Below are 144,179 nucleotides of genomic sequence, written 5' to 3' on the forward strand. Positions count from 1 at the left end.
TTTAGGGGGTGAAGTCATTAATTAATTCAACAAATATTATGTGCCAAAGAGTTATTCATGGAGTTATTAATTACAGTTCACAAAGTAAATCATGTATAAAGCAAAAGTGAAAAATAACCCAAGGTATTAAATTATTTCATCTTTAACAATTATAACAATACTAAGTATAAAATAGTATTTTATATATGTATCCAAGAACTATTACAGACAGAATTGTGCCCCTCCCAAATTTGTATGTTGAAGTCTTAACCTCCATTGTAAAATGTGACTATCTGAAGACACAGTTTTTTTGGGGGGGGCAATTAAAGCTAATGAGGTCATAAAAATGGGGTTCCAGTCTGACAGGGATGTGGCCTGGTAAGAAGAGGAAGATGCTTCTCTTTCTCCCCAGCTTTTTTTCAACCAGCTGAAAGGCCAAGAAGAAAACTCCTAAAACAATTGAAGTGGTCAGCACTTTTATCTTAGACTTCCCAGTCATCAGAACTGTGAGAATAGAAATTTGCATTCTTTAAGCTACCAGTCTATGGTATTTTATTATGGCAGTCCAAGCTGACTAAAACAAGAACATACATTTCATTAAATAAGAAGATGTACTCTTAAATTCTACCTTTAGTTTCCCGTTCGTAAAAAAGGTATTAATTCACCCCTAAAATCCATTTTTAGGGGAAAAATTTATAATATATACAAATCAGCTGTTAAGAAATCAAACAAATGGTAACTTATTACTTTATTCTTTACTCATCATTTAGACTAGTTAGCAAATCACACACTTTTCACAACTTAAGAGGAACTTAATACATATTTAAGTGCTAAGTCATTATTAATAACAGGCAGTCCAAAATGAAGTGATTTTTCTCTTATGAGACCTTTCTCTTAATTTTTAACATCATAGTAATGTGACTTTTAATGACTAGTTGCATGACACAAAACACAAATGACCATTAAACAAGATAAAAGATTATACAATTATTTCACAAAGTTCATGTAGTATTTGATGAAATTTTTAAAATACATGATTTGTTTGTAAAAATTTACATAATAAAGTAAAAATTAACCTTAGAATGATATTTGACATCATAAAGTCAAAGCCTATATAATGGATAGATAAGCCCAATTACCTTAGAAAAATGGAAATATTTATGATGATCTGCCCAAAATACATTCATTAAATCACTATTCAAAAACAACTGATCTCCATGTATGGAATGCTGTGAAAATGCTAAAATAAGTCTTAATTTTATTCTTTAAGCAGTTGGCTCCTCAAGACTTAATGAAAAGTCCAAAATATGTTTTATTTTCATATATGCTTTGTATTTATTCTATTTTATTTTTATTAACTATATTTAAGCATCCATAATGTATTTACCAATGTACTAAGATGTGAACATGCAGCAGAGACCAAGACAATAGCTGGTATTGTTATTGTGTGTTTACATCTTTATATTCCTTATGACTTAGGCACACTCACTAGTGAAACTTAGGGCACACTGTAATAAATAAGGTATTTAGACATAAGAATAGCATATGTGCCACACTCCAATCTAAACCCATGGCAGACACTGCTAATTAATTATGGCTGTCATTCTTAAAGAGTCTGAATATGATGTGAAAATTCTTTTCATTACAGTATTCACATCAGCCATTATCAACCAATTACAGTTTAACAAATAAGTTAAAATATCTATTTCAACCTGAGTAGAATGCAAAATGGAGGGGACAACATACTATTACTTCTACTTTAACAAATAGAGGCAAAATGCACACACCCAAAAGTCAAGTTTGTAAAGACATCAACAGTCAGGAAGCAAACTGGACTACATGAACTATTTCCAGAGATGAAATATGCCCTCTTAGGAAAGATGAAACTAATAGTTTTATTTATTGGGAACACAGGAAAATCTGTGCACGCACTAAAAATCAAGCTGACTTAAGCAAAAATTCACAATGAGAAAGAAAAATCAGCACAGCTTTGGGTGGTCACTGAATATAGAATCTCAAGGAGCCCCAAATATGAATGCTGGTTTGCTACAAAGGAAAACAGAAACTCCTGCTTTCTTGTAATACTTAGGTGACAAAGCTCCTAAAAAGAGATGGATCTGCAATAAATACAGGATATGTCTCTACCGGTCTCTACTTTAGGGAAAGACTAAATTTAATGAGATAGACTACAATAGTACTAATTTTTAGATGTGGGGTTTTAACATATTTTATGTACAAAAGACCCCAATAGTTCAATGACAGCAGTGCTAAATGGAGCAAAAAGTGCTATAAGATTCTTGTATTCTTCAAAACATGATAAAAAGACCATTTGTGATAACTCAAAGGTATGTGCTAAAATCACTGATAGCCACTAAAGAATAAAAGAGAAAATAAAATTTTTTAAAAAATTTTAAATGATCTTAAGAAAAGTACAAAAGAAGTAAAAGAAAAAAAATGAATTAGGAGATTTTGTTGTTAAAAGCAACCTTGGTAGAATAAATCTATTTATTAAGCAATATCCATAGCTATATTTAAAGTAAATAAAGATTTCAAGTAAAAGTCTAATTGTCCCAACTTGCATTGAAACTAAAGCCTAACTGTATACTATTTACATGAGAACATTTAAAGACATATTGGATAAAGAGATACAGAATTGGAAAAAATGTACTAAGCACAGACTATCAAAAGAAAGCTACAGTTACTATACTAATATGATAAGGCAGGGCTGGGAAGAGGGTACAGCAAGCAAGTGCAAGTGCTTAACACACTGACAGTAGAAAGCGAGTAGCTCCTAAAGAGTGAGGCATCTATCACACAATTTAAGGAGATTCTTCCTATTATAATTTGGATCTGGAATGCCCGCCCCCCCAAAAAGCTCAGGTGTTAAAAGCATAGTCTCCATTGCAGCAAGGTTCAGAGATGGCACAGATTCCCTGAGCTCTGATATCACTTCTCAACTCAACAAAGACATTGTGCTCTACATGGGATTTCCTTCTCTATACTGTGGCCTTGGCAGTTCTATCATCAGTTGCTAAATAAATATTGTCAAAAATAGGGCAGGCCATCTAATTGGTTAGTTCTGTGAGAGTGTTCCTGAAGCAGGTGTCCGTGACGTGAGTGTTTTCCCCTTTTCCCTTGATGACAGTCTCTAGTTTCATGGGGTGTGACAGCAAAGACTCCGTTCTTTAGAATAAATTTTCAAATTATACAATGAATCAGCAAATCTAGACTGTGAAAAACTTTGTAGGACAAATTTCTTCAAAACTACAAATTGAAGAATTTATTTGGATTGGAATTCAAAGAGTCACCTGGAAGGCAATAATATATTTATGAAGCGTTTGGAAACTAGAGCACTGACAATTACTAATAACAAAATATAACTATGGATATTTAGGCTTAATAATATTATTGTGTGTGTTTTTGAAAACACTGTTAGATAAATCTATTAAAATATTTAAGGCTAAAATAATATATCTCACATTTGATTTAATGCAATATAAAATGAGAACTGGGTAGAGATAGACATAAAATTGAATCTAGATGAGGTACATAAAAATTAGTTCCCTCTACTCTAATATATATTTAAAATTTTATATAATAAATGTATTGTTTTTTGACCCAAAAATGTGTTCTATTTTCATTTACTAAAAGGTATTGTTTCAGTGTTACGATAGTTTAACAGCTTTTTTCTTTTATTCTTAAATTTACTTCTGTGGATTTTATCTTCTTGTTTGCTACCACAAATGTGATATTTCCTGCCATATTGTTTTATAACTGGTTCTTATTTGCAACAGGAAAGTTATCTTTGCATAATATTATTGAACAAGTTCCCACTTAATTCTTATTGCTTCTCAAATATTCTTAGCTTATTATCTTTGTAAATAATCATGTTTATAAAATGAAAAATCTGCCCCTTTATTCTTTTCCCAAATTTGTAACTTCCATTTTATTTCTTTGCACTAGATATTCCAGAGAAATATTATATAATAGTTGTAAATAGGCATTTTTATCTCATTTCCAATTTTACTAGTTGTAATTTGAAGTTTGATGATGGTTTATTGTTTGAGTTTTTTTTTTACATGTAAGGAAATATCCTTTTAATTTTTGTGTTTTGTTGTTTTCAGATATGGATTTTAAAGGAACAATCTGGTAGTTTTTGGTCTACCCCATTTGTATTTGTTAGTATTGATCCTAAATCTGTCATCTATTTTTTGTTCCTACTGCTTTATTGATATGCTTGCCCTATGAATTTTTACAATTAAATTGACTCTCTTCTATAGAAAACACAAAAAATTTACATATTTTTATTTTGTTCCACTTATTTTTCTTTATAACCTATTCTTTTTTCTACGTTTCCTTTTTTTTAGTCCTTCTAATAGTTGCATTTTTTACTTTGAATTATATCTTAAGTTCTCCATTCTACATAACATCTATTAGCTCCTTGCCATGAAAACAGGAATAAATAAGTACATCTGCTTTTATTTTTCTGTTCTTGCTCTTCTCATTTCCCAACACCACTGTAGAGGTTCTTGGTCCTCGGGGATATAATAATATTAAAAAGAACTTTTTATATAATATAAAAAGATTTGTTTATTTATATAATATATATTTATATAATATATTTACATAATATAAAAAGATTTTTATATAATATAAAAATATTTATATAATATTAAAAAGATTTGGGCTTTTGAGCTGATGAAGTTTGGAATAGCTCTTCAGACTTTAAGTTAATGTTGTTAACAGGATGAGATTTGGAAGGGATGCTGCGTTTTGTATATGTACAGTTATGAATCTTTGAGAACAAGAGGACAAATCATGATATAGGAAGAATAACTGCCTCCCAAAGAAGTTCACACTCTTATTCATGGAACTTATGACTATGTTTCCTTACATGCCAAATAGGATCTCTGAAGATATGATAAGGTAAAGAGCTTGAGATGGAAATTATCCTAGGTTTTCTGAATGGATCCAACTTAATCACATGACCTTTTTTTAAAATATATTTTTTCTAATTTTATTTATTTATTTATTTTTTATGTGGTGCTTAGGATTGAACCCAGTGCCTCACCAGGGCTAAGCAAACAGCTCTACCACTAAGCTACAGCACCAACCCCAATCACATGACCTTTAAAGGATACAAAACAATGTCCTCTAAGAGGGACCTGACCCACTGTTATTGGCTTTAAAGATGCAGTAAGAAATTTCTGAGCTAAGGAATGTGGGTGGCCTCTACAAGTTGGGAACAGCCTTTAGTTTACAAACAGAAAGAAAATGGGACCTTGATCCTATAATCACAAGGAAATAAATTCTGCCAATTTGAATGTACAGGAAATAGATTCAAACCTAGAATCTCCAGAAAGGAACACACCCTGATGACTACTTGATTTTCACTTGTTCTTTTTAGTTGCACAGGGCAGTAGAATATATTTTGATATATTTACACAAGCCTGGAATATATCTTTAGGATCCCAGGCTTTTGGATGTACACAATGTTTAAATTCATTGAAGTGTATTCCCATATGTGCATAGTAAAAGTATGTCTGATTCAGTCCACTGTCATTCCTAATCTAGCCCCGCTCTTTCCCATCATTTCCCTTTGTCTAATCACTGAAGTTCTATTCTCCACTCCCCTTGTTGTGGTTAGCATTCACATATCAGAGTGGACATTCAACCTCTGGTTTTTTGAGATTGGCTTATTTCATTCAGCATGACAGTATCCAGATTTTAATCCTATGAATTCCAAATCAAATTTCTGACCTACTGAATTGTAAAATAATAAGATCTGTATTAGTTCAAGACATCAAATTTGTGGTAAATTTAAGACAGCATAAAAAATTAATGTTCAATTTAAATTCCTCCCCTTAGATAAAGGCCTGCCACTCTAAAAGCATATAAACTCTAGCTACTCCTTGAACACGTGAGAATACTTTTACCAAGGAGAAAGGAATGGGTGGCAGGAAGCATGACAATGAGCAGTGACTGACACAATCTTCCTGATCTGCTTTGACTTCTCTAGTCCTATATCTCATACTTCCACCCATACTTCATGTCCCTAGAGTTTCTAACCTAGGGGATGTTTTTCTGCTCCTATGCTCTTAGTAATACAGTTCCTTCTACCTAGAATCCCCAGCCTACTATTCATACTACTCCTCCATTAATCTATGTTTTAGTTCCCTTTACCCTCCAAAATACTGCTCATATTCTCTTCCACAAACCGCTTTAAGTTAAGAGTATAGTATTTCTTCAATTCTGTTTCTGCTAGCTGTCCAGGCTGGTATTATAGTATATGCTATATACTACAGTATATAGCAACTCCCCAGCAATATTTGCTAGTATCATTATTTCCCATAACAGTATTCAAAAATTGAATATAAATTCTTCACAAAAATTTTACTGAATAGTACTTGTTATATACATGTATACATAAGTTTCACATTTCACATGCTTAAAAAACACAAATAGCATATTAGAATGAATCCTCAATAGTCTTAATTCAGATTCAATATCCATTTATATATACAATTGAATCAGCTAGAAAGCTAATAGAGGTTTATTCCCATAGAAAACAGATTCAAGTCTCCAGGATCTTCAGTCTCAAGAACTTTAGCAGTTAAAATGTTAGGGAACAGACATATATGAATGGTGGGAACATGAAGTTAAGAGAATAATTCTATAAAATTGGCACCTTGGTGGCTGACCCCCACATGCTTTCTTTTCCAAGAAGCAATTTGGAAAATTGCGGGCCTATCTGACCAAAGTGAACAATATAAGTTAAATTCCTGAGCAGACTACCTGTTAACTGCAAGAGAAATGCAGGCCCAAGATAATGTCAAGGGAGAAATCCAGGAGACTTTTGTGACTAGATCCTAAAACTCTGGGAGATAAGAAGAGTTCGTCCCAAATGTAAAATCTGTAAAAATGGATGCTTAAGAATCCAATGAGTTCCAGTCAGCATGGGCCAAGGTAACCTAGAGTTACCATGACAGTGGGGACTTGGAAGTCTGATGTCATCCTTCTGCCAGACAAGTCATGAGGTGCAGGACTCTGGAAGCTTCTCTAGGATCCCCAATAAAACTGGAGTGCATGAGAGGCATATTGTTTCTCTCCTGAGAGAACCCACTCCTTCCCTTGAAAGTGTCCCTTTCCCTTCCCTAGCTCTTAATAAATTCATGCCTATTACTTGGAACGACATGTCTGAAATCCTTCTGACTTAGTCTCAAGGATCAGGGTTTGAAGAGGGTGGTCCTCCCTTTGCCTCAGTTTCTCACAGGCCCCAGCTCCGTCACAAAAACAACAAAAGTAGTGTCAAAAGGAGCCCACGACTAAGAAATGAGAATCAAAAATCATCAACTAAAAACTTAAAAAACATTTCGTAAGTATTCTAACTAGCCAATATATGTTATAGGACCTGTCCATAAAGGACATTCTGGCTACTTATGATTTAAGATAAAGCTAGGTTTATTGTTTTGTCAAGGGCCCACTTTGGTGCTTAGCAATAGAAAAATTCGCTCTTAGATAAATCGCATTCACTGAAGATTACTTGAATTCGTTTGTCCCAAACCAAAAGTAGAAGCCTGAAGAGCCTACTAGAGTTCCAGGACTGTGCCCAGGGTAATGAGTAGGGACATTAGGCCTCCTCTGGGCTTGCACTGAGGCAAGGGGAAGCTGGAGGGGCTTGCGGGTTTAGAAGAACTCCATCTAAAATCTAGATCACAGGCAAAGAAACACGCTTTACACGCAAGTCGAAGGAAAAAACAAAGGCCAGCGCCCTAGGCCAGAGACCAAAGAAAACATCACCCTAAGGGTTTCCATCCTCCTTCTCACGCTTTCCGCCAGATAGGGCACAGGACTACACTTCCCAGAATGCAAAGCGGAAGGGCGGAGCTAAAGAGACTGTGTTTACCTCAAGTTGGCCCCAGGCGTTTGAGGTTTGGTAATAACTCTAGTCCATCCCCGTGCCGGCCCTCCATCTCAGCCTCACTGTTTCCGCAATCCGCGCGTGGGAGGGCGCCTGGATCGTCACTGGCAGCGGTTGAATGGAGGCTCTCCGCCCCGCGGCCTTACGGTACTTGATGTCCTCGCTGTGGACGGAGCAATAGCTTCTTCCACTGCGTCAGAACAGAACGACTACATTTCCCAGGGGGCGGCGGGCTGGCGGGGCGGTGTGGGGGCGGTGCCTCACGTCTGGTACAGTCATCCCAAGCCTCTTCGGCGGGACTGTAATGGCCGGAGAGATGACGATCTTAGGTCAGTGTCTAAGGGGTCTCTTTTGCCTGGGCGGACGTCAAGGCGGTCCGCGGAGGCCAGGATGGGCGGAATGATTGTCTCAGCTCTTGGTTCCAGCTGGCATAGAAGGGGACTTGGAAAAGCTGACTTAGAGGCGATTTGGGGCTTTTCGGACCTGGTGGGGGTGGAGGCGCCTCCAAGAGAAGTCTGGCCCTGGCAAGCTACGTACAAATCGTACCTCTCAGGGATTTGCGGCTTGGCGATGGGTTTCTTACAACAGAACCTCGGTTTTGAATTGCTGACCGAAATGGGGAGAGGCCGCGGGAACCTACACCTCCGGGACCCTTTGTGGAGGAAGGGGGAGGAGCCGCAGCAGGAGCATCCTGAGCTGTAGATGCCTGGGATGCTGAGCTTGAAGGGATGTAGGGCCTTTTGATGCTCTTTCCACCATATCGGATGGGATTTACCTTCCCCTGCTTGGAAGGTGATAAACTCTTTATGCAATTTGCCTGTAGGTGGAAGGAAATTGACACTTGATTTCATTTCTTTGAGTTAGTGTTGAAGAGGATGAGCTAACAATTAGTAACACAGGCCTACTAACTGACGTTTTTGGTTGTAATGTAACATAAGTGTACACAGGTATTTAACACAGCCTCCTGAAATCAAGTAAGAGCATAATTCCAAATTTAGAGTAGTTTTTTTTTTTTTTTTTTTGCTTATGTTTACAATTATTTATGGCATTTGTTCAGATCTATTTTTTCATGAATTTGTATTTGCTGAGCGTATGTTATTCCTTGGCATGAGAGCTACAACAGTGAACAAAACTTGCCTTCAAGGAGCTTGCATATATATTGCCATCAGTGTTACTCACTTTTATACTTCTCACCTAAATATTATCGCTACAAGATCTGTCTTTAATTCATATATATATATATATATATATATATATATATATATATATATAAACTATGTTCTGTTATGAAGTGATGGTTTAATACCTGAGCAACTTTCAAAGTCATTGTATCTGATGTATCCATTTTATCCTTTTGAAAAGGAAAAGGAGATACAAAAACAAAGAGTTTTAACTTTACATTATTGGTAAAGGTTTTGGTGTGAGAATTTCAATAATGGAGCTTCTTTTCAAAAATGATAACATAAGCTTTATAAAATTTAAATAGCAATTGTTCAAGAAAATTGGATAAAATTTAACTTTTACTTAAGATGAAGGGTGTTTCCTGACATCATGAGCAGAATTATTCTACAAATATTATTAAATATTTTTACATTTTATTCCTGTGTTCTACTAGTGAACTACAGATACAATTACAGGATTTTTTTGTTTTGGTTTTGTCATTACTTTATTTTTAATTATAACTAATTTACATTATAAAAAACCTAGATGTCTAAGAGAAGTATTAACAGTTCTATAAAATTAAATGAGATATATTTTTAGTCTTGTTTCAAAGATTGGTATTAAAGGGACTGCTTTAGTAATTGAGCATATTAGACTTTGCTATAGTAATTTAGTATATTATCATAATCTGATAAGATGTATCTTTTAATTTGCCTGTTTTCAGGATCAGCTGTTTTGACTCTCCTATTGGCTGGCTATTTGGCACAACAGTATTTACCATTGCCTACTCCAAAAGTGATTGGCATTGACCTGGGCACCACCTATTGTTCTGTTGGGGTGTTTTTTCCTGGCACAGGAAAAGTAAAGGTGATTCCAGATGAAAATGGGCATATCAGCATACCTAGCATGGTGTCTTTTACTGACAGTGATGTATATGTGGGATATGAAAGCTTAGAGTTGGCAGATTCAAATCCTCAAAACACAATCTATGATGCCAAAAGATTCATAGGCAAGATTTTCACTCCAGAAGAGCTTGAAGCTGAAATTGGCAGATACCCATTTAAGGTAAGGGATTAATCCAAAATATGTTTTGTTTATTTTACTGTTTTTAACTTATTTATTGTATTGTTTCAATTAATACTTTACTTTCACATTATAAAACATTCTGTTTTAATTTACTTAATCTATATGGATGTTATGCTATCTTATTTAACAGGAAATTCCACAGCAGCTCCAGGGTGAGTTATTACTAAGACTCTCCAATGTTATCAAGAACTTAGGACCTTACTATATACTTGCTCTGCCATTTTGAGAATGTGTCCTTACCTTATTCAAGGTAGCAGGAAGGTTGATGAAGCCCCATATACTGTAGATAGATATTATCTATGTATGTACATATTTGTTTATGTCTGAATAGATCATACAAGGCATGGTGTTTTCTGACTTACTTGAAACTCAGCAATATGTCATAGATGTTATCTTAATGGTTGTGTAAAATGACTAAATTGATCAGTCTCTTTTCACTGTATATTTTCTTATTTTTTCTCGTATTCCACTAATGGTGGAGGTTCAGTGAATGTTCTTGTATATACATCTGTTTTTACTTATCTGAAAATTTCCTGACTTGAATTCTAGAAGTGGAATTGATAAGTCAAAGGTACACATGTTTTTAAGGCTTTGATATTTATTAACAGATTGTGCACCAGAAAGGTTATATGTTCTTAACTGTTATTTTTTAGAGCACCTCTATCTTCCCTGGTTATTATTGTTTTACAATATTTCCCAATCAGATGAAAGAAAAATGAAATCTTCTGTTAAATTTCATTTCTTTGCTTTCTAGTGAGATTTTTTTAGAAATTTTTTTATTCATATTTTTATTTTCCTTGGTGAACTATTTAAGTGATGATTTGTTTTTGAGTTGTCAAAATTTTAAGTTTGTATGCAGCAAAATTCCCTCTTAATTTTATAAAAATGGCATTGACTCTTACTGTGCTTAATATGGTTTTCTTATCCACTTGTTTTGGTGTTTTTGTTTTGTTTTTCATCCTGATGCTTTTATATAGGTGTTGGTTTGTGTTTTGTTGCTGAGTGTTTTTTTGTTTTTGTTTTAAACATTTAAATCTTTTTTTTTAATGTACAGTTTTTCTTCTAAGTTATGAACTAGGATTCTAAATTAGTTTTAAAATCATTAGGTAGTTCAGTCACTGCTGCTTGTTGAATAACCCTATCCATAAAAATTTTTAAACTTTTAATCTATTTTCAGAGAGAAAAAAAATTGCTGTACTTCTAACTTTATTACTTTGTTTTTAGTTTCTTTCTTTGGGATTCTTTTATTAATTTATAATCTTTAGTGATAAAATACTAAAGCTATACATTTTCTCTAAGTTACAGCTTTGGGTGCATTACTTACTGGTTGAAGAGTTATTTTAAGTTACTAAATTTCAAATGATTCTAAACAATTTGTTTTGGTTTGGGGTGGGCCTTATGGTACTGGTATCTTTGTATCTTATATTCATAGTAGATCTATAGCTTGCTTTTATTTACAAGGTCAGATTTCTTGATTGTAACTTAATTATGAGGTCTAGAATGGTTGGGGAAAGAGTCTTATAATTTCTGGATGAGATTAATTTTCTTTGCTATTGCTGTTAAAACAATCTGTTCATAGTTTATACTAGGGTGTGTACAAGTGTACTAGGTAAAATGTACTAATGTAGGACATTTTAGAGATAATCTAGTTTTTTAAATGTATGCCCACATTAGAGAAAATGAGCTAATACATAGTAAATATTTTCATGGAAATAAGAAGGTAAATGATGTTTGATTCTTGGATAAGGACATAATAAAATACTAAAATTATTATTTTTAATATGTATTAGAAATTTCTTTAATTTTATTTTTTACTCTAGAAAACAAGCTAACTTGGAACAAAAGAGAAAGGGAAGATCCTGAGTTATATACATGATTGAGCAACTGTTATTCCTTATATATTAGTCCCCCCCTTTATTTGTGATTTTGCTTTCTGTGGTTATTTTCCATGATTTTAGTTACCTGTGATCAACCACTATCTGAAAATATTAAAGGAAAAATTTTAGAAATAATTCACAGATTTTAAATTGTACAACATTCTGAGTAGCAAAACAAAGTCTTCGGAACTGTTCAATCCCACCCAGAACTGGTATCACCCCGTATCTATTTTGTATGCTACCAAGTCCCTTGGTACTTATACTGATTATCAACTTGACTCTTGAAGTATAGTGTTTGTGTTCAGGTAACTTTATTTTACTGATTAGTGGAACCAAGATGCAGGAGTAGTGATGCAGACAATTTGAATATGCCAAAGAGAAGCCAAAGCAAATGCTTTTCTTTTAAGCTGAAGGATCATCCACTGGGGAACTTGGAACACATCCCTGTGTTGATAAAGGGAAATTCCTGTCTTTCATCAGGAATTCATTGAACAAATAAATATGCTTGGTTATGAATTTTATTCTGCTCTTATTAAAAACTGTAGCATATATTTTATTTACTTTATAGTTCTTAAAGTATAACATTTAATAAGCTCTAATCTTGGCAGATGGATACAAATATGGAATTTATCACTTTGTAAAGGTAAGTTTTTATTGAAAAAAATCTAGTATGTATGTGTGTAAGTACATACATATGTTTATATTTAACAGACTTTTATTCATATTCCTTTTTTTTAATCCTATTTATAGGTTTTAAACAAAAATGGATTGGTTGAGTTTTCTGTGACAAGTAATGAGACCATCACAGTTTCCCCAGAATATGTTGGCTCTCGACTATTGTTAAAATTAAAAGAAATGGCAGAAGAATATCTTGGAATGCCAGTTGCTAATGCTGTCATTTCTGTACCAGCAGAATTTGACCTAAAACAAAGAAATTCAACAATTGAAGCAGCCAACCTTGCAGGTAATAGCACTCTTGCCTGTGTTGGATTTTTCTCAAGATTTTGTTTGGTATTTGTCACTTTGTAAATCACTTAACTATAGGCACAAAAACAATCTATATGGTGGGTAAATTAGTGTATTTTTATATAGGTTGATAAGTGATAATTACAAGAGCTCTGTAGCATGATGTAGAATGTGTATATTAAAATAAGAACCAGTCATAGGCACATGACAAAGGTAGAAAACATGGACACATTAGCAGGGAGGATTTTTTTTCCCCTAAAATTTCTTTAATCAAAGTTAAGGTAAACATAATGTTGTCAAAAATCTGATGTGAAAATATTTTAAAACTTTTCAAAAAATATTGGGGCTGGGGCAGGGGCTCAGTGGTAGAGCACTCACCTAGCATGTGTGAAGCACTGGGTTCAATCCTCAGGACCACATCAGAACAAAAATAAAAGCAGATGGAATTTAAAAAAATAAAACAAATATTGAGTGTCTCACAAAATAAACAGGTACATCCTTGTTTTTGTGCAGCTTATGTTTGACAGAAAGGAACACAGAATAAACATATCTCTAAGTTTAACATATGCATTATTGACATTTTGGGCTCAATAATTCTTGGGTGTGGTGGTGGCAGTCCTGTGCATTTAAGAATATTTTGCAGCATGTTATGACAATCATGCTTTCATTCATTTCCATAGATCTCTTGGAGATAAAATCACCTCTGATTGAAAATCATTGATACAGTGTGTATCAGAAAGTAACATGCTATGAAAAATAAAAGCAGGATAAAGGGACAGAATTGTTTGTGGTGGTCAAGTGATTAGAGGCAGCGTGTTAGCTTTGAGTCATGGTGATCAAAGTACCTGATGAGAACAACTTAAGAAGAAGAAAGATTTATTTTGGCTTATGTTTTCAGGGCAATCAGTTTATGGTCAGCTGGCTTCTAGGCAGAAACCTCTTGGCAGAAAGGTATGCAGAAGAAAGCTTTCAGATCATGGTAGCCAGGGAGGAGAGAAAGATAAGCCAGAGAAGAAAAACTTCTAGGGCATGCTTCCCATGACCTACTTCCTCCAACTAGGTCCCACCTTCCAGTAGTCCCTCCAAGCCATCAGTGGATTAATGTACTGATGAAGTGAGAGCCCTCATTATCTAATTAATTCCCAAAATCTTTACCTTTGAGCACATGAGACTTGGGGAGACATTTCAGACCCAAACCATAAATAACAGGGGACTTACACATTTAAGTAGGATGATCAGTTGGCCTCATGGAGATATTTAAGCAGATTTGAAGGAAGTGAGGTAGTTAGCTATGCAGACACATGCAGGAAGTTCATTATAGGGGGAGGAAACAGTACAACCATAAAATAGAATTTTGGTGATATATAAGGATAGGAAGACAAGAGTGGTGGCGCTCGCCTGTAATCCCAGTGGCTCGGGAGGCTGACACAGGAGGATTGCAAGTTCAAAGCCAGCAAAATCGAGGTGCTAAAGCAACTCAGTGAGACCCTGTCTCTAAATAAAATGCAAAATGGGGTGGGGGGGTGTGGCTCAGTGATTGAGTGTCCCTGAGTTCTAACTTGGGTACCCCGCACCACCACAAAAAAAGGAATAGGAAGTTGTCTAGTGTGACCAGAGCAGAGTGATAGAGAACCAAAGGAATAAAGGAATAGGTATTAGGATATTTAAAAGAATTCTTCATTTTGAATGTTGTTATAGCTCCTGAAACATATATTAGTTTTCAGTCTACTCTTGAAAGTTAGTTTGCTGAGTGACAAGAAATTTCTTAATAACTTCCTCTTATCAGTTGTCCTTTTCTCCAATCAATCTTTACAGGACTGAAGATCCTGCGAGTAATAAATGAACCTACAGCAGCAGCAATGGCCTATGGTCTCCACAAGGCTGATGTCTTCCATGTCTTGGTTATCGACTTGGGCGGAGGAACTCTAGATGTGTCATTACTGAATAAACAAGGAGGGATGTTTCTAACTCTAGCAATGTCTGGTGAGAAAAAATAGAAAATTGAAGAGATTTAAGCAACACTTAACTTACCTAATATGTAGTTTGTGGGGTTTTTTTTTGTTGTTGTTGTTGTTTTGTACTGGGGATTGAACCAAAGAGCATTCTCCCTCTGAGCTACATCCGCAACCTGTTTTTAAATTTTTATTATCAGACAGGCTCTGGCTAAGATGTTTACACAGCCTTGAACTTGTGATCCTCTTCTTTTAGCCTGTTGAGTAGTTAGGATTATAGGCGATATACCACCCCAGCTTATAATTTTCTGTGTTATTTATGCCACTATTTGCATATAAAAAAAGTTATGTTTAAGTGATAGGAAACCCTATAAATCAAATTAACTTCCAATTTTTCATATTGCGCTAATAAGGCATTCATGGTGATGGTGAAGGAAACAGTGGGAAAAAAAAAATTCCTGAAAAATAAAAAGGGATAATTTCATTATATTTGTTAACATATGTTATTATAGCAAGCCAATCTGTTTTTTTATCTCTAGTTTTGAAAAATTATCTGATTATTAAGATACTTCTTTCACATCATTTAGATATTTTAACTTTAATGTGCACAGTTTTTTAATAGTATGGGTCAGGGTTCAAATAATTTTAACACAGTATTTAATAATGATCTTTGAATAAAATTTTAATGCATTTTAAAAGAAATTTATTATATTAGAATATAATATATATATGAATATAATACAAACTTTTTTGATTTTTTACTTAGGAAACAATAAACTTGGAGGACAGGACTTCAATCAGCGGTTGCTTCAGTACTTGTATAAACTGGTGTACCAAACATATGGCTTCCTCCCATCTAGGAAAGAGGAAATCCACAGATTAAGGCAAGCTGTGGAAATGGTCAAATTAAATCTGACTCTGCATCAGTCTGCCCAGATATCTGTATTGCTAACAGTGGAGGAAAAGGATGGAAAGGAAGCTCAGAGTAATGACACTGAACTGCCAAAAGACAAACTTAACCCAGTAGATGGTCATGCAAACAGAGAGTTTGGACCCGGCCTTTTGGAAAAGAAAAGTGGAAAAAGTCAGGTTTTATTTGAAACAGAAATATCTCGGAAGCTCTTTGATAGCCTTAACGAAGATCTCTTCCAGAAAATACTTGTGCCCATTCAGCAAGTATTAAAAGAAGGCCACCTGGACAAGACTGAGATTGATGAGGTCGTTTTAGTTGGGGGCTCTACTCGTATTCCTCGAATTCGCCAAGTCATTCAAGAGTTCTTTGGAAAGGATCCCAACACATCTGTAGACCCTGACCTGGCAGTGGTGACAGGCGTGGCCATCCAAGCAGGGATTGATGGAGGCTCATGGCCTCTCCAAGTCAGTGCTTTAGAAATTCCCAATAAGCATTTACAAAAAACCAACTTCAATTGAATTCTGGAGTAATGATGTGTGATCAAATACAAATACATGATCTTATCTGGTGAGCTCTTCCCCTTTATCAGAGCACCTCCTCCAAAAAAGAAAATTACTATCTAAAATATGTCACAGATTTACCTAGAAGGCAATATTTAGATAAAATAAAATTTTACATAGCATATATATATATATTTTTTTTTTTTTGGAGAGGTCTCATTCCAGTGCATACTCTTATTAGAGGAGCATAGGTGGCTATATTTTCTGAATTCTGGAAATAGATAACCATATGCACTTAACATTGTATTCTGTAAACATTAAATAGTGCCAATTATAAGATTTCCCAGTTCTTACTAAATTGTGTTAATAGGAGCTGGTAATTTCTTTACTTGGTCATCACATCTAACTATAAATTTGAACTATACTTGAATGACAGTGTTGATGTCAGGTATTTTCATTGGAAGGTACCAGTATTATTAAGCTGCATATATATTCAATAGCGGCCATATACAAATTTACTTTTACAAATTCAATGTCCAGTTGTGTGTCATTTGCACATATTCTGCATTTTCCAGATTATCTTAATGTATTTCATGAATCAGTTTTGCTTTCTAAAATAAGTACAGATTTATTCAAATTTTTCTGTATCAGCTAGTGGAAATACCCAATTTTTATTGTAGGTCCTTCATCTACTGTGCATCATTCTCTGCTTGGATTTCCATGATTCTGCTTGGCTAGAATATAGTAGGGAATTATTAGTTGCATTCTTAAAATGTGTTATTGTCACAATAAAGTCATTGCTATTTCATTTTTGTAAACCAGGACGTGCAGATATTAGTAAATAGCATTAATTACCTATTGTGCTTCTGTTTATTTCTTAATTTACATTTTCAGTGAGCTCTGGAAAATATAGCATGGATTTGAACTATAAAAGTTAGTCTGATTGAGTTTCATTGAGATTTTTTTTCCCCATATTTTGTTTCAAATGAGGAAAATGTATCAAACTGTAAAAACCCTGTTATTTAGTCTGTATTATTTTTAAATAGTTACACTTGGATTATTTTAGCCATAAATTGGGGTATGATGAGATCATAAAATTTGTGAATACTGGAAATAAATCTAACATAGAAGGCAATATGGGAAAAATTTTCCACAAATCAGCATTTGTAGAACTTAGGTATTTTGTTGTATTTTATTTGTTTTCTTTAAGAAAACCCAGAGACCAAGTAAGAAAATAATAGCAGTTTGATTTCTATGATTTCCATGTTATGTGAAGATACATGTATGTCTTTAGTGGAGACCTACTTCATTTTAATATTCAAAAATTTTATATCCTAGTCACCATTTTTTTTAAGGTAAAGTGTATCTTCTTTATCCGAACTTGAAAGATGTTGTTTCCAATCGCTAAAGATGAGAACCAAGCAAATACATTTCAACAATATCAAGGCATTGAACAGTGTTAATATTTTTTCAGATATAAAAAGAAAACGTTTCTTAGCAGTGAAATTGATTTTGAAACAAATTTCAAATACGTTTGTATATAGAAAATACCTGTAGTAGGTAAAGAAAATACAAAATTCTTATTTTAGAACTAATTGAGAAATGCCAAAGATGAATCCACCACTGCATTATGAAAATATTTAAGTGTTCTCTTGGACTTTATATAAATTTTAATAGATTAGAATTGAAAAATATCTTTGGAAGGTCTTTGGGAAAAGTGTTCAATCTCTACAGAGTATCAATTTTAACCTAAAATATTTTAAGATTAAAAAACTTGAATTTCTCAGATACTTGATGTGGTTCATGACAATCTGTTAACCTGTTAACTTTTTTTTTTTTTTTTTAAGGAAGCAGTGTGCAAAACAGGGCAGCTAATCACACAATAAAATTGGAATTAAAATAATTTGACTCTTTGAAAAATAGAATAGCAGTGTTGGAATTTGGGGGCAGTAGTTTAGCATATTCTCTAGTATAATTATACCTTTAAAAAATGAAGGAATTTCTGTCTTCAATCATATTTTAGGGCTCTATCTATACATAGTCTTGACATCAGTGTAGTTTATTTAAAAGATAAGAATGCATCCTGAAAGGGGTCATTTATTAATAACAATCTGAAGTTGTTTTTCGTAAAACAAACTTCTTAGTTGTACATGTGACTAGTTTTTTTTTTTTTTTTTTGAGTACATAACAAAATTCTAAATGTCTTGTATAAATAGAGTATGTGAGTAATTTATTTTGTATCAGGAATGTTTTGGTACTGTGTTGTCACTCAAACCACTAACTTATCAACAGATAACTGTGTAATGTGTGCTGAATATTACAATATTGTGCAAAACAGATTGTGCCTCTTAAATGTGTGTGTACAGGTAATTCATGTTTTAATGTAAATAAATACCATTTTGCAGTTTGTTTTTTAAACTGTGTACTTTATTTTCTATTAAGAACTACTAAAACACAGTTTTGATGTGTGTAAATTCAAAAGTTGGATAGAGGTGGTCTGATGCTAATGGTGTCCCTCAACCTCAGTCTCAATGTCTCATTCCAGAAATGTACATTTTCCTGCTTCTGTCTCTGGGATTTCTAATAGACTTTTTGCTTATTTCCCTAATTTAGGAAAGAGAGTTCCTGCATCATATGAACAGTGTCTTTTGAATTCTGAATATGAGTTCATTGCTTAAGAATGTAATGAAGCCACAAACTGAGCTAATTAGATAGGTAATAATTTTGCAAAAATAGGATGTTGTAATTATAAAAAGTAATTTTCTAACAGAGTTTGTGTTATTCTTTGGATAACTGATGCTTTTTAAATTATCCTTATAAGATGATAGTCCCAGTCCCTTCTGGGACTAGTTCCTGTGATTTCTTCATACTTATTTAAATTACCTTACTGAGGAACTCAAACAAACAAGGAAATATAATGATACTTACATATTTATTTTACTTAACAAACAAAAATACAGTGCCTTTTTTAGGTAGGCAGCCTCTAATTTGGATGGCTCCCAGTAACACCCCACCTTCTGGTATCCATCCCCACAAGATACCAAAAAAATCCATCTTCCCTTGAGTTTGAGTGAGATTTAATAACTCTGCTAATGAATGACATGGCAGAAGTGTGGGGATATCTTTTCCAAAACTGGATTTTTAAAAAAAGACTCTTCTGTCTTAGGTGTTTCCTCTTGCTGCTGGCTACCTCTCTCTTGGAATTCCAACTGTCATGTAAAGTTCAGCCTGTTCTGTTGGTAAATACTGGTAAAGAAAAGGCCCTAGGAAGAGGCATTCCCACTGACAGCCAGCACCAATTCACAGCTCCTTAAAAGATTTCAATACTAGTCAAGGCTTAGGTGTTGCAGCCATAATTGAAAATGTGAATGTAACTTCATCAGAGACCTTAAGCCAGAAACATCCATTAGTTAAGTGACTTCCTGATTCTTTACCCACAAAAACACTCATTTTTGTTTTAAAGTACTAAATTTTGAATAATTTTACCCAGCAATAGAGAATAGAACTCTTAATAGGAACCAGGACATTGCTCCAAATGTTTTACTAGTATTAACCAATTTAGTTTCGTCCTCCAAGCAAACATGAGTAGGTGTTGTATCCCCAATTTCAAATGGGGCGATTAAGGCACAAATGTATCAGGTAAACTTTCCAGGTTTATGCAGCTAATAAATTGGCAGTATCAGTATCCCAAACCAGTCCATGCTCAGCCCCAATGTTGTGCTGCCTTATGTGATGACAGAAACCTCTGAAAAATAAAATCTAGAAAAGTGGGACTAGAGGGAAAGCTGGAAGGAGCTAGGAGATCTGCCCTCACCCCTTCTTCTTGATCTAACTGGAAACATGCATCATTGAGAATCATGCCTCACTGTAATCTCCAGTTATCCCAATGTTGTTGTCCATTGAACAAACCTTCATAAACATTGGCTTAGTTTTATTTTTATTTACATAATAGTGTATCTTATGATGTGATTTTGTAAACATGAGATGTTACTCAATGTTTTCTATATGGCAGACACTGTTCTAATGATTATGTATTATATATACTATATTATATAATATTTAGTTTTCCAAACAACTTCAGAAGTAAATAAAATTATTACTCCCAAATAAGCACAGAGAAGTTAACTTGCCCAAGTTTGTACAAGTCTAAAGTGTTTGAGTAGACGTTTAATAAAGGCACCCCCATCTCAAGACCCTGAACCCTTAACCACTGTAATATTTTCATATTTTAACTGTTTTTATTCCTTTTTCCTGAAAGAAGACCCTCTGGATCAAGTAGAACTATTTATAATTTGTATGCATATTTTAAAACAACATTAAATCTTCTTAACCATTAAGTTTGATATCAAACTGTGTTTAAAAATAGATGTAATTGCCACTACTCCATCGACCTATGAAAATGATTATTGTATAAGGTTCAAGCTAATACTATATATAAAGAAGCATAGCAGCCCCATCCCAATATTTAATTTAATTTACTATACCTACAATATTATTGTTTCAATTTCCTCCCCCATTCTTGAATTACAGACTCTTAAGTGTTTCTTGCAGGAATGAGACATTGGTGGAAAAATGGAGTCACGTGGACTGGATTTTGAATCTTATTGCCTAAGATTCTCTTGGAAACTTAGCGTCATTTTTGGTGAAATTGGTAGATAATATGCTGTTCAGTAAGGACTGAAAGTAGCAAATACTTCAAATATCTTCAAATGTCTGGCATTGAGGACTATCAGTAATAAATATTCCTCTTCAAAGTAGTTCATGCTGTTTAGGATTTTCTTTCTATCTGATAAGGTAGATATTTTACATATTGAGATTATATTCTTAATCTATTTTGAAGTTACAATCCTTGAACAAATTAGATAATCATGGAGTAAACTTTTTTCTTAAATACAAATGTATGACTTCTTTGTAATCTAATCATTTTGAGTACCCTGTACTTTGTTTCAGGTATACTTCATTGATTAGCAAGCTTAATGTGGACAATTGGATTATAATGTGGAAATGAGAATAAAATAATAATTTCTCAAAACACAATGAACTCATCTTTGAATAATTTTGACTATTAGTCATTTTTAATAATTTTAGTTTTGTTTAACTCTTAAATATCATATGTAACAATATATAATAATACTGAACCAATACTCAGATTAAAAAACAGAATAGAGCTATTATCCCAGGAGCTTACTTTACAGACTCCATCACTACCCCCTCACACAAACACACACCAAGGATAACCAATATCCCAAATTTCAATACTATAGATTAATTTTTTTGGTTTTGATTTTAACTTTAACATAAATAGAATCATAGAACCATACAATGGTATTGCTTTGTACCTAGCCTCATTGATTCAGCATTATGTTTGTGAGATCCATCGTATCTGCGGCTGTCATACATTCATCCCATGACTACACAAAGTTCCGCCATTTATGCAGGCTACTATTGATGTCACCTTAGATTTTTAAATTGTGCAGCTTCTCTGATTTATTAAAACTATAGGAAAAGAGAGGCACTATGGGGCTAGGGTTGTGGCTCAGTGGTAGAGCGTCTGCCTGGCATGTGTGAGGTACTGTGTTTGATCCTCAGCACCTAATAAAAAAAATAGATAAAGGTTGTCCATCTACAATAAAATATATTAAAAAAAAGAGAGGCACTATGGTATGAATTTGTCCCCCAAAGTTCATAGGATGGAAAAAATCCCAATCAACAGTGTTGAGAGGTTGAGACTTTTAAGGGTGATTCACTCATGAGGGTTCTACCCTCATGAATGGATCAGTACCATTATCACAGGAGTGAGTCCTAATAAAAAGATGATTTCAGCCTACTTCCATTTTCTGTCTCTATCTCTTCTCTTTTAAAGTCTTCCACAATGAAATGGCAGAGCAAGAGGGCCCTTGCCAGAAATGAACCCTCAATATTGGAGTTTCCAAACTCCAGAACTATAACCTAAATAAATTTCTGTTCTTTGCAATTTACCCAGTGTGTGATATTCTGTTAAAGCAATACATAATGAACTAAGACAAAAGCTAAAACAAGTTTTAATGGTATTTCTGAAATGCCTATATCCCTTAATGGATTCTAAATAAATATTTATTCAGCGTTTATAAATTACATCAAGGATTGTAAAGCCAGGACAATATTTCAAATATCTTACATTCTATTAGAAGGAGATTTAGTTAATATTTATTTTTATAGATTAAGGCAATTTTTTTCATAAATACCCTTAGGAAATGAAGCAAATATATACACACACACACACACACACACACACACACACATACATACACATATGGGGTTGCATAGAAAGGAAAAAGGGGAAGATAAAGAAATGGTTGATGGCCTTAGCAAACATGTTAAATAATTGTTTAAAATCATGTTGAAAATGCCACTGAAGTTTGATCACTTCAAATCTGAAGGGCAATTCAGACACAATGTTGATTTTATTCCAAAAATCTGAATTAAAAATTCCTTCAAAATATGATTTGTACTATAAGTCAGCAATATTACCACAAATGTATACCAGCTGATAAATATCTTTCTGAGGTTGATCCAGATATTCCATAGAAAATAGATATTTTTTAGGCAAATAGTAAAAATTCTACAAACGTTTTCAAATAAATCAGACCATAAAATTCAGTTAAGATATAATTATCAAAAATATTGCCCTTTCTTTAAACCTAAAAGCAGCTCAACTTTTCTTTGATTCCTCCATCATTTCATAAACTATGCAATAATTCAACACACACATATACATACTCTAACACCAAGTTCATTATTCTATAAAAACATTTGCTGGGCTTGAGTAATATGAAAGGGTCTATGCTAGGACCTATCATATAAAGAAGACTAAAACTGAGCACCTGCCTCAAGTAGCTTTTTTTAAAAGGGGACAGACAAGAAGTAGAGTAGAGCCCATCACTACCATGATAAAGATATGCACAAGAGGTAAGTAAGGGCACAGATGAGGGGCCCTCAGATCAGAGTGGAAGGCAAATGAAGATGAGTGGTCCTGCACTAAGGAAGTTACTCCTGAGATACTTAGCTCATGGGGGAATGCAGAGAAAGCAGGCATGAACAAAGTGAGAAGCCTGAATGCAGTGCCTGATGGTGAGAAATTGGGGTATCTGTTAGTGTATGTGCCAACTCACAGTCAGGATCTTGCCTTTGAGCATTCCTCCCCATCCTTATTTTTTCAATACTAATGCTGAACAATTGTTCTATTCAGTATCATCAGTACGCAGCTAAAGTAATTGATCTTTTGTCCCCAAGTCCTGTGTCATTCCAGCTTCTGTTGTCATTCGAAAGAAGAGTCCTTTCTGGTGTATCAGATTCTGTGGTGCCCCAAATTCTATAATCCTTCCAGAGTCTAGAACAAGCACTCTGAAATAAGAAGAAAACCAGTTAAATAACCTGCAATCAGGTTTTCTGATCTTAGAAAGGTAAGATTTTTAAATTATCTTATGAATTAGAATAAATACAATAAAAAAATTTTAAAAAACAAATTACCATATGAGCTATTTCATTCCAAAAAATATAGATACTAATTAACTCGGGAAATAAATCAAGTTTTCTAATATTCTTCTAGCACTAGAGTTTTCCTCTAATTTGGAAAAGATCTTCTATATCATACGGGGAAATATAGTATTTCTAACACAGGTAAACTTTCTTATTAGAGGCAAACAATTAACGTGTTTCCTATAGATATTGTTTATTTTTTTTAAAACAAAGCATACCTGTCTGAATCAAAGATAGAATGTAGTCTATGAGCAATGGTCAGGATGGTGCAATCAGAAAACTCCTTCCTGATTGTGTTCTGCACCAAGTTATCAGTCTCAAAATCAATAGAGGCTGTTGCCTCATCCAAGATGAGAATTTTTGTTTTCCGAAGCAAAGCACGAGCAAGACAGACGAGCTGCCGCTGTCCAACACTGTAAATGTAAACACAAAAAATGTAAAATAATTTCAGCACTGGACTTTATGGTAATGACTCCTGTTCCCAAACCCTGATATTGTTATTCTTTTTTTTCTCATTCATTATTCATTCAAAAAATATTGTCTTCCATAAACCAAACACTTGTCTAGTTTCTAGAAGTGGAGCAATGAAGGACAGACAAAAATCTGTGTAGAGTTTGGATTCTCCTGGAGGACACAGAAAATAATAACAAAAGAGATAATTGAGTAAGTGCATAATAATAGTAAGGGTACCAGTATAGCAGAAGTGTATTATAGAATTTTCATAAAAATATGTATATAAAAAGTGCTAAGAAGAATTCAAACATGCATGAAGAGGGGTTATAAAATGTTGGCGTGGAGTGGACATGGAAGGCTAAGAAAACCCTCACCAAAGGAGTTACCTTTCAAGTCAAGGCCAAAAGTTAACCCCCAGATTTCTGATGCAAACTTATTCCAGGCAAAGGGAATAGCATATGCAAAACCCTTGAGGCAAGCAGGTCTGGCCTGGCAAACTCAGGAAACAGCAAGAGGTCATTGTGCAGAAACAGGATCAGCAGGGAGATTAATCAAAGAAGTGGAAGTCCTGCTGTGCAACCCTGAAAGGAGGTAGCTCATTTTCCCTGGGTCTCTGATCACCTGAGAGGGGCTGTCTTAAGACAACACACAGAGATGAAAATAATACCAACATTTACTGACGCTGCCCCTTTATTACCTGTCCCTCTTCCCCGAAGGGAACCAGCAAGGGTATACTTTAAACAATGCCAGTTCTAAAACCCTTGGAAAGCTCTGTTCTTGCAACTTACCTGAGGTTTTCACCACCTTCTGAGATCTCATGCAGCAGCTTCTTGGGAAGGGACTGCACAAATTCTTTTAAGTGACACAATTCCAGCACCTCCCACAGCTCACTATCAGAATAATTGTCTAAGGGGTCCAGGTTCATTTGAAGAGTTCCAGAAAATAAAACAGGATCCTAAAAAATAAAGTAGCCTTCTGTGATCTTATGGTCATATGAGTCAACACATTTTTTAAAAAACATATCAGAAAAATAACAGGGAAAAAGCAAAATGATCAAACCTATTACATTTATAAAATCCATTTTACATAAATAAATAAACTACACAGTATCCCCTCCCGCCCAAATCTGCTGTTCTATTCCCCATGGTTTTAGTTACCCATGGCCAATCATGATTAAAAAAATATTAAATAGAAAAGTCCAGAAATATACAATTCAAAAGTTTTAAATTGCATGCCATTCTGAATAGTGAGATCATATCTCCCACCATCCCACTTTGTCCTATACAGAATGTGAATCATCTCTTTGGTCAGTGTATCCACACTGTATAACCTACATACCAGTTAGTCCCTCAGAAGTCATCCTGGTTATCATATCAGCTGTCTCAGTATTGCAGTGCTTGTGTTCAAAAAATATTTATTTTACTTATTAATAGTTTCAAAGTGCCAAGTAATGCTGGCAACTTGATATGCCAAAGAGAAACACTCAAATGTTTCCTTAAAGCAAAAATGTAAAAGGGCACAGGGGTACATGCCTGTAATCTCAGCTACTTGAGAGATCAACTGGGGCAACTTATTAAGACCTTCTTTCAAAAGAAAACAAAAAGAGGGCTGGGCATATATCTCAGTGGTATAGTGCTTGTCTAGCTCATGAGAGGCCCTGGTTCAACCTCCAGGACCAAAATAAAATGAGAAGAAAAAAAATTTAAAAATTTATGGTGCTCAATAAGGAAAAAATAATTGTTTGCTGAGGTTCCTAAGACCAACAGTAAGAATGAATCTTGTGTGAAACTCTCACAAAAGAAAAAGAAATTTGTATTAGTTTTCCTGTTGTACCTTATACTGAAAAAAGGAAAAAAAGTCATAAAAAACTCATAAAGTTTATAAAGAAAAATTTAACCAAATTTAAAGAGAGAGAGAGTGTGGGGTGCATTCTCAAAACTTACTATTTTTTTAAGAGAATATGGCTATAACTGTTTGGTCGATAGTTATTATTATTAATCCCTCATAGTACCTAATTTATAAGCTAAGCCTTATCGTATGTATAGGAAGGAACATGAGCAAAATGGTTGGAAGTAAGGAGAGAAAGAGAGAGAGGAAAAAGAATAAGAAGAAGAAAGAGGAGGAGGAGGAAGCAAGAGAGGGAGGGAGGGAAGGAGGGAGAGAGGGAGGAGAGAATGAGGGAGGGAGTGAAGCAAGATAGCTCACCTGAAATGAGATAAGAGATACTGCTTTCAAAACAGGTCTTACCTGTGGAATTATATTGAGTCTACCACGAAGGTCATGAAGCCCAATTGTTGATATGTCTATTCCATCAATAATAATTTTGCCTCCTGATCTCTCCACAATTCTAAATAAGCTATTTGATAGTGTTGATTTACCTGCCCCAGTCCTTCCCACAATTCCGATCTGTAATGAAATGATCATAAACAGTTCACATGGTACATTTTGTAAAGGAACAGAGCCTTTGCTATACCCAAATGTGTTATTTGTCACAATTAGATCCCACTGACCCAAATGTGTTATTTGTCACATTTGGGTCAGTGGGATCTAATTCTGCCAACTAGACTAACTTTGACTGGTGTGGAAGATAATAATGTGTCTTCCCAAGATCCGTTGTGTGCAGACCCTCTTTACCCACTGAAAACACTCTGGATACTAAGTTTTCCCTCTAGCTTTGAGTGAACTAGTTGCCACTTAACTAGAGAATCCCAGTCACCCCAGTGACAGTAGGTCATCCCCGAATCATTCTTGAATATCCAGTATATGGGCATCACTGAGGACGAGGTAGTTTAACTGGAACTTTCAGAATGAGAATTTTCTCTACCCTTCCTCCCCACAACAAACAAAAAACTAATTAACAAAAGGGACTGGAAACTGGTTGGAAAATCCGAAGGGATATCTGTAATTATCCCAGGTGTATTAAAACAACATCACATTAAATTATCAAGGGAACCACAGGTAATGTTAAGGGTCTTGGACTTCTGACCAAAATAATAAGCACCCCAGTGACTGAACATATTCCAATAGTCATAAAAATTAGTACAATATTTTCTGGTTGCTGATTTGTATATTGGTGTTAATAGAAGAACATTAGGAAAAGAATTGTTTTGCCCTAATGAGAGATCTTAAATCTGACAAAATGCATCAGAAAACAAAACCAAACCAGAATCTCTTGCATTAACTGGGGTAACCCAAATGCTAGAATGATTTTACTTGTTTCAATAATATTTTAGTCTTTAACTACCATGGCGGCAGACCTGGTTCAGAGTGTTGGAACAAGATGTTTAAGGTTACAAAAGATGAATCTCTGATAAAGCCCAAGTAGGACATTATTGTTATTTTTTATGTCACTTCCATTTGTGTAACGCATCTTTTTTTTAATGAAAATAATGTTTCATATATAATTGTAAAAAAATGAAGGAAAAATACAGAAGAAAGTATAAGATCATCAGAAATTATATCACCCAGAAGTAACAGCTATGTTTGATGACTATTCTTATATTTTTGCTAATGTGTCTCTTTACTTTTTAAAAGAAAAAACTGACATTACACTACCAAATGTTTTTCAAACCATTTTTAAACCAAATTTCATCTCAATCATAAGAAAACATCATATCATGAACCAATTATCCCATTATAAGGATTTACCATATTTTAGGTGAATATTTACTTATTTTTGACATTTGCTTTATAGAGGAAGTAAAATAAAATGTACTAAAATTGTGTTTCATAATAGTGTACAATTTTAAAATATATTTTTTCTTAAAAGAGGGAAAACTTGTTTTCTACTATCAACCACATGTCTTTATTCCTCTTATATTTATGAAATATCTTTAAAAGACCATCTTATAATAAATATTATATTATACTTAACAAAGTGCATTAGATATGATACCTTCTCTTCCCCATTAGTCTGGAAAGTGATGTCTTGTAATGCCAAACCAAGATCATCTCGATATCGAGCTTGATAATTAATAAACTCCACTACCCCTTTATTGGGCCATTGTACTGGAGGCCTTCTAGACATAATCCAAGGTGCCTTAAAACAAAGAAATATTCTTTAAGTTATACTTACAATAAAATAATACCTTCTCTTCCCCCAAAATAATTCTTCTGCATGCAACCAAAAGTGAGGAAAAATGATAAAAGACATTTATATATACGATTTTCTGAAAATAGTTTTCAATACTTAAGAATATAAAACTTCTCATCAGGTTATAAGAAAATTTTAGAAATAAATTTTTAGAGAGAGCAAAGCTTCCCATCACCTATCAAGTTATCAAGACAAACTTCCTAAAATCCTATCAAGAGGTTTAGGGTAACTTGAAATTTTAGGTGAGAGGAGGACAATTTGTCTTTCATTCATTCCCTAAATACTAAGTGTTTATAATGCCAATTGTACTTACTGGAGATTCAGCAAAGAGGAAAACAGATAAAGTGATCTTCCACTTTTGAAAGATATGTGCTAACAGGGAGGGAGACAGAACTACATAACACAGGAGGAGCATTGGATGAACAAAGTTTTGGAGGATAAGCACTTGGTAGAAGTGGTAGGAAGAGGGCATGATTGTGAGCAGGGTCATTAGCAAAGGCTACACTCACACAGAGAGGGAACAAGTCACAGGAAAGTCAGCAGAAGAGGATTCAGGGCAAAGAAAACTGTGTGTGCCAAGGACCTGAGATGGAAGCCTGCCTGGAATACTGGAGAGACTTCAGGAGGTAGAACACACAGGACTGCGTGTACCTGGGTGGCTGGATGAAGTATTTCATGGGAGGATGTAAGGATGGCCTTAGACCTTAGTCTAAGCAACTCCATTTTAAAACTCCAGTTTGAAACCTGCAGTCTCACCAGGCACATCTATGGAGCCCTTCAGTATGGCCCTCAGGCACAAACAAGTCACTTCTCCCCACCTGACAAACTCAGAGTGAAGACTCTGGCATGTTGTCCTTGCCCTGATAAAAGTGAGAAGCAAGAAAATCAGGGAGGAGACCACCAGACCAGATGCTTTAACCTCAGGACGAATGATGTCACTGAGAAATCCAGTAGCAGCTGATAGGGATTGAAAAGACAATCAGAAGCTCCAAAATTTAGTATAAATGATGGAGCAAATGAACAGACTATTCAGCCAGCAGACAAGGATGCACACAATCCTGGGAGCCTGATGAGGAACTGGACTGACAGCCCAATTCTTCTCATCTGCTTGATCCTCTGTGTCATTCTCACCGCTCTCAAACTCTACAGCAGCCTCCTGATTTTGGTGAGAAAAGGATTTCTCCCTGATCACCTCCTCAGCCAGCCATCAGCTCCACCCCAGAAGCCTGCCTTGGTTCCTGACCTGATCGCCATGGTCTGAGTGAGTGTGCATCTGCTGGACTCAGAACCTAAGGCTTGAGACTTTTGATCTGACAATTGAGCTTAGCATGCTCTGTCATGAGCCTGTCATGATTAAGTGTGTTTGCAGTGCTTAGAATTAATCTAGAATTGTTTGCTGTGAATTGATTATGTCTATTGTAGTGCCTAGCATTAAGGATTGTCATTTTCTTGATTAAGAACCTATAGAGTGAAATGTATTGACTGATTTGAAAAAATCATTGAAAAGGGCAGAAGCGCATGGACATTTTTTATTTCTCCTCCTCAACTGCATAAGTCACACCTTTTGCCCATCGCGGCAGAGAGACAGATGGCCAATGTCAAGTTATACCTCAGGTAACATGAGAACTGAATATGGAACATTTGTGATCTAGGTAAGACAGGTTCCATGAAGTGGTGGAATCAGAGGCCTGTTTAAAGAAGAAAAGAACTAGAGACAGCAAGTACCGGAAAATGTTCCAGAGAATTCTTCTACAAAGGGAGCAGAGAAAGGGGGCTCTGGAGGGGGTGAACAAGGTTATCTAAACAGATATACTTCTTCTTCATCAAGAGTTTTTGCAGGGGTATTTGTCACAATTTGCATCAAATTACATGAAAATGTTTTTGTTTTTAAAATATGTGTATACCTACACATGCATTATATTGTATTTTTCCAATATGAAAGAAATATATATTTATTGAAAATTTTCATAAAATAAAGAAAATGATATTTTTTATGTAAGTCATCAGATGGTAAATGGACTAAGCAAACTGAAATTTAGTTCCTAAAGATTATGAATATAGAATAATTGTCCATGAGAAGGAAAGGCAAGAGCTAGGAGAGAATGCAGAGGACAATTCAAAGTTTAGGAAGGAGCTGGAGGATGTGGAGAATACTTTAGCTTATTTATAGGTTGTGTAAAGTAAGGGAGTAGGAAATTAGAAAGGTAGGAAAAAAAGGTAGAGAGGTGGTTAATGGAGAAAGGTTTGAGAAGACAGGAAGAAATAAAACAAAAAATATAATTGGAAATGTTAGATTGTTATGTGGAGAAGATGTATTTCTTCCTTAGGGTCCAAGCAAATGAGAGTTATATGCAAAAAAGGAAAAAGAAACTCAAATCACCTTCACTATCTGCCCTATTAATTTATGGAACTTGGAGAGGGAGGTCACTTGATGAGCAAAATACAAGGATAACTTAAATTTTATTCTCTATCAATAGTTAAATTTTTTGCCTTCCCAAATTATAGTTGATTAAAAGGAAGATTTATTTTCCTTCTCCTTCCCATTCACTGAGGTGTTAATGATGAGTTAATGAAACAGAAGGTATAATCACTACAAACAAAATTAATCTAAAAACTGTGAGGACTCTAAATAATTATAAGATGACTATATAAAGACTTTTTTTCACAATGTTAAATATCCCACAAAGTTATAATTGTAAATTGTGTATTTTACCCTATATCAGTAGAGGACAAACCATCATGTCTTTTGAAAACAGGTTATCCTATTTCATTCTCATAACTTGTTGAAACACCTTACAATTTGTGGAGAGTCTATTTAATCAGCAAGGTTTCTATTTATATTTTAGTGATATATACAATAATGGTGCATTTTACAGTATTTTTTTGTTTCAATGTCATTGAAATGCTGAATATTAGAATGTGAACTTAGAAATTGAAGGCTTTGTTTAAAATTTAGTTTTCAAGATGTCAACTGAAGGTGCATCACGCTGTCTTAATCCTACAACATTTATGGGTTATTGATAAGTACCTACCTCTTTATCAATATCTTCATATTCACACACTCTTTCAATGGACACTGCATTGGTTTCAATTTCACATGCCTTCCTTACCCAAAAATTCAGAGATTGAGTAATCTTGGGGATGAGGATAAGAGAGGAAGTAAGAGATTAATTCATATTCTTTCATCTTATATGTAAAAAGTAATACTATATTTTATAAGGTTTCATTTTCTGAGTTTTCAAATGCCTCCTATCTTTTGTTACTTAACAACTCTAGAAGAACATATTTATACATATATACACATCTGTGTTCCTTCAAATATGTTAGACCTACAATATAATAAATAATGGAATGATTTGGAAGATGATAAAATGACCAGAATTCAATACATAGTAAAGAAATCCATACTTGGTGTAAGGAATAATGAATAGCAAGATGGATAGGATATGCCTCATAAAATCTACATCATAAATGCAAATAAAAGATAATTAATGACACTGGGGCATTCTTCTCTACCTTCCACCAGAAGGAAGACTCTCCTAACTATTTTATTTCCTCATTTGAAAAAAAATTTATAGTCCTCACTATGGCAGTGTATATACTAAAATTGGAACAATACAAAGAAAATTAGGATGGTCCCTGCACAAGGATGACACACATATTCGTGAAGTGTCTGATATTTTTCAATAGAATATTACGTAGCATTAATAGAGAATAAAATTATTGTATTTGCGGGTAAATGAATGGAGTTGGAGAATATCCCCAAAACCAAAGGCCGAATGTTCTCTCTGGTAAGTGGATGCTGATCCATAACGGGGAGCGGGGAGACATGGGAAAAATGGAGGAACTTTGATGAGGCAAAGGGGAGAGAGAAGTGGGGCGGGGTCATGGGGGCAGGAAAGATGGTGGAATGAGATGGACATTATTACCCTAAGTACATGTATGACTGACTGCACATATGGTGTGACGCTACATCATGTACAACCAGAGAAATGAAAAGTTGTGCTGCAATTGTGTACAATAAATCAGAATGCATTCTGCTGTCATATATACCTAATTAAAATAAATAAATTAATAAAAGTTTGTAAACACTAGTTTGTTTTGTTTTGTTTTGTTTTTTACCGTGCCCTCAAATGTAGGTTCTCCAGCTTGTAACTTCAAGTTTACTTCTGAAAGTCAAAAGCTTTGGCTTTTGTTTTATCTTCAGTTTGGTGCCAACTTATATGATGGCCTATTTGTCTTGAACAGATGTGGAGCTCCTTAAAATGTTTCTTGAACCCACTTGAGATATATATCCACACATTTCACTGAAGAAATAGTAACATTTCATTATGGGATTTTGCCCCAACCCCTGAATATGTATTTTATATTCTCTTTCTAGAAGTCTAAGTCCAGAATACTGAAATGCCCCAAGGGTTTTGAATATAAGACTAAGGTACATATCCAAATCATCTAGACTTACCTGTGTAATTAATGTGTAATTCGTTAACCAGTTTAAGGCATTTACTCTTTCACAAAGGAGATATGGACACACTCTTACCAGTGCTTTGAAGTATAATATAAAATAGGGCTTAGGGGAAAATTCATAAGCAGAAGAGAAGTGGAGTGTATACTGCCCCCAGAGCTTGCACGTATCTGCTTGCTTCAGCAGGGCAAAGTGAACACACCAGCTATGGTGGGGAGAGACCATACCCCATAACCCTCTGTAATTATAAGGATGGGGAGCAAGAGACTTGTGGGTCATTATGGAAGGTTCCTGTTCCTCCAGGGCTCAGCCCATTCTTTCTGGGAGCTAACTGAAAATTGCTGAGCCAGCTCCTGGCTACTACCAAAAGAGAGGAAGAAATGAGCCTCCAGGGTAATCCAGATTTGCCTCTCATTACTTAGTTAATACAATCTATAATTCAGACAGGCAAAGGAGAAGAGTGTTTAATCAATTGCATTATAAACATGTCATGTACCACAAAATCATTATTACTTACATTTAGGGCATAGGATATAGACAAACCAACTATTGCTGAATCTATGGAATTGCCAGCCAGCACAGCAAGCAGAGCAGTAAAGAACAGCATTAAGTTGCCAAGAAATTCAAGCCTAATGGACAGCCACCTGTAATAAATGGAATGTTCCTGAGAACTGAGATGAAAAAGTTTTGGTGCAGTTAATACTCACTCTACTCTGGGAAATTGGGAAGAAAACATCAATGACTACTTTCTTTGCCTGCCCCCTACCCCCGTCCTTACTTGGAACTCAGTTAGGAACTCAATTAAACCCAGGATCATGACAATGATGCTAGCTTAAATAAAGGATTCATTCCTCTGCATAAAAGTTCACATTACTTTTGCAGAAGTTTGCTTTAAAACTTAATCAGAATTAAAAAGCAAAAGACAAGAACTTTAGCTAAGATGAGTTACTGGCAAATAAGTTACTTCTCCAATTACATACACTGTAAAATCAGATGCATTTCATACTGATTAAATTATTCTCTAAAAATTAAAATATGCCCAACTACTATTTATTATTTTATTATTACCTCCTTATAAGATTATAACTTGAAATTAAAACTACCATAGAAAAGTATACACAAACAAAATATATTCTACAAACACTGAGTACAACAGAAAGAATCATATTACTCATTCTAATAGCATCCTATAATCTCTTCAAAAAACAGAACTTTGTTTTCATATAAAGTAGTAAGTATGTGTCTTTTATATGGTATATATGTAGATATGATTTAACTTAAATGCATATTAAACACTAGAAAATATTCAGGATTTACATATTTATATGTGTGTGTATATAAATACATATGTAACTAATTAATGTATACTAATTTGATGAAATGGCATTAGAAAACACTTTTTTTTTTTTTTTTTTTTTTTTTTTTTTGGTATTCTGGATTGAACTCAGGGGCACTCCACTGAGACACATCCCTAGCCCTATTTTGTATTTTTTCTCTTTAGATACAGGGTCTCAGTGAGTTGCTTAGTGCCTTGATTTTGCTGAGGCTGGCTTTGAACTCTCGATCCTCCGGCTTCAGCCTCCCAAGCCACTGGGATTATAGGAGTGCGCCACTGCACCTGGCTAGAAAACATTCTTTCATTTAAAAGTCAGTGAACAAAGTATCTAAGAATAGACAAATTCTATGCTAGATTTATTGATGAAACGTACCTGTTTGAAATTACATTATTGTAGAAACAGACCAAGTTCTCATTCACTACCTCTCTGTTTTGCTGGATAAACCTCTGTTCATGTCCGAATGCTCTAATAGTGGACACTCCCAATAAAGTCTCACTGAAGTGAGAAATGACAGGGGAACGGGACGCTCCTGACAACCGTCGAATCTGTCGAGAGCTGGCTATGTAGTATCTCTAATCAGAAGACAGAAAGAAGTAGTTGGAAAGATGTAGCAGAAGTTGCTTCAGTGACTTAAAAACTACAAGAACCTTATGTTGTGACTTAAAGTGACCACCCCCCCCCCCCGAAAAAAAAAAAAAGCTTGCATCCAAATTCTAACACCTCTGTCTGTATCTGTAAGCATCTTCTTATTTGGAATTAGAACCTTTGCAGATGTACATAATTTAAGGATCTCAAGATAAAATCATTCTGGATTTGTGGTAGGCCCTTAATCCAATGCTGAGTGTCTCTACAAGTCTTGATAAAGGACTCAAAACAGAGAGAGAATGCCATTGTGGTGAATGGCAGAACTTAGAGGGGTATGTCTACAAGATAAGAAAAATGCCAGGATTGCCAACAGCCCAGAAAAGTAAGCATAAAGCATGAAACAACTTATCCTTGGAGTCCCCAGGAGGAACAACCCTGCCTGCATTTTGATCTTGGACTTCTGGCTTCCAGAATTAACAGAGGATAAATTTCTCTCATTTTTAAGCCATCCAGCTTTTTTTTTGTTACAGGAGTCTTAGAAAACTAATACCCCTTTATAACAGTGAAAACCCCAAATTATGGACAGTAGAACTAGGACATAATTAGAAAAAAATTTCACTTGCTTGGTGCTCTTAAGTGACCATTATTGAGTACCTACAATAGGAAAAGCTCTGTGTCACATGCTGAAAACATGACCAGGCAGTTAACCCATTAAGTGAGGGAAGCTGACCAAGGGTACCTATGATATTTTTTTACCTGAACAAAATTGCAAAACAAAAAGCAAATCAATTTATTTTTTCCTCCATGAAAAAGATATAGTATAACCAGAATTATGATTGAGTTACTCCCCCTTAGCCTTAGGGATTATGAAGAGTTTGGAAGGACTATGTCCTAAATTAACTGAAATATCATTAACCATCTACAGAAAATTGCTACCAATTGCAAATGAAAATCAGGGATTACAGATCTTTTACTTTTTTTTTTTCAGAAAAATCTCCATATCTGGAATTTCATGTAAAATCCCTGATTTTAATGTCTTTATTTTGGTAAAAACGCTGATCAAGCAAAACAAACATGTATCTCAAGCCATTTATAAAACTATCAGTTCATAGTTCATAAACTCTGCTCTGTACTAAATGCTCTGGAAAATACAAAGGATTATCACATTCTAGAGACTGCAAAGGGACTTACCAGACTGTCTAGTTCATGGATGCTGTTTTTGGAGACATAGACCCTGAGAGTAGCTGATTAAGGGTGAGACACTTATCCCTAGGTATATGTATATATGAATACTATATATCCTTAGAGTTTTTTTTTTTTTTAATTCATTGATCTATAGAAGCCATGCAGTTCTTCCATGGAACTCTCCAGGGAATCTAGTTTAAGAACCAATAATCTAGATCAGTTTCTCATACTCTAGTAGAAATCACCTGGGAGGTTTTTTTTTTTTTTTTTTTTTTTGTTCTGTTTGTGGTTTTTATTTTTGTATTGGCCGATTTTCCACAATGAACAAGTATAATTCAAGAAAACAATGGAGGAAAATATAATTACTCAGAAAAATGAAACCTAACTTTTTATTCAGGTGCAGTTTCTCATATCTAGAGGTAACAATACTAATAACAATGAAAATTACATTTCTGCAAGAAGCCAAAATTGACCCAATGGCTGTTAAAAATACAGCTTCCTTATCTTGTATATGAACTGGAGGTTTGTTAAAATGCAGACCTCTGGGTCCCATACTGAGATATTCTAATTCAGTAGGCCTGGGATACTTTGAATAGCACATGTCAAGTGAAACTGATGATTGCACAGGGAAGAGAAGTAGAGCCCAGAAAGGGAAGTTATATTCTTGGTACAGAAAACAAGAAGGTGACAAGAACACAAGGCTCCTGAATCCAAATTCAAGTATCACCTTATTCAACTTCCTAGGGGGTTCTAGATTCTTTCAATCCTGGTCACCCTAGTAGAGTTTACCAACCATGAGATCATCACATAAAACTTCATTCATGACGTGTGTGCGTGTGTGTGTGTGTATTTTTTTTAAGTGGATAAAATTGACCCTCAGTAGCATTCTTCTGTTTCCAGATTGATTTTTTTTAAAAAAATAAGACATAATAGTCTCTGGCCTTTGGAAACATGATCAAAAAGACAACATGTGGTCTCCTAAAAAGTAACTTATAATACTAGTAATATAATACATCCATAGTACATAGGTGATTTTGCACTATTTTCTACCAAAATAGTGCAAATGATCCACACAGAAAGTGGAATATAACATAGGCCATGCAGAGAGTAAGATCTACATAGAGAGAATAGAGAAAACATGTGAAGTAGGTGGAATAATAATAGCACATGTTCAGAAATAAGAAAATGATTAACATTCTTTCTTGAGCAGACTAAATTCTAATATGAATTTAAAAAGTTGAGTTTTTGGAAAGGATTTGAACTACAAAGATGGTATCCTTTTGTGAGAAAAGCTTTAGAATATTTTGATATTCAATTTAAAAAATATATTAGTAAATTGTGTTTACTTACTGTAGCCTCACAGTGACATAATTTTGGAGTTCAAATTGGTTCATTGTATTTTAACATATGAATAACATGAGAGACATATTTAGTTCTTCCAGCAAAAATTTGCTGATATCTAGGATAATAGGACAAAAGGTACTATCTGTTTCTGTCTTGATTATGCAGGCAAATTAGCATAGCTTAGAGACAGCATGGACTGCTGCTCTTCTAGATTTACTGCACTATGACTATTGAGACTACTTTTTCATGGATGGCTCCCAGCCAATGACTGGATATGAGAGAGAGTGTGAAAGCAGACTCATTCAGAAGTCACATGGGACCCACCAGTGGTGACCTTGGTTGAGATCTTCCCTTTGAATTGAATGCACCTTTAATAAAAATGCTCTGCAATGACAGACTTTTCCTCCCCAATTCTTCTAGCTCTTTTTCCCTCACAGGTATCACACATACATTGCAGTCCAAGAGTTCTCCCAGCTAAGCCTTTTCCTGTTTCCTCTTCTTTATTTTGACATGCATTTCCCAAAGTATATCTATAGTATAATTCACTTCTAGGACCCTGCTTTTTGGAGAATCTGAACTAATAGTAAGTTTAAGTGGGTGTAAAACTATATTGGACTATAGATGCATGCTATTAATATAAATAAAAACCCAAATACTTACTTGTATCGTGAAATATAAGAAAACCAAGGGAATAATCCCAAGAATGAAGAGTGGGAAAGCTCCCAGGATGACCAAAATTGTTCCGATAACATCTAGTGTATAATTCAACCAGGTCCGTAAATAGTAATGGAAACGTATATCAATTATAAACATATCCTGAAATAAAAATTGATACCAGATCACTTTATTTTGAACTATGACATGGCTTAGAATAGAGAAAGAAGAAATATATCCTTTAATGGAAAATGAAAAAGAATTTACCAAAATGTTACAATTAGATGACTAAGCAAGTCTAACTACACTCTTTTCCCACCACTATACATTTTTCTTACAGTCCATAGGCTATGCCACAAAGCAAGTCTTCACAAATACAAAAAAATAGAGATATTACACAGCATTCTATCTGACCATAATGGAATGAAATTTGAAATTGATGACAAAAAAAAGACAAGCTACTCCAACACTTGGAGACTAAACAATATGTTATTGAATGATGCATGGATAACAGAAGATATCAAATTTGGAGCCCGACCCCAGAAGATGGAGATTAGAGCCAACTTTTTCTTCTATCAGACGCAGAGTTTCTGGTTTGATCCCTAGCTCCTTGATCCATTTTGCATTAACTTTTGTGCATGGTGAGAGAAAGGGATTCAGTTTCATTTTGTTGCATATGGATTTCCAGTTCTCCCAGCACCATTTATTGAAGATGTTATCCTTTCTCTATTGCATGCTTTTAGCACCTTTGTCTAATATAAGGTAGTTGTAATTTTGTGGATTTGTCTCTGTGTCTTCTATTCTGTACCATTGGTCTACCCACCTGTTTTGTTACCAGTACCATGCTGTTTTTGTTACTATTGTTCTGTAGTATAGTTTAAAGTCTGGTATTGCTTAGAATTGCTTTTGCTATTCTGGGTCTTTTATCTTTCCAGATGAATTTCATGATTGCTTTTTCTATTACTGCGAGAAATGCTGTGGGGATTTTGATTGGGATTGCATTAAACCTATAGAGTACTTTTGGTAATATTGTCATTTTAATGATGTTAGTTCTGCCTATCCATGAACAGGGTATATCTTTCCATCTTCTAAGGTCTTCTTCTATTTCTCTCTTTAGGATTCTGTAGTTATCATTGTATAGGTCTTTCACCTCTTTTGTTAGGTTGGTTCCCAAGTATTTTTTTTTTTTTTTTTGAGGATATTGTGAATGGGGTGGTTGTCCTCATTTCCATTTTAGAGGATTTGTCACTGATATACAGGAATGCCTTTGATTTATAACTTTGATTCAATGTATCAAAATCTCTGGGACACTATGAAGGCAGTGCTAAAAGGAAAGTTCATTGCATGGAGTTCATTCATTTAAAGAAGAAAAAGTCAACAAATAAACAACTTGACATTACATTTCAAAGCCCTAGAAAAAGAAGAACAAACCAACACCAAAAGTAGCAGAAGACAGGAAATAATTAAAATCAGGGTGGAAATCAATGACATTGAAACTGAAGAAACAATTTAAAAAATTGACAACATCAAAAATCTAGTTCTTTGAAAAAAAGTAATAAAACCGAAAAACCTTTAAGAAGGAGGTTGAGAAAACTCTAATTACTAAAATTTGTGTGATGAAAAAGGAAATATCATGACAGACACTATTGAAATTTCTAGAGGCATGTGATCAATCCAAACTGAGTCAAGAGGACATACACAATTTAAACAGATGAATTTCAAGCAAGGAAATAGAAGATGCCATCAAAACCCTATCAACCAAGAAAAGCTCAGGAGCAGATGAATTCACAGTTGAGTTCTACAAGACCCACAAAGAAGAACTAATACCAATATTCTCCAAATTATTTCATGAAATAGAAAAGGAAGGAACTCTTCCAAACTCATTCTATGAAGCTAGTATCCTGTTACCAAAACCAGGCAGACACACATTAAGGAAAGAAAATTTCAGATTTCCAATTTTCCTAAGGAACACTGATGCAAAAATTCTCAGAAAAATTCTGGCAAACCACATACAAAAACATTTAAAAAACAGTGCACCATGATCAAGTGGGGTTCATTCCAGGGATGGAAGTGTGGTTCAACATGTGGAAATCAATAAATATAATTCATCACATCAATAAAATTAAGATAAGAATCATGATTATATCAATTGATGCAGAAAAAGCATTTGACAAAATATAGCACCCTTTCATGTTCAAAACTCTAGAAAAACTAAGGATAGTAGGAAAATACCTCAACATTGTAAAAGCTATCTATGCTTAACCCAAGGCCAACATCTTTCTAAATGGGGAAACATTGGAAGCATTCCTTATATAAACTGGAACAAGACAGAGATAAAGGACCTAGGAATTACACCAGGGACCCTGCATCTAATAGAGGAAAAAGTAGGCCAAATCTTTATCACATCAGATTAGGCCCCAACTTCCGTAACAAGACTGCTAAAGCACAAGAAATAAAATCAAGAATTAATAAATGGGATGGACTGAAACTGAAGAGCTTCTTCTCAGCAAAAGAAACATCAATGAAGTGAACAGAAAGCCTACATTTTGGGAGCAGATTATTGCTACCCTCACATCAGAAAGAGGAGTCATCTCCAGAATACATAAAAACCTAAAAAAATTCAACACACACACAAAAAAACTCAATCAATAAATAGACTAAGTAGATGAACAGACACTTCTCATAAGAAGATATACATTTGATCAACAAATATTCAACATCTCTAGTAATTAGAGAAATACAAAACAAAACTACTCTAAGATTTCATCTCACACCAGTCAGAATGGCAGTTATCAAGAATACAGACAATAATAAGTGTTGGCAAGGATGTGAGGGGAAAGGAACACTCATACATTGCTGGTGGGACTGATGCAACCAATATGGAAGTAGTATGGAGATCCTTAGAAAACTTGGAATGGAACCACCATTTGACCCAGCTATCCCACTTCCCCACCTATACCCAAGGACTTAAAGTCAGCATACTGTAGCAACGTTGCCACATCAATAATTATAGCAGCTCAATTCACAATAGCTAAACTGTGGAAGCAACCTAGATGCCCTTCAATAGACAAATGGAGAAAGAAAATGTGGTGTATATACACTATGGAATATTACTCAGCATTAAAAGGGAATGAATTTATGGCATTTGCAGGTAAATGGATGGAGTTTGGGAATATCATGCTATGCAAAGTAAGCCAATCCCAAAAAACTAAAGGCTGAATGTTTTCTCAGAAAAATGGATGCTGATCTATAAGTGGTGGGGGAATGGGAAAAATGGAGGAACTTTGGGCAAAGGAGAGGGAGAGGCGAGGAGGGGAAATGGGGGCAGGAAAGATGGTGGAATGAGATAGTCATCATTACCCCAGGTATATTATATGTATGATTGCACTTATGGTGCCATAGTGCATCATGTACAAAAATGAAAAGTTGGGCTGCAATTGTGTGCAATGAATCAAAATGCCTTCTGCTGTCATATATACCTAATTAAAATAAATACATTTTTAAAAAGAATATAATATAGACCAGATCTTAAGATTTTTAATTTATTTTTTAATCATTAGTTATATATTGATTATTGTTTGGAATAATGTTTTGAATATACTGTGTTGATTAAAATATATTATTATAATTAATTATGTTGATTGCTTTTCACTTTTTTATTGTGTCTATGTGGAAGCTTAAAAATACATGTGATTTGCATTCTAGCTATTAAACATGCAATTTTAAGTGCTTAATAGTATGTAACACATCGAGAAACCCTCCAGGGAAGCAGGGACATGGATCATCTCTGTCCATCCCCCACTCACCATAGGAATTCCCAGATATCTCCACATGTACTTACATTTTCTTTCCCATCTTAGCCTTAAACCAGTGACTGTCAACTTTATGTATGTGAGAAAAAAGAGTTGTAGATACCAAAGTATATGTTGTTCTTTAATTATTTAAGCAATCTTCAAGGTAATTTTAATTAAATGCTTAAAGTATGACACTCTTACACATCAATTACAAATTTCTTAATAAATTTGACAATAAAATCTACACTAAACACATTCCCAGAATTTTATAATAACATTTTTACAAATGATATTACTGCAAAGAACTACACATAGGTTATCACTTTAAGTATGATACTTGACAAGGAAAGTCTTTCCTTACCTTGGTGAACCGATTGATGATTTGACCAATGGGATTGGTTTCAAAATACTGGAGTGGGAGGTGTAACACATTACTCAAGAGCTGAGCATATAAGGTTCTAGAAGCAGTCAAGGATCCTCTGGTGAGTACACAGGCTCCAAAGCAGACAAAGAGACCTAATCACAAACGTTGTTAGGATCAGGTTCACATCTTAAAGGAATTTTGTGTTTTAATTCTCAAAAGTCTGCTTATAATGACATTTTTAAAAATAGAAAATCTAAGTGTCATACTTAAAAAATGTACAATTGTGGACCAAAGCAAATGTAAATGTAAATGCACTTGGTGCATTAGAAGCAGACAGTCTGATGGTTTGCATGCTACCATAGGTTTGTGGTTAAAGATTCCATACAAAATGCACGAAAGTTAATAAGAGATCAATCTGGTTCACAGAATGTTAGCATCCTATTAAGTTTATAATGTCCTGTGGGAAAATGTGGTTGTCACTAGTGTTGTCAGCCAAACCGTTCCAAGTTCTCTCAGCTTCTAGGTACATGGTGCATTTGTACCCACTGGCCCCTTTGTGATTGATAATACTAAGCACATAGTTCTGAACAATGAATTGTGACATTACCACATGACACTTCCAGGTTAGAGTATTTAATTGCAGATGCCATCCCTGTTACAGTTCTAATTTCCTTTATTCAGTGCCTTCTAACATTGAAATGGTGACTGAATTGCTCCTTCAGTTTGAGTCCCTTGGACAAGAAAGTCCCTTTCTCAACTCAGTGGACACAGGGTATGAGAGAGGAATAAACATTTTTTTGATGTCATAAGGTACTTAGATTTAGTTGGTGGGAGGGTTATTTTTATAATAACTAAAAAGTTCATTTATATGAAATAAATGGGAAACTTTAGTGAAAGAGGTTAGAAAACAGTTATTAGTACCAATACAATGTTGATTTTGACAACGTATAACAAAAGACAAGCTCAGAAAAGAGCTAACCAATATATGAGAAGAAATGAGAGTCCTCAGCTTGAAGAACTAGTAGGGCTTGAACGGAAATGTTGGGTTACAATGTTCAGGAATTACTTTGTGACCCAAATTGTTTCATGCAGAGTAATTCAAGTACATCTATAGGAGGAAGTTCTTTGAAAACACATTTCCATTACCATGTGAAAACTGAGAGGGAAAACAATGAGGAAAATAATAGAGATAATAAGTTAAAAGGGTTGTGGACACTTCCTTTGATCCTTTGGTTAAAGTGTGTTTAAAGATCGAGGCTTTTCAGTTGGTTGTATATTTGGGATAATTTCTTATAATTTATCTTCTCACACCTGTACAATCTTTTAAAATTCTTTAAATTGTTTAAGAGCTATCTTGTTCTCAGATTGTGTTTAGTTCAACACATTCTGCATTTACTTTATGAATGCAATATTTGAATCTCTGAAGATACTAATTAGACATTTGAAGGTTCTCTTCTAATTTAAATATGATTGTTTTCTGGATTTAGCTGCTCTAATTTGCTGACTGTTTTTTTATACCATTGGTATGACTGAAATACAGGATCATTTTAAACAACTAAAGGAAAAACATATTTGATGGGGCTTTCTTTTGCCATTGCTCACATTTATTTCCCCAAACATTTCTCTCCCTTGAATGTGAGGGCTTACTTCGAGGTTCACTTAAGTCGGAGTATATGACACCAGAAGTCTTCAATTTGGAATATGACCCAGCAGGCTGAGGCTTCAAAAGCCACAATAAGAAAGCTTTCCTCTATATTTGCCACACACTCTACTATTCCTACTTTCCTCTATAAACATCATCTTTCTGGTTTCATTGCACTGTTCCTGTGTTAGTGCTTACTTTGGTTGTGATGGCAGTGGTGGTGGGTGTTGCAGGAGATGCTGATGGGCTAGTGGAATAATGCCTTAGTGAGTTATTTTTAATGACTTCCATATAATTTGATTTTATTCTTTGCAACCATAAAAACTAGTGTTTTTCCACGGCTCTACCAAGCATCTCCCTCTTCTTTAGAGTTTCTCCAGTATTTACTCCTGGCTACAGGTTCTACCCTTGATTTTCTACAGGTATAATGGTTTATGTAGAAATTTGTCACTTTGAAATTCCCTGAAGCCTTTCCTTTTATATTTATTCACTATCATTTCAGTGAAGTTTTGTGTGGTAAGTAAATGGTCCATTCAGTGATTTTAAAGTGGAAGTAACAGTATACTCTTTAAACATTACATTTTGGGAAATAAGATATCTATGTTTTATACCTTAGATCAGGAAATAAAGTCCCTAATAGTGAGACATAAAACACAATAGATTAGGGATGTGCAGAGTATCCTACAGATTTTAAAGCAAATAGCTGAGACCCAAGGAAAAATGCTCAGAGCGATTTATATTTTTAGAAAATGAAGGAAGATCTTTAATATTGTTACAAAATATAAAGTTTTCTGCCTCAGTACTCAGGTTCTGTTCAAATATTAGCCTTCTATATTATTTATAACAGATCTAGAATTAACATGTAAAAGTACTGTTTTTGCCTTTAAGTTAAAAAAATTGTTTTGAGCTAAGATAATTTAAATGAAGATAATGTGAGTATAGCCTGCACAAGGCCCTGCATTCAAACCCTAGCACAGGAAAAAAAAAAAAAGAATGTGATTCAGGACCCAGAGAATTCTTTATGTAAGCCATTCAAATAGCTCTGATCTACTAAGCTTTCGCAAGTTATTTGGTTGCTACTAAGCCTTTCCAAGTTATTTAGTTCACAACTTACTGATTCTTCATACAATTGAGTATATAAGTGATTCATTCTGTTTCTCTGGGTTTTTATTTCTTTATGAAGGTTTCCAAACTTCGATTAAATAAATTAATATGCTTTTTTTCTTGTTGATCTATCTTATATCAATTTAACTCTCAGCACTCGCTGAAAAGAAATACTAAAAAGGAAGAAGAAAAATCCTGCCCCTCTCTCTTACGCATGTCTATTTTCCCTTCATATTCTTAAAGACTACAATGTCCATGTAGAAGGCTCTGTTATTTTTTTTCTGATTTGATATTACTGTCTCTCAAGTTGGCTTCCTTTCTTATAAATGAAACTAGTTGCATTTATTTTTTAAATTTCCTTATATTTATACTATGCTTTTAAGTATCCTTGTTCTTTCAAATTGCCTAAAATCTTTGAAGGATTATATAGTACATGTACATGTAATATAATTATACTATATATATAACATGTATGTGTGTAGGTGTGTATATATGTATATATGTTGTATATACATGTGTGTGTATATATATATGTGTGTATATATATATATATATGATATACATATATATATATATATATATATATATATATGATATACTCCTTCATTCTCTAACAATTGCATAATTTCCTACAATGTGTTCTTTCCCCATCTTTCTCTCCAAGATGTATCTTGGCTATAATCAGGATTCTTTTCTTAGTTTTCTTTCTCCTTCACATTTCACAATCATTGAGAACTTTGAAACACTAACTTTTTATTTCTAAGTTTGGTTTTGCTATATCATGATTTTATGTCCCACTTTGAAAGCAGTGTATCACAGCCTGAAGTTTTCCAAAGTATATTCTATAAAAGGAATGTTTTTCAAGATGTTAATGGGAAAGAACATTTTTTAAATATCCATAGTCAATAGATTTGAGAAATATCAAGTCAAACAATTAAACAGGTCAGTTTATCATTTAATAACCTAAAACCTTTAATGAAATCCAGAAAGAAAATTTCAGACTCAGAAGAATACAGTTTCCACTTTTCCTAACCTGTTGAAATATAGAACTCAGTTTGTGAAGCATACTGAAAGTTTCATGTAAAATCCTTTTGGAATGTCTAATTTAATGTTTAAGAACAAGCACTTGGGAGTCAGGCAAACATGGATTCAAAAGTTAGCTCCAAAATATGCTATCACAGAATGTTGATCATATGATTTAGTTTCTCCATTGCTAATAATACCCAACATTTATTGCACTACTGCTGTATGCTCAGTATTTTTCTACCTACTCTACCCATATTGTCTAATTTAATCATGAGGAAAAATGTCTGTGTGAGAATATCTACATTGTATGAGCATTAAAAGTGAAAGGTTAAGTAACATCCCCAAGTTTAATGAGTTTCTCTTTAGGATATATATGCTAAGTTAACTAATCTAGTAGTTTAAATAGAATGAAATGGCCATTTTTGTGAGTTAGAGAGAGCCAAATCTCACTTGGCTAAATCTCTATAGCTAAAATACTTTGTTCTTCCCAAAACAGACCAAACATTCACATTATTGTATTTGTTTTATCCCTATTTCACTGACTGTGGAATAATCTCAGCTCAGCTTCTATGAAGCTGGTCCACCAGGTAACTCTATAGACAAAGTCCTCATTCACCCTTATGGCCCTTAATTTTCATTTATAATGGTCACATATGCTTGCGTGGCTTCATTTATTCTCTGTGTAGAACGATTCCAAGTCTAAGTAGAACCACAGAAGTATAGAATATTAGAATTCGGAGGAAATACAGAAATCATCTAGTCTAAGTCTCTCATTTTACAAAGAAAACTGTTTGTTTAAACTTTCAGATATGCATTTTAATCGGTCTAATGGAATAAAAATGGTGGAAATAGTTATCAACACTTTCCATTAAATGTGTCCGAAACTGAATTTACCATTTGTCTGCCCCACCAATTAAGGATCCCGCCCTCTTTCTTTATTTTTGCCATCATTGCTTTTCTAGTTACCTAATCTAAACCTTAAAATCATGATGAATGGATGTCTTTTCCTCACGCACCCTCAATTCTTATGTACATTTTCACTGCAATATCTTTCCCATCCATCCTGTTTAAACAATCCAGTGGCAGCTCTCTATCCATTCTTTCTTTGGTCATTCATTCATTCATTCATTCTGTATTTTTTCAATACTCTTCTGCCCTGTACTCATGAGTCAGCACTGGACTAGAGGCTCTGGGTGATACACAGATGTATCAGACAAGAAAACTTTCCACATTAGATTACCATCCCCTTATACTCTTAAATACCCTTGCGTATTTATTTTCTATCAACTTCAAGTTCTCCCTGGTCCATCCGACTCTTATCCTCACAATAAGAAAAATGTATATTTTTAATCATTGCTGCTGATTTTTTCTTTTTTTTTTGAAATGTAACTTCAAATATGTAACTATTTCTCTCCAATTCCCAAAGTTTTCCACTTGCTTTTTCAAATATGGTCTCCAACATGTCTCCAAACTACCTTACCATCTTTGCTTCCCTTCTGCCTTTATAGCAGCCTGAGGATCACTCAAACTGACACCCTCATTCTTGCCAAAATACCTTTCTGCCTCTTACGTACTCTGTTCTGTCACCTCAATGTAAAAAAATTCCATATATCCTCTTAGTATCATCTCAAACTCCAGGTATTCTTTAGAAGTCACATTAATACCTCAACCAAATATGACCTTCCTGCCCTGAATCCTCATAGAGCTTTCTTTTATACCTGTATAGCACTGATTGCTTACCATGCAGTTTGATTGTGAACCTGACCTATATTCATTAGGCTTTAATTCCTTAACAGACTTTCCTATTGATTTTCACATCACTCCCAACACTCACACATATAGAGTGATACCTAATCAGAACTTTTGAATGCTGCATGGCTTAATATATAAGTCTCAGTGTTCAGCTGTACAATGGTGACAATGGCATCTTTCTAGATAACTACTGCCAAGACTAAATGAGATAAATATGCAAGTTATTGTTGTGAGCCATGTAGCTGACACTGACAAGCTTTGGTATACTCTCTCAAATGTGGTAAATTGGCAATATATGCATTTGGTTATCTCCATATATTTGAAAATTATGGCTTTATTTTGAGATATCATGATGCCATATGCTTATGCTTGAATTAACTTTGAGTCAGTATAAAAAGAGAAAAGCAAATAGACATTTCTTTTTTACCTTGAATTAATCCCAATAATCCATAGATATTAAGTTTATTGCTTCTTATTTGCTTCCATTCTGTGAAATCATTCAAGTGTTTTGCTTCTTTTGCCCAGAAACTAAGCCATAGATTCTGTCCAATGCTCACCAAATTCTGTCCTAGGCAACTGGCTAATATCAGCCACACCCAGGGCCAGCCAAAGGCTTGGAGATACTTCAGAATGATTGAGAACTTCACCTAAGGTAAAATTGGTCTAAAATTAGATTGCTGAGAACACTAAAATGTGACATGCTAGCTTTGAATGTTTCATTACTGATCATTTATGATTAGTATCAATTACATAAATACCATGATAAAAAGCCTCAAAGTTGTAATTTAGAGTCAGTCAAGACAGATGTAAATCCTATTCTGGTGTTTCCTAAACTTTGGAATGGTGATCAAATTACTACCTTGTCTAACTCCAATATTACTCATTTGCAAATTAGAATAAGAACAAGTAGCCATCTTAAAGAACACCCTAAGCAAAAATAACAGTCCTGAATACTTAAAAGTGGTAAATTAATCTTAGTTACTATCATTAGTAAAAGACTATACATAACTAAATACAGGTAATCATTACTAAACACAAGTAACATATCCAACAATTCCATTTAATTTAATTTTTACAAACTATTACATATAAATTAAACGGTAAATGTAGCATTTATTAATAATGAAATATAACATTTTATATTTGGATGATTAATAACATATGTTCTGATTCTTACCCCACCAACAGGGATCTTTTCTTTTTTCATTGAGAACTGTTTTCCATGGTCCATTGAAGGCCTGATAAACCAAGACAATGTTTAGTTTTTAGGTTTTAGATAACTTAACATTTTTTTAAAATATGTACTCTGAACCATTTTTTACATTTTTTTCTTCTACTTCCTTATCTTGATAGCAATCTGAATTGCCTTGATGATGACATTGTTCCTTCAGTTTTATCCAAAGGAAAGTTTTTCTCTCTCATTCTTCATATAGTTCAGGGTCAGGGCATGTTGTCTGCTTCTTTATTTCTTCTAAATAATTATTTTTCAAAACTGAATCAAGTCACTGGGTGCATTGTACCCTACCACTCCTTCTTGACTCACTTCCTGGTATCAGAAGGCTCCCCAAATCCATATTCTTTCCACCTTGTTGTTCCACCATCCTGGTAAAATCATAGTGTCCATGAACAACTATGTCAAACTCAGCCCTTTCCCAACCTCATGACCTCCATAGTTTCAGGTCCTTCATCTTTATTTTACTTTGATCATTACATTTCATGACTTTAAACCATAAATTGTATAATATAGAATCAACTCACCTCTAAAAACCCAAGTCTAAATATTTCAATCTCTGGTCATAACCTTTTCTATTTCAGTTGTAAATTTAGTTACTTCCATCACACCTAGATTTCCAATTCCCAAATCCACTTTTCTATAATGTTTTCCCTCTTCAATGATCAATGATCCTACATTACCTGGGATTTCCCTGGTTTTTAGCATTGATTATTTCACATTCTAAAAAAAACATTTTAGTCAAAAGAAAAACTATGCCCTCTCTCTAGTTGCTTCATTACCCTGCATATCCTCCATGATTTAATTTTATCCAAACTGTGGTAATATGTTAAACTCCCAGACCTGCTTTCTTTCCCTTAAACCTCATCAGAACTCACTTATCAGTTCTCCCCACACCTACCCTGCAGAATGCTGCTCCAAAACATCATGTAACCCTGTAAATTGGTTCCACCATAAATGATGCCTTTCTTGCACTTGGGCTCCTAATATGACCAAAGAGTTTGCATCACTCTCAGAAGGAGGCCTTTTATCCTGCTTTATGAAAAAAATGGAAGCAGACAGGAGAACAACCACCAAATCTTTATAGGTATCTGCATTTCCACCCAGTCTTTTTTCATTTTCTCTTTTAACAATCACAGAGATTTCGCTCCTTAGATCCAAGGATAACTCATGGCCGGAGTTCTACTCTGTCCCACTTTCTCAAAATACATTTATTAATTATAGTGTTTCTATACTTTCCTGCTAATGAGTCTCCTGATAGTATTTGTTAAAAACACAGATTGTGAAATTTCTCCTCCAGAAATCTGTCATTTAAACAAATGATTCAAGAGATTCTCATCTTAAGACAAGTTGGAAAAACAACTCTACTCCCTTTTCTAATCATCACCTTCTCCCTTTCTACTGATGCCTTCCCATCAGCCTACAGAGAACATGTGCTTCTCATTTTGAAACCAGTAACATCACCACCAAAAAAAAAAAAAAAAATACACTCCAAACTACGTGTTCCCTCCTTACCATCGCACATCCCACTTCTTGCATTCCTTTTGTTGTCAAATATTTTCCTGCCTAACCACCTTTTCCTTCTCAAACTTTCTGGAATCTTCCTTAAACAGTTTTCATCATGGGCGCTAGCCAACTACTTATGACTTTATCTACTCCACACTTTTGAAAATTTCTATGAGAATTTCATTGGGTACTTTGACCACTTTGTTTGAGGGACTCTTTCTGCTGTATGTGCTTCGTACCTCTCTGGAGTACTATTAGTTTCTCTTCAAGCTCCTTTCTCTTTAATGTTTATATTCCTGGGGCTCAGTTCTAGCCATTATTTTCTTTGGATAATCCACACCTCCTAAATAATCTCATCCACTCTCATAATTTTAATGACCCTCTTTCTCGTGGATAACTCTCATATTGGTATATTAAGTCCACATCACTTTTCTGAGCTCCAGTTTCATATGTCAAACTCCTACTTGCCATATAATTTATTTCTTTGCATTTCTCATACACACCCTAAAATGAACTAGTTATTTTTCTGCCTTCTCCAAAATTTTTTAACTTTGCAAAGAGTTGCAGTACAACTTCTGTCTCAATCATGGGACATTTCCAACCATTCCCAAGTACTTGTCAATTGCATCTTCAAATGATCTCTGAACTTATATTATTAGGGAAGTATTTGGTAAATGTCAAAAAACATAAAGAAGATTAAGGAGAAGGGAGGCAGAGAAAAGAGAAGGAAGAGAAACAGGAAGATAAGAGGAAGAGAAGGAAGAAGAAGTGGAAGTAGAGGAGGAGAAAGGGAAGAGGAAAGAAAAGGAGGAGGAAGAAGGGAGATAGAGAAGAAAAAAGATTCATAATCCTATATTTCAGATAATCTGTGCTAAGATGTTTGTTAATATTGTAGTTTCTATATGTGTGGTATGATAACACACATGTTCTAAAACTGGTCTTTATTTTTTTTTGAATTTGTATATGGTCTTTGTAACTCAATATATGATGAATATTCAATAGTCTTCTATAACAGAATTGTGTCTTATAACAGCATCATATTTTATAATATAATATTATTTTATAATTCTACCATAATGTGGTATAACAGGCAATACTTATTCTGGTTGTTATTTTCTCCTGATGTAATTATTGCTAAAATGAGCTTTTTTTAAAAAAACATAGATTGTCCCTTGTAATAAGTTCTATATGTAGAAGCATAGGTATGCTAAGTTCTAAGTCCTTTGATATATTTGACATTAATATGACCTCTAGAAATAATGGATCTGATGTACACACCCATAAGCAGATCATGAGAAGCTTCAGTTTCTCCTTATTTTTTGTTTTATTGATCAGAATAAGAAATGCCTTATTTGATCAGTCTGTTAGTTCTTCCTTTCCTGCCTTTGGCAATAACATCAAGAAGCATTTTGTGGGAGGCTGCTGTACATGTCCTCTGTAGATCAGCTTCACCATCAGAGAAAGACACACTCTTTTAGAGACACTTGCTTTGGAATAGCTCCTGGTATATGATTTGGGTTAATTACTGTCATCATCCTTCAAACCCTTGGCATGGCTTCTGTTTGAATAAGCAAATTTAGCATTGGTGCCAGGCCAAAAAATTAATTCTTAATGTAGCTGGACATAAAATGCCATGAAATCCAACTGTTAAAAGGGAATTAAAGCTTTCTAATTAGACATAACTAACAAAGACCAATAATTTATTGGACACTATACAGAAGGGCATTGCTTATCTAAACTGAAATGTTTTTCATTATTTTTCCACAAAAAAATACTGTATTTGGTTCTGGCCACTTTGTTGTCAATAACCGCTTTTGTTTGAGTCTTTTACAAGAACAAATTACTTAATGTTGGTATAGAAGTTTTTAAAATGTGTCTTTTTCTGTCCTTCAGAAAAACCTCTGAAAATTTGGCACAATACTCATCTATGTATTTTTGTATAAAAGATATAAAATTCACACATTGAAACCATTATCCCTGATTAGAGCACACAATTTCAAAGGATAGAGTAAGTATTAGAAGACTGGTGATTAAGAAAGAGCGGCTGGAAAGCCAGGAGGGGGCAGTCTAGATACTAAGATTATATTCAGTTTTATTTTATTCAGAGTAGGTAGTACCAGAGAGTTAAGGAAGTAATTAAAATATACTATACAAATCTAGATAGAAAAAGAAAAAAATATGGACATAGTTAAAGATACTTTAGCCCTGATTAGAAAATGGGACCAAAATTATTAACTAACTCATTCCTAAATTTTGAAGGGGGAAATTTTCAGACATTATTCCCTTTAACCCTCTTTCTTTTCCTTATTCCTAAAAGACAGTTAACCACATTTACCATGAACCTTTCCTTGAGGAAAACTCTTTGTATTTTATATCAATACATCCCATTGGGGAGATGCTAGAACTGTTGACAAGTTTCTCCTGCTGTATCTTCCAATCCTGGTCCATGTTAGTTGTCCCTGTTCCATATTGGGAATAATCCAGTAATTCTGGACAGCAAAAAAACTAGGCTAAAAAGTCAAGAAAGTTCTCTTCATGTAATTTTATTTATCAAAGATTAAAAATAAAGGGAGAATAGAAAACAAATGGAAAAAAAAATAAACCATGGAGCCAAATACTTAAATTAAAACTGATGTCTTGAATAAAGTTAAAAATATATTAAATAAAAGATAATCAATTTATTTTTTGTTTGAAATTTCTTGCTTGAAAAAATAAGAAAAATCAGCACTGGGTGGGGGGGGGCGGAATTCAAGAACTTGTTTTTTTTAATATTTATTTATTTTTAAGGTGGACACAATATTTTACTTTCCGTGTGGTGTTGAGGATCGAACCCAGCGCCCTGCGCATGCCAGGGGAGCACGCTACCGCTTGAACCACATCCCCAGCCCAGGAATGGACTCAAGAGCTTGTAGTAGAGTTCGGAACCAATTACTTTTTATCATAGTCCTTAAAAGTTAAGCTTGACTCTGGGTAATGTTAAGAATATGATGCACTGAAACTAATGTGATCTTCCCAATATAGTTTTCACTGAAAAGAAATTAGAAGTCAGTTTCAGAAGTCTGACTCCAGTTTGAGCCTCTGTAACTTAGAAATACATAGAAACCAATTTGTAAACAAATCTTTATTGGGATTTGTGTTCTTTGTTCAATGAAGAAAAGGGTAAATAGTTCCAAGAGTGGTTGACAGAACTTCAAGGGGTTCCATTTTTATATAATGATCAACAATGAGTTTTGTACATAAGAAAATTGATTTTAGAGGGAAGGTTCTGACTAAAAGTGCAAAAATATTTATTGGTTTTTAAGTTTCAAGCTTTGTCAAGCTACTTACCGAGTGCATGATGAGCCTATACCTAGATGGAAACTTTATAATTTAGAGAATATATGAGCCCTAGCACACAACTTTCAGAGTCTCTTTCAACACTTCTACATTATTTTTTTCTAGGACTTCCTTTAAAAAATGATCCTTGGGGCTAGGGTTGTGGCTCAGTGGTAGAGCGCTTGCCTAGCACATGTTAGGCACTGGGTTCCATCCTCAACATCACATAAAAATAAATAAATAAAGGTACTGTGTCCATCTACAACTAAAAAAAGTTATTTTAAAAAAAATGATACTTAAATGAAAGATACTAAGTTATGATGTCCAATAATATGAAATAAATGATGGATTAGAAGATCTTGTGGTATTCTTTCAATTTATAGCAATTTATTCATTCATTTGACATATATTTATTAAGCACTTATTTATATGCTATTCAGTGTTCTAGTTGATGACAATACAATAATGAGCACACACAAAAAACTTCCTGCCCTGATAAGACTTACAACCTATAGATAGAAGCAAGAAAAAATAAATAAAAGTAAATCAGGACATTTTCCAGTGTGTTGGAGGTTAATAAGACTTATGAAAAAACTTAAAGTGGGAAGGAAGTGGGAAGTATTGTTATATGAAATAGGGTATCTAAGCAAGTTTTCATCGATGTTGAGCAAAGACTAAAAGAACGTGGGCGAGGAAGCCATATGGTTATATGGGAAACTATGCTTTAAGCAATGGAGCAGGAAGTGCAAGGGTATGAAGGTAGGGGCATGCGTGACTGTTTCAGGAACAGAGGTTCTGTATTTCTGGAACAAAACAGTGAGAGGTAAGCTCCAGAAGGTTCTGAGATCAGAAAGGCAGACAAGTCCAGGTCTCTGTACAGCTGTACAGTTTATTATAAAAGATCTGGCATTTTCAGAAATGGTAATCCTCTGTAAATTTAAAGCAGAAGATTGATATGATCTGACTTATACTGGCAGAGGAAACAATCTGGATGGTACATTGCTAACAGCCTGTATGTTGGGGCAGGGATGGCAGCAGAAAATCGTGAAAGATGGCAATTATAATAATCCAGGTGAGAAATGATAGTGATTAGATAAAGGTGGCAGCTGTAAAATGAGGAATAGTGGCTGAATTCTGGATTACTGGGTATATATTTAAGGTAGGGCTGCTGAGATTTGATGATGATTGGGTATCACATAATAGAGGTCAAGGATAACTATCCTATATATATTATTTTTCCTAAGCAACTGTAAGAAAGGCATTGTCATTAGCTGAGATCAAGAAAGTTGCATATGGGGCAAATTGTGTATGGTATGGGAAAATCAGAAATTCTTATTTGGATTTATAAGTTGGAGGTGTTATTTAGACATTAAAGGCAGGCTGAGAGCATCACCTAGTCATCCAACTCTAAAGTTCAGAGAAGAGAACCAGACTAGAGATTTTTTTTAAAATTGGAGGTGCTAGTGTATCAAAGGTATTTAAAGTCATGGGACTAGATGACAACCCCATAGATTGACAACACTAAGAGAGCCCATAAAGAGAATGATTCCATTGACCTATGCAGTCAGCTAAATCTGGGACATATGCAAAGCTCCAACCTGCCACATCTGCATTATACACACATCCTTCGGCATATCCAATCCTTCTAAAAAACAATGTCATTTATCTGGCTCAAATTCTAGAAAATTCTGAACTACTGGATACTGCAATGTTGCTTCCTGGAATCTATTTCAATGCTCCCTATAACTCTAGTCACTTATTTTTTTAATCTCCTTATTCCTATTATTTCATTTTTATCATTCAGCTTCCAGTTTGGGCAACTTCTGATGGAAATTTTAAGGGACAGAATTTATTAGGTTAATTTGCTTCAGTCATTGATCATTTTAGTTATGTACAAAAAGCAAAAACAAAAACAAAGACAAATAAACCCACCTAAAATATAATAAAATCTAATCGTTGACAAAGTTATTTTATCCCTCCCGTCTCTTCCCTCTCTTCTTTCATGTTTTCTTCCCTTCTTTGCTTTATTCTTTGCTTTTGTTTTTAAAACAGGTTATTTGGATCCTACACTTAGTCACTATTTATATGTCACATACTCTGGACCAATAATCATCCCAGACCACTGTGGAATTTTCATGTCCAAAGATTATCTTCACATTCGCATCATTATAGTGTATAAATGCTATGAAATGGGGATGGTTTTGACATCAGTCTAATTAAATTAGCTTTCTACTACCGGACTTTGGCTAGAAATAGCTGCAAGTCTAATGAGCATATGTTTCCCAAATGAAGTCACATCCATCTCACTTAAAAAATTAAACACATTCATCTAACTTAGAGCTTCAAGTTGGAAACAACAAAGTACATTTTATATTTATTTTAATGTGAGGATCCTTTTATAAGCTGAATATCAAATACTAAAAAAGTAATTAATCAGTCCACATTCCCAAAGAGCCTGGAATTCTCCTGATACTTACCTATTTTCTTGTTCCAGGATTTGGTCCTTCAGTACATTTCTGGAGTTGATTGCACTCACTTGCTTTAAAGCAGGACCTGGAGAGGAAGAGGGTGTCTTATATGTCCATATACCAAACAATTCATTAAATAGAACTAAGATGAAAGACCACACAGATTGGCTCCCAAGGTGTATAGGGAGCCTTTTCATTTTACTCATTATTTCCATTTCACCTAATATGTTTTGCAATTTTTAAAAATAAATTTAAGACTCCATAATCAAAAACCCTAGAGAGAAAGTGGGTTTTCTTTTTTTTTTTTTGGAGGGGGTGCTAACTTATTTTGGATCTTTTATAGAAGAACCAAGTATTTGCCAGAGGAACCCAACTCCCAACTGTAGCCTTTAAAAGAACAATAAAACTCCACCAAGCCTTATGTATGAGTGCGATTACTGTCAAGATTAGAGAAAACCAGAGGGTAAATCCTCCAAATCTGTCATCTGCTGATATGTTACCAATACCAATAGTCACTTCCCATGCAGCAGACACTATTCTAAGGGATATGTATCTACAATTTTTTTTCATCTTCACAGCTACCCTAAAGGGAAGCTCCTATAGCTGTCCTTGTTTTACAGCTTAAAAAGACCATGGCCCAGAGGGGTGATGCAGGTCACATACCTATAATTAATAGAGAATGAAGTTCAAGTAACTGTTAGTGAATTTGCTGGTAAACACCTCAGAGGTAGCATAACAGATTTTGTCACACCTCCCCCCCCACCCCCCACACACATACACAGCATTATGATACTTAAACTCCTTAAATTTCCAATCTCTAAAAGAAAAGAAATAGACTTGGAGGTCTTCAAGGTCAGTATGTAAATTCTATGCTTTGTTTTTTTATAGAAGTAAGGGCCTAGCCCAGCAGGAAAGAATCTGATTTATCTTGACTACCTCTAGAAACACAGGATCCCCAGGCTTAAAGAAAGACAATTCAGTTTGAAGATGTTTCAGCCTTTCTTCCCAATATGCATTATCATTCTTATATCTTCTAATAAAAATATTTAAATTTATATATTTACAGTTTCTAATGTGTATCACATGCATCGTATATACTAAGTGCCAAACAAGCTGATAAGGTAAAAAGAACTGGGAAAGTTACTTGTAGTTAGTTTGCAAGAGGGAAAATAAAACCGAGAGAGGATAAGCAACTTGCCTGAAACCCAGATTTGTCAGAAAGACACAGAGAGGGGTGCAAGCTACACAAGGAAGGGTGAGCTGGGCCTTCGGCCCTGTCTTTTCACACTAAGTCAGTGTCTTGTGCTTATTCCTACATGTTGATATATGTTTAAGAATTGATAGGCTCTCTGGCATGAAACAGAGGCAACATTGGATTCTCTTCCAATCTGTCTTAATTTAAACAAGATACCTAATCTCTTTGTATAATCAAGATCATTCAGCCTTAGGAGGTTTTTTTGGGATTAAGTCAATGCAAAACAGATGAATATACTAATATAGTTAATACTCAAGATGTACCAACTTTCACCAGTATCATTAGTATGCACAAGAATTAACCAAGACTAGACTTGTAAATATGTAAAATATATTCTCTTACATCTTTCATCATACACCAACTTCTCATAATCCCTATAAAGTGAGATGCATAGATTTTTCAGAGCTAAATCTTTTTTTTTTTTTTTTTGTATACTGAGGATTGAACTCAGGGGCACTCAACCACTGAACCACGTCCCCAGCCCTACTTTTTAAAAAATGTGTTTTAATTAGTTACACATGACAATCCAATGATCTTGACATATCATACATTTGAATCAGATGGAGTATAATTTCTCATTTTTCTGGATGTGCAGGTTGCAGAATCACATTGGTTATACAGTCACGTATATACATACAGCAATAATAATATCTATTTTATTCTGCTGTCCTTCCTTTCCCCCTTCCCTTCCTCTCCCCTCCCATTACTTCTCTCTACCCCATCTAATGTGACCCACTTCTCTTTTTTTCTGTCTCCTCACATCGTCATACATGTATTCTGTATAACGATGAGGGTCTCCTTCCATCTTCTGTGCAATTCCCCTTCTCCCTTCCTTTCCCTCCCACCTGCCTTCCCTATTTAGTGATAATCTTCTTCTCATGCTCTTCCTCCCTTCCCCATTTTGAATCACCCCCTTACATCAGAGAAGAGATTCTGCATTTGTTTTTTAGGGATTGGCTAACTTCACTTAGCATAATCTGCTTTAATGCCATCCATTTCCCTGCAAATGCCATGGTCTTGTTATTTTTTAGTGCTGAGTAATATTCTATTGTGTATATATGCCACATATTTTTTTTATCCATTCATCCATTGAAGGGCATCTAGGGTGGTTCCACAGTCTAGCTATTGTGAATTGTGCTGCTATAAACATTGATGTGCCCAGCCCTACATTTTTTTTTTTTTTTTTTGTATTTAATTTAGAGACAGGATCTCACTGAGTTGCTTAGTGCCTGGTCATTGCTGGGATGGCTTTGAACTCATGCTCCTCCTGTTTCAGCCTTTCAAGTCGCTGGGATTACAGGTGTGCGCCACTGCACCCGGCTGCTAGATGAAATCTTAAAGATCTAATATATCTCCAAACCCAATTTACACTAAACAGACTTTTCATTGTTTACTTACTAAGTTATCTGTTACCAACTTCAGCAAAAAATGAGAATGTTCTAGAAAAAATAAAGTGTGAGTCACAAGCAGTCTCTTGAGGGTAGGAGAGAGAGAGAGAGAGAGAGAGAGAGAGAGAGAGAGGGGAAGGAAGGAAGGAAGGAAGGAAGGAAGGAAGGAAGGAAGGAAGGAAGGAAGGAAGGAAGGAAAGAAAGAAAGAAATTAAGTAGGTAGGTAGGAAGGAGCACACACATTGTTCAGTTTCACATCAGCCACCAGGAAAAACAGCTAGTTCAAGCCCTATATTTCATAAATAGGAAGAACCAAAAGAGTTCATTTCTGTGAAGACCAACATAGTGTTTCAGTGCAAGGACTAAATCTGAAGAGCTCCTGACTTCAGAACACTGTATTTCCCCACAATGTTGTGCTAACTTATACCCCAATTACAATGTCATATAACTTAATTTAAAATGAAGAATTATGTATCATTTAAAGGAATTTCTGAATAGGTTCAAAACCAAAAATGATGAATTATAATAGATGAAGACAAATCACAGGGTGATTTTAAAACTGGGGATCACATTTCTCAAACTACACTCCCTGCCAAATAGTTCTCTTCTCCTAAATCTTGGCCAAAAAAACCCTCAGATAGAATTTGACTTTTCCTTATCACTTATGCAAATAAATCTTCACAGACAGGCCTATATCTAACATCTGTGTGAACCAGGGCAAGAGTTCAAATGAAGGTCCACATACCCTCTAATCATTTTAAAGTTATAGATAGAACTAGCAGACTCTTAAATAAGTTCTACTGCTTACCATAACAAATATGCCTCCCCAAACACTTGGAAGAAAAGGTCAGGGGAGATGTTTGGATTCTTGACACTTTTCCCTACTGTGTACATAGCAGTCTTTGGTGAGGTAGTCCCTTAGCTCTCAATCTTTCCCACTCCAGTTCCACCCTAAAACAGGAGAGCTGCACACATGTTCAGTCCACATGTTCAGGCTCTACCCATCACCACCATCCCCAGGGGAGGAAAATTCTCAGGTCAAAAAGTTGTGCACGCCTGCACAACAGCTGGTTCTTTGCGCGAGCAGACCCAAGGCAGATACAATTGTCCTGGTCCTAGGAGCAAAGAATTCTGGAATTTGAAGACAAATGAAGAGCGGTTAAGAAACAGCAAGTGGAGAGGGCTCAGGTGGTGGATGCAATCTCTCCACCAGAAAGTCAGGCACGAAAGGCAGAACAGAGACTCTATAAGGCATCAAGTACTGACCTAAGTGTAAAGGTAGTACTGCAGGAATATCACACTGGATGTAACTGAGTTTGAAGCTATTATTTAATGAGGAATTTCATATCATTGAAATCTATTTCTGCCCTGCTTTCACAGTAAGCAAAAGAAATCATACCATATATGGCTAACCTTCGCAGGTTATCTATCTATCTATTTATTATGAGTAAAGTATTTTTATGGGTTTTTACTAGATAAAAATACTAGATACTAGATTTTAAAAAAGCCTTTATATTTTCATCTAGTATCCAAATAAATTAAAATCCCAGAAATATTCAATTTCAAACATATTCTATTCCTAGTACCCAAACTCTCTTTACTTTCTATCTTCCTGAATTCTAACACAAAATGCAAAAATATTGAAGTCATTAGGAAAAAAAAGTTCAAATTATACATTTCTAATGGCATATTTCTGGAGAATTGGTAGTATCTGTTAGGATAATTCTAAGAATAACATTGCTTTTAACCTGTTACTGTAGAGGACACATAAATACATAAAAAAACATACAAATGCAGAGAAGGTGTGGCATTTGTATGCCAAAAGAGATTTGCAAAATAGCAAACCCACAATTTTTAAATGGTCCACTGTTCATACTTTGTAGTAAATTAACTATGGAATTAAAAACATATTCTGTTTGATTCTGGAGATATCTTTTCCAATATAATATAATCTATACTTTATGTGACTTTCAATAAATGGCAAAAAAAAAAGACACTGGCTCATAGTGTTGTAAATCATCCTGTTTACTTCTGAAGAGACACACATTTTGATGCAGTTATTTAATAAACATCTAGCTGGCACTTGTCATTTGTTTGCTTGTGGCTTCCTCAGTGGTAAGGACAGAGAAAATGATAAGACTCCTTCCTTCTGGAGATGCACTGTGTATTTTTAAATATATGCACAAATAGAATATTTATAATATGAGAAGTAAAATCAGGGAATTAAAAAAGATAGAACTCAATTTGTGTGTCTTAGCTAAGGTTCAAAAAAAAAGACAACTGAAAAATGACTTTATTTTTGGATTTCATGACATTAAAATAATAATTGATCTTGTTTTAAACCAGTTTCATATTCTATGGCATTTATATACAGGTCAAGGGTAAAGTGAGTTTAGACTAGATATTGAGTCATTTAGAAAATACAGAGACATATCACTGTATGTCATGAAATTACAAAATAATCCAGAAAAAGCCCAGGAAAATGATCAGGCTCTGATGGTCTACATGAAAAACCAACTAAAGCTTTAAAAAGAGATGATGTGACATCCCACTTTCAGAGCAGGCAAGGACTGATTTCTGTGAAATATTAAAATAAAGCTGGATTTCAAACATCCCTGTGTCCTAAGCATTCAATGGGGATGGAACCACTTCTTTTATTTTAAAAAGTCTATGAATCTGATTTTCAAATTCCATGACTATAGTTACAAAAATTAGTGAATAAAACCAATTTCTAACTCTTCAAAGTTAAGCTGATATGTTTCCCTGTATTATTATTTTTTGTGCATCCAATAATTTACCTGAAATGTTTCAAATAATTACTTTTTGTTCCTTGTGGATTTATGCTTTAAACTTTGTGTTCTAAATGTTAAAGACAGAATGTTTTGACCCATTATATTCTAGACTAGACTAGAATTTATAAATCATCTAATCTCTTTATAGATGAAGAAACAGACACTGGTGCATTTATATTTATTATTAAAAGCCATAAAGGAGTTGATGTTTAACTGGTCTATCTCATTGTCTTTGTTTCTTTCCTATCGAAATAAAGGAGCCCCGCCCTTGACTTTAGCAGGATCAATAAAAAAGAAATGTACAGCAAGAAATTAGGTAATTAATAGACTATTATTAATTAATAATTAATTCAAAATGCATAGGCATATTATGTCTTAGGCTTATTTTTTATTGTATCCTTACCTTCTTCTTGTCCACTGAAAATCTGAAGCAAATTATGGATGTTTTGGGTTTTCGATAGCAGCTCCTGGTATGTTCCCATTTGTGCTACCCTGCCACTTTCCATCACGACAATAAAATCCACGTGTGGCAGAAGCGTGAGGTTGTGTGTAACTAAAATACGAGTCTGAAACACAAAGTATTTTATTCTATAGGTTACAAAACATGGCATAAATAGGGCTGGGGATGTAGCTCAGTGGTGGACCGTTTTCCTGGCATGTGTGAGGCTCTGGGTTAGATCTCCAGAAAAAACTGAAAAACAAACAAACAAACAAAGGCACAATTTTTTTTTTTTTTTTACTAAAGTCACTTTTTTTGGTTTTTAGTATTCGTGAGTGTAATTTTTGTAGGTGACAATTGAACACAGCATCCATACTGTCTCCTAGACATACTGCTAGATCAGAAAATATCTTACAAATGTAATTTTAATCCTTTGATTAGGGTACTGTTCAGTCATTAGAAATTAATTGATTTCATAGCAAATTTAAAATAATTTCATATCTGTCACTTCTGCTTAATGTTAGGGTTTAGATTGGGTGTCCCCAAAAGTTCATGTGTGAGAAAATGCAAGCAGATTCAGAGGTGAAATGATTGGGTTATGAGAGCCTTGACCCAATCAGTGAATGAATCTCCTGATGGGAATTAACTGAAATCAGGCAGGGTGTGGCTGGAGGAGGTGGGTCAGTGGGGATGTGCCTTTGGGGTATATATTTTGTATTGGTGAGTGGAATTTCTCTCAGCTTTCTGATTGCCATATGAGCTTCTTCCCTCCACCACAATCCTCCATCATGATGTTTTGCTTCACCTCAAACCATGAGGAATGGAGTTGGCTATTGACTGAGACCTCTGAAACCATGAGACCCCAAATAAACTTCTACTTCTTAAAATTGTTCTTGTCCGATCTTTTAGTCACAGTAGCAAAAACCTGACTAAAACATTTGCCTTTTAAAAAAATATGCCACCGTTAAAAAATGTGTTTTGTTCAAATTACAATTAATAAATTTTATGTTTTAATCTTTCATATTATTATACACATATAAATACAAGTGAATGAGAAGTTTTTATCTTGGGTTCATCTCAGTAAATCAAGAAATTTTTACATTATTTACTGAGATAAATATTTTAGAATTTTACATATATTTTCCAGAATGCTACATATTAACAAATCTACAAACATATTATCATGGAATGATTGTGATTATGTGGTCAGACAGACTTTGAAAAATGTTTGCTACTTTTAAGTTGAGAAACCTAAATCAGGTCAATTTAGAGTATGATTTCCTTCATATGTAAAATAGGAGTAATGATAATACCTATCTTAGAGAATTGCTATAAGAACTGAAGACACTAATTTAAAGAGTCAAACATATAATGCACTTGGTAAATATTAATTTCTATTTTCTTGGCCCCATTACAAAATGATGGAATCATTATTATTGCTATGTTTGTAATACCAAATTTTAAGTAAAATGATTCTATTTTTTTAAAAAGTAGTACATACCAAAATACCATTTTTCAAATAAAGTTAACTAAACTAATTATAATTCATACTTCCCCTTAGAGTAAGGTAATTGTTAATGAGGTAACTACCTTATGTACATACTTATTACTGATATAAAGTTATGCAAAAATGATCATTGAAATTTACCTCTTAAAGGGCAATACAAATATCTTATCTTTTCATGTGAAAGTCGACTATTTTGCTTAAACAAATGGGCAAGATAATTGGAATAGTAGGCACAGTGCTAAGCAGATTATCCTCCCTTTGACTCCCTCCAAGGCAAAAATGATACTATGAGTACCTTGTTTTTCAAAAGGCCCGAGGACCCTATTACTTTTTCAAAGAGCTGTTTTCCGACGTGAACATCCACAGCAGACAAGGGATCATCCAGGAGGTAGATGTCAGCCCCACTGTAGACAGCTCTGGCCAGACTTACTCGTTGCTTCTGACCTCCACTTATATTCACACCCTGAGTATGGAATAGAAGCTACATCTAAGTGCTCTTTCATAGCAAGGACAAGATAACAACCCAATATGAACACTCAAAACTTTATCAATTATTTCCTAGTCTTATCTCCATCCCATTTCCTAGTTCTACTAACTTGGGAAAATTAACAATTATGTCTACCTCCTTTTAACTACTTACTCTCAAAAGAAGAGGCTACCAATTAAGGAAAGAAGAATTTTCAAAGCTCTATGTCTGAAAAGTTATGCCTGTAGAATATTAAACAAGATATCTGGCTGCCAACTATATACTGACACTAAGTGATCATTTTTAAATTGACACATAGGAAATCGAGAATAATGGCTAAATTACCAAAGCTGTAATCAACATGTCCTATTTTCTCCTGTAGAAAGATTAGTGCAAGTCTTGTTGGCAAAAGGACAACTCCAAGAAGCAAAAGTAAGGAATATACATCACTATATGAAAATTAAAGTTGACACATACAGCTATGTATAGAGAATTATGGGGTAAGGCACCCAATTCACTTGATTCATTTATGTTTAGTGTTTACTGATCTTATTTTAAAGCTCTCAATGCAACGCAGAACTTAGCCAACGGCCTACAATTGCAAAATGATATTGCTTCTTTGCATTTAACAATCGTCCTGTTACTCAACAGATATCTTCTCAATATGATTATATTCTGGGGGCTATGCTAGCCCTTCAGACTCAAAGATAATAAGGGAGTTGAGCATGAAAATGTATATATTAAGGAATGTGGTTCACATGTGTGTATGATGTGTGCATTTGTTTGCATGTAATTATGGTAGCCCCTGACTCATATTTTGGGAGAATTCAATAAAGTGTGTAAAAATATTCCTAAATCCAACACTGAGTGTGGACACCGTTGGCATTTGGTATTATTACCCAATTACTCCTCCTCTAATTCATCTTCTGACATGTCACCACTTATCCTGTAATTATATTACCATCTTGCTTAAATACCTTGGATTCCCACATCTCACTCTTCCATCATCCATGAGCAAAAGCATCTTTCTCAGTCTAAGTGCTTTTATTATGGTATTAATACCCCCCTTCTACCTCTATCCCAATGATGCCCTCAAGTGAATATGATTGACTGAGCAGATTGACCTACCCTTTCATAGTAGACCCAAGGATGTTCATTCTGCTGGGGAGCCCACAGTTTTTCTTTTCAATTTGAAGGATACCCTAAAAAGTTCTCTTGGACAGCAACCTCTCTCTCAGTGTATTGAGTATAATGATGTCTTCCCTCCCTTCCCATTTTGCAGAACATTGTTTATTCAGCCCAGTCTCATAGTCTCTCATGAGCCTATCAGCTCCCACCTAGTTCATCCTTTATTCCAAATACTTAGTGTATGACACCAGATAATGAATAAATATTGGTAAAGACAATTGATTAAAACTGTTGGTAGTGTTCGGCTAGATTACAAATTACTTGAAGGCAGGGTGACAGCTCTCTCACTTACCATCTTATACCCCAAAGCAGAATCAGAGTATATAATAAATTCATAAATGTTTGTGTTTAATTAAAAAATGTCAAAGGAAAAGATCATTGAAAGAAAAGGAAAACTCTATAGTCATTGTCTTGGTTATCTCATAAACAGCTGCAAATAGATTTCCTTATGAAGTATTCAATTCCATGTTTGTTTTAAAATACATCATATCACATTGAAAAAAAGCTAATTAAATGAAGCAGGAATTATAAATAGTAATATCATTTAGTTCCTATACTAAATCAGTATATCCAATTTTGATTTTTTTTTCCTTTTTAAATTCTTTATTGTTACATACAATCAGATATTCATATTTTTAGAGACAGTTTTCTCAGGGTGTTTTTTAGTATGCACTAACAAGTTTGAAGAAATCACATTTCTGCATGATTTTAGCTATGGCATCATTTTGATCAGGGATAATGAAGATGCCCAGAAAAATCCAGGGGTTTGAAAAAAATAATAAATCTATTTAATGTTATTGAAAAATTAAATCTACAAAATAGCAGACTATGAAGGAAGCCAGTCTTATTTAGAAAGTCAGTTTTGGTTCCTTCTGGATTTTATAGATTTCTACTTCCTACAATTTTGTTGCATAACATATTTTATTTATCAATGTATAAAATTGCCTATGCCTGCTTCCTTTTCAGATATTTGAAGTACTCAGTAAAGACTATTTATTCATCCTTATATCCACATGGATTGTAGACCTCAAGGATACTTCCACATTCATGCTTAAATGAAGATTTTTGTTACTGGTCAGGGATAATAAATTATTTAGGGGTTCATACTTAGTGATATATATATATATATATATATAAAGTCTGAAATACTGAGCAGAGTAATGATTATTCATTAACACAATGTAAATAAAATAGAACAAACAGTGAGATGACTGGGAAACAAGTCCCTTTTAAGCAGGAATAAGCCAATGTAGAGCAGGCACATTAACAAATGTCATCTCAGAACCTCCATAGAACCAGAGCTTGGTGCTCTGATGCTCCTTTCCTGATTGGCCTTATACAGAGAAAAAGAAAAAAAAAAAAAAAAAAAAAAAACTCTTCAGAAGGAGAACAGCATTGTGCTAGGAACTAAAACAAAAATGTTGACAATCTAGTTGGCGGATTTTAATTCCACCCCCATGGATACTAACAAATGAATTGTTTTTTAATCTGTTTTCTATGTAGCTAATTATAAATAATTTTTTGCCTTTAATACTGCCATCTTCTTCACAGGAATTCTATAATGAGTTTTTAAAAATTGTAGTTGGGTAACTCTCCAAGACCTCAATAAAAAGACTATTAACATTTTATTAGTATAGCTGAATGCTATTTTATTCCTGCATATGATAAATTATATTTTCCTTACTCTTTCTCCAATCTCAGTTTGATCTCCGTTTGGTAACTGCTCCAAGTCAGGAAGGAGAGCACAGGCTTCCAATATTCGCTCATAAAACTGCTTCTGCATGATGGAGCCAAAGAGAATGTTTTCTTGCAAAATGCAATTCTGAATCCAGGCCTGCTGGGAAACATACGCCACAGAGCCCTAAAGAAAGAAAGAAGTAAAGGAATATTCTTAACAAGGAAAGAGGAGAATTTGCATGCACCACATTAAAGTATACACAGTCCATGGGTTCTGTGCATGGACACAAATATGTACACACACATACAATTTTAAATCTAGGTTATTTCCCTACATGTAAACATACAGATCATTGTATCCTATTTTAAGATTATATCTGTTTATTAATAGTCCCTTCAAATAAGTTAATTTGTGCTTTTTACTTACTTTCACTTTAGCTTCCATCACACTTATATGTCTTTATTAAGATTTTCTGGAAGCAGATGCTAAATGTGTTATTTTCTAGGGCTACCAATAACAAGGTACCATTGACTGAGTGGCTTAAATAATAGAAATTTATCTTCTCACAATTCTGGAGGCTAGAAATTCAACATCAAAGTGTCAGCAGGGTTGTCCCTTCTGAGGCCTTTCACTTGGGTTGTGGATGATGGCCTTTTCCCTTCTTTACATGACATTCACTTTGTGTATGTGTCTGCATTCTAATCTCCTCTTCCTAAAAGAACTTCCGTCATATTCAGTTAGGGTCCAACCTAATGAGATTATTTTAACTTGATCAACTCTTCAAAAATCCTGTGTCCAAATGCTATCATATTTTAAATTACTGAGGATTAGAACATCAACATACAATTTGGGGGGCACACAATTCACTCTATAACAGAGACAGAATTTGAGGTGCATATTGTATATTGTATATTGGGGCTCAACCCCATGGAAAGAAAGGAGAACAGAACAGTAGGTAGAGGGAAACGTCATACTGTGATTCAGGCCTGATAAAGCTGTGGCCAACCTTCCAGAGCTTTGGAGGAATGTTGTCCATTAGTTGTCCCATGTTAGACTGAAAAAGAGTAGGATCTTGGGCTGGGTCAAGGCCAACCCTGATGGAGCTGACATGCTGACCATGTATTTCCACAACTGGCAGCAAGTTCTTTTTAAAAGGGTGTCCTGACAGCACACATCCATGTCTTATACATTGATTATTACTCCTGAATTCATTTTTTGATTATTTATGGCTTGAAATGATCCCTAAACATGTGGCAATTTACTCCATCAAATGTCCTTTTAACTAACCCTTCTTTTCTGGAAAAGAATCTATAATATTTGAACCAGAGACCCACCTTTCATTCTGACCCCTGGATTCTATCCAAACATTGATTTTGGAGTATCTTAAATACTGTCTGCTTTATAACAACAGCAAATGTTTAAAGTACTTTCTGAGATAGGCATATATGCAACTATTAGCCTTTTGATTTCAACCAACCACTTTAAAGATCAAAGATTAACGTTTAATTCTTCTTTGTTGAGCATGTAAGACACAGAATGGCTTTTGATCAAAAACAGTATAGTTCTGATCTGACCTGATCTTGAACACAAGAGTAATTGCTCTGGAATTGCATTGTGAAGGGAATAATCTGAACTTTGATTAGAATAGCCTATGAAATCAACCCACAGGTGAAAAATATTTTGAATGCTTGTGGCATATTAAGCAAGTTAAGCAGAAAAGAGAATAAATTAAAGAACATAGAAGAAAAGATTGAAGAATATGAAAAAAAACATAATTTAAAACAAAAACTACATGGTCTCACATTGCTATTGCAGGGATTAAAACTGGATAATCAGTTTTTAAAAAGATGTAAATATTTTCTTTTATTGTTATTATAATTATTATTGGCCTCCCACAAAGGGAAATGCATTTTGCTTCATACATAATAATGAAACTACAATTGAATTTTTGGTAATGCAAAATGATCTTCAGATCTCTAATATTCTATCAAAGAACACTGAATACTGAATATTCTATATGAATGACATCTGATGTGAGCCCTTGATACAGAATAGGGGATCCTAGAGAGTCTTAGAGTTTGACTATTATGATATAAAATATGCCTCAAAAAAGTAATCATACTCTGAATGCTACACACAGAAAAGCACTTTTTTATTTTATTTTTTGTACTAGGGTTTGAACCCAGGGGCACTTAGCTACTGAGCCAAATCCCCAGACCTTTTTAGTTTTTATTTTGAGATAGGGTCTTGCTAAATTGCTTAGGGTCTTGCTAAGGTTCTGAGGCTGCCCTTGAATTTATAATCCTCTGGCTTCAGACTCCCCGGACCTGGAATTATGGGCATGAGTCACTATACCCAGCTCACAAAACACTTTTTTTTTCCCTCCATGGTGCTGGGGATTGAACTCATGGCCTTGTGCATTCAAGGAGAACACTCTACCAACTGAGCTAAATCCCCAGCCCTACAAAGAAACTTTTTAAACTCTAAATGTTAAATTGGTCATGCCATTAAAATGATCACTTCATTTATATAGTGCTTATCAATATGATACTTATACATTTGTGATAAAATATTGGGGAAATAATTCAGAGTGTAATATGTCAAATCCTGCGATAGATCCAAAACAAATACTTCTGAAGATCAAGCAACCACTTATATAGAGAGATTATAGCTTCTATCTTGGACACCTACAGTTTAAAAAACAGGTGGGGGTCCCTCTGCTTTACCATTCACAATGGCATTGATATGGTTTATTTTATTACAATGAACACGTTTTTTAATTTAAAACACTCAAAAATGTCAGAAAGAATCCCTATGTCTTACCATAAAAACCTCAACAATCAAAATGAAAATGCTAGTTATTAATATTCATAGGGAGCCAGCTGACTGTACCATAAACTAACTAGGTCTTGGTATATCCTCTCATTTTAATCATTACCCCGGGCCTTTTGCTCATTGTCATTATTAATGCATTATGTAAAACCTAGAATTGATATCATTTTTATGTTTATCAATTCCTAATTCTTTTCAAGATCAAATAAAGACTACCTCTTCTCTGATTCTTTTTCTTACCCTTCAAAACAGAATCCTTTGTTTTGTTTTTTTTTGTCGTTGTTGTTATGTGTGTGCTTTCATTCATTTTTAATAACTTGTCATAACTGACTTTGGTATTTACCTCAGTTGACTATGATCTCTGAAAAAAGAGAAACATATCTTGTTCATGTTTGTTACTCTAGTACTATGCTATAGATGCGTTTTTTGAAAATAGCTGCTTTTTGAAAATACTAAATGAAAATGAAATTACTATGATCCTCATTATGTTTGCAAAGAACATTCATTGGTCCAAGAAAAGTTATAGATATCTTGAACTATATGGAAAGAGCTGATTGCAATCATTACGAAGAACTCAGGGCTAAAAGATGGTATACTTAAAGTTCAAAATCCTATTTTGATTTTTCTTTTAAACTGATGGATGGTGCAGCATGTCTACATGGTTGTTTGTTGTTAAACTTTATATAATGTGTGGTTTCAATTCAGCTTGAAAAATAATCTCACTACATGTAGCAGTACATTATATGTACATTATATGTGATGTTAGTATTTCTGCTTTGAATCCTTGATATTGCAATGGAATTCCTACTTTATTAAATGTATTTGATATGCTAGTTATTGTGCGCGATTTTAAACTTTTTTTTGCTTTCTCCCTTTTCTGGTCGTGCACTTCCTTTTACAACAAGCCTCTAGAAACAGATAGTCTCTGAGAATTACTGAGCTGTTTGTGATGCAAATGTACTTAGGGAGTATGTAAAATAATCATTTTAACAAAAGAAATAGATATTTAAAATTTAATACTAATTCCGGGAAAAGGGTCCATTGTGTAAAACATAGTTTATCTTTGGATTCAATGTTTGTCTTTGGTTTTACAAAGTAGCTTGTATTTTCAGTATTTTCTACATAATATGGTAAAATGTAGAGCAATTATAATGCATCAATAAAATGGGTAAATTTTCTGAAAAAAAAAATAGTAGTACTTATTAAGTGTAATCTTATCTGAAAAAATTATAGGGATTATATTTGATCCTACACTAGGTAACAATAAAGCTTAGAGAAAACAGAATAATACAAGTTAAGTCATAAAGACTAGGATCAATAAAGTTATAAGGATATGAGGAAATATATGTTATGAGGAAAGAAAAAAGGAGTTGATAGAGTTGATTTTTTCCAGGGAGGAAAAAAAAGTAAGGATAAAGAGGAACTGGTCTCAGATGCATAAAGTTTCTTCCTTGTTAGAGGTGAGAAGGAGGAACTGGGCTAATATTTTACCTGAGGGTTAATTAGGTTCAAGGAAAAACTCACAGGGTAGTCTAATATTTCAAAACCATTAAGAACTTGTTGAGACAGTGTGATGGTGCATATGTGTAATCCTAGAGACTCAGGAGGCTGAGACAGTAGGATCACAGGTTTAAGATCACAGCCTCAACAACTTAGCCAGGCCCTAATTTGAATTTTTATCTACTTCTAAGAGTAGAATAAATATCTGAGAATAGATTCTCTATAATTCAGTGACTGAATATTTAATATAAGCTATTAATATTATTTATTATTTTTTCTGAGGTTTCTTTTAGGCCACAGATACCACCCATGAGCAACTAGCTAGAAGACTTCTTAGAAATGGAATGGCCATAATTACTTACGGAAACTTGTAATGAATGGTAATTAGAAAACTAATCAAATTACAGTATAAATCAAATTCATTTCTTTATAATTGGTTGCAATTTGGTTAATGTCATCAAACAATTACTATAAGCATTTATAAATGATTTGCTGAAGAACTTAGAGGACAGATCTCGGTTACTAATCTATCCATAGCTAATCGATTTTTATGGATATTGAAATGTTTGTTATAAACTAGAAATACCCATTAAATTCTCGAATCTTCAATTTAATTTGATAAATTCTTATTGAAACTAATGACAAATTGGTTATGGCCACTTCTACAAGATTTTGAAAGAACACGTCAGTGCTACCTTTCTCTGGACGACTCCTGTAAGCTTCTGCATTTCCCCCAGGATGGCAGACAGCACAGAGGACTTCCCAGACCCAACCTGCCCTACAATTGCCACCAAAGCTCCTTCAGGAATCTTCATGTTCAAGCTGTATGATGAAAAAAAGGGAGAGATGATGGAGGGATTTTTCACATTTTTCTACAAACACTTAGGCTTCCAAATTGCAAAGAACAGGTGAACTGTAAAGTCCTGAGAGAGGAAACAAACAGAAAAAAATCACTAAGAAAATGAAAGGTACAATGAAGGGTTAAAAAAATCTTATTCACTATATTAATTTGTTAAACTCTAAAAAATGAAAGTTGACATAATTATAGAATCCAATACTAAAATAATTTTTCAAATGTGCCTCAAATCAAGACTTACTCTTTTAGTACTGGAATCCCTGTTTTATCCCAGGAGAAAGAGGCATTAGTAAACCCAATGGCATGATCTAGGAAAAAATAAATAAATCCAATAATGCATTTTGGATTAGAACTGATTACCTTGAACCCAGAAGTCTAATAAATATTGAAGGTAATGAGTAAGTGCTGACCTCCTATGTAGTTTGTTTCAATATTTCGAAGAGAAAGCTCCTCAGAGTTGAGAAATTCTTCCAAACGACACAATGATATCCTTGTCTATCAAAACAGACATACACAGGATCTATCTGTTGTTGAAGCAAAATGTAAACTAAAAAGCTCTTACTGTAACATACAGACTGAATAAATATTTTAGATGCAATTTCAAAATATTGATACAAATAGAGCAAGCATAGTTTGAATTGTTTTAATGATATAAACAAGTTCATCCTTAAAGAGCAGTTTCAAGGGTCAAAGATCAAAACACACATCATCTTTGAAGGAAGGCAAGAAAAGCAGCAGTAAATATTCCTCTCTTTTATTGTATAAAAACATAATTAATCAATAATTATGGAAATATTAATTTTCTACCCTTGCTGAGGTAAAATTGATAAAATTACATATATTTAAAATGTATAACAGCATGCTTTAATATACCTATACTTTTTAAATGATTATCACATTAAAACTAATTAACATATCCATCACCTCACACAGCTATTTTTTTCTGTATGTAGTGAGAATATTTAACATCTAATCTCTCAGCAAATTTAAAAAATATAAAATACATTATTATTAATCAGAATCACCATGCTGAATATCAACTCTCCAAAACTCATTCATCTTACAAGTTTGTACAGTTTGATCAACATCTCTCCATTTTTTCCCTGGCACCTCCCAACCTCTTGTAACCACTCTTCTACTCTGTGTTTCTACAACTTTTTTAGATTTCACATGTAGGGGAGATAATGCAGTATTTGTATTTATGTGTCTGGCTTATTTCACTTAGCATAATGTTCTTCCATGTTTTCAAAAATGGCAGGATATCCTTCTTTTTCATGGTTGAACAATAATTCCTCTGTGTATGTGTGTGTGTGTGTGTGTGTGTGTGTGTGTGTATGTGAGAGAGAGAGAGAGTATGTGTGTGTACCACTTTTTCTTATACATTCATCTATCATTGGACACTCAGCTTGTTTTTATGTGGCTGTGGATAATACTGTAATTAATATGGACGTACAAACATTTTCTCAAGATAGTAATTTTATTTCCTTTAGATAAATAAAAATAAGTACCAAAAGGGAGACTGCTAGATCATATGGTGGTTCTATTTTTATTTTTTTTAGGAAATTTCCATGCCACTTTCCATAATGACTGTACCAATGTACATTCCCATTAACAGTGTGCCAGCATCCCCTTTTTCCATATCCTCATCAGCATTTTTTGTTATCTTTTGACTCTTTGATGATAACCATCTTAACAGGCATGAGGTGATAACTCACAATGATTTAGAAAGATTAGATTTTAAAAGAAACTTCAGGTTGATGTATCAATTGGGCTTCCAACAATAAACAAATCCATGGTTTTGGCAATAAAAGCAATCAATTATAGGAAAAGAATTATAAAATATTGAGCTACTATTAAGATAAATAACCCCCCCCACCGAAACTGAGTACATGAAATCTCCAGTACATTTTTATTTTGAATTAGAAGACATCTATTGTTAACATCAAAGATGTAACTGGGCTATGGTTTCCTTTATCAAGTACATCATATCAATACACACTGCTGCTGCAGCTTTTTCTTTCCTTTAGACAATTTTTTTAAATTTAAATGAAGGCAGCAGTAAGCCACTAGATCTTTAACACTTTGAGATATCAGACCTTTAGCTAGATTCCAGTTTTAAAAGCAAATCCAAACCATTACTTTAAGAACTAACATTTTCTTCAAGTGAAGTGTGCTGTGGAAATAAGAGTTAAAAGCACCACATCCAAGGTACGTCTATGCCCTCTGTTGGTTATTCTAAGGAAGATAATATGAAGAAGATAGGCTGTAACAAGAATGACTTAATTGGTATTTACTATTCATTTGTTATTCTTCATTCAAAAAAAAATAAAATAAAACAAAAGCAAAATTCTTAGAATAAAGAGCTGATTGTAAGAAACAAAGACCCACTTTATGGACCCAAACTTGAGGAAATGGTTCCAATGGAAGATGCCTGAAGAATCCAAGCACGATTTTAACTGAGTGAATCTCAGGGGGAAAAGAAGGATACAGGAACTCACTTTTTTGAATGCCCCATGGCTTTTGCAGTTTTTACTCATTGTAGTAGGTAAATAGCCTAAAAAAAAAAACAAAACCTAAAAGCATGCTGAGCCAGCTCTCAGTTTTTTTTTTTTTTTTAAATCAGACTGGTGTTATCATTGCACTTTCTCACTGCTTGTCCTCCTTATTCAGTAGTGATGACATGTTGCTGAACCCAGGGGAAACCTTCAGATCTGGGTTCATACAAAGCACCTGATTATAAACCTTCAGTTATAACCAAGTGAACTCTGTGATGACATAGGAGCTAAGTAAAAGAAACCAACACCTAACAATGAAAATAACATAACATGTTGAAATATTTAAAAGTCACAATGTTCTCTACCACTCATTAAATCAGGAAAACAAATTTTGAATGCAGTGTTAAATAACCACAAAAAGGGAAAATATGATAAAAAATGACAAAAAAATAAAATGTACAAAATCATTGATTTAATAGAGAAATGATTCTTAGTTTAAGGATACTCTGAATGTACCTGAACCACAGCTGAGATCACTGTTGGTAAATCAAAAAGAGGAATCCTCAGAATATTAAACAAAGACATAGATGTGAATGCTTTAGTGGCTGTTAAAATGTTTCCTTCATCCAGTGAGAAATATACACCAAAAGTGGCCAGAGACACCTAAAATTAGATACATAATTTAAAAATATATTTATTGCTTGCAAACCTAATAAGTTATACAGTCTTAAAAATTAGGGAAGAAAATTTCAATACTTTTCCCTTTGCTATTAACTGAAGAATATCAACTATGATACCCATCTGTTTTTTTGAATTAAAAAGTATTTTAAATTATCAACATGGGAGACATATAGAATTTCCCTGATTCTCATCACTACCTAGAGTACTCATTTTGATTAAAGTTAAAGTCCAGTTGAACATGGTTTGTTTGTTCTTTGTTTTCTTGCCCTTTGATTCATTTCCCAAGGCAATTTATACTCTAGTTTAAATAGCATGAGATATCTGATGATTAAATGATGTGAAACAAAGAAAATACTTCACTTTATATCAATTCACTTCTGAAGACTAATTCTACAAGTTTGACGTTTTCAAACTACTATAGATTTTCATTTTCCCTTGTGAAATGAGAAAAATAATTCATATTATTGTGAGAATTAAAAAAAGGCAACATATATAACTTGGCTTGTTCATAGGAAAAATACTCATTCCCTTCCTAGCTCCATATACTGTACCTTTGGTTGCTGCTTAAAAGGAATTAATCATGCCAAATGGAACTTTAGAGCTGTAATGAAGCTCTGAAGAGAAGATTTTTTTTTAAGAATTAGAAAGGCATATGTTCAATGTGAGAAATTTCAAAGGAACAAAATGTTTAAAAAATACGAACCAATAGGAACACATTTTCTTTGAGCTGTTTGTTCTCTAATCTCCCAAAATTAATGATTAAAATTATTAAAATTTTTAATTTAAACATAAAATTTTACTTTAAATGTTTTAATTTCAGGCAATTTGGAAGCAAACCTACAAAGTTAAATTAAAAATCAAAAGAGGAAATATATACACTTACCAAAAATGGAATGCAAGTTAACATCAGCATAGAACATACAGAAAGATATGTAGATGATTTTTGAAACTCCAATTCCTGATCTCGAATTTTAATAATCTTATTTTTATAGGCAGGTTCCCATGCATAAAGTTTGAGAATCTGTAAAGAAGTCAGACAATGAATATTTGACAACTAATATTATAGAAGAAAAGACTGCATGCATACAAATGCACACTACACACACAACACACACAACTGAGGGTAAAAGTAAAAAAAAATGCTCCTATTTTTGACTGAATAAAAAGATTTCCTTGAATTATGTGGCCTTAAAGAGGGGGTCTGGGGGACGGGGTCACAATCAGCCTTATCTTTCTTTTATGCACCAGCAACTTATTTCTGAGCCAGTTCTGATGAAATCCCAGCTCTATGAATGAACTCCATAGCAGTTTCTGTCTCACTCAATTCTGTCACTATTCCTGCTGGTCCAATTCTCACTTCTTCATAGCCAGCCTATTTTTTTCTGGCGTCCCAATTTCTTTAAGACTGATGTCTTGGAACTTAAAGCCATTCTCTAAAAAATGATTGATATTTTCCCATTGTAAACTACTTCCTAAGACAGAAAATGTGGGGAAGCAGGATCATATACTGACTCACTGTACACATTTTAAAGTGAGAGACCTACGTTCAAATTCCAGTTCTCTTTGAGATGCTTTATTTTGTGTCTATTTGACTGGACTATGATGCCTAATTGTTTGATTCAATGCTAGACAGGATATTGTTACAAATACATTTTCATATATGATTAAGATCTAAATCAGTAACTTTGAGTAAATGAGATTAATTTCTAGATTATGGGTGAACCTCATTCAATCAATTGAAGGCCTTAAGGAAAAAGATTGAGGTCATCCAAGGAGGAAAACATTGTGCATTCTCACTGCCTATGACCCAATACTAACTGCCAGCCTGTTCTACAGATTTCAGACTCACCAGCCCCCACCATCATGAGTCAAATTCTTAATTTTATTTTTTGTAGCTCTAGGAATTAAAGCCAGGGACTTCACACATACTAGGGAAGCACTCTAAAACTAAGCTGCATTCCCAATGCCTCATGAGCCAGTTTGTTAAATTCGCTTTTCCTCTTTCTCTCTCTCCCTTTCCCTTCCCTTCCCTTTGCTCTCTCTCTAAATACACACACACACACACACACACACACACACACACACGTGTTCTCTATTTTCCTTTTGCTTCTATTTCACTGGAGAACCCTGAAACACTCTCATTTGTTCTGTAAACTTAGACATGACACTTAACTGACCAGTGTCTTTGTTGTGTAATTTGTAAATTGGGCATAAGAAATATTTTACTCAAGGTTTATAGGAATTACATGAGGAAATGGAAATAAACTTATCAGCACTTGGCACATAGAAGATGTTTAGTAAATGGCAGCTCTTCTTAGATTATCGGAGAGAGGCTTTATGGCACCTGTTATCCGACCCCATGGAATCCAACTGCTCACAATTTTAGACCATACTACTTGATTGCTATTGGGACTTCCACTAATTTTCATGTTTATTTCCTGCTGTGGATGCTACTTCAAGTCTTGAATTTTGCTCAGATCTTGGAGAAATGTTCATCTATTTTACCTACACTGTACTAATTCTACTGATAATGCAAATATCCCTTTGTGAATATAAATATTAACACCTGTGAACAAATGCTGGTATACTTTTTCTTTGGATGCAAAGACTATCAATCAATGTACTGAGAATTGCATTCAGATCATATCACTTTACAGTATGTGATCTTATTAAAAATGTTAGTTAAATTTCAGAGATACTTAAGGCTTCTCTTAATTTCAGCCAAGTAGGTAAATATCACTCCCTCTTCAAGGTATATTCAATCTAACAATTTCTTTCACCTTGGTAATTTACCATTTTGTGTAAGTTCTCCACAGAACGCTACAGCAGATCACTTACTGATTCTAAGGTGAATCTACATGTACATATAATGGATATATACTGTGCACATAAAAACAGAAAATAGGTATTCCAAGGATTCTTCATCAAGATGCAAAGCACAGCACACACAAAGCAACAATAGACAAATGAGATTACATCAAACTAAAAAGCTTCTGTGCAGCAAAGTGAACAATCAACAGAGTAAAGAGAAGCTACAGAACGGGAGAAAGTATTTGAAAATTAAACATCAGTAACTGGTGGGGAGAATGGAGAGAAAGGGAACTCTTGCACACTGCTGGGAATATAAATTTGAATAGTTATTACGGAAAACAGTATGGAGGTTTCTGAAAAAATTGAAAATAGAACTACCATATGATCCAGCAATTCCATTACTGGGTATATATCCAAAGGAAATGAAATCAGTATGTCAAAGAGACATCTGCATTCCCATGCTCATTGCAGCATTAGTTATAATAGCTAAGAAGTGGAAAAAGACCTATCTACCCAACTACTGATGAATAGGTTTTAAAATGTGGTACATATACACAATAGAATACTACTCAGTCATAAAAAGAATGAAATTCTGTTATTTGTGACAACATGAATGGAATTGAAGATCATTATGTTAAATGAAAAAAGTCAGGCATAGAAAAACTAGTGCCTTCTGATCTTACTCATATGCGGAATCTTTTAAAAAGTTGGTTTCATGGAAGTTGAGAGTAGAATGATGGTTACCAGAGCCTGGGGTGAGTAGCAGGGAGAGAGGGATGGGGAAAGGTTGACCGTGGCTACTATGTTACACTTAGATGGGAACAATAAGTTCAAGTATGCTATCCCACAATAGGATGACTATAGACAACAATTGTGTACTTCATCTTTCAAAAACCTAGGAAAAAAAGATTTTGCATGTTATTACTAAAAAAAGTATCAATATTTAAGCATTGAGATATATATGTTTTACCTGACTTATATAGTATATGATGTATACATGTATCAAAACATCACATGGTACTGTATTAAATACATATAAATTTATGTGTTTATGTGTCAGCCAAAAAATAAATTTAATTTAAAATTTTAAAACTAAATGTATTACAGAGGGACTCCCATATGTGATTATTAAGGCCAGAAAGAAATTCCATATTGGCTTTGCAAATTTTGTCTTTTAGAGAATTCTGTAAAGCATAACCTATGTCATAATAAATTAAAATGTTGTGTGTATGTGTGTGTGTGTTCATTAAAATTCTATAAAAATAATAGGGTTGGGGCTGTAGCTCAGTGGTAGAGCACTTGACTTGCATGTGTGAGGCACTGAGTTCTATCCTCAGCACCACATAAAAATAAATAAATAATGATATTATGTCCATCTACAAGTGTATATATATATATATATATATATATATACATATATATATATATATATATATAACTTTATAAAAAATAAATGAAACCTTATGAACTTAAATAACTTCATAAGGATTCACTCATTATTTTGTGAAGAAAATGTTGGTGGCATGAGTGATATAGCTTGTTTCAACCCGTTTTTTTCACATAATTCTTTAAAATAAGTAATATTCTGTATCTTATAATACTTACATTTAGTTGTTGAGAAACAAAAATACCTGCATATTATTTGACTTTTCATTTTAATGCTATTTTAGCACAAATATTTCCATGTACCTCAAATCTGAAATCTACTCCAAGTAATTACACACATATGTCATCACTGTGAGACACAGAGAACATTACAAACTTTATTTATCAGTTAGCATGTTGGTATATCATAAATAGTCAAACTGAATGTAAATCTTGTTTATATTACCTTAATTCCATGTAAGATTTCCTTGAGTAGTTTTATCTGTGTATCTTTGTTCTTTGTTTGGTTTTTCTGTTTAATGGAAAAAAAATCATACAGGAAAAAGGTTGTTTAAACTTTTGCTGATATGGCCACAGCTATTTTAAAAATACATTCTATTTCCTGTGTTTTATGTAAATTTTATTTGAGAAAAGCATCTTACCAATACTTGAACAACATTCTTCTATTGCTAATGTTAGAAGATAGTTATAAATAGGTAAACTATATGCAGTCACTAATAGAATAAAAGCAGAATAAAATTGTAGAAAAAAATTATTTAAATGTGAGTAATTCAGAATTTAATAATGAAGTAACACCTGCATTGTATTAAAAATGGAATAAATTTCCCAAAACTCTATCAAATCAAAAGTTCCAGAAATAAAAGCAAAACTCTCTATAAGTTTGAGAAGTTTTGGGAGAATTTGAGTACCTACAATGCATATTTTCAAATATGAGCTGTTTATTTTTTTAAATACTATGTATAATTATTTGAATATTGTATACTTCTTCAAATATGTAATGATTAAAATAACTTATATTTATTATTGTTTGGGAACCAAGATTCAAAAAAAATTTTTCTTCATCTTGAAATGGGATACTATAAACAACTCTAATGTCAACTTTGATCATATAAACAACTTCTTAACTTGAACAATAATTATTAACCCAATAGCTAACATTGTACCTTCAAACCATTTGAATGTATTTCATATTATGGTTTAAATCATGAGTTGGAATCAATCTTTCTATCTTTGTTTTCCTAGCTCTAGTTTACACCTGCTTTTCTTACCCTCTACTCATCCTTTTATGTTATCTGCTACTACCTCAAATAACACCCATTATCTATTTCTCATTTTGGACATTGATATAAATTCTCTTTTTATAGTTTTTTCTTCTCTCTGTCTCTTCTTTTCTCTCTCCCATTTGCCGGATAATTCTTCCTCCTCCCTTTTAGCCCTAACTTAAGGTTTTAGTAAGTTACTAAATTTAAAAATTTATTTTTTGACCTGTTCCAGAATTTATATAAACCTATAAAATAGGTTTATACCTGAATTTGGGGAACTGCAGGAAACAATTGCAATGAGTTTTTTTGTTTGTTTGTTTCTTATGAAGTTGAATAGAATGAGGCTTGGCTCAGAAGTGATTACAGTAAATAGGACTCAGTGGAATCTCTTAAAGTGGTACTGATATTGGTATCAGCAGAGGTCACACATTGACTTAAAATATTGTAATCTGAATATTTATCCAACCCAGGGCTCTTGAGAAAAAGAGGCTCACAAAGTAGTCCTTCACTTAAAAGAAGTCAGAACTATATTGATAGATGAGTAGAAATATAAACAATATGAAAAACCAAGGGGGAAAAACATCCCAAATAGTCCATAATGCTTTAACAGCAGACTTCATTGACACCATAGTGGAAAATATGCCAGAGAAGTACTTTAGAAAGTTCATAGTTAAGCTGTTGTATGAACTAAAAGAAGATGTAAGGAATAAAATCAGAGAGAAATTATAGGAAGTGAAAGATCACTTCAAATAAAGAGGTAGAGATTCTTAAAAAAGAACCAAACAAAAATCCTCAAAATGAAGTAATCAATAAATCAAATTAAAAATCCAATGGAAAGCATCACCAATAGATTAAACTACTTTGAAGATAGGTTTTCAGACCTCAAGGACAGAGTATATAGCTGAAGTCTCTGAAATACAAACTAGAAAATGTGGTATATATGCACAATGGAGTATTACTCAGCCATAAATAAAAATGAATTTATGGCATTTGCCAGTCAATGGATGGAACTGGAGACTATTATGCTAAGTGAAATGAGCCAGTCCCCAAAAGTCAAAGGTTGAATATGTCCTCTGATATCCAGAAGCTAATTCAAAATAAGGGGGGGCATGTAAAAAAAAGAAGAAAGATCAATGGAGTAGACAAAGGGGAATGAAAGGAAGGGAGAAGAAATGGAGGGATGGGCTAGGGAAAGACAGTAGAATGAATCTGATCTAACATTCCTATGTACATATATGAATATAAACAGAATCTCACCATCATGTACCTCCACAAGTCACTAACTTAAAAAAAAGTAAACTAAATCAGTATAGCAGAGTGAAGGAAACAGGAGGAGGGAGGGTAGGAGGGGAAGGGGAAGTACTGGGGATGGAATTAGAACAAACTATATTCCGTGTTTTTATAATTATGTCAGAATGAATCCTATTGTCACATATAACTAAAAAGAATCAATAAAATTTTTTAAAATATAAAAAATTTGTTACATTTTAAAAAATAATTAAAATATATTATTATTATGAGCAAGCATTATTCAAAACATTGTGTTTAATACTTCAGAATTATATCCTATTTTCTAGTTTCATCTTTATAATTAGCCATCCTTTATTTGAAAATTTTAGAAAAACAAAAAATATTCAACTTTCCATCACTTAAATTATTTAAGTAAGTAAAACATTTCCCTCTCCCATATATCTAATTCTACTCTATGGGTAATAAGAGACTCTTCCTTTTTCTCTAGATAATTTTATAGTTAAACAAATAAATATGTAGTTATATATCTTCATTTACTTATTTCTATCACACACATGTGCATGAGTATATTCATGTTGTAAATACTGGAGTAGCATTATATAGACATATGTATGCATATGTATATAGTAGTCCCCAACTTTGTATCAGTGATTTCTCTTTGAGTGATTTTGATTACCAATGGTCAACAGAGGTCTAAAGATATTAAATGGAAAATTCCAGAATGAAATAATTCATAAGCCTTAAACTCAGAGCAACATGACAAAACCTCTTGTTCTCATCCATTCTGTCCTGTTGGGATGTGAATCCTCGCTTTGTCCAACATATCCAAGCTTTGTATACTACATGCCTGTTAGTCTCTTGGTAGCCTTCTCATTATCAGTTTGCCTGTCAAACACTAGCTGTGTTCATGTTCAGGTAACCTTCTTTAATGCATGGAATCATCTTTCTCTCTCATTGCAGTGTGATTTCCTTCAGCAGAGTGAACTATGCTGTTTCTCTATTCCTGTAGTACAGCATAATAGTACACACTGTCTGACACCCCATGGGTGTCAATAGACTTTCTATCAATATACGGATATTGATAGAAAGATGAAAAATTGACTGTAAGGAAAGAGTGTCAAAATTAGTTCTGTGAAAAATTTACTGTTCATTCACTCTTTGCTCATTCGAGCACGTGGGCCCTTTCTACGCTTCAGACAAACAAGAATACCCACCTCCAGCCTTTGCACTTATTGTCCCCTTCACTTGGTTTATCTTTTTCTGAGACATCCACACAGATGTCCTACCATATGTTGATATACTATGTCCTTCCTGAGAACTTTCCTCCTTATGCATATATGGAGGTCTCTTTGCTCCTCTATCACTTTATCTTGACTATTTTTATGCATATACATCTTACTGTGTATCTATTTAATACCCACTTGATGTCTGTCTCCCCCCACAAGCCTCATGAGAGTTGGAACTTGTCAGTTCCTCTCACGACTGCCCTTTCTGTGTCTAGAGTGGTGAGTGGCACAGAATAGGTGCCTCATCAATATGGGTTAAATGAATTAGTGAATGATAAATCTGAGTGGTTTCCATTGATAACCTTTACTTTTCATAATTATAGAATTAGCCAGATGACTATTGTCAACTCAAGTCAGAAAACTCAGCTTCTGTTCAGCACACATAACACGAGGCAGTGATTTTCTTACCTTCAGCTTTTTTATTCTAATGGCAACAAAAGCATTTATTGGTAATACAAGAAAAAGGACTGCCACTCCTGCTAACACTGCAGGACCCAGTTCTTGCCAAAGAAGAAAGACGGCCATCAGGATTTGGAAAGGGGCTGACCAGAGGACACTGAGGTTGGCTGTCAAGTCCATGAGCTGCTGGGCATCTGATGACATCAAGTTGATAATTTCCCCAGTGGAAAACTTTTTGTGAGAAACATTTGATAAATGTAGGGCCTGTAAAATGAGAAATAAACTATTTTAGAATTCTTTAAGTTATGGAACATCTTGTTATCAAACAATGGTAAGTTTTATTTATCAGTCATTAATATATTTAAGAAAACATGACTTTTAAGTGAGGAATTATAATTTTGATTAAATACATAGTTTTGGAATCAACTTCATAATGGTAGAGAGTAACATCTGATTCATAAGACAACTATTTTCTTTAATTACAAAACTGAAAAAGAAATCTGTTCTGAATATACTGTACTCTCTTCCATTTCATGCCACCTCCATAAAGCTAAATGTAAATGATAAAAAAATACGCACATAAATCAATGAATATCTAATGAATACTGGTGAGCAGTATTATTACTGAAGTTGTGAAAAAACTAAAAAAAACATAATCCCAATTATTAAGATGATTACAATCTAGTTGGGGAACTGTATTCATATATACACATCCACATAGGCCAATTCTAAGTATAAAAGCAACTGGAAAGGGTTATGGAAACAAAGAGGTATAAGATGACTAAAAAGACTTCATGGAGCAGATACATCTTTTCTTCCAAGGCCCAATTTTTAATTTTCACCTGTGTATACTATTTAATATTTGTATATCAAATTCAATATTCCCAAGCAAATTTATTGGTACCATTTTTAAGGATTCTAGTAGAAATGCATTTATTTAATTCCCACTCACTTAAAATTTCCAGTGAGATACATAAATAACTAAAAATAATGGAAGATTTGTATTTGCACTGGAAACCAGGCAGAGGTCCATTTACATACCTAATATTTTATGAAATTTTCACTACATTGATTTAAAAGAAACAAGACTGAGAGTTGAGGCTACCAAGAATAATGGGGTACAAGAAGCAAGCAAAATACATTTTTTTAGTAAGTTAATAATACAAAAGGAAAGCCCACCTGGCAGGACTCACAGTGAAACTTACCCAACATTACCTACCTTCAAGCAGAGGGATTAAATGCAAGGTGGGGTTGGGTAGGGGGCCAGAGGGACTACACAGCCCTGGGACTTTCACAAGGCTCCAGCATCCCCACACAGGCTTGGGCTCTATGACTGTCCTCTTTACTAGTCAGTAGCAAAAATATCTCCAATCCTGCACTACAAATTGGAGACATTTTTACTACTGACTATTAAAGGGAGGACTGTTGTATTCAAGATAACATGACTATTGCCACATGAGAAGAAAACGGAAGTCATTATTTACCAGTTAAACTTCCAGTTATATTTATTCCAAATATTGCTTTTTAACTCCCCTCTAGTAAGTTACTGACTAATGTGGACAAGTAAAACAGTAGAAATCCAAGCACACTACTCATTTGAATAAGAGCATAATAATTCATAAGCTCAATCCATTGATCTTGAATAGAATCCTCCCAAAATTTACAATTATAAACAAACATAGGCTCTTTTTCTCCCTGTTTTTCTTAAATACTCACTTAGTGTTTATGAAGATATTATAAGTTTGTAGTTCAAAACAAGTAAATTATCCAAGGAATCAAATAAATGTCCTGCTACTGGGAAAAGATATTATGATAAACATAAGAAAATAGTTGACTATCTCCTTATTATCTTTGTAGAAAAAAATAGGATACCCAGCAAAAATGAGTAAGAACATGAAATTTTTCCATATCTGGAGTACAACTATCAAATTTTATAAAAACATAATGGAAGCATCCAAAGTCCAAATAGATAATACTTTAAAATGGAATTTGTAAATGTTAAAGAAGTTAAAAAACTTTCCCCAGAAATTAGAGAAATCATACTTTGAATCACAAACAACTTGTATTGATGGTGTATTTTTTCAATACTTTTGCTCATGAACTATTATTAAGTGAATCATATATTACTAAGTAAACAAGATTAAAAAATAAATATTGAAAGAAAATATATCAGTGATTATTTTTTGGAGTTAGAATAGATGCTGTTTTCTCTTTCATATTTATGTACTTTCTTCAATGAACAAAATAATCTTTAAAAATTAATTGATAAATAGTGTTCAGCTGCATTTCACATTTTCTTTATCATTTATGTCTTGTATGTCATTTAGTTTGTTTCTACATTTTGGTTATGATGAATAGTTGTCTAATGAATACAGATATAAATATGTCTTTGAGATATTGATTTTAATTCTATATATATATATATATATATATATATATATATATATATATATATATATCCAGAAGTAGGAGTCAGATTGCTGGGTGGCATGGCACCTCTTTTTTTAGGGGGGAGGGGGTAAGGGAATACCAGGGACTGAACTCAGGGGCGGTCAACCATTGAACCACATCCCCAGCCCTATTTTGTGTTTTATTTAGAGAAAGGGCTCACTGAGTTGCTTAGCAGCTCCATGTTGCTGAGGTTGGCTTTGAACTCCAGATCCTCCTGTCTCAGCCTCCTGAACCACTGGGGTTACAGGCACAGCTCCTTTTTAAATCTTTGGAAGAACCTCCAATTATTTTCCATAGTGCCTGCACCATTTTGCATTTCCACAACAGTGTACCAGGGTTCTGCTTTCCCCACATTTTTGCCAAATCTTGTCTGTATTTTTGCTTTTTGATATTTTGGTAGTAGTCATTTTGTCAGGTATGAAGAAAGGTATTGACATGGTTTTGATTAGTATGCTCTCATGTTAAGGAAGATAAGCATTTTAAAATATTGTTTGGGCTCTGTGTATCTTCTTAAAAAAGAAGGAAATATATGGCAACACACATGAATCTTGTGGATATTATGCAAAATGAAATAAACCAAACACAGAAAGATATGTGTTGATTCCACTTAAATACTGTATCTAAAAGAGTCACATTCATAAAATCAAAGACTGGCGTGGTGTTTACCAGAGGCAGAAGGGAGGAAAACCTGGGGAATACTTAACAAAGTTTCAGTGTAGTAAGAGGAATAAGTTATAGAGATCTGCTATGCAATATTATATAGACAGCAGTGTAATAAATAAGCAAAAAAGGATGCATTTTATACTTAAAATAGGTTAAGATGATAGCATTCATATTAAATACTCTGACAAAATTAAATTAAATAATTGTTTTCAGAATATTAAAGAAAAGACTAAAGGGCACTATATAATTTAATGTTATTTGCATGGCATTTCTAACATTAGGAGAACTGATTTTTCTTTCAAGATCTTTTATTCTGACAAATAAACCTTCACATTTCTGTAAGGGACAAAATTCACAGGCCATGAAGGACAATTCAGTTACCATTTATTGCTAAATTATACAATCAAAACTGCCTTTGTGTTACAGGAAACAATTTGAAAGAATACTGCAATATGCACCACAATTACAGTAGATCGTGCAATATTTCTAGAATTGTCTGGTAGAATTTAATCTAATGAAAAAGAGAAAGTGTGATTGAGATAAAAAGAAAAGATCTCATCTTTAAAATCTAAAATAATTTGAAAATTCAGGACATTTATAAATATCCTTAAAGTCAAAATTGAAATTAGCCAACATATATTTGTATCATAATTACTTTTTTTCTTTTTTTTTAATTTTTTATTGTTGGTTATTCAAAACATTACATAGTTCTTGATATATCATATTTCAACCTTTGATTCAAGTGGGTTATGAGCTCCCATTTTTACCCCATATACAGATTGAAGAATCATATCAGTTACACATCCATTGATTTACATATTGCCATACTAGTGTCTGTTGTGTTCTGCTGCCTTTCCTATCCTCTACTATCCCCCCTCCCCTCCCCTCCCCTCCCCTCTTCTCTCTCTGCCCCTTCTACTGTCATTCATTTGTCCCCCTTGTATTATTTTTCCCTTTCCCCTCACTTCCTCTTGTATGTACTTTTGATAATTACTTTTTTCTAAGAAAGTTCCTCCAAGCTCCCCAAGTTTTAGGTTTCTAATCCATACACACACACACACACACACACACACACACACACACACAGGAGCATAATTGTGTGGGTCATCTCAAAACTTCATTTATTCCACCTATTATTACAATAGAAGACGATCCAGATGAACTAGATAGAGTTTTAAGCTTCCCAAACCCCTCCTAACCAACTGGAAATATCTTCATTATCGATGAGTTCAATTCACTAATATTTAATTTTATCCATTTATGATAAAATTTGTTTTGCAATTTCACCTCTCCCTTTACTGTTTTTTGCTGTATTCATTGCCAAGGCCCTTCTTCAAATCTTTAACTATTGCAATAGTACTATGGTTTTTCTTCTCTCTACCCTATCTGTTTTGAATCTTTTTGTCTTAAGTATCCCCCTGTGGTTCAACTGTATCCTAAGTTCTTATATAATGCAAATACATTTTCACAATATAGTCATCAAGGTTCTTCAATTTTGTTTCAACAAACAATCCCTTCTTTCTGTCAATATTATCTCTCCCCATCATACTATATAGGAAAAGTGTCAACCCAAATTAACCTACTTACCATTTTCTGAGCAAGTCTTATATTTGTTTCCAACCTTTTTTCATGTTATTGCTATATAAAAGACTTTACCTCATGACATTCATCCTACTGACCTACATTTGTATATTGACCATGAAACTTTTTCTGACTTTGCTGGCTGGAAGCCATACATATCATGCAAAGCTGAAAGGGGCCCATATTCCCATGATCCTCAAATGCAAGTATGAGGTATGAACTTAAAAGGGTAACCTTAGCATTTATGGGAATTTGTTCTTTTTCAGTTCCTTTATATGCCCAAAACTATGCCAGGATTCTCTTGACTCAAAGTGCAGGGTTTGGATTGTGGCTCTCTTCTTGTCCACGCTTAAATGCAATATCTCTACTTTACAGAGTGCAACTGAATTTTATCAGTTTTATTTGTATTTTATAACTTCTATAAATAAAGTAAGATAAAAACTTTAAGCTACACAGGGAGACATTCTAAATATTTTACTTTCCAAAATGGTAGCCACTAGCCAGGTATGGTTAGCAAATTTAAAGTTAAATTAATTAAAATTAAAAATTCACTTCCTTAGTTATACCAGTCACTTTCAAATCTTCGATATCCATATGTGACTAGTAGTTACCACATTGCACAGTGTAAATGTAGGACAATTTTAGAAACACAGAAATTTCTATTGGATGGTGCTTAATGAAGGAATATACCCAGAGTGCCCACACTAAGCCCAGGACTAATTGACGCTGCTTTTGAGTCATGTCTTTTTCTGAGTCTTTATGAATTCTCATGGAACCTGCACCTATAAACCAAAGAATAAAAAAAAAAAAATCTGAGTTCAGAGACCCATAGATTCTTAAAATGACCAATGTAAGGAGACTCATGTTCTTCACTGAGAACCTAAAAATAATATTCCCTGAACTATATTTCAAACAAAGAATAGTTATGTGAATGACACAGAACAAGTGAGTCCTGCCAACTCCACTTTTTGTCAAGCAAAGGATCTGAGACCAGATTTACTCAACTCTATTAACAAGATCCTAATGAAATAGATCCAGTTTCAAGTTAATATAGGTCATCTGGGGTCTGCTAGGACAGTCACTTGAAGATATCTAAATATGAAATAAATCACAATCCCAAAACCTGTAAAGAAGAAAGGAAATTTATCTATTCCAATTAACCCCAAGGAGAGAGATTTGTGTTTCCTACCAAACTTAGTCACTACAGAGAATCTCCTGAAGAGGCATGATGTACTACTTGGATCCTTCAGTGATCTTTATTCTTTAACAGTCTCATAGGAGCCATAAGGGATTTCCCTTGGAGTCACTGTTCCCACTTACTTCCACAGACTTTCTGTCCTTGAAATGGACTCATCTAGGATACTTGATTTCCCTTTTTATTTTGGACACTTTGCTTTAATTTCTACTACACTCCCCCTCAATTAAAGACTATTTTTTAGAGAAATGTTAGGTTCATAGCAAAACTGAGAAGAAGGTAGTTCTGATAGAGTGCCTCTCCCCACACAGGCATGGGTTTTCCTATTATCAACATTTCTGTAGTAGGACATGAGGTGTGAATGATGAACACACACTGACACATCATTATCACCAAAGCCCCTGGTTTACATTCAGTTTCAATCTTGTGTTGTGCATGCTATGGGCTAGGACAAATGTGTGACACAGTCACCAGTATAATGTCATAAAGAGTAGCTTCATTGCCTAAAACTTTTCTGCTTATAAATCCACCCTCTTTTGCTTCTGCTCTTTCAGGGCAGTTGATACTTTTATGCTTGTAAATCTACTCACAACCCACATCCAAATACTAAGGCTTTAGTCACTGAATAAAATCCTGTTCAGTAGAGATTGTACATCAAAAGACAAGTGGCAGCATTTAAACAGATCCCTAGATTCTTTTGTACTCTCCTGCATGTTGAATTCCTCTGGAATTATGATAGGACAGTCTCTCTGACCCCAGTTTTAGGATGAGCTATATAGCTCTGCTACAAGTTTATTTAACATTTATTGACTCAATGGGTCCTGGGTTATTCTAGGATGTCTAAAATCACTCTATGTCCCCATTTGACCCAACAGGATGAAATAGTCTATAATGCCTCTTGCTCAGCTCAATCTAAATTCTAATGTTTCCTTCTACTTACACAAGTTCTATAGGTCTCTAAAAGACTCTTTCAAGACTCTATGTGAAAATTTCCTTAACTATATACAACCCTTGTAGATTTTCTGCTTACTTGATCTATTTAGTTCCACATACTATGTATGCTAACATTTCTTTCCAATTTCTTGAAGGCTTCTTTGTTCATTCATTTATTCATTCATTTACTGAGCCATCCAGCATTTATAAAAATATTAAAAAATCATATCTTAGATGATAAGGACACAACAGGCAGATGCATTTCTGTTCCAGATCTTGAAGCACCCAGAATTTACAGGAGGAGCACAAAGAAAGAACAAAACACAACCGCTGATTGAATAAATGTCTGATAACTAGGGGAGGGAGGAAACTCTTTGTTGATAATTATGATATAAATAAAAGGCTCTGTATAGAAATGAGTTGGTGTTTAAAACAGTATTTTATAAAAAGGACAAATCAAACTTTAAATCTGAGGGATGGAACTTAGGATCAAAGAGAAGGAAACAATTATTGCACAAAGCAGGATAGATTTGTTGCATAAACAATTGAGCAGTGGAATCAGACAAAAGTAGAAAGAATGTGAAAAGAAGAAATTTTATCAATGCTCAAATATACAATCAGGAAAACATTCAATTACATTTGCTTTTGAAGGAGGAGTTAAGTGACATAACAGTAGACAAAGAAACCATTTAGTTTCCCAGTTGAAGGCTGTCTAGAAGTTTTAGGGACAATAGGGAGAGGGAGAGAATCCCCTAGGGAAATTAATGCAACCAGATTCATGAGTCAGTTCTGTATTGGAGTAAAACAAATGTTCATGTAAAGGACACCTTAAGCACTTTTTAATATATTCCATTACTTTCCCAGTTCCATTATTTTAAAGCATAACAAGAGAGCAATCCACTTAAAATTGGGAAATCCTTGAATATTTTTACCTTTTTGTAGATCAGTCCAGTTACAGCTGTTTTTATTTTTGCTGAGGTGAGCAAGCTAAAACGTTGATACTGCTGAAGAATCAAGGTTTGGGAAAAGGCTACAGCAAAAAGTGCAACTGCATAACCATAGCCAGTCCAGCTGGAATCTGGGCTGTGTTCACAGAAAATGATCATTTGCCTGGATGTCATAAAAATTGAGAAAAGGGAAGAAATGTTAAATACCTGAAGTAGTTAAATGCTTGTGAGAGTTAGGTATTGTTAACACCACACACACACACACACACACACACACACACACATACACCTGTATGTTCTTCTGTACCTGCTCAATTTGGTGTCCTTCTCTTTCTTTGTTTTTTAAACTTGTGCATTAGATGACAAAGTAAATAAAATCATCAATTACTATCACAGGCTGGTGGATATGAGGTTATTTTCTGGTTTTCATATGATAATGTCATCAAATAATTAACTCTTCTAATATGACTTCATCAGAATGTTGAAACAGATACATTAGAAAGCAAACTTTTTTTTTTCTTCAAAATGATGCATTTTGCCAAATGTAGGAAAACACGAAAATTAGAACTCAAGAAGTGGTATTTTAGGATGAAACACAGATGTCTTATTTATTTGTTTATTTATTTTTGGTAATGGGGATAGAACCCAGAGTCCCTTTACTACTGAGCAACATCCCTATTTCTTTTTATTTTGAGATAGGGTCTCAAACTTGTGATCCTTCTTCCTCAGCCTCCTGATTTTCCAGAACCACAGGCATGCACCACCATGCCCAGCCACAGACACCTGTATTAAAGATTTGGTTTATGTCTCACCTTTTATTGTTACTTTTATCCATATACAGTTTCTCTCTTCTCTACATTTTCTCACTTTCTCAAGTTTGATTGTGACCAAAACTTAGTCATGATCATTACTGTCAAGGAGATGGTGAAACAGTGGGGACGGTTCTAATCGTAACTATCTTGTAACTATCTCGATTGGCTTTTGTCTTTCATTTGTAAATATTAATTAAGACACAGAGTGCCTTATGTCCACTGTTGATAACATTTACATGTGGTCTTACCCTGTTTCATAGCATCTACATGACTGAAGATAATAACTTTAAAAGACTACATATATTCCATATAACTGTGAAAACAACTTGGGCGTATAGAATGAGATAGTATAAATTAGTACATCATTTATTTTGCAGACCCTCAGTTCTTGGTTTATTTAAGTGGTCCCTTCTAATTCATAGGTAAAATGCATAAGATTAGAAGTTGCATAAATATATTTTTTTCATTGTGAACTCTGAAGATACAAAAATGATCCTTATCATCCAATAGCTATCTTGAGTGAATTTGTAAGTTATATAACCAGAAAAATAAAGCATATGTAATTAGGTAAGATCATATCTAAATATTTCTAAAAGAATAATGAACTTAAAAACTCACTCTTTATATAGCTTAACAATTAAGGTGGTAGATAAAAATAAATTTCTAAGAGTTGATCTCTTATATTGACAGTTTGAACTGCTAGTGGATGTATTGCTCAAATTGCTTTATAAACAAGGACTTCAAATATTAACATTATTAAAATCAGCTTTTAGAATAATATATATGTATATATGTGTATGTGTGTCTCTAAAACTAATATTAAAACTTCTTGAAAATTATTTGGGGCATTATATATTCTCAGTGACATTATTAAATTATTCCATTTCCCAGAGGGACATACTAATAATGGGAGTTTCTTAACTGATCTCTTAACTGAATTTCTTAACTGATCTCTATTGGGTGCCATCTACTAGAACAATAAATTATTTTTGCAAAGGTAATTTAACAAAATGCCTTTTGGGTCTCTGAATAAGATTTCCTGAAAGAAGAGCTCTAGTATTCCTATTATAAACATAGCTCTCATTAACCTTTTAATTTTTTCATAAAAATCAAACAACTAAATGTTTATCACCAGGTACCACACAGATTCTACACATTAATTATGAAATATTAAAAATATTCTGTGCTCTAGATATGGTAAAATCCATAAAACTATTTGTGATATTAGATATAAACATTCATTTTATGTTTGGCTATGTTAGAATAAATTCCATAAAGAGAAAATACAATAATCCAAAAAGAAAAACATCTCTTCTACTAGCAAATTAACAAAAGCATTATTTTATATGCTTGGTCACACATATGTGTCATAATCATATGACAGAGTGCCCTCATCTTTAAAAATAGTCCTCTCCATAACTTTTCCTTATCAACAGAAAAAATATATATATATCTCAAAACTAGCTCACAAATTCAGCTCTGCTGAGTCTAAATCATATTCATGCAAACTCATAAAAACTCATTCTTTCCGATAACTGAGTTGCTCCTCAGTGTAGAAATTTTAAGGTTATTCAGTTACTGTAGAATGAGAATCTCTGGGAAAAGTGTAACTAACTTTGCTGATGTCCATTTATTCAGTATGCAATTCAGGAAATGTGTTGGGGCTCTATGTGCCAGGTTTATGGCAGTGGCTGAGGAGTGAATAACACCTGGAGGAGCCTGTTGTCTAGGCAGGGACAAAGGCTGACTCATTTCAATGCAATATTAAAATTTCTGTTTTGCAAGTGTGGTCAAGTACGTGTGTTGCAAGAATGTGTCACAAAATTAGAACATTCTCTATCTCACAGGCCTTCTTTCATAGTACAAATTTTGGGAGAATACAGAGACACTGGCATGCTATAACACATTATTATTTTAGGAGAGACTGTGGCCATAGTGAGATTCTCTAATGACTTTCTTGAGCAGAAGTCATTGGTAAATGGGAAGAAAGAGATGGATAACTGGCCATTCCCAGCCATCTTAGCCCAGGTGTCTGAGTTAAGAAGGTAGGCAGCTATCTGGGACATTCCAGTACCAGCAAAGAGGGAGAAGAAACAAGGTCACCCAGCCAACACCCAGAACCAGGACACCAGACATAACATCTCCATTTGTCCAGCTGTTCAAGACACTGAGCTGTGAAGTAGAGAAAAGCTATACTTGCCTGAAGTTCTGACCCTCCAAATTATTAGATTAATGAAACTTCTGTGTTATGCCATTAAGTTTTGACATGGCTGATTTTGCCACATTAGATAACCAAAGCAGGGCAGGAGAGGAAGAAGATGGTGCTAAATGCCTGTGATAAGTAGCTTTCTCTTCACACACAAGGAAACTGTAGGATCACTCTTGGCATATACTGAGGTAGGAACAAAGACAGTGGAAGGAAGACATCTTTTATTGTGTCTGGGGGTGAGTGGTTTAATCCAGGGTACATTTGGTTTATATTTCTAAATAAAAGGAAGTGAATCAGAGAATTTTAGGGGGATACCATAGGAACAGTTTTCTGACAGCAATGCACACCTTCTTCTTGGGCTTCCTGAAGCCATTCTTTCTTTCTTTTATTTATATTTTTTATTTCTTCATTTTTTATTGGTGTGTTACAGTTGTACATATTGATGGGATTCGCTGTTACATATGTGTACATGCACACAATATTGACACCATTCTTTCTGGGTTCTCTACTTTCTACACTAGTCATTCCTTCTCAATATCCTCTGATAGATTTCTTCATCTTCACCAACTCTACGCATTGGAATAGCTGATGGCTTTGTCCATGGACATCTTTACTTCTCGACACGTATGCTAACATAGCCTCATCCAGAAGAGTGGCTGGACCCCCACCCCAGTCCAATTCAGAATAATCCCAGTTTAATCACTGGTGCCTCCACCTTTCTCTATTCCAGACTTGTATAGAGAGTTTCTTACTCAACCTTTTAATCTAAATTGCTGTGTCAGGAATACCCAAGACCATTCAATGATTCATTAGGAGAACTTACAGCGCTTGGCATACAGTCATAAACACAGCTGATTTATTATGGTGAAAGAATACAAAGCAAAATCAGCAATGAGAAAAAATGTGCATGAGTTGAAGTCCAGGGGGAAACAGGCACAAGCTTCCAAAGTTCCTTTTTCTCTTTCAGCAAAATCACAAAGAACACACTTAATTCCCCCAGCAACTAGTGACTGGTGTGAAATATTTTCTACCAGGCAAATTTGGTGGAAAACCAGTATGTAGGGTGGTTGGCCCAATATTTTTCCTTTTTCTTAATCCATATCAAAATTCTAGACTCCTAGAAGGACAGCAGGTGTTTGGCACAATTAACTATATCAACAGTTTGGATATAATTGAACCCCTCTCTATCCGTTCAGGTAGTGACAACCCTCTTGAAATCTCAGCTCCAGATGTCAGCCATAGACCACTCCCATAAGCAGGCCTCTGGAGTGCACAGTCAGGCCTGCTATGTCAATTCTTTCTTGCACAGTGGTTAATAGATATTTCAAATTTAGAAAGTCCAAAAGCAAACTCAGTTCCCTATTCTAGTCTTTCCTGAGTATTCACAATACACAGGGACTTTGTTACCTTCTGACTTAAGTTAAAAAAAAATACTCTGAAGGCATTCTTGATACTCTCCTTCTCCTTCATCCTACATTCTAACCATCAGTGTGTCCTCTTCTGTCTCCACTTCTAAACCAGAGCCAGACTCTGACCCTTTTTATTACCTTCATCACCACAGCCTATTTGAAGCCACCACTCACTTTTCCCTGCATCACATCAATGGATACTTAACTGGTGTTCCTTCTGATACTCTTGCTCTTCCTTACTTGATTCTCCACACAGCAGCCAGAGCAATCACAGAAAAACTTGAGTCTAATCACATTCCGCCTTTGAAATCTTCCAAAGGCCTCTCTTCTAACTCTCTCCATCATCTTTTCACAAGGCCCTTCAAGATCTCCTGAATCACTCTGAGCCTTTCTGACCTCAATCTTATCACTTTTCCTCTCAGCCTTCTTCTGCTCCAGTGTCACTTGTCACCTTACAAGCTCTCAAAGATACAAACTATGTCCTTAGCTCTTACCTTCATGTAACCTCAAATTACAACAGATATTGTCTTGGTTAACTTTCTAACTTCTTTCAGGACTTTGCTCAAATGTCACCTTATCACCAATGTCATCTTCAATCACCTAATAAATCAAATAGAAATTTACAGTCCCTCATTTGGCTTTGTTCTTTTACTTTCCTAAGCACTGATTATTTCTAAATATTGTTTATATTTATTAATTTGTTTATTCTCAAATCATCCTCAGTGTCAGAATGGAACTTTGTTTTGATTTTTGTTCTATCCCTATAGTCTACGTAGAACAGTGTTTGGCATATAACAGATACTCAATTAATATTGGATAAATATGCTCCTGGAAATTATCTGAAATTCAGGTAACTCATGATTAATTATATTTTCATGAATTAATGACTAAATTGTTTTTTTAAAACTTTAACTAGTTTAAAAACTATGTATCTTCAATGCTAAAATAAAATCAGAGGTTAACAAGAAATGTTTTCTTCAAATAACAGAAGTAAGGTAGACTCCTTTAAAAATGTGGTACGCAATCAAGGCTTCAAATTCATTGCCTTTAATCCCTTGTAGGCAGATATTATAGAAATGCTTTAAGATAGATATTATAAAAACTCTTTGAGAAAAAATATATATACAAAGATATATCTACAAATATGTATATGTTAATTAGTAGTGATGTATATATATGTGTGTGTGTATATACATCACTACTATATATTATTATTAAATATGTAATCTGACATAGTCATTATATATTAGTACCTTGGTTGATAAAGTTGAATTCTCAAAAGACCACAGCTAAAAACAAATATCAAAAGCATCTATCACTGCATTTTATAAACATACAAACAATTTTTCAAGAGTTTAATCATTAAAAGAATTTAATCATTAAACTGGTAGTTTTTAGCTATGTGGACTAGGCAAATTAGTTAAACCTCTCTGTTTCTATATTGTAATCCTAGGTGTAAAAATATATGCTACTTCCTTGTTGGATGTTGTAAAGGTTAAGTAAGCTAATTAATAGAATTTTCATTTTATGCTTTAACTTGACTTGGTGAAGAAAAAACCCAGATAGCTGATGATACAATTTTCCATGAGGGAGTTCCTAGAAGAGATTAGCATTTTAGTTTGTAGACTGATATTGGAAGGCCTAGTGTGTCATCCAGTCAATTGGTGGCCTGGATAAAAAACGAAAATCAGAAAAGGGCAAGTTTGTTTTGTTTTCTGAGTAAAAATTACTATAATTCCCATTTCCTGCCCTTGAGTGTCTTACTTCCAGATTCTCAGGTCTTTAGACTTGTACTGAATTTCACACTGGCTTTCCAGTTTATTGACTGCAGATTGTGGAAATTTCTTGGTTTCCATAATTTCATGAGCCAATTCTCATAATTAATTCCCCTCTTATAAATCTGTCTGTCTATTTGGTCTGTTTCTCCAGACAACTCTGACAATACCATTAATACAAAGATTTTATAGTATCACTTACTACATTGTTGGCCTCAGTAAACACTGACTATAGCATCACAATTTATATTCACATCACAGATAATCCCAATACAGTGTTCATACAGTAAATAAAATTCACAAAAAAAGAAACTTTCCTACTCTTTTCTAGGAGAAATTTTATAGTGGAATACTTGCTTAGCATTTACCTGTGAGGAGAAAATAAAGAAAAAAACAATAAGCTTTTAACTTACTTCATTATGATTGGGCTAGTGAAGGACAAAATATCAGCAAACATTTTGAATAAAGCAACATGAATCAGGGAGGACTTAAATGTATTCCACAATGCAGAGAGTAGAGATGGCTTCCTGGTATGGTCCTCTCTATGAAAAGATGCCTATGTAATTAAAGAGAATGGAAACAATGAGAAAATTGGACAGAACTAATATAAGTAAAAGTAAAATATACATACAATATTACTAAAAAAATAGCAATGCATTCCAAAGTTAATAAGGCAACAGGGAAAGAATAAATTCAGTTAAGTTGAAAATGTGACGCATATCATTGGTATCCAGATGCACAGGTGTTAATTACATCACATGGGAGAAAAGGAGCAATAGCTGTATTTAGTGAAAAACAACTTCATTTACTCATCACTTTTTGAAATTATTTCATTAATACCAATACTTCCTTATCTCCAAGTTACATTTTCTTTTAGGGATGTTAAACAAGGATATATGTGTATATATGTGATGCTATATATGGAATATTTGTGTGGTCACCATGTGACTTACTTTGTGGTAAGTAAAACTTGCTGTGGTCACCATGTGACTTACTTTGACCAATAGATGTATACTATGAGATATAGGAACCATCTTTGCCACCATGACTAACAAACCAAATATACATAAAGGGAAGAGATGCTGAAAAATTTGAGTATAGAAATTGTGCTTATGAAAATGGTTTGTCACTGCAAATAATTTAGGGGATTTTTGTATTAATAACAATAATATCTCACATTTAGAAAAATCTTTATCTAGCTTTACATAGTAGTCGACTTCTTGAGTAATTAATAAAATTTAATAATTAATTACCCTTACCTTTTGCCTGTCTTGATTCCTTAAAACTTCCTTCCTCCATTGCTTTTCAAAGATGGGACACACAATGTAGGGAGAATCACTTTCATTTAGTTCAAAAAGATCCTCTCTTTCCAAAGGTTTCTTATAGCCTAAAATAATTATTCTAAAAATAAAATGGTAAGGTAAATAATTCAGCATAGTCAGTAATTAATTTAAATAATTTTACATGCATTTATTTTACTCCCTGGGTTATAAATTGCTTTATTGGTTAGGATAGAATGACCAGATTGTATATTTTAAAATTCGTACAACTTTATTACAGAGTTAAATGATGTATTACAATTATTTGTAGTTTTTAAAATGGCTATTTAGACATTCAATAATTTAGTGAAATACCAACTTCATTACTCATCTTACATTTGGAAAATGTACTACTCATGTATCTTACCTCCTTTACTGAAATATCAGTAGCAAACTTTTACAGTTAAGTTATTCACCCACTCATTCAAGAACCCACATTTGCTTTTTAGGCTTGTGCAGAGGAGAAATGGATCCACCCTTTGCGTTTGCAACTTTTTGCTATTCTATTGGAAATTTATTTGCTTTTTGTGATTTGACTGTAGAGATTTTCCAACAATATGTAGAATATCTGTCCTTAGCCCATAAACTTTGACCTTGGCTATATGACTTACTCTGACTGGTAGAATACCAGCCAATGTGAGAGTGCCATTTTTGAGTTGACACCTGAAGATGGCAAGTTTCTGCAAACCTCTTAGAGTTTGCATCCCCCTTCCTTCAAAGGGCCAAAGGTGCACCGTAAACGATTCTGTGAGAACAGTGTGTCTAAATTGAAAGGCAGACAAACATGCACAATCTAGTCAGACCACAAAACTTATTGTGGGAAATGATGAACTGCACATTCCCTCAGCAATCCTTCTGTTCTACCATCTTCCTGCTAATGGAAATCTTACATTATTCAGTTGAAAGTCTTGTGAACTCGCGGACAGCCCATATTCCAGTAGCTGAATTATGGATTATGGTTGGTCTAAAGCAGTCCTGGAAATCCCATTACACTTTACTTGGGGTTAGGAACATAACTAACTAGTTATGGCTAATTATACTGAAACAAAAATATGCTGGGGAGAAATTTTGATTTCAAAAGAAACTATAAAACTTGAAGCAGAGAAATATTTTGCTACCCCTTTCCTTCTGCTTACTCTTGTTCATATACTGAAGAAATGATGTTCTGATATAGAACCTGCTATGGTTTGGATGTCCTCTCCAAAACTTATCTGGAAATGTAATTGCCATTGTAACGGCATTAAGAGGGGGACCTTTAAGAGGTACTGAGGCAATGTGGATCAAGTCATCCTCATGAAAAGGATCAACTTGTTGGGGTGGGGGTAAGTGACTGAGGGAGGGAGTGGACAAGAGGGTGAGATCTACTGATTTCCTGTCACCTGTTTGTTCATTTGCTTTTCACCAAGCCTATGCAGCATGGAAACACTAACAGCACAAAGGCCATGCTTGGAATCTCCCAGCTTTCACCACTCTGACAAGTTAATTTCTCCCCTAAGAATTTATGCATATCATATTTCATACATTTGATTCAAGTGGGTTATGAACTCCCATTTTTACCCCATATACAGATTGCAGAATCATATCGGTTACACATCCACGTTTTTACATAGTGCCATACTAGTGACTGTTGTATTCAAGAGCTTTGTAATGTTTTGAACAACCAATAAAAAAAAAATTAACCTAACTTTTCCACAAGTTCAGCATTAGGGCTTATTATTCAATCATGTTGATAAACCTTCAGTCCCTGTGTACAAATTTAAATAATTAAACTCTTTATATTTTAAAGTGCAAAAAAAAAAAAAAAAAGAAAAGAATTTATGCAGTCTGAGGTATTTGGTTACAGAACTAGGAAGTGGACTAAGACACTACCTTTGCCATCAGAGGTGAAAAGCCAATGAGAAGCATGGAAAGTGGGAAGACAGGAAATGCCGGGGCCTTTCATAGCATTTTTGAGGTAGCTCACCAGCATGTTCCATGTCTTTCTCTCACTAAGAAAATAAATGCAATTAACCCTTGTTGAATGATGAGACACATTCCCAGAGATATGCTATTAGGCAATTTTTTTGTGCAAACATCAAAAGTGTCATTAAAGGAACCTAGATGGCATAGGTCACTCACTTGGCATGGCTTCTTTATGTAATCAGGAGTCATGGTAAACCTGAGATGTAATAGGTGTTGATAGCATATCCCAGAAGATAGTTTTACAGTGAAAATTCTTTTTTTTTTTTTAGTAAACAGAAGGCACACACTCTAAAATAATGATAAAAGTATAATACAGTAAAAATGTAAAGCAGTAACAGAGGTGTCTATTATTATTATTATAAATTTTAGGTACTATATATACTTTTACCAAGTGGCAGTGCAATGGGTAGTTTACACCAACAATGCCACAAACACAAAAGTGAGTAATGCACTCTTATGACGTTGTGACCAAAATGTCATTATGTCAACCCATAGTCATGTCTGTACTTATTTGTTTAAGCTATTATTATTTGACTATTCTGTTACTTGAATCCAAACACAATCCTCAGTGATAGAATTCAGATATAATCTGTGAGCTTGGTGATGTGACTTCCACAGTAAAAAAAAAAAAAAATTAAACTCATTTATATCTAATCCTTCCAACTCTCTAGCCTCAGTTCCTTCAATTATAAAATGCATTAGACCAAGAAACCATAGCAAAGTATTATACTACTCCAACTAGGTCTACTTCATTTTCATTGTTACTGAAAAATCTCAACTGATTGACCCTGGGATGAATGTAAACCCTGTGGTAACTGGATTCTCCACTGGATTCAATTTTACTTTTATTGTAATACATAGTAGCATACTATAATCCTTATTTAACAAAAAGGCCCAAATGTAATAAGAAAGTACCATCAGTAATCATGTTTCGGTTGGCTCAAATATGCTGGACATTTTCCTGAAGTGCACTTTTAAAAACATATTAAGCAATAAACTCCTTTCATGTCATATTAAGTCCTTCTATTCCATTGCATAAAATAAATATTCATTTTCAAAATAAGATCACATTGATTTTTCAGAAAAGCATTTTTAATAACATTTACTGCCTCAGCATTTTGAGATAGAACTGTGCAAAACTCAGCGGTTTTGGTTCAGGGATAAGTGACCCCTAGCTTTCATGCTGAGTCTCCAAATAATGCAGTATCTAGAAGTGACACTTCAGCTGAATTGATTGTGATTTTCATGGCTCTGTAATTTAGCTACCTTGACTTCCTTTTTCCCAGGTGTGTGCTCCCTCCCCATCTTTTGTTCTCTGTGATAAACTTTTAAGACTCTGATCACATGGGGCAGTCTTATATTCCCACTTAAGAGTTTGGGAAAAGAGGAAGTGTAGAAGTGGTATTTCTTTATATTAAATGTTGAGGGAGTTTTTTGGGAAGCAATTAGGATCAATAGTTGACCTTCTCCATGACTGAAATGTTGCATTTGCTGGATCCCATCAACTTGTGGACCTTCTTCTCAAAGCAATTATCAGATTCCTATGTGCATCTAGTATTTGTTAGAATAATTTTTCTCTTCAAAGCATATTCATTTCAGTTCACCTAATCCTCACAACTCTTTAAAGCAGGCACGGCAGTATTCATTTCCATTTTTACAGGTGGTTAAACACCATGAACTCCAGGGACAGGTTGCAGTTTTTTCTATGTGGAATAAATTAATGCTACTTTAACAAAAGGCAGACAGTTGCTTCGAAATGTGATAACACCACTCCATTTTTAATTTTGTCATCATAGACAGAATTTTGAACATATGTAATATTAACAAGTGTCATTTAATTAGAAAGATGCGACAAAATATAATTTTGTAGATGAATAAATTTGAATATTTTGAAAACAAGAACAGAGAGCATTTTCATTTATATTACTATTAGTCACCTTTTAAAGATTTCTGGGAAGGGGTGATTGACCCTTTTTTTGAGTAGATAAGAAAAGGAATGAATCAATCTGTCCAAAAATCATTGATTGAAACAAAGCCAGTTAATGTATACATTTTATTAATGTGTGAATAAAAGGTAGGACATATTGGAGAATGTATGCCTAGTTAAAATAATGACCCAAGTGTGACCCATAAAAACATTAACTAGATTTTTCCACATATATCAAGGGGATTATTCCATGACCATGATCATTATACACTAAAGACAGATTATGTTTTCTAATAAAGGCTTGGTAATTATTTGATCATCAAAATGATCTAGATCGCTACTACCTTAGGAATTAAGACTCATAAGCATATTATTTCCTAAGTAATGTATTGTCTGAGCTCATTTTTAATTGAATTATTCATATAATTTTGGGCAAAGTTGGCCTAGGAAATAATTTCTGACTTTATTTTACAAGTGAAAACCAGACACAAGAATAAAATTAAACAATGATTTCAGAGGGACATTCTCTTAAACAATAGATCTTTTTCTTTTGTTTAAATTTTAAATGTATTTATTTATTCTAATTTGTTATACATGACAGCAGAATGCACTTCAATTTATAGTACACATATAGAGCACAATTTTTCTTGTCTCTGGTTGTTCACAAAGTAGAGTTACATCATTCATGTCTTCATACATGTACTTAGTTAGGGTAATGATGTCCATCTCATTCACTATCTTTCTTCCCCCCATACCCACTTCCTTCCCCTCCCTTGTCCTTGCACTATTTTAAAGTTCCTCCATTCCTCCCATGCACCCACCCTACACACATCCGAATATGGATCAGCATCCACATATAAGAGAAAACATTCAGACTTTGTTTTTTGGGGATTGGCTAACTTAACAGCATAATATTCTCCAACTCCATCCATTTACATGCAAATGCCATGATTTTATTCTCCTTTAATGCTGAGTATTATTCCATTGAGCATATATACCACAATTTCTTTACCCATTCATCTACTGAAGGGCATCTAGGTTGGTTCCACAGTTTAGCTATTGTGCACTGTGCTGCAATAAATATGGACATGGCTACATAACTGTTTTTAAGTCCTTTGGGTATAACCCAAGGAGTGGGATAGCTGGGTCAAATGGTGGTTTCATTCCAACTTTTCCAAAGAATCTCCATACTGCTTTTCAGATTGGTTGCAATAATTTGCAGTCCCACCAGCAATATATAAGTGTGCCTTTTCCCTTACATCCTTGCCAACACTTATTGTTGTTTGTATTCTTAATAGCTGCCATTCTGACTGGCATGAGATGAAATCTTAGAATAGTTTTGATTTGCATTTCTCTAATTGCTAGAGATGCTGAACATTTTTTCATGTCTTTGTTGGTCGAGTGTATATCATCTTCTAAGAAGTATCTGTTCAAATCTTTGGCCCATTTACTGATTGGGTTATTATTATTATTATTATTTTGGTGTTAAATTTTTGAAGTTTTTTTATATATCCTGGAGATTAGTGCTCTATCTGATGTGCTTGTGGTAAAAATTTGCTCCCAAGATGAAGGCTCTCTATTCACATCACAGATTGTTTTCTTTTTCTTTCTTTCTTTCTTTCTTTTTTTTTTTTTTTTTTTGCTAAGAAGAAACTTTTCAGTTTGAATTCATCCCATTTATTGATTCTTGATTTTATTTCTTGTGCTATAGAAGTCTTTCTTATTAAGAAAGTCAGAGTCTAATCCAACACGATGAAGATTTGGGCCAACTTTTTCTTCCATTAGGTGCAGGATGTCTGTTTTAATTCCTAGGTCCCTGATCCACTTTGAGGTGAGTTTTGTGCATGTGAGAAAAGGGGGCCATTTTGCTGCATATGGGTTTTCAGTTTTCCAAGCAACATTTGTTAAAGAAGCTATCTTTTCTCTAGTATGCTTTTGGTACCTTTGTCTAATATGAGATACCTGTATTTAGGTGAATTTTTCTCTGTGTCCTCTATTCTGTACCATTGGTCTACAAGTCTATTTTGGTGCGAATACCATGCCATTTTTGTTACTATTGCTCTGTAGTATAGTTTAAGGTCTGGTATTGTGATGCCACCTGCTTCATTCTTCTTGCTAAGGATTGCTTTAGCTATTCTGAGTCTCCTATTAAACAATAGTTATTTTCCAACTGCAATTGTCTAACCATCAAATAAAAAATCAAGCCAGCGACATTTCCAAATAATAGCATACTATAAAAATATTTTGTATTTACTTCTGTTATGCTAAATTTAAATAAAATAAATATGATAGTCAGCAATTATAGCATGTTGGTATATTTAATTAACTTAAGATATGGATTTCAAAATATTAGCATTTACAAAAATGTTATGCTTAAACTTAATTTCAGTTTCTTGCTTTAGGAATCCTAAAATGGTATTCACAAAATTAAATATTACATACAATTTTATAGTTTGGTAATAAAAATTTAAATCTATATTTGACTGAAATTAATTTAATCTGTACAATTTAAATTCTTTGATATTTACAACTTTAAAATGACCCCAATTTTTTAAAACCACAATAAATAGTACTCTTTCTCTCAATTCACAGATGTAACAGAATCCAGGTTTGGAAAACATTTATATACATATGTGAATTTGAAAAGTCAAAAATCATTAACTGTAAATAGCACATAAGCACATATTACAATAATTTCTACCTAATTGTTTTTCTTCCTAATATGTAGCTTAATTGTATTAGTATAAAATTTTTGCCAAACTCTTTAAGTGGTTCCTAGGTTGATATAACTTGGAATTCTTACCATAATTCAGTTTTGTCTACCTGGAATTTGCCCATAAGTATATACATTTTCTACTTAACCTGATTTCAAAAAAAAAAAAAAAAGACTAATCTTAAGGTTGCTAAATTTAAGGAAGAATATCCTGTATTTATTTTAATTTACTCCCTTTTTAACATTTAGCTCTATTGAACATTTTGTTTTATTATTATATTTTTTGATGGTGGTGGGGATTGAATGCAGGGCCTTATGCATGCTAAGCACATGTTCTACCACTGAACTACATCTGCTTATCTTTCTCCTTTTTTGATAGCTCCTTTTTTCTTAATTGCTAATCATATTTCTGTCCTTGGATATTCCTCTTACATTGTGAATACCTGTATATAGTTTCCTTTGTAGACTGACTACAACTCCTCTCTTCATTTAAAAATGAAGGATTCCCAACAGACCATCTGTATTCAGAGGATTTTCTTTCTTGACAGTCATATTCATACCAATGGTTTCAGCGACTGACCTATAATAATAAGTGACTCCCAAATCCATACTAGAGACCACATATCCAAATACCTGTTTAAATGATGCTTCTCATGCATCTCAGAGTAAAACTTCCTCCATCTGAGCCTATTTTTTTTTCCCCACCACACCGGAACCTCACAGTTACCTGAACTAGAAATTGGCATTTAACCTACACTTTTCCCAGTCCTTCAATAATCTCATCCAATCCACACTTTTCTAAATAAATCTTCTAAATAGTTTCTTCCTCTTTATCACCTTTATCATTATCTTATTTCAAAATGTGACCATAAATCTCCCAGGACACCCAAAGAGACTCTTTATAAATTTTCCTGTCTCCATTTCTATCTCTTATACACCTTGTCTACAAAATTGCAAAGGTGATGTTCTAAAATGCAAATATGATCACATCACTCTTCTGTTACGATTCTCCAGTGTCTTTTCATTCCCTTCACAATGTTCTAAAGAAAGTCTCATGATCTCTCCCCCTGGGTTAGTCTTATGCCACTCTAATGTCCTGCAAGGTGTGAAGGGGCAGTTCTCTCTTCTTTCTGTGGCTTGCATGTGGCAACTTGGAATGCAACCTGATTCACTCCTACACATCTTTAAATATTGAAATAAGGTACATGTACTCATGAAACATTTCAAAGCATTGCAAATTTTTTTAGATGACTCTACTGAAAATTTGTTTCTTAACCTTATTTATGTTGCTTTTTTGATACATCTTTGTTACCTTTTGATAATTGATGATTTACTTTTTAATCTTTCTAATTCTGTTATGAATTCCAAGAAAGCAGAAAATAAATTATTTATCCCTATATTTTTAAAGATTAGCAGAGTTCAGGTCATCTAGTGTTCAATCAATTATTTTAAGGATTCATCTACTCTTGAGAAAATGTTTGTAGATAAAAATTGAGCAGTTTTGTTTTTACTAAGCAGGGTTAATGAAGTTAACAAGGTAAATTTAATTTTGTATTATCAGAAACTTTCTCTTAAGAGTGAGAAAGAAATATACTTCTAAAAAAGCTTCTGAATTTATAAAATAAGAAAGTCAACACTTCTCATTTGATTTCATTCCTGTGTTAAAGTCAGAGATCATACTGGTGTCCCTAAAAGAACTTCTGAGCTCTCATTGTACTATATAGCTTAATTATTCCTTGAGATAAAGCATAGTATTTTACAGAAATTAGTTCTTGTATATGTACGTGTATGAATTTTTATAGTAGAATATATAAGCATATATGAAACCACTCCTAGTAAAGAGTAGAAAGACATACGTGGGAAAAAAAGAGAATAAAACATGGACTCAAAAGAAACTGACTTATAACACATACTTGATCCTACCTGGGTACCAATCCAATGGATAAATTCCATACACATGCACACACACATACATATACACACACATACATATGTAATATATATGTATATATATGTGTATTACATTTACTTGATGTTAATAAAAAGTTCTTTTTTCCTTTCCCTTCTTAGTGCTCACAGACACAATTCCTAAAAAGAGATAGCCTTATTGTCATTACCTATGATTTCTGTGTAATAGGTGACATGAAAAGAAAGTCTTTACAATGACATATTGTAAATATATTCATACTTAAAATAAAGGAATAGCATTCCAGTGTCTTTTCCCTTGGAATTGTTCTTATCTCCACATGCTGCGAATCAGTAAGTATAATTCTTACCTGCTAAACCAGGAGTATGTCACTTTACTGAAAAATGAAGCACTTTTCTCTGGACTGCATTTCTAAAATGAAAAACATAATGAGCATATACTTAATGCCTTCAGTTTTCATTTGGAATTCAGGTTGTATAAGCCTTATCTGTAATATTTGAGATCAGAAGTATTTTGGGTTTTTTTTAAGGTTTTGGAATATTTTCATAGACATAATGAGATATCTTAAGATGTGACCCAAATCTAAATTTGAAGTTCTTTTATATTTTATGTATACCTTATACACATATCCTGAAGGTAATTTTCCACAATGCTTTTAGTATGCCTGTATTTTGACTGCAGTATATTCCAGGAAGTCAGGTGTGAAATTTTCCACTTGTGGCATCAAATTGGTGCTAAAAAAGTTTCATATTTTGGAGTATTTCAGATTTTAGACTGTTGAATTAAGGAAGCTCAGCCTGGTATCTTGGTCAGTAGGTGGAACAGTAAACATTAAATAAGTTATTTTACGAACAGTTAAAGATACATTGATTTCATAATCTTCAAGGAGTACAATTAAGTGAATATATTCCTGGGTGATTATTGGAGTAAAGGAATTTTAAGATTTTCACCAACATTATGACCATTTACATATGAGTAAATGCTGTTGTAATAGATGATAATTTCTAAAACTTACTCTTCTCTCTGTATATGTCCATATACATGTGTATAATAGCATGCACTATAATATATACTTATGATAGTTATGTGTGTATGAACATATATATACATACATACTTTGATATACACATATTTTATAATTGTTAAATTAAAGATAGTTGTCAGGCTGAAGTTGTGGCTCAGTGATACAGCACTTGTCTGGCATGCATGAGGCATTGGGTTCAATTCTCAGCACCACATATAAAAATAAATAAAATAAAGGTCCATCAAAAACTAAAAAAAAAAAATTTTAAAAATATAGTTTTCATTTTTTCTGAAGACCAGAAAAAAGACAATAGGTATTTGGTATACTTCTGTATAAGCACTTAATTACATATTTTTATAATGGCATTCACAATCATGTAATTATCACAATTACATATTATTTTAAAGTTAAACATTTCCCTAAATTTTTTTTTCTCATTAACTTAGTGGGTTCAATGAAGAGAAGAGAGATTTTAAAAAGGAAGCTTTCAAAATTGACTTTTTTTTTTTTACATTTTTAGAGTCAGCATCCATCTGTATTTCAAAAAGTAAATCTGATCAATCACTAAGCTAAATTTGATTCTTAAAAATTGTCCCATGTTTAACAACTTTTGCATTGATCCTCTCTAACCCAGTTTGGATTCCATACTCAAACAAAGAGTTTACCATATTTTTAAAAATTCTGAACCTAAAAGAGAGAAAAGAAAAAATTCCATCCCATACAGCAAGATGTCCTGAACATGAAGGGAAAATATGATATTCAACTCTAAATCTGTTTTCTGCATTATAGTAAATGATAAAAATCATTTATATAAAACTTTTCCAAATGGTATTTATCCTCAGAATTTTCGTAAGAAGTAAGTATAATGATGATTATAAAACATTTATCACAATTTCGGCCCCAAACAAAGACTCAATAACATGAATTATGATATTGCCATCACTGTTTTTATTAAATATATTATTTAAAAAACAAATACACAAATTATTGGGGCAATATTGTTAAAATTCTCCAATTAACCTGGAATTCAACTTTTGTGACATATATCTAAATGTCAGAGGGAGTTATCAATTTGATAATTCGATGTCAATGAAAGGATCTCTTCCACCTCCCAAACAGGTCCGTGTCTGGCACACTGTAAATGGCTAACAATTCTTTGCAGCTTTTTCCACTGAGTAGATCTTATTTCCCTTCTGTTGAGTCTTGATAGTGTTGTGTGTTGCTTTGATCATGAAAATGCCACGGGAGCAACATTGAAAAAGCTCTAATTCTAAACTCAAAACCTTACCACATCTGTTTTTGGCCAAGACCTTGAAAACTGTCAGGCACATGGGTAAAGAGGTGCTGCATTATCCAGCCATCAGTTGAGCTGCTAGCTGATTGTAGATGACTAGGAGCTCAGCACTCAGTGAAGCTGACCCAAGTCAGGACACAGCCCAATGGATCCAGAAAGTCATCAGCTAAGTATAATGGGTTGTGTTTTAAGCACCTAAGTCTTACAAAGCTTCACAGATAGTTACTTTAGAAGACAAGAACTCAGCATTTGACTTAACATTTCCCTTAGAATAATTTTCTAGGTAGTATCTTATATGAGGCCCACTAATTACTCTGGTAAACAGCCTCCTTAAGTGTGGACCTGGCATCTTATACTGAATTTATCATAGGAAAAGTCCAAGTATAATTTATGTCTGAGAAGGAATAGCAGCCAGGTTAAAAAAAAAATAATGGTGAAGATGCTTAATTCTTACAAAGCATCAAGGATATATAAATAATTTTTCAAAGAATAGTTAGTTACTGAATTCATACTGTAGATTTCACTGAGTTTATTATTTAAATATCAATGCATTGCAACTTATATATAAAAAATAGAAAACATAGAACATGTTTCTCTTTTTCTATATAGAAACATGTGGGATTACATTTCAATTTTCTCCATTAAAGATTTTTTAGTCTTTCTAATTTACCCCTTCTTACTCACACATGTCTAATCTCCAGATCTGCTTGACCCCAATTGGTGTCTCTTTGCCTTTGTCTTATTAAGCTTGCACAGGCCTTTGTCTTCTAAGTCATTTTTATTATCCATTGTACTTCTCTATCACTGGACTTACAGTAGGCATTTCATAAACATAACACTACTGACTTAAGGGCAATTTTCACTTGACTAGAGGCACTATTATTTCTGGATTATGACAGAGAAGCAAGAGTATGCTATAGTTTGAATCTTGAATGTCCTTTTAAGGTCTATTCAGAGGTAGTGAAAATCTTTAAGAGGTAGGGCCTAATCAAAGGCCTTAGATCATTTAGGGGCATACCCTTAACACAGATAATGGAACCCAACCTTTCCCTCTTTGTCTCCTTTGCAGGGAGTCATGAGGTAAAAGGACATCCTCCTTCACATGCTTCCTCCATGATGTCCTGTGCTGCCATATATCTAAAGCAAAGGAGCCAGTCATAGAATGAAACCTCCTAAACCCTGAGCCTCTTTTTAAGTTTATTGAGATCAGGAATTTGTTACACTCCTGGTAAGCTGATATACACAAATTATTTAGACCACTGTGCCACAGCATAGCCAGGATCCAGCACTTGGTAAAATGTCTACTCATCTTTTTTGTGAGATAGGGTTTGTGTGACTGATTGCTAGGTTTAATCTCTCATATCCCCTAATTTCCTTTGAGGGTGTTGTACAAAAGATCTAAAAGTAGAGAAAGTTGTGGGAAAGTGGAAGTATAGACTCATAGAGAAGGGAAAGCATTTAGAAATCAAAAAGAGGTATGTTTTTAATAACTTACTATGTATCAGATTCTGTACAAAATGTTCTCATTAAATACAAAATACCTTTGTCGTGGAAACATGTTTCTGATTACCATGTTTTTAGACAAGGAAAATAACACACAGACTTCAAGAAACTGGCGCAAGACCTTTTAAGAATTTAACAAACTAGATCTAATTTAGATAGTCCACTCTGTCTTCTATTCCTACATTCCACACTCTCAACTCTGTACCTGTCATATACTGCTTTCTATGACTTAGGCCTTTGCTCCTGCCCATGTTGTTCCACTCACCTCCCCTTGCACTTCAGTCCTGTTCAAGATTTACTTACTGCCTTTGCTTTTCCTCTTCTTTTTTTTTTTTTTTTTTTTTTGGGTGGGGGGTAAGGGGGTGGTACCAGGGATTGAACTCAGGAGTACTCAACCACTGAGCCACAACCCCAGCCCTACTTTGTATTTTTATTTAGAGACAGAGTATCACTGAGATGCTTAGCACCTGGATATTGCTGAGGCTGGCTTTGAACTTGGGCTCTTCCTGTCTCAGCCTCCCAAGCTGCTGAGATTTCAGGCGTGTGCCACTGTGCCCAGCTGCTTTTCCTCTTCTCTTTTCACATGGTGGTTCTGTGTCATCAAGGAAATCTCAATGTACTCCTTAGGGAGGACTTGAGGGCTCCTTCAGATCTGCACTCACTAAAGTTCACCCCACCCTCCCAGAATGTCATCTTTTCCAGCATGTGCTTTTCTCCTAGTATAATCAGTGTCTCTGGAGGACAGAAAATACATTAAATTTCACTCTGGATGTCTAATTTTTTCTTAGAGCCTAGTTCATAATAAATATATTTTGGATGAATAAATAAATGAATGAATGAACAAACAAATAAATGTTAGTTACTATCAACAAAAAATATTTACAACATTCTAGTCTTAGATCACCATGCCAGCCCTACTGAATCACAAAATCATGTTCTTAGCTTATAGGTTAGGAAGAGATCTGTTATCTAAAATTCATTATTTCAAAAATATTGTCTCAACCATGAATGTAATCATGTAAGGTTTTCAATATGCTTTCAAGCCATTAATTTAAAAAATTTTTTTGCATTATATAATATAATTAAAATAGACATTTTCTATTCTGTTTAAGCGGATTTTATTTTTATCTGTGATGCCTATCAAGGTTGAAAAACAATCAAGAAAATAAACATTATTTGAATTCTAGAGGAAGAGCACAGTGGAATTTTTGATGAGGAAATTGCTTGAGTTTTATAATTTCCCACTATGTAAGTTTGTAATTTAGGGCCTTTGGCAACTTCGATGTACAGTAATGACATTAAACCAATTTGACTGATTGAGCCTGTTCTCTCTACTGTAAGATGAAAAAGGCATATTGTCTTGAGGGGGCTTTTCCATATTTTAAGGGCTTATTGACCCCTCTATTATATAAACTTTTAAAAGCATAGTTTACATGCAACTTTTTTTAATTTTTAAAATTTTTTTAATAGTTTCATTTTATACGTAATCAGAAAAATAGCTGTTATATTTATTCAATTTTTGGAATTATAACAAAAGCCAGGAGTTTTAAAACAAGTTCCCCAAAATATCTGGAATTTTTTTTCTTTTTTCTTTGTTTGTTTTTGGTTAGAACTATAGAACAACTTGTATGAAGGGCTATTTTTAAAGACCACGTCTTATATAGTGATAATAAATGAAACGAATGCAATTTTTATTAGACAAATCTCTCCTAATTCACAACGGAAGGTTTCATTTCTCTTGGCTACTGCCTTAGCACATGACTCCTATTGTGGGAGAAGAATGAGTCATTATGGGGTAGAGCAAAGCACCATTAAGTGTCTACAGTTTCTGGATTTGTCCCAGACCCTAGTGTCCCCATACCCAAGTCAGGGTTCTCTTGAGTATTTATCTCTAATGGCCCCTGCGGTTTTCGTGGGATGAGCCCCTGGTTGTAGAATTTCCCCACCGGCTTCCACCCCTTCAGCAAGGACAAGCCCATTCATGTTCTCAAACGCTTGCTTTTCCTTATTCAGGAGTTACTTATTCTTCAGATGTCTCTTCACCAAGGCGTAGATCAGGATGGCTCAGGTTTCCCACCGTCCTGGGGACTGATCTCAGCTCTCACGATTGGAGCGTGTGCATGTGTCTGTCTCTGCACCACTAAAATATGGCTCTGAGACATCAGCCTAGTCCAAGATCCCAGGAGCCAGCCCGTCCCCCCTTTTCCACTCCCGCCCCCACCGGAGCCGCTAAGACTTGCTCCGCCTCCGCCCCAGGACTAGTGGGCTTTACCTGCGTATCCAGCCCCCCTGGGACAGGCTCGTAGAACCTGCAGGCGCCCCACCTCCGCAGGCTGGAAAACATGTCGCTGGGCACCTAAGACTGGCGGCGGAGAGGTGCTGGAGTTGTCACCTCCCTTGGGAGGCGCTACAATGCAGCGCTCTAGAGGTGGCAGGACCCGTGCGTGAGAGTCAGCTGTCGCCTTGCGGGCTGTACCCACTGCCCTTCCTGGTCAGAGGACCGAGGGCGGGGTGAGGGTGGAACCCGGTAGTGCTGGGAGGAGGAAGAGTTAGAAGGGAGGGAGAGAAATTGTCCATCTCAGAGGATCTCAGACTTGCACTTGACTTACTGGTCCTCAATTTCCCAATTTCTAGGTTGGCCTGTTAGAAAGCACAAAGCTGGTTCCTTCCTCTCATGACACGTATAAGTTTGCACACAGAATGTTACAGCTGTCTCCTACAGAAAAGGACAAGTATCAGTAGAATATAGGGGATGCAAATTTATTGCAATGGCCTTAACAGCAAATGTAAACATAAATTGGTACCAGAAAACCATAACATTATTTACATCCAGATTATATTCTTCATATTAATTATAAATTAAGATGAAAAACTCCGTAGTAACTAGAATTAACAAAGAAATAAAGGTGACACATGATGTATAAAGGGGAATATGAAAATTAAGAGGTGACATTTAGGTTTTTAGTAAAAACCATGAATCTTGTTACTTGAATAAGTTACTTTGAGACAGGCACAAAACATATGGCATACATGTGTCATTGGTTTGGTGGAGCATTTTGCTTCATTTAGAATTTGCAGAAATAGAAAATGGATAAATCTTAGGAATTCCAAATGATGGGGATAAAGATAAGGCAGTGGAGAAGGATGGGTAACATATTTCAGAACCAAGGAATATTCTTGAGACATCTGCCTGGTCCAAGGATCCAGGAGTTAGCCCCTCCCCATCTTTCACACCCCCTACCCCACCAGAGCCACCTAGACTTGCTTGGCCTCTGCCTCAGGACCAGTGAACTTTATCTGCCCATCTAGCCTTAGCCTGAGGGGCTCTTTCCCTATCTGTAATTGTCAAACTACCCACTGGAAGATTCTCTGTGGAAAAGACAGATTTTATAGAGCTAGTCCTTGCTTTTTCAGATACAGTTACAAGGAAAGAAGAAACTTTGAACATGTGTCATAGAGAGGGAAGCCAGGAAGAAGAGAAAGCCTAAAAATAGCACAGTCACTAAGCATTGGTCTTTCTCCTCTAGGAAAGAGTTTCCTCAGGAAAGACTGGTTCTAGGAACTGCACAGAAAGACTTCTTTAATTGCTCAATTCGGCAAACAGACTCACCTCCTTGACAGAAGTGAAGAGAGAAGAATGACTAAATTAATTGAAAAGTGGTAGGTCAATGGGGGAGCTGGAAATGAGAGGGAAAGCATGACGGTTTCTATAAAGAAAACTTAGTTTTCAATAGTTATTTAAAGAACACAGATTTGTATAGGGAAATTGAAAGAATAAAATAAAAGGACCTGATATATACAAAACCTAACTGCAAAGTTAGCATTCTGACTTAATGATTTCTTATGCCAACTGGAGTGTGAAATAAATACCTTCCTTAGCTAGCACAAAGAAAATCATGGAAAGGTGGAATAAAAGTGCAGTGGGACTTAGTAATGGGCAGGACATATTCATGTCACAATATTCTACTCTTCAGTGTGTTGGAAAGTTTCATTAGTCCTTCCAGGAATTCTGAGGTGCTTTCCAAGTTCTGCAGGCATGCAGGTCACCCTTTCCTGTTGAGGAGAGCCACATGGAACAGAGTCACTGTCTCTGCAGCTGTTGGAAGGCAAGAGCTGACTGAATAGTTAGCATGGCATATAGTTGTCACCATGGCAGAGAGGGCAGAATTCTTCTTTAAAGTGATTGTGGATTATATTCTCATAGAGGATATTGAGTAAATATTACTTTCATTGTTCTTATTAACCTTGGTATAAAAGTGTGAGTTAACAATATTATTAAATTCATAGAATAATATCATTTGCATTTCATGAAGGGCTTTTTAAATTTTATTTTGTTTTATTTTTATTTTCCCACCTATTCATTTTCTAATCAATTTTCCCCTGTCATGGGTCCATTAATCAGAATCTTTCCACTCCAACTTCTATACATTTATCAAGATACTTGTTTATCCTTGAAAACTATCTGGTGCCATTTTAAGTGTGTATAATATTTATACAAATGGTATTTTATACAAGATTGCTTCAATGAAATTTACTCTTGTCATGTAGCTTTGAAATGATTCCAAACTCTTACACAGTTTGCTACCACTGCCAATGAATATGATATATATCTTGCTGTGCCAAGAACATGGAGTGGCTTCTCCCCTCAGGACTATGACACCATGCCTTATCAGATCACCCTGTGTGAGTTACTGACCTGAACTCAAGAGTTCGTTAGATATCTGAGAGTTTAGGCCATTGCAGGCTACATTATGTCAACGGCTTCTTCTAGTATGCTGTGACAAGTCTGCAATCAGCCACTTCTCTGAAGACGGAGAATTTAGGCTGTGACAGCGCCACACCCTAATGAGTGCCTTCCACACTGGTTTGCTACAAGTATTATATAACTTAATTGTGGAATGAGAAAAGTGCTTAAAAATGGCAAGGGCACATGGTAAATACTGCCTAAGTTATTATTACTTATATATTTGCCTTTTTGGGCATTCTGCTCACCTATGAACCTTGCCTCCAACTCTGGCACTGACTTTTAGAATCTAAGGACCTCCTACATCATCAAAGATCTCTGCTTTGTAGGTCCTTCCAGTTTCTCTCTGAGAACCACTTGTATAAATGTATACCACCAACATTAATGAAATTCTACCTTCCAAGGGACCTGCTTCCATCCTAATGGAACAACTAGACTTTAAGAATTTTGGAAATTACTAGGTGGTTAAGGACCCTCATTTATCGAGTGTATTTCCTGTGAGGTTTGTTCTTCTTATTAAGCATTATGAACCTAAGGAGTGCTCTCCCTGTATGGCAATAAACTGTGCAATGCATAGACTTATACTTTGATAGCATCCTTTTTCCAATCATACCAATACATCTCTCTGGTATTTTTTAGTTCAACATTATTTGTGAAGTATCTACCATGTGTCACTATGCCGTCCTTACCCACTCTTCCTGACTGCAGTGTGATGTTTTGTTCTATGCAAATATGAGCTCCTGTAGGAGAGTAGTAAGCCCACAAACACAAAGGCAAGACTGTGGGAGTAAGTGGTGGCTCCACTCTTCACCGGTTTGTCTTTAGTACCTCAGCTAATAACTCAGCACTCACTCTCTTATCTGTAAAACAGAAGTAATGAGTGCCTTCCACATAGGTTTGCTGCATGGATTATAGGAATTAACTGTGGAATGGGTAAAGTGCTTAAAATGGCAAGGGCACGTGGTAAATACTGCCTAAGTTATTATATCTATTCGCCTTGTGATCAATATGTAGGCTAACTCCATGGTCAGTACTGTGAGTGACATCTCTTTTTAAGGATCAATGTGTGATTCAGGAAGTGTTTATAGTCTTCAAATTTTATTAAGGATCTAAATATCTAGTTTATGAGCATCATACTTATGTTTATCATGTTACAATTTAAAATTTAAATAAAAAATTAGATTTAAAGTTAACAACAATAAGATTTACATTTCTGTAATATATATAATGAAATATGCTATCATGAAAACATTTATGATAAAAGTTAGCATCAGAAAGTTCTGACAGTATAAATGAGGGAGATGTAGAAGGGCGTAGGCAGCCAGGGCAAGATGACAAGTGAGGAAGTCAGGAGGCAGGGTTGGACAAAAGGAGCCTGGAGAGGGTCTTCCAATGAGGTCAATGAGTATATCTGTCTGATTTGGGGACCCAATCAGACAGATATGTTTATACTTGTGCTTTTAAATGGGATATCCAACCGAAAACCTAAAATAGATGTGTGGACAATAGAAAGTACTGTTTGGGGAGGGGAGGAGAGAAAGAATGAAGGAAATTCCAGGGACCATAAAAAGAACAAGCCAAAATTTCCCCACTGGCCTCCAGGCCCTGGGATCTCTTCTCTTTAAAGAAATCTGCTCCCCCAGCTTTTGCAATAAACCTACTGCTTGCCAGCTATCTCTGTGTCTTGTTCTTCACTTCTTTCTTGGGCATAGACAATGAACCCAAGACCCCTAGATGGTAACATAATAATTTCAGAAAAGATAGCACCTTTATATATGATGCATTCATTTTTAATTATATATAACAATTAAATTATTTTGTTTAGAAATATTAGATTAATTAACATTACAAATAACTAGATATTAATAGTGTGGTCCCTACTAGGAAGTGAAATTATGAATTATTTTTGTTTTATTTTTATTTACATAGTTTTAAAAATTTCCTACAACAAACATGCATTTGTTTTAAAATTAGAGAGAAATAATGTGAGGAGAAGTTTCTTCATTAGGCTGATGTGTTTTTTTTAAAAAATCAACATTTTTCCAAAATGTGATTTTAAAAGTCCTTTACCCGCACCTCCATGGCCCAAACTTTGCCAGTGTTTTATCAGCATGGAGGGATTAGGAGATCCAGGGCTTAGTTGAAGACAGGGGATTGCCTGCCAAAGAAACCAGAGGTAAATTCTCAAGGGCCTTTTCGAGCTTTGAGAAATAAGACAAGTTACTTACCCCTTCTTTCTTAGCCTTACTTTCCATGGCCTCCTTCCTACCCCACAGGGCATCAGAAGTACTAAATCAGAGACTGAATGTAAAATGCTGGATGTAGAACTCGTCACCAGTAAATATCCTCAATAAATACTATACTCATTCACTTAGAGCCATATCTAAAAAAGTCTAAAGGCTAAGATCCAGCAGAGGTTGAAAACCACAAATGTGAAGCAGCTGCTGAGCTTAACTTTGCAACCTTCTTAGATCTGCTTACAAACATGAGAACAGGAGTAACAAAGGGAATGATCAGATTTATCCAATATAGAGAATCTGGAAAAGGTTAAGAAGACACCAGAATTCAGAGCACTGATGATGGGGTCACTGAGGACAATAAGTGCTAATAGAGAAAAAGTGGAAGCTGAGAATGGTTTTAGAAACTGGAGACCAGGGGATCAAAATACTGGATATCTCAAGGAGGACAGACCTTCATGAGTTATATTTAAATAGTCAGTCACCAGATTGTAATTCCAACGATGCCCTGGAAATGACAGACCCAGCAGTATTTTGCTCTCTCTGCCAACAGAGTGTTGCCAGTTAAAAGTGAACTTGGCTTTGTTTTACCTTTTTTTCCAGAAGAAGTTCTTATGGGCAATCTGCATGCAGGTCTGTAATTTGGGATCCAGCGTGTTATTCTTGATTGAACATGGCTACTAATTTTTTTCCCAGTAGTGAGCATGGCTAATCTCTGCAGAACTCACACACTGATCAAAAGGGCAGATGTTGATTTCCACAGACAGAATCAACTGTTTTTAAAGATAGAACCTCTTGGCTTTTTTTCTGTAAAATATGCATGGGCTTCTCTGTGAAATTCAGATGCCAGGATCTGGCGGTACTGGAATTACCAACTCTTTATCCTTGCATTCTTTCTAATTTGGGAGTCAATAGAAAAATGGGGCTAGGAAAACATCAGTGGATATAGTCTAGTCCCTTGCTTGCTGGATTTTAGAAGAAGCAAGGACAAATGTCATCGCTTTAGACTGTTCAAAAGTTAAAAAAATAGCAGTGGTGAAATACAAAGCAAAGCAACAGGAGAAAATATCACAGGATTCTCAGGATTTATTCCAAAGTTTTTTCAACACAGAAGAGATGAAATCAAGAGAGTCCACTGACATCCATCATTACAGTTATAAGAAAAGCCAGGGCAAATCATATTTCCTCAGAATCCAGGATTCTTTGTGTTTGTTTTTCTGTTCTACCAATCCCAAACCCTTCGTTTGTGCTACAAATAACTATCTAACTGCATGTGAGCTCATTTTTATATTAACAAAGGGTAACCAATTTATTTATGATCATTTTTGTTGTGACTTCAAAGATCTATGCACATGATGTAGCTAAACACATTTCCAAATATTTTCCAAATAATTTCTTGGAATCTTCACCGAATTATGCTGGATGTTATTATTTCATTAATGCATTTAACAAGTATTAATTGACAAACATCTCTATGCCAAGCATTCTGGTAGGTGCCCGAAATGTCGGGATTTATTCTTGTCCCAAATGGATTATACACTAGTGGGAGAAAAGAAGCAAAGACAAGTACATATACCAAAATAAGAAATAAAACAAAAAGAATCACTACAAAATGTAAGGTGCTTTAATGAAAATGATCAGGATGCAATATTAGAGAATAATCTATCAATATAGGTGTCATCTTCCAGGTTAGCTGAGAAGTTTCACTAAACAGGTTATAACATAATGAACAAACTAAGGGGCCAATGATAAGAATAGTTGGAGCAAACCAGACCATTTCAGGCACAGAAATAATGTGAATAGAAGCCTAAATGCTTCTTTTTATGTGTGCTATTCATTCTTTTTATAAGTAACTTATTTGAACACATGACTAAACATTGCTAAACCCAAAGCAGGACTATACTCTTTATTTTCCCAACTGTCTTTCACTTTCTAAGTCACTATTTAATTTAGAAGACATAAATGGGATAAAGTCCACATTTATCCCATTTCAATGAACATTTATTGCACCATGTCTCATAAATCTGTATGTGCTCCTTTCTGTACATAATGCATTTCAAATAGACTTGAGTGTTTTTTGATCAAATTAATGTAGGTTCTTATAATAGGGTCCTGAAGTTTTTCAGATCAAAACAATAATAGCTAATATTTATGGTGCATTTATTGTGCATTAGATGGTATATTAAGCTGCTTACATTTAGGATCCAATTGAGTCCATACAATACAACCAAACCCTTGAGTTTAGAAAAATTTAATAATTTGAAAAGATTCCTATGGCTAACTGATCAGAAGCAATATTAAACCATCAAGCTATTCAGGATGGAAGGAGATGGTGCACAAGAAGTTCAAGAGCTGTGGCTGCTTATGTGCATTTTAACACTAACACAGCCATAAAGAGGTTGTGTCAACCAAAAGTGGTGGTGGTATGTGTGGGGAAGTCAACATAGAAAGTGGTTCAGGGGGAAATACAGCCTCTCATTGTGAATACCCTGCCTTTCAAGGAGAGGAAACTTCCTGTGAACTAGGAATACTTTCTACTGTTTATGTGAATAATCTATCAATAGTCATTTATTCATTCATCAGGTACTTATGAATTCTTATTATGGAGTATACAGTTTGCAAGATGCTATGGGGGAAAAAAAGCAGAGGAAGAAAAATTCTGCCCAAGTAAAACGTAACAGTTAAATATAGAAACAATACATATATAAATAATGAAGTGCTTGGATGTCAGATGATAAGAAGAGAAAATTTATGAGGGGAAGAGGACAGGGAATATGGTGATGTTGCAGTTGTATATGGTGGTCTGGGAAGGACCCACTCAAGAAGGATCGGAGGAGAGGCAAGGTATTCTTGTGACCTTCCTGAGTTCTATAGCTCAGTCTGTGAAACAAATTGACAGCAGGTAGAGAAACATGAGAAAAGGTATATAAATATGTTAACTTTTAGTATTAAGTGCAACGGGGTATTACATGAGAAAAGTTAATATGAGAAAAAGCCCTGACAGTTTGGAACTTACATGTTAATAAGGGAAAGGAAGGGAGAATGTAGGTAACTTTTGGGGGGAGTAAATCATTTTTAGGAAAGATGAGTGGCCCCCAATAAAATTTGTTGGGTGTAGTGATTACTTGTCTTTCTTCTCTTCTGTGATGAATCAGTCTTTCCTGGTTGATAAGACCCTCAGGGAGGGGACTGGTTGCAACTGTTTTTCGATGATGAAGGGAGTTGGGAAAAAAGCTTCTCTGTGAATTATTGTTTTTTCAAGAGCCTTTAGTACAAAATAAGAAGTATACTAATGCACATTTTGGGGTAGGATGTCCTGAATTTCTTTGAGTTCTTTAATTCCTGAAAGAAGAGGAACAAGAAATATGGCTATCTGGTACTATTGAAGGAAACCCTGGTAGCTAAACCTGCAGAACAGGTGTGAGCAGTTTGGAAGAATCCCAGAACAGCAGTGGATGGAACACATCTGGTCAACTTCACCAGGACTCTTCATGGCACAGAGGCTCCATTTTTCTTTTCTAAGACCAATTATTATATTTAATTACAATTTTGCCAAGATTACTTATTTTCTTTTTATATTTCATAAGTGGATTGCATTTGCTACATTATCTCCATAATTATCATTTTAAAATTACTACCTAATATTTTATTGTGCTAATACAGTGTAGCTTAATTAATGAAGTATTGTTGATCCTTCAGCATTTTATTATTTCTGAATTTTTACTATCACATAAATCTTTGTGCAGAAAGTGTTTTTAATCCTTCTTTTTTATTACTTTAAAATGAGTGATCAAGAAGTGCTAGTTCAGAAGATTTCAATAGTTTTTGAAATATGGCCACATTATTCAAAAGTATGCTACTAACTTACATTGTCCCCAAAATGTATTTATCAATTGATATTTCAACTAATTCTGCAACTGTCCTCCTTTTCTATAAATAATAATGATAGAAATGATGACATCTTTACTGACAAGGATCAAGCAGGTGGGCATTATTCTAAGCAATTTATGTAGAATTGCAATGGACAATTGTAAGCTTTGTATTCAAATGAACTTGTATTTGATGACTTGCTCTTCTACTAAGCAACAAAGTGATCTCAGGCAGGTTGTTTAACCTCCTTCACATAAGCTTTTCCATTCATACTATGCGTATAATACTAAAAGTTCTGGAAAATTTTTTTGACAATTGGTTTTTATAACACCTGAACTTTTATTTATTTATCCTTTAATCTATCTGAAATTTATTTTTAATATGTTAAAATATGTGCATCTATTTTTCTGAATTGTTCATTGATCACATTACTTTCTAAATATTATCCTTTCATTAATACTTAATAATGCATGTCCTTATATTCTAAATTATCATAATTAATTTATTTAGTTCTATTTTTTAAATTCTTTTTCCACTTATATATTATCAGTGTATTAGGTAATATTTTAATGATTATGCTTCATTCTTTGGAAGACTATACTTTTCTTTCTAAATTCATATTTTTTTCAATTTCTTTTGCAGTATTATTTCATAGTCTTGCACATTTATTTTTACCAGAAAATTTTATAATTATTTTGAGTTGCAAAACACTATATATATATATATATATATATATATATATATATATATATATATATATATAAATTTCAGAAATATTATTAACTGTTCAATATAATCCAAGTCAGATTGTAAAGGCTGTTGATGTGGTCTCTGTGTAGTATAGGCATGGCAATCTCCATTCATGAGATTGGTGGGAAGAGAGGATCACTTTCTAATGGTCCCATGAAAGTTGGTTTCAATAAACTTTTATAACAAAATCAAGACCTGTGGGCACTTGTGGCTATAGAACCAAATGAACCATATTAAGTTGGATATCTTGTTTAAAATATATAGGATATGGATTCTAATATATTTATCACATTTAGATATAAAAATTGCGATTGTATTTTAATTGTCAAGAACATAAATATTAACCCTATTGAACCATAATGTGTCATTCATCGAAAATTAATGAGTAAATTAAATCTGACTAATGAATTAAATCCTTTCTAATTGAAATCCATTTAAATTCAATTAAACATATCCTGAGTGGTATGCTATTTAAATGGAAGATAACACAGCATTTTATGAAAAAGAATGATTTACATAAATATTTAAATAAGAAAAAAGAACAAATGTACCCTGAATAAATGGCCCAAATTATCTAGTAAAATTTTAATATTTTAGACAGGAGTTCAAAAAGTTTAACGTTTGTTAAATAGTAATAATGATAATTGTATTAGCATTTATTTAGCACTTTCTATTTTTAGGCAAGTTCTAGGGGTTTTATTTGAAGTTATCTCAGAGGAAACTTATGAGAAAAAAACTGTTTTTATCCCAACTTAATAGCTGTGGAAACTCTTAAAGGAATTTTAAGAGCTTTGTTCCAAATCATACAGAGCATGTATCTAAACCAAAGTTGTTTGTCCTTAGATTGTACGCTCTCAATTACTTTGCCAAAAATAGTTAAATTTTTTTATGTTAACCTTTCATCCATTTGTTTAAGGAATGCTTTTGATTATCTCTATTTTCTGTGTAAATTTGAACTGAAACTTTTCATAGCTTCATGATTATTCATTTAAACTGATGGGGAATTCCCCGTAAAAGATCAAACAGGGCTTAACAAGCGTCCTTGTTTAGGATTAAAAGTCACTCTTAGAAGAAAACACTGTGCACAGTAAAAAAAATAGGTCATAAAAGAGAACACTTTTCAGATATGACTTTTCAATAAAAATACGATATATGATTATAAATTATTGTCCTCATGTTCATAACACTTTCTGATTTAATTTCAAATATATATTTATTTTATGAGTCCATAAAAACTCTATCAGCAAATTTCTATAAAAGCTCTAAGATCATTGTTTGACCGTTAATTTCAACATAAAAAAAAAATAAAATAAGTCATAACATTCAGTTTCAATATACAGATAGCAGTTTGTTCCAACTGCCCTTAACAATTGGAAACACAGTTACCTTTCCAAGGCAAAGGATGACCTGCAGTGGAAGCAAATCCTCTTTGACCTAGTCTGCAAGAGACCCAGTCAACTCGTGTTATTCGAGCACCATCTACTGGAAATTTTATATAACAGCCAACTTACTGGGCTTGGAAATAAAAGGAGATGATTGAACATCCTCCCAGAGAGACCTACCACTTAGGATGTAAGCTACCATTTGTGTAATAGTAATCCATTTCCTCTAGATAGTCAGGCTTAATTGCCCAACCAGAACGAACATTCAATCCTTTCTTTGCCTGTTGGTTTCCTGGCCAGAAGTGGGCCGGAATTCCGGGTTAATAGAACCATATCACTGTGTGTCTGGTGGATGCAGTTCTCCATGGGTACCAAGATGACTAGACTAGCACAACACACATTCCTGAGGGCCCTGAGGTCTCTGCCATAACTGCTTTATCTGCCATTTGTGATGGCCCTGCCTGGGTCCTCATTCCTTCCAATAAAAGGAGAACTATAGGTCCAATATAATAATCTCTTGAAATGGCTGATAAAAATCTCATTCATGTAATTAGCACTTAATCTATGCCAGGTAGGAACTATATATTGTCCATATTTTATGTCAGTTATTATTTAGTTATCACTAAGGCTAAATATGCCTATGACATCAGAACTTGTTTAACTTCTCCTTTACTCTTATTTTAGTTATACACCTGACCTTTCTCTGACTTTTCACTCATTCTCTGAGGTTTCTTAACCACTAACATCTGATGCATTCGACTAGGAATCTGAGAAATAAAGACAGCAAGTAGAATTTGAAGGTCAGAGAGACACAAGAACAACTTTGGTTATTCATAGGCTCTGGGCTTGACCTCAGACTTCACTATGTTTGAACCACACATGCTTTTGATCTTGAGTTTTTATTATTTCTTTTAAAGGCTTGGCTTAGAACCACTCCTACTGGCAGCTTTGCACTATGTTTCATAGCCAGAGTTTTCTAACTTGGAATTTTATGCTTTGTCATTCATTTAGGGCCAAGTAATTGAAATTAGAGCTTTGAATTCCAATTTTCTTCTGCCTTTGCATTCTCCTGAGGACTTAATTACCAGAACTCATACTTACTCTTGGGAGTACTGGAGACCTGGGCTGTATTTGTTCCCAGAGATTTGTAGTGATCTCCATTGAGAAAGTGAAAGAATGGGATATCACCTTTACTTGGGTAGTAAGAGAGGGAAATATGGATGTCATTGATGAATATCCAAAGCCAACAAAGTATTTTTTTTAATTTTATACTTTTAAAATGGTTTGGATTTGGGACTTAAGGTTGCACAGAAAGAAAGAACATGTGAATGGGTCAGTAGAAAGGAAAATTTTAAGGTGCTTTGGATGAATAGAGGACTGTCAGATTTAGCCCTAAGAAACTATGGGAGTATCAATCAATGAAGCTACAAAGAGTATTTGAGTGAACTAGACTGTTATGAAAGAGGGAAAAGATACAATAGCTAAGAGGACATACCTAGAGCTGTTTAGTTCCAACAACCGCTAGAAGTGATATTAGATGAAGGAACATACCACAGAAAAGTCCCAAAGAAACCCAAAAGAGAAAAAAAGGGCAGAGCATATATGCTATCCACAAGGAGCCAGTTCTAGAAAATTATTATGGTTTAGTTTCAAAACTTTAGATAAGTTCTATTGAAATTAGAGCTATTAATTAACTATTGATAAGTTCTTCTTCAAAATTGGTAATTACTGACATGCTGACATGTCCTCTCTCAAAACTGCAGAGACCCACCTCCTCCAACCACACCTGACCTGGCTATAGTTACCACGTAGTCAGTCCCTATCAAATTAAAGCATTGATTAGGTTAAGATACTTGACCCAATCATTTTCCCTCTAAACTTTCATGCATTGTCTCCATGAGCTTTTATATATAAACCATAACAAATGGACTACTGGGTGGTAACTGTTGGCAAATGGGGTACAGATCAAGGAAGTGGGTCACTGGGAGCATACACTGGGGATTACATATCTTGTCTCTGGCTCCTCCTGCACTTTCTCTGTGGCTTCCTGGCCACCGTGATCTGAGTAATTTTCCTCCACCACACCCATTAACCATGATGTTCAGTCTTGGCTTTCAGTCTAGAGATGGAGCAAGAACTGAAACTCTGAGCCCAAAATAATATTTTCCTCTTTTATGTTGTTTTGGTCAGGTATTTTGGTCACAGTTACAAAATACAGACTTACACAATCATAGAGTCTAGTTTATGGAAGATGAAACTTTTGACACGTATCTTAAAGATTATGGGGCAATACCAATGGATTGCATAAAGTATGGGCAAATGTGACAGTGAATGCTGGTAAGATCAGTGTTGTATTAGTCAAGGTTCTATACTATAGAGAAATAGAACCAAAAGGAGAATGGATGTGTGTGTGTGTGTGTGTGTGTGTGTGCATGAGCGTGCAAATGAAGACTTATTTGGAGGTTTTGACCTGCATGATGTTTATAGGGGTTGAGAAATCAGTGGTGTAATTCAGGCTAAGTCTGAAGACCTGAGAGTCAGATGATGTAAATTTCAGTGGAAGACAAGGAGCAGATGAGATGCGAAGTTCGGCTCAAGCAGTGACACTGGAACAGGGGTCTGAATTTCTCCTTCTTTTGTTCCATTCAGGTCTACAATCTATTGGATGATACCTGCCATAGTTGTAACATGAATGTCTCCCAAAGTCCCACACATGAAAGGACTGAATCCTGGAGTGGTTATGAGTAGGTGGTGAAACTTTTGAGAGGTGAGACCTAGTGGAAAGTCCAGAGGTCACTGGAGTCGTGTCCTTGAAGAGACCTGTAGGACCACAGCCCCATCCTCACTCTCTTTTGTTTCCTGGCTAAAAGAGAAGCAGTTTTTCCTCCAGGTGCTTTTACGAAGATATAGTGCCTTGCTCCAAGCTCAAAGTAATGGGGCCGATATGTTACTGACTGGAACCTCAACAAATTCGAGTCCAAATAAGGTTTCTTTTCTTCACAAGTTGATTATTTCAGGAATTTTGTTATAGTGAAAGAAAACTGATTAATACAATGTCCAATGTTTTGGGGGGAAGACTGTCTATTATTACTGAGTTCACTGACTTGAGTGCTAATTTCATCTGGAAACATATTCACTCAGAAATAATGTTTATTCTGGACACTCAGTAGCACAATCAAACTGATGCATAAAATTATCCATAATTTGTATAATGTATAGGAACCATTATTAGGCAAGAGTTAAGGTGACACAATATTGTCCCAAGTCTGGGAGAGATGCTTCAGATTCTAAGGCCTTAGTTCCCTAAGAAATTCCCTTTATTTCTTAAGAAGGAAATAAAGAGATGACATAGGCTGAGGGGGATCTGAGCAGATGGTGTGCATGATTCCCCACCTGGGTTAGATATTCTGATAAAATAATACTTCCTGGGTAAGGCAAAGGAATTCATTGTGGAGCAAGTGGAAAGAATTGCACAACTGATGCTTCTGAAGATTCAGAATTTATCATGTATTTTGTTAAAATCTATCTCACTATGGGTGGCTTCTCAAAACAAGAAAACTTGTCTAATCTGAAAAGAAAAGAAAGCTAAAATGAGAGGTACAGCCAATATTAGGGGAGGAAAAATTCATAGTACAAGGTTAACTTCCTAGAAGCTTCCAGAGACTCTTGAGTCTTGCTGAAGCATTAGAGGGGTTGCACAGGGAAATTGTACTCTAGAATATGTGTGGTAGATACATCTTCCTTATGTACATTTGGTCGCCTGAGTTCACTAGTAGCTAAAGAAAGCACTTTGTGTGCACACAGCTGCCTACCTCCAGGTGACCTATCTCTCTTTGTCTGGAAGCTTCTCCAGAGCCCCGGATAGGCTAGAGGGGGTAGTTAATATGCCAGGACAACTCCTGACTGATGGGAAATGGGACTCCAAAAATAAATGGGCGGCCTCCCCAGCCTCCAGGGGGCTTTTGTTAGTCATATTTTCATCACTGTGATTGGAATAACTGGAAATAACAACTTAGAGGAAGAAAAGTTTATTTTGGCTCATGGTTTCAGAGGACTCAGTTCATGGTTGATCGACCCCATTGCTCTGGGCTTGAGGTAGGCAGAACATCATGATGGAAAGGCAGAGTGGAAGAAAGCTACTCAGATTATGGTGGCTAGGAAACAGGTGGGCGGGGGGCAGAAAAAGAAGAATAAAAAAAAGAGGAGGAAGAGGAGAAGAAGGAGGAGGAGCTGCTGCTGCTGATAGGGGAACAAGGTATTATCCCCAAGGATATGCTCTTAATGACCCACCTTCTCCAGCCATTCCCCACCAGCCTACCTACAAGTACCACCCACTACAATAGTTCTTTTAAAGTATAAATCCATCAAATGATCAAATGAATTAATCCACTGATTAGGTTACTCCTCTCATAATCTAATAATTTCAATTACTACATTACCTAGGAATTTTGAGGGGACACCTCATATCCAAACCATAATAAGCCTTGTTTACATCGGATCTCAGAAGATCCCTTTGGGATGAACTCCCAGTTGCCCACAGCCATGAACTGTTCATTAATGGATTCTTTGTCAGTTTTCTCCCTTTCTTGTATCACTTTCTCCACTTCTTCACTTGTGCTTCTTGAGCTCACTTCCCAAATAATCTACCAAATGATCTATTCTCTCGTGCTAGAGCATTGCCATGCTGAGAAGGTCCTATCTTAGGAGGTGCATGGAAGAAGCAGTGTTAGTCACTAGGCCTGCTTGGCCATAGACTTCAGAAGTTTTAGAAACAGCTGCAGTGCAGAAGTCGGCTGGTGCTAACAGGGCAATGGGAGCAATCAGTGTCCAGAGAAGAAGAACAAACAACTCAATGTCTAGAGGTAGTTTCCACTTCCTGCAGGTTTAGAGGAACAAATAGGGTAAAAGCGGCCACTGAAATGATGATGTTCTGAACTGTTGCAACCTGGAGAAGGGGACTGTTACAGTGGGAATGTCCTATATTGTGCAATTAGGCAACAATCTCTATATTTGGGAAATGAAATGAGACACACAGATGAAGTTTTCCTTACACATTTGATAAAACATTTGAGGAATCTTATACTGGCATTTTTTACTACTGGAACATTCATAAATTTTATTCTTGTACTATCCCAACGTGATTTGAATTCATTATATCACCTCTTGTTGCCTACATCAGCTATCATGTTGGGATATAATACAAATGCAAAATTGAAACTTTCAATTCCAGTTTTCAATTCCAATTCCAATTCCTTGACCCTAGATGAAAAAATTGAGCTTTGAATTCGAAGGCACAAAAATAAAAATAAAACTCTGTGATTGTGAAACACAACAAAAAGCCTGCTAGCCAAGTGTTTTAGTCAGCCTTTTGGTTGCTGTAACCGAAAAATCTGACAAGATCAATTTTAGAGGAGGAAAAGTTGATTTCGGCGTTCATGGTTTCAGATTTCAGAGTTCTTGGGCCATTCCTTGGGACTGGAGGTGAGGCAGAACATCATGGCAGAAGAATGTGGTGGAGGGAAGTGTCTCACAAGATGACCAGAAAACAGAGAGAGAGAGAGAGATGCCACTCACCAGACACAAAATATATACCCCAAACACACACTCCCAGTGCCCATCTCCTCCAGCCACACCCTACCTACCTTCAGCCACCACTCAGTTAATCCCATCAGGGGATTAACTCACTAATGGGGTTAAGGCTCTCATAACCCAATCACTTCTCCTTTGAATGTACTTGCATGGTCTTACACATGAGGTTTGGGGGCACATCTCACATCCAAACCATAACACTCAGATTATAAGGTGGTTCTTTAAAAGAATTAAGGAAAACTGGAACAATTTGTGAGTATTGTGTCCCATTGAGCAGAGTAGACACACTGTCTGAGGACTGTGGCATCATACAAGTTAGGGACAGACTGAGGGAAAAATACAAATGTTAAAACTCTAGGATTTTCAGCTTTTTATAGATATTTCCATATAATCAAGAAATGTGCACCATCGTGTTTTATAATTCAGTACCTCACATCTGTAAGTAACTAAAAGATAGGACAAGAGAAAAATTATTTTGGGATACTGGTGGGATGGAAACACAAGGAAAGAGAACAGCTCTGTTACTCTAACATCTGTAGGTATTTTTTTTTCTCTTAACCTATTGGTTTTAATCTTTAGGTTAATGATCAACCAAGGGCAGGACCTTTCTTTTAGAAGGGATCTGCATTCTCTCAGGGCTAACAGCATGAACCTTTAGTAACCAACTTCACCAAAACAAATACTACATTTTTTCGATTTCCTTCTATGACTATTAGCAAGTAGTTTATATTTTTCCTCTCAGGAAGCCATGAGATAGAATAGAAAGAAACCAAAAAGTGAGTTTCTAGGTGACAAAGTAGTGCCCCAACTCAGAGACGTATGTTCCAGAACTAAGGAGCTGAGTATTTCTCTAAGAAAGCACCAAGTGCCATCCGAATGCTTAGGGATATGCTGATCTACCTATCCTGTAACTATTTAAATAACTCGTTAGGTAGACTAGGAATTCTTTAGCATGAAATACTTTTGGTTAAATTCATCTGTCCCGTCAAAAGCCCTGAAATTCGGACCAACATTGATTCATTAGTTGTAAATGTGCCCCTTGAACTACAATGGAGTTATGTCCCAAGAAGCCCACTGTGAATTGGAAAATCTGAAGTTTAAAGTGCATTTAATACACCTAACCAACATCACAGTGTAGCAGCATGGTAAGCTGGAGAGTACTGATGGTTTACTCTCATAAATGGCTAAGTGAGATGCGTGGCTTGCTGCCTCAAAACAGCAATGAGAGAATAACATATTGTGAGCTCATGAAAAGATCAAAACTCAACATTCCAGGTACAGTTTCTACTGAAGATCTATCACTTCCACACCATTGTAAAATTGAAAAACCATAAGTGAAACCATTGTAAGTCAGGGACTGTCCTTATAGTTTTGTTTCTATCATAAAAATCTAGAAATAAAGGTAATGGAAACAAAGAACAGTTGAATAGGCATTGGCAAGCATGATACACCTCTTCCAGATCCCCATGGAGGCAGAAGGACTGGGGTGGCTGCGAACAGCAGGAGTTTACAGTGGATGGGCCCAAGAGTCACTCAGCCTAAATCATCCTTCTGCTGGTTACCCAACAGGCCAAACTGGCAGCTGCCCCTGAATATTCTTTTGCTCCAGGTATCTGCAAACTATGAGTCTAGAGTACTTTTATTATTGAAGTAGTATATTTGTAGTTTATAAACATTTGAGGCTATACTTTTCTTTTTTCTGGGATTCTTTATGTTTTTTTTTTTATCCTTTTGTTTTTGGCACACAATACATATGATATGCATTATATGTATTATAATAAGCTTGGTTCGAACCCTAAATATACATTTTGTGAAGAACTAAAAGGCATCCCCAAGATTTCTAGGAACAACTAACATGGTCATTGCCATAGTTACCTTGTTTTTAAACTACTTCTTCTAAAAAAGTACTACAAATAATATATGGCACTGTTCCAAACCTTGTTAACTCTCATTGAACTCAAAACTTTTGAGTTCACACACCACAGTACTCACAGAAGACCTCTGAAGGCATAGCTGACTTTACCTTTATTCTGTACAGATGACCTAGACTGATATTGCTGCAAAATACATAATTTGAAATCAAACATTAAACACTATCCTTTGTGTTTTCTACCTCAAGTAGGCCAGTCTTGAGCCATATCCAAAACAAACACTACATTTTTCTTGCTCCCCTTTATGTTTTAGTCTCTGTATTTGTTCTCTTTCCCAGGGTCCCATTCATTTCTATGAAGATCTAATGCATTTTGATCTTCCTAGTTTTCTGCTAATTATTGCCCTCTAGTGGTGGTAAACAAACATATACCTAACAAAAACTCCGTTGTTAGCTTTTAAGGTTTTTAGTTTCTTTCTTTTCTCCCTCTCCCTCTCCCTCTCCCTCTCCCTCCCCCTCCCCCTCCCCCTCCCCCTCCCCCTCCCCCTCTCCCTCTCCCTCTCCCTCTCCTTCTTCTTCTTCTTCTCAAACTCCATTAGCAATAGACTGAAGTAATTTTCAGCACAATTTTAAGACTACTTCATTTAGAAACTAATCTAAATTCTTGAGGAGGATGTTAAGTATTTTTTTTTACAGATTATGTAAAATCATGGATTTTCTGAAAACAAATCATTGATCAATGAGCAATATCAAATAAGTGTATTTTCCAATATATTGATTAACTTGGACAAATTTCATAGTAGTTTACCCTGCTTTTGTGTAATAGAAGAAATAATTTAAATCAGAAAGTTTAAAGGAGCCATTCTGAGTTATTTTATTCATTTTGTTTTGTTTCATTTAATGGTATTGAAAACTGACTTTTATAACCTATTTGTAAAATTCTGTGAGCCAAAATAATCTTTTCCATTCACAGTGATCAGATATCAGCTAAATACTTATACAAATACAAGTATGTGATTAAAAATGTCTCTAAAAAAAGCTGTTAAATGCCACTCCTGCTATACATCTCGGGAGGGATTCCCTGCCTGAGGACAATCTAGGAAGTGTTCATTTCTTGAAGCAGAGTATGGATTTAACTTTTTCTCCTCTGTTTTCCACAATAATCAACAGTATCAGATATATCCAGCTAAGGTATGTTATTGTAAAGATGACCTTAACCTAACAATGGCTTTAGCCTAAGTCACTCCATTGTCAAATAAACCTGCAGTTCCACAAGACACAGCCTACAGAGTCCTCCAATATGAATCAGGCAGAGCCTGATAAAGACAAGTCATTTTCTACAACCCTCATAAAACTCAGAGTGAAGTCATTGTCATTTGCCTTCGCCCTGATAAGAGTTAGAGGTGAGAGATCAGGGCGGAAACCACCAAACCAGATATCCTAACCTGGAATGTAAGATGTCACTAAGAAAACCACTAACAGCTGATAGGGACTTAAGGGGTGAGCAGAAGCCCCAAAATTTAGTATAAATGATGGAGGAAATGAACAGACATTAAGCCAGCCAACACTGATGCCCACATGCCGGAGAGCCTGATGAGGACCTGGACAGACATCCCAATTCTTCTCATCGTCTGCTTGATCCTGTGCATTATCCTCACTGCTCTCAAACTCTACAGCCACATCTTGACCTTGATGAGAAAGGTGACTTCTCCATAGGACCCTCTCCTCAACTGGCCTTCAGCTCTATCCCTGGAGAGACCGCCATCAATTCCTGACCTTATCACTGCAGTCTGAGTGAGTGTGTATCTGCGGGACTTCAACCCTAAGATTTGAGACTCTAGACCTGGCACTTATGCCTAGCATGCAGAAGGAATGTCTGTCATGAGCCTGTCATGATTAGGTGTGGTGCTGGACTCCATATGTCGCACCTTTGCCCATCACGACAATTATTGGGACTGGCATTCAGGGAAAGCCCAGGGATGAAATATGGACACTGGTGTGATTCACAGAGATAATGGAAGAGTTCTAGTTTTGATATAGAAAGTAGGGAGAGAAGAGCAAAGGGTCAAGGAGAATTTTTGATCAGTCCTAAACACTTAATGCTTTGATTCTATGCCTTTACTAGAAGTTAAATGTCTATAGCTTCTGGAATTAGGTCAGTAGAGGTTTGATTTTGCTTACATATAATTTATATAACTTATATATTGCTTTCTCTGTAACCACTTGTATATAACTAATAGACAACATATAATTAACTAATAATTGCTTTCTATGAATATAAAAATTCAAACAAAAATCCTCCACATAATAATTAGCTGGAATAATAGCCAAACCCTGTTTTTAAGGTTATTTACACCCCCCCAAAGCACCTATGTTTGAAACCCAAGAAGAGTATTATTGTCCAGAAGTAGCATTTAGTTTGTCTTTTATTATGGTTTCGAAGTGAGATGTCCCCCAAAAGCTCATGTGTTAAACAATGCAAGAATATACAGAGGTGAAATGATTGGGTTATGAGACCCTTAACCCCCAGTGAATTAATCCCCTGATAGGTATTAACTGAGTGGTAATTGAAGGCAAGTAGGGTGTGGCCAGAAGAGGTGGGTCACTAGAGGCATGCCTTTGGGGTATATATTTGGTGAGCTGAACTGAGTCCCTCTCTGCTTCCTGATCATCCTGTAGCTGCTTCCCTCCACCACACTCTTCTGCCATGATGTTCTGCTTTACCTAAAGCCCAGAGGAGTGGAGCTGGCTGTCTAAGGACTGAGACCTCTTAAACTATGAGCCCCCAAATAAACTTTTCCTCCTCTAAATTTGTTCTTTTTAGGTCTTTTAGTCATGGCAACAAAAAAGCTGACTAAAACACATTTATAGTGCTAATGATTGGAATGATTTCTGTAGGTTTCCTTTGACATCTGCTAAGAAATATTGATGATTTTGTGTAATGATTCTATATTCATAACTGCTATTTGTCTTCCCCCACAAAATGCAGAAATACAGTATTAAAACACTTTAAAAATATGTTTTTCTTTTTTCTATTTCTCATTGCAAAAATAACTTTTGTAAGGTATTTTAGGCATTGTTATATTCAAGGTTGAAAAGGGCATGACAAGTCAAAACATCAACCTTAACTTTATGGAGAAGAATGTAGAATAAAATGATCTATTGAGCACTTGAAGGAACTAGACCTCTTCCTACCTCCTAGCATGCAATCTGGGATACAAGGACAGTGGCCTCATATTTGTAAGAGGAATTTTAACTCATTATTCCTGCTATGTCACTTTGTAGCACTTTATCCCTTACAATCTTAATAAGCTAGTACAATAATGAGTAAGCAATAGGAATATTTGTCTTCTCAAAATCACATTTTTTTTTCTATAGGACAAAAAATATTCAGGTTCACCCTTGGCTAGGTAACTTGAATTTGAGGATTATATCAATTATCTGACTCAATGCATAAAGATAGGCACAAAGATTTGGAAAACAGAGTACTCATATCATATTCTCATGTTAATATTGAAAACTACTAAACTGTGCCATAGTGTGAAGTATCAAGTGTTTATATTGAGAGAATGCCTGTCTATTTTCCATGCACCTTCTCATGATTGCAGATAGCATTCTTGAAACAAATATGATGTATTAACATTGTTTCATAGTTCAGAGGAAAAAATGATATTTACAAATCATTTGCAGGTATATAGAATAATCTTAATTACTTTGACCTCAACTTGTGAAATAGCTATAAATTCCCGCTTCACATATGAAGTGGTATAATTTTCATTGGTCCACAATTCTGTATTAAATATGGATTGGATATAGATTTCACACATTTGTTTTTGAAGAAATATTAGAGGCTCTATTACATATGGAATTAAAAACAACTAGCATATGGCAATTTCTGAAAATTTTCTAAGTAAAAATAAAATTCAACTTAAATTCATGTTATTGCAATCCAATTATTTTTCATTGCACATTTAAGTATTTAGTATTAATAAACAAAACTGCTTCAGGTTAGCAGTAAGAGGAATCCATACTGTTTACTTGATTGGAAGGTACTAGATCTCCCTCAGAAGATACAGTGACAGAACAGATGAGCTTTCTCTTAGGATATAAGGTGGCTATAAAAAGAAAATATTGGCATAAATGTGATTTTTAAAAATAAGCTTTCTTTTTCTATTTTAAATTAATTGTCTCCTAGCATGTATTTAAATGTTTTTACTGGTAAAAAAAAATAACACAAATGACCAAAAATATCAGTAGTCTAAATGTTTTTTTGGGGTCATTTGAAAACAAAATCAATGTTTTGTATGGTATCTTTCCCCACCTGCTTGCTTTGATTTCCTTTTTTTTACATCTCATGAATAAAAAGTGTCTAGTTAATAACCTCCCATCCTTTTAAGAAAATGACTATAATAAATTTGCCTCACTCAGTTTGTAAGATAATCAATGGTAGAAACGGAAGAAAATAAAATTTACAACAGCCACGGTGGTAAACTTTTCTGAATCTGAGAAAATGCTCTATAAACGGCAGGCTGATGGAAATAAGAAACCAATCAGTTCAGCTGTAGAAAGCAGCAAGCTGTCCTCTTTTGATCCTTTGCTTTTGTCTTCCTGTTTTAGGATTTCAAAATTTTTATCAAGTAGAAAACTTGACAGCCATTCTTCTATTTGTTAGATTCAACTTCATCATATCAGCATCTACATGTCAACTCAACATCTTCTATATTGAGTTAGAGACCACTTGTGTTCATCAGCTTTCCATTACTATAACAAATAGCTGGGATAGTCAACTTTCAAATACACATTGTTTATTTTGGCTATCAATTTTAGAGGCTCCAGTCCATGATCAGTTTTTTTTTTTTTTTTTTTTGCTTTTAAGGCTGTGGTTAAAAAGTACAACATCATGACAGAAGATTGTGGCAAAACAAAGGGGCTCCCTCTTGGCTAAGAAGCAAAAGAGAGAAAGGGAACAGAGCCTGGGGAGTCTCACCTCCCCTTCAAGGACAATCCTCTGGTGACCTAATGACCTCTCACTAGGCCATACTGCTTGAAGTTTCTATTACCTCTGAGTAGTGCCAACTGAGGACCAAGATTCTAACACATGGGCCTTGGGAGGACTTTTGAGTGATAAGAATTTGGGTGTAGCATCTAGATTCCCATAAAACAAGTGGGAGAGAGCCAGAGGGCACTGGGGGAAAAATGTTAGCTTACTATTTTTTTTTTTTAATTAAGATGTAATGACTATAATTTGAGCATTAGAAACAGCAGTGGGGTCAGACCACCAGTCATGGTGCGCAGTGGGATTTTTACAGGTTCATATGCACTTTTCACTCAGATTGTTAAAAACTCAGTGGTATAGAGGGTAAATGTAGAAAGGGCACCTCTTGTCACTGTAGGACCCAAATTGAGAAACTTCTTCTAGTTAATGAAGGAACACATGAAATCAGCACACACTCCTGACAGTATTCATGTTCAAGAAAAGAATAGGACCTGCACTCAGGGTGGTACTTAATGGATATAACCATTTCTTATTCCATGTGATTTGCTAAGCACTGAAGTCTGGGGAGAATTCTCCTCATTTAGTAATGAGGGACTTTTAATAGAGAGAATATTAAAATACATGATAAAGAAACAAAATCACCATGAAGTTTCAGAGAAGTGAAGACTCTCAAAATTTTATATTGTAATAAACATTTATGGCCATTTTTTACTATTCTTTTCAGAACACGGAATGTTTCAACATTAATTAAAAATGGGCAGAAGACCACAAGGAAGGAACAAATTCGGATGAAAATGTGTAAGATGTGATAAGTAGAGAGATAGACAAGACAAAGGGATTTTATGTATTCTATAAGTTAAAAAAAAAAAAAACGTAACTTGGAAGAAGAGTGGAGAACACTTCAGGTAAAATCAATGAGAAGAAATTCACACCTTAAAGATTCTATAAATGAGAAAACATGAACACCTTGAATATATTTCCAGATTTTTAAAATTGGAATTATAAAGCAAGAACTTCTAAAAATATAAAGTAGAGGTTTGCTTGCAGAGAATAAAAGAATGTTAATACTGGCTTCAGAAATCATCTTTGCAAAAATTTTTCCAGATATATTCATGGGCAATTTGTTTTTCACTGGTAACAGTTAATTTATTTTTTTTAAACTAAAAGCTTTCAGTTACATAACTAATACATAAATTCTAGTTCTTTTCAAAACTTTTAAAATCTTTTAAAATTATAAAAATATCAAAGTACAGGATAAAAATAACAGGTTTTTAAAAATATCCTCTAATCTCATCATAACTCATTTGAACAAAAATAGCCACTTTCAAATAATTTCCTACGAGCAACAAAAGAACTCATCCTTCTAAATCCATTAACTTCTCCAAATGCATGTCATTATATAATTAATTAGCAATCAGCAATTTGCACAAAGGTATCTAGTATGGCATTATCTACAAAAGTAAAAAAACTACTCAAATTTCTGACAGCAATGTTCTGAAGTAATATTATGAAACGTGTATGTCTTTAACCCGCATCATCTCAAAGTTTAAAACATGATCATTTCAGCTCTAAACAGCTCTATCTTGGTCTTGCCTATGACTATTAATGGAAAAACAGGTGTCAGTGCATAAAGAGTGAGTTTTTAGAAATTGAAATAAGAAGAGGTTGTAGTTTTTAATAATGTGGAAAGATCTATGATGGCCACGGAAATGAATGTATGAGAAAGGTCAAGAGCTTGGCTCCTTGGAGAAGTATTTAGGGACTAAGGGACCAGTGATTTGTACTAATCATTTAGTACATAGGTATACATGGGTATACCATGGTAAATGGGTATACATTTAAATCACAGAAGTTTTTTAGAAGAGTGCTAAAAAAGAAACTGGCAGTGAGCCAGAGTTATATTCAAGACAAAAGAACTATGAACAAAACATACTACAATGAAGGCATAGCTGGTGATATATTACAATGTCAGAAAGAAGTGGGTAGGATATGAGAATGTTAATGTTGAACCAAAAGGCAACTACCTCTCTTTAGGTAGAAGGGTGAGGAGGGTGCAAGAGAAAATTGCTACCCCTTGAGAGTGCTACAAGGCAACCAGTGTCCTCAGGAGAAAATCTGGATTCAGTCATAGTAGGAAGTTAAGGGAACAGATTTAGAATATGAGGCATCTAGCTGTAGAATGACTGTGACTTCCAGAAACAGAGTGAGAAGGTCTAGAAATTAAGAAAGGAGTATACATCAGAGTAGAGATATTCTCATGCCTCATGATGCCCAGTCTGAGAGATGAGGGATAACCTCTTGTGCTTTAGGAATATTTGCAGCAAATTAAGGTAATACCATATAAAGTTTATATTAAGGGTCTCAAAGGAAATAGGGAACAACTTTCAGTACAAGGGCTGTAGGAGGCATAGATTCCAGAATAAGGGACAGCTTGTCAATAAATGGATGGCTGGCCCTTCGGCTGAGACCTCCTAACAATCTATTCTACGGAGGAAGGGTTGAGTTCTAAAACTTCCACTTCTTCTTTAATAGTTTTAGGAACTCTTTGGGAACATAGTATAGCTTATATATTTAGAATTGGAAAGCCCAAGAGAGCCAGGCCGGATCCCTGAAACAGGACTGTGAATAAATGGGGAGAGAAGACGTAGTCCTCCTGAATACAACAAAAGAAAATAAAATGTGTTTCACCATTTAGTGAAACAAAACATGCTTTGTAAATCTTGACCAGAGAAGATCAAACCAGGTTTGAAGATTTCTAGAACATGTGGCTTGTGATAGGCAGCGTATATGCGTGAGGGAAGACAACCAAGAGAGAGCCACACACAGGGCCAACTTGGAGAGAAAACCAAAAGTCAATGAGAAGTAGAATATGCAAATTCTTAGAGCAGCTTTAATGTAAATCATTTCCTATGCCTTTTTTAGACCAGGTTTTAAACATATCTGTTTATGGATGTAGCATATGATCAAATGGGCTTTTTTTAATGTTTAAAATTAAATGAGAGGTTAAAACTTTAAAAATTACTTCTAAAGATTAAAGCTACATTATTTTATTCACTCTCTAACCATAAGGAGAAACATGTGCCCATGTAGATCCAAAACTCCCAGTGAACCGATATGTTTCAAAAAGATTAAAGGCTTGTTGATCTGCAGAAATTCATTTAAATTGTTCAGGGAGCACATGGAAAATTATTTGAGTTGGTTAATGGAACATGACAAATCAATTCCATCTTTTCCATCTCACTGGCATATAAAAGCAAACAAAACCAAACTGATTTCATGAAAATTGTGATGGGCAGACATATAACATTGGTAAGGTTTAGAAGAGGATGAAAAGAAATTCTTTCCCCTCCCTCATCTACCTGAGTTCTGAAGATAAGAGAAATAGAACAGATGGAGGCCAAAATATAACAATTGCCCTTGGGAAAACTTGGGAGAAAAATGAGGTTGAGATCAAATGGTTTCTAATCATTGGACTCCAAAGTTTAAAAAAGTTTTAAAGATAGTGCTGGAAAGATCCTTGGTATTAGGAACAGAGAATACCTGACAGGTGGAACTGCCGCAGTCTGGCTGCAGCAAAATAACCGGGGGGGTGGGGGGGGGTGGGGGGGGGTGACAAGCAACTTGTGTACATTGATACAGCAGGAGTGGGAGCCCTTTATTGTAGGACAGGAGGGGTATATATACATTCCACACAGCTTATCTTAATTAACATAAACTAGATACAGCAGTCAACCAATAAGGAATCTCCACACTTAATGGCTAGCTGGCACCACCTCACAAACCACTCCCTCTGGCAAAATGCCAGGCGCCATCCTGACTTGTTTACAGACCTTAACATGGAAACAAATCACCTCCAGAAGACCAAAGGAAAGAGAGTGTTTTTTTTTTTTTTCAAAATAAAACACGCAATCCCAACAACTAGGGTTTGGGTTGTTTTACTTTAAAAAGTTATTTAATTTTTCTATTATTGTGTAGTCAATTATCCAAAACTTAGCAGCTAGAAATAACATTTTGTTATATCTTGGACACCTGTTCCCTTTGGTGCTGACTGGGGTCTTGTGGGTGACATTCAATTGGTAGGATAATTAAAGGGTTCAAAATAGATTCACTCACATGCCTGGCCTTAGCAGAAACTGTTGGAAAGTTGCGTTCATCATGACCTTTCCTCCCTCCATGCAGTCTCAATGTTTCTGCACATGATTTATTCAGCAAGGTAATTGGAGTTCTCGCATGGAGAATCAAGACTGTAAAGGCAAGGATTCCAAGACACAGAAAATGCAAAGGCTAGTTTCTTAAGGGCTAGGACCAGAGATGGGCACAATATTGCTTTGATTCTACTCTGTTTGCCAAAGCAGTCAGAAGCCCATTCAGGTGCAAGGGGAGAAGTCATAGAATAGTGTAGATATGGTCTGTTTCCCAAAGTTTCATGTATGGAAAGCTTAGTCCTCAGTGTGGTGACATAAAGGTGTAGAACTTATAAGAAATAGGGCCTCATGGAAGGTAATTAGGTCATGAGTCCTTGATCCTTATTAATGTATTAATGCTTTTTCTCAGGTGGGTCAGGTCTCATTGACTGAACTAATTCCTAAGGAATGAGTTATTATAAGGGATTGTGGCACCATCCTTGAATCTCTTTCCCATATGGTAGCTCACTAGCTTTAACCTCTCCTGCCATTCTGATACAACCTGATCACCTACCATTAGGCCCTTACCAGAGCTGATAAGATAGCTGGCACTATTCTCCTGAAGCTCTACAACTATGAGCTAATTAAAACTTACCTTTATAATTTACCTGGCTTCAGGTATTTTTTGTATCAATAAAAATGGATTAAGATAATGTATATATGCCATAACTCCATGAGAGGAATGTAAAAAAAAAACTTATGGCCATCTTTACAAGGTCATAGTTTGCCCACTGACCACACACAAAACACATTCACAACTTCTCATGTTCATTGAAGTTCTCATTGCCTTATCGTTAGGTATTATGTGTAAATACCACTAGGACTGGGATTTACACATTTTTTTTTTAAATTGAGAAAGAGTCTGTGGGAAAACATTAAATTTACTTTTTATAAGAGCTATTAGGTAAACAATGAGAGTGAGAAAAAAGAACAATTTAATTATTCACTATCCCTTTTTATTTATTTTTAATAATATATGCAAATAAGTTTTTCAAAACTATCCTGTTTTATCCTTTTCATCCTGATTAAAATACACTCAAAACAAGTATGGCTGATAGAAGTGTAAATTACTTTGTCACAAGAGGGCAGAATTTTCATATGTATTAAAAATAAATGCCAGTGCTTCAAATAATTCTGAAGCTAGGTTAGCTTACATTAGAAATGAGGACAAAGGAAACCAAAGCAAAATTAACCCTTCAAAGTAATTATTTTGACAGGCTACTTTTAAATTATTGATAAGTGGATTTTGAATTTAAAATATTTTACATCAATAAAGTAAAATAAGCAGAAAACCAAATTTTAATCACAATAAAATTTTATTATTTTAAATGTTTTATGAAGATGCAAAAGCCTGTGGAAATAGTATATTAGATTGTGAATCTAGAATAAGGAAAATGATGTAAAATTGTTTTAAAGCAAAGTAGTTCAATGAAACATAATAGAAGATACAGAAAAATAAATAAGAACTTCTTATATGATAAAGGAGTCATTTTAATTATTTGGAGAATAAACAAGGCTAGATCCTTAACTTATGCCACACAATAATATTAATTCTAGTAGATAATACATTTAAATGTTAAGATGAGAATTTGTGAATATTCACATAATAATTAAAAAGTTTCCTGAGTCTTTCACACAAGTCATTCATCAAGATGGAGGCAATGGTGACTTGGGCACATACTGCAAATTCTCCAATTTGTTTGCAGTTACCTTTGCAAAACTGAAGGCAAATGACAAAGAAGCTATATTTGCAAGAATTATAAATAACAATCATTACTGTCCCTTCCATATAAGTTCTTCTTAAAAATATTAAGAAAACTATGAACATTCAACAGAAAAAAGTAGACAAAGAATACAATTCATCCAGACTAGGAAATTACCAATAAGCAAGAAAAAAGATTCCACGTTCTTTCCTCATAAATTTCATTCATAATAAATTATATGAAAATTTAAACATCAACAAAATGTTTATTTATTAGACTGGTGATTAGGAAATACTAAAGAAACTAAATTTCTAGTGAGAGTTCTGTTGGAAAATGAGCTGTTTCATACACAGCTGGTAGAAATCTAGTGCAAATATTTTCACTGTTCTGATTTTGTAGTAATCAGGACAGGCTAAACATATGCTGTATTAAGACCATGCATTTGTCCTCGGACCTAGTTGATTCTTTAGGTCTGGTTTTATAAATGCTGATGATAAACCCTATCTGATTTATTATATGATCTTTTTGTGTGACCATATAATGGCTATGATTGTAGGTTATCTTTCATTCACCTTAAGAAAAATGACAGAACAGCCAGTGTAGTAACTTGCAAATAATCAGGGCTAAGTTGCAGACTTATCTAAATAACATGTAACCAAAATAGGGAAATTTTGTTACTACCAGTTGCCAGTAAATATATTGTAAAATCACTGTTTTTATTTTGTAGGTGATTCTGATATCATTAGAAGCATGCCAAAACAGACTGGTGAAAAGTAAAACATGCAAATTTTTTCTTTAATGAAGCTTGGCAGAACTTGTTAAAAGAAAAGAAAACTAAATTACCACTCTTTTTCTGAAGAGAAAACCAGGACAAAAAATATTGAGCAACATACCCTAAGTGACAGATAAGAAGTGATAGAACTCAGATCTTACTACTGAGATTGTTACCAGATGATCTATTATCTTTACTTTTTAAAAATGCGATTTAGGAATATATTATTTAGAATCTAAATCAAAGGCTTAAGCCACAATAGAGAATTAATGTAAAACTGCTGATTTTAGGAAAAATTTTGAACCAGAGTCTCAAATGCCTTATTGCTTTCTATGGTTTCTGCTTTCTCTCCATAATATATTTAGCTACCCACCATATCTAAATAGATATATCTAAACAGATATCTACATAACTTACATGTAAATTCATTCTGTAAAGAGCTTCAAGTATTTCACTTATCCACAACATGAAAAATACAGCTACTGAGAATGACTAAATCTGCATTTACTGTTTTTTTTTTTTTTTTTTTTAGAAGAATCATCCATTATTAGCCCTACTTGGACTGGTGCTAATCCTGTTACTATTGGTCAAAAACAAGAGATGGCAGGGAAGATTGATTGGCTGGGGTTGGGTCATGTACATTTAGCTCCTTCAAACATATGTAATCTAAGGAAGCTGTGCCATTATTAATAGTTACTATACTGTAGAATATGGTGAGGGGGATTGGTATTTATTTATTTATTTTTGTAGTGCAAGGTTTGCCACTTTTTAATTT

General features: G+C 34.5%; 2 protein-coding genes and 2 non-coding genes across 4 annotated transcripts; 3 read left to right on the top strand and 1 right to left on the bottom strand.

The window, feature by feature from the left end:
• Positions 1-8,179: 8,179 nt before the first annotated feature.
• Positions 8,180-18,773, top strand: Hspa13 (heat shock protein family A (Hsp70) member 13). Its single transcript, XM_027929152.3, has 5 exons — positions 8,180-8,229; positions 9,786-10,126; positions 12,775-12,988; positions 14,806-14,973; positions 15,709-18,773. The coding sequence occupies exons 1-5, from the start codon at positions 8,205-8,207 to the stop codon at positions 16,371-16,373; spliced, it is 1,413 nt and encodes a 470-aa protein (XP_027784953.2). The 5' UTR covers positions 8,180-8,204; the 3' UTR covers positions 16,374-18,773.
• Positions 18,774-21,408: 2,635 nt separating this feature from the next.
• On the bottom strand, positions 21,409-113,777 carry LOC114087626 (multidrug resistance-associated protein 1-like). Its single transcript, XM_071615130.1, has 28 exons — positions 113,580-113,777; positions 107,836-107,897; positions 98,898-99,039; positions 98,052-98,194; positions 91,419-91,596; positions 83,673-83,927; positions 79,911-79,976; positions 76,152-76,289; positions 75,104-75,250; positions 72,503-72,587; positions 72,334-72,400; positions 71,932-72,058; positions 66,911-67,087; positions 63,868-64,035; positions 62,030-62,192; positions 56,201-56,276; positions 48,849-48,909; positions 48,099-48,318; positions 42,145-42,299; positions 37,996-38,151; positions 34,594-34,793; positions 33,402-33,528; positions 31,452-31,553; positions 28,222-28,365; positions 26,574-26,732; positions 25,115-25,281; positions 24,092-24,286; positions 21,409-23,738 (listed from the first exon to the last, which is right to left on the bottom strand). Exons 1-28 carry the CDS (start codon positions 113,649-113,651, stop codon positions 23,600-23,602), a joined length of 3,891 nt encoding a protein of 1,296 aa, XP_071471231.1. The 5' UTR covers positions 113,652-113,777; the 3' UTR covers positions 21,409-23,599.
• On the top strand, positions 32,001-32,103 carry LOC114087833 (U6 spliceosomal RNA). The gene has a single exon (XR_003581895.1). It is a non-coding gene; the product is annotated as a U6 spliceosomal RNA (small nuclear RNA).
• Positions 113,778-142,999: 29,222 nt separating the features above from the next.
• LOC114087848 (small nucleolar RNA SNORA72) lies at positions 143,000-143,131 on the top strand. Its single transcript, XR_003581906.2, has one exon. It is a non-coding gene; the product is annotated as a small nucleolar RNA SNORA72 (small nucleolar RNA).
• Positions 143,132-144,179: the final 1,048 nt, after the last annotated feature.

Source organism: Marmota flaviventris, chromosome 8, assembly GCF_047511675.1.
Source record: "Marmota flaviventris isolate mMarFla1 chromosome 8, mMarFla1.hap1, whole genome shotgun sequence".
Taxonomy (NCBI): Eukaryota; Metazoa; Chordata; class Mammalia; order Rodentia; family Sciuridae; genus Marmota; species Marmota flaviventris.

Coding starts and splice junctions, on each gene's coding strand:
- Hspa13 (XM_027929152.3), top strand. CDS start 8,205: ATGGCCGGAGAGATGACGATCTTAG. Junction 10,127..12,774: donor TTGGCAGATACCCATTTAAG/GTAAGGGATTAA, acceptor TCCTATTTATAG/GTTTTAAACAAAAATGGATT. Junction 14,974..15,708: donor TCTAACTCTAGCAATGTCTG/GTGAGAAAAAAT, acceptor TTTTTTACTTAG/GAAACAATAAACTTGGAGGA.
- LOC114087626 (XM_071615130.1), bottom strand. CDS start 113,651: ATGTTTTCCAGCCTGCGGAGGTGGGGCGCCTGCAGGTTCTACGAGCCT. Junction 62,193..63,867: donor CGGGCCTTTTGAAAAACAAG/GTACTCATAGTA, acceptor TTTGTGTTTCAG/ACTCGTATTTTAGTTACACA. Junction 24,287..25,114: donor GAAGGTGGTGAAAACCTCAG/GTAAGTTGCAAG, acceptor TTACATTTACAG/TGTTGGACAGCGGCAGCTCG.